Source organism: Lontra canadensis, unplaced genomic scaffold (genome assembly GCF_010015895.1).
Source record: "Lontra canadensis isolate GAN:19392208 unplaced genomic scaffold, GSC_riverotter_1.0 scaffold76, whole genome shotgun sequence".
NCBI lineage: Eukaryota > Metazoa > Chordata > Mammalia > Carnivora > Mustelidae > Lontra > Lontra canadensis.
In genome coordinates this window covers 6,254,139-6,397,752 of record NW_022631070.1, presented here as the reverse complement: position 1 = coordinate 6,397,752, position 143,614 = coordinate 6,254,139, and the positions used below count along the sequence as shown (strand labels likewise).

General features: G+C 45.9%; 4 protein-coding genes across 5 annotated transcripts; 1 reads left to right on the top strand and 3 right to left on the bottom strand.

Annotated features, from left to right (window-relative positions):
* Positions 1–35,700: 35,700 nt before the first annotated feature.
* On the bottom strand, positions 35,701–36,499 carry LOC116881700 (malignant T-cell-amplified sequence 1). The gene has a single exon (XM_032881670.1). The coding sequence runs from the start codon at positions 36,383–36,385 to the stop codon at positions 35,840–35,842; it is 546 nt and encodes a 181-aa protein (XP_032737561.1). The 5' UTR covers positions 36,386–36,499; the 3' UTR covers positions 35,701–35,839.
* Positions 36,500–50,461: 13,962 nt separating this feature from the next.
* AKR1E2 (aldo-keto reductase family 1 member E2) lies at positions 50,462–62,364 on the top strand. Of its 2 annotated transcripts, XM_032881668.1 has the most exons (10): positions 50,462–50,504; positions 53,064–53,231; positions 55,108–55,224; positions 55,361–55,438; positions 56,708–56,830; positions 58,392–58,489; positions 60,262–60,334; positions 60,805–60,888; positions 61,920–62,002; positions 62,268–62,364. In XM_032881668.1, exons 1-10 carry the CDS (start codon positions 50,466–50,468, stop codon positions 62,308–62,310), a joined length of 906 nt encoding a protein of 301 aa, XP_032737559.1. In that variant the 5' UTR covers positions 50,462–50,465; the 3' UTR covers positions 62,311–62,364. The 2 variants fall into 2 exon arrangements, with proteins under 2 accessions (XP_032737559.1, XP_032737560.1); XM_032881669.1 differs by lacking the exon at positions 56,708–56,830.
* A 5,627-nt stretch (positions 62,365–67,991) lies between these two features.
* Positions 67,992–89,585, bottom strand: LOC116881698 (prostaglandin F synthase 1-like). Its single transcript, XM_032881667.1, has 10 exons — positions 89,521–89,585; positions 82,522–82,644; positions 80,668–80,835; positions 76,924–77,040; positions 76,145–76,222; positions 74,877–74,999; positions 72,033–72,142; positions 71,113–71,278; positions 70,478–70,557; positions 67,992–68,195 (listed from the first exon to the last, which is right to left on the bottom strand). Exons 2-10 carry the CDS (start codon positions 82,606–82,608, stop codon positions 68,153–68,155), a joined length of 972 nt encoding a protein of 323 aa, XP_032737558.1. The 5' UTR covers positions 82,609–82,644; positions 89,521–89,585; the 3' UTR covers positions 67,992–68,152.
* A 9,266-nt stretch (positions 89,586–98,851) lies between these two features.
* Positions 98,852–126,728, bottom strand: LOC116881719 (aldo-keto reductase family 1 member C15-like). The gene is made up of 9 exons (XM_032881703.1): positions 126,699–126,728; positions 126,101–126,171; positions 123,668–123,806; positions 109,453–109,619; positions 108,521–108,638; positions 107,567–107,629; positions 107,272–107,274; positions 106,609–106,731; positions 98,852–98,893 (listed from the first exon to the last, which is right to left on the bottom strand). Exons 1-9 carry the CDS (start codon positions 126,726–126,728, stop codon positions 98,852–98,854), a joined length of 756 nt encoding a protein of 251 aa, XP_032737594.1.
* Positions 126,729–143,614: the final 16,886 nt, after the last annotated feature.

Here is a 143,614-nt window from a genome sequence, read left to right as displayed (position 1 = left end):
GGGAGCTGTAGGCCGTATGAGGGGGACCAGTTTTCCTTATACGAAGAGACATGAGAGGGTCAGCCACACACTGGAGGACACAAGGAGAAGGCGGCTCTCTGACACCCAGGGAGAGGACACGTTGATCTCACACTCCCAGGGGGATTCCATGATTATTTACGTTTCAGGTAATTCTGTCTGTTTGTGTGGGTTTCAATGCCCTTCTTCCCAGTAACATCAAACCCTCCATGAGGATCTGCCCAGCCCACGCAACGATGCTTCCTGAGCTGGATTCCCAACGTGAAGAGGGGAAGCCCGGTGAATGTCCTCTCTCAAAGCACTGGCAAAGATCCCGGTCCTGCCTTCTGTCCTGCTGCAGGCTAATAGACAAGGACGGTAACTACACTCAAAGACTCTCAAAGATGCTCTGTCCACCAGAAACTGCAGATAGCACATTCCACTTCCCCAAAGTCATTTCTTATTCATTCTTAAATAACCCCTTGAAGAACTAATCATCGGAGATGTTCTCAGCCAAGCCAGGGCCTTGCCACGGAAGTCCCTCCAAAGAGCATCGAGCAGAGATCACACAGACACATTCTTCTACCAGCTGAACAACCTCCAAGTTTCTGAGAGCGCATGCCTAATTTTTCATCGTTAAGTAGTCTAACTCCAAAATTGGGCTTAAAATGCTCGCATTGGACAGGGATCCTGCCTTGTTTATGTATCCAGTCTCCATTTCCAAATGAAGGAATTGTATCCAGGATAATCCGTTGAAAGAACAAAGGTGACGACGTACCAGCCTCGACTCCACATGAGTTTACATGGAAGAGACAGCACGTCCGTGAGGTTCTGCTCACACATCCTCTCCTCCAGGAGCCAGGTGAGGATCCGCCCGGAGAGGAATACCAGTCTCTACCCCAGGGATCCCAAGCTTCTCAAGTTCGATAAATGAGACACTTTCAGCCTCAGGCCTTCAAGATTGAGTATCCCCAGTTCTCCATTACTTATGCGTGATGGTAAAGTAGTAAAACTCTCCGTTCTGCTCAGTTTGATAATGCATGGCGGCCGCAATGCGATTTAGAAAAAAGTTTCATGACGTCCCTAACTAAATAAACTGCAGGAATTCTGGTTAAATGTAGTGGATTAAATACATGCTCATGTATGTCTGCTCCTTCCAGAAGTCCTACTAAAAGGACAGGGAAGTATTAAGCTCCCAGAAATAGTGAATGAAGAAAACACAGCATTAACAAACCTTAGAAAGAAAGCAGGCGGATGGTGGAAATGGATTCAAAGAAGAAAGGAGAACCTGAATCCTGAGCAGATTTCTCATGAAGGACCTGGGAAAGATCAGGAATCAGAAGCACAAGGTACTGCATACAGGTGGAGGGGGTGGGGGCTCAAAACCAGGGTGACTGGTAGCATGAGCCCCAGGCGATGAGGTGTCCAGGATCCCTTCTGTCTCTGAGCCTAGTGGCTCTGCCCTTCCCCCCAGAGAGACTCAGTACCACACAGCAGGCCCCGTGCATGACGGCAGGCAGGACTTACCATAAAACTAAGGAATTAAATTGAAGTTTATGAACTCAACTGTGCAATCTTTCTCTTCTCCTCTGCCCAACTCCTCAAAATTGAAAGTTGATCATATGGCCTTCGGGCAGAAGATAGGACAAAATTGGTCTCAGAGGAAAACATTAATGGCCAACAATTTTTTGTATCTTAGGCTCTAGCAAGAAAATGAATAAGCCCACATCCAATCACCTGCCTACCCCACTGTGAACACAGAGCTTTAAATTAGCTTTTTACGGATCCATTTTTTAACAGCAACAGACAGTTAAACATTACGAGATACTTTAATAAAACTTCCTAGGGGAAAGCAAGGAGTAAAAAAATTTTTTCAAGAAAAAACAATTCCTCAAAAAGTACAATTAACATCATCAAGAGACTAAAAGAACACATTGAATCTTGATATTCAACAAGAATCTTGATATTGAATGCAAATAAGTTAGGAATTTAAAACATCATGATTAATACAGAATAGTTTGTATGATATAATCAAAGCAGTGTTTCATAAATTGACATATACACTCAACCAAATGGAATTGCCACTTTGGTGATTAAAGAATGACTGAATACTTAGAATGTCCTATGATTCATCTTAATAGGAGGGAAAATTAAGAATACCAGAAGGTCAGTCATGGAGGTCCAATACTCAGCTAATAGTAGTACCAGAAAGAGCAAAGACACACATGCGCACACACACACAGTTACACACCCAGGAGAGGAAACATTATTAAAGAAATATCAAGATCTCAGAGAATTACATTGCAAGATGTTCTATCTTCAAAGGGACCAGCCAGCATCCAATGTATTGACTAAGATATTAAGAAAAAACCCGCACCAAGACAAATCAATACGAGTTTTAAAAACACCAAGATTACGAAGAAGATTCTAAAAGTTTCCAGAAAGCGAAAAACAGAGATGGGCAACTACAAAGAAGCAGGAATCAGGACGGCATCAGACATGTCAACAGCAACCTACGGTGTAGAAGACAATGACACGATATCCTGAAAAAATCACTTTCCCCTTCATGCTATGTTGGAGGAGATTAAAGACAAGTGAGACTGGGTAAGTTCTCCAATAATGTGCCTCCCTTATACATCCCTGATCAGGTTGAGGATAGTGTCCATAAGATAACAAGGTAAGTGAAGAAGAAGGAAATTCTGAAACCCCTAAGATAGCCCGTCAAGGAGAAAGGGGCTAAAGATAACATATGGGTATGAATCGGATACACAGGGCAAGAACATCAGAGGAATGGATGAGACACCAGCTGCAGACAGGGAGTCCCAGGGAACAGTGTGTGCAGAGCCGTGGGAGGGTGGCTATAACAGGAAGATTTTGATGAGGAGAAGAGAAATCAATGCATTTGGCTGTGCAAAGATAGTTCCCAGTAAGAGGGGGTTTTGCCATGTAATTGGAGCATTTAAAGAAGTTATTTAAGGGTATATAGAAAATTAATCAAATGGTCAACAACGTCAAAATGAAAGAGCAATCGAAAATTCCAAAACAAGTAAAAATCATAACAAGGAAGTAGAAGCATATTTTTTTAAGCAAAGCAGTGAATGGTAGTTACAGAGTCCTAATATTATAGACACTGACGAGTTAGTAGTGCACAACGCTGATATAGCACATAGACTCCACGAGGAGAGGAAGGAGGGGCTTTGAAAAATAACATGAAAGCCATATTTTTTTTTTTATATACGGAGGTAGCTAACAAGAGTAAACACTTGAAAAATTACAAGCTGTCACCTCTTGGTGAATGTGCCCAGGATGGTGAGATGTAGCTCAGAGATCAGCACCGTTTGTCATGAGTCTTGTAATAAGATCTGATCTTTAAAAAAACATGAGCTTCACCTTGATAAGGATCTACTATAAATTTCACCATTTGAATTCAAAACGCATAGATGTAGTAAAGTCTAGTTCATAACATTTTTGGCATCTAAAATACTTTCCTTACAGCATATAAACTTTTCAGTACAAAGATCACCAAATCCATGTTTGCCATTTAACCTTCTTTGAAAAAAGGCAATATGAGTACTGAGTACAGAGAATGATCTCCAAAGGATTTCTACATGGAAGAATATAGTCGGAGACTTTGGTCCTCTTAGCAAGTCCGTAAAGAGCTGGTTCCATGTTTCTATGGACCTCTTGAAATCTGATATGGAAAAACATCCAGGAAATATGGGGATATGTTAATCAAGCTATCTGATGATAGAAAAATCATACTTAGAAGTTTCAATTAATCAATAATTAAATAGATTAAATAGATTAATAGATAGTCACATAAGTGATTATCTTTGAGAAAGTCAAAGTAGTGTTAATCTTCTTACTCAAGAATCTTGTGAATCCTTGGAAGACTGAGCATGTGTGAAGTCAGTTTAAGGGGTTAATATAATTATTGTTAGAAAAGAGGTCTGTGGTTAGACTTACTAGCAGTTTTTAAACATTAAGGAGAAGTCAGTTGAAGTAGTTGTGTCTTAAAGCCATTTTGTTTTCCAATATGAGGGCTTTGGTCTGTGCTTTTTGTTGTTGTCATACAAGTTTATGACCATAATCAACAATATATAAAATCTTATACCAGCCTTTAACATTTTTGGCAAATAGGTCCTTTTCTCTAAAAAACAATCTACCCCACCATGGCCGCCATGTCCAAAAACACAGGTGGGATGAACAACAGCACAATGACACAAACACAGGGCCACATGTCCCCTGGGCCATAGACTGCAGATCCTGGGAGACAAGCTCAAGGCTGGCAAATGGGGAACCTGTCAATCAGGAGAAAATGCTCTTAATCTCCCCAGTTTCCCCTGAAGCGTATTTAACATGACTTTCTGGTGTTCTGTTCTCTCTCCTAAATACACACTCAAGGTCCTCAGACCTTGACCTTTAGCACCAGAAGGCCAGAACCTTCCCCGTGGACAGTCCCAACCATTTATACATAATTGTGACTTTCCCTGTATCTGACATTCCCCCACAAAAGTGCTTGCATGGCTAATCTAGGACCATAAAGCAAGAGGCCTTAATGCCCAAAAATGAAATATTGGCTTCAGAAGACAGGAGGAGCATCGAAGGAGAGACAAAAAGACATAGAGGGCATTGGCAATTCATCAGTGTAATCCTAACTGTGTGTGTTCCTAGCAGTGAGCAGCCCTAAGATTGTCAACAAAGAGACTCAAACACTAGTAGGTAAGTCAGAGGCACACACTCAGTGTGACATGATGCACTCACCAGAGCAGGAAAACTAGGTGTGTACACTTAATCTTTGACATTATAAATAAACTTATGAAAGAAATACATCATTTTTTAGGAATCTGCTTGACACATCATTTTAATCTATTTATCACACCCAGCTGATTGCACCTTCACAAGGCAACCCTTCGAATATTTGAGAACTCGTGGCATGTTTCAACACATGAGTCTTCTGTTTAACCGGATAAACATCACAAGGTCTTCTAACCATAAGTCACATAAAATATGGTTGAGTATCTCCACTGGCCTGAAAATGTTCCTGTAGGCATTTACTGCTTGGCCATGATCCCGTGTAAAGTTGTGCTGTTTTCAAGGGAAATGAGACGTTTTGGAGAAAACTTACCTAAGAAACAAGTGCCTGGTTTCCAGTTTCCGCTTTGACATGTGACAGGCATAGAAGCTACCACTCCCATTTTACACCAAGGAGAAGGCTAGACAAACTGAGCACAAGTGACTTCAAGAGTCACTTGGTCCAAGAGAAGTCTTGGACCCATCAGAGAACCAAGGCTGCAGGGCCACCTGCCATCTTGCAATCTGGACACTGGAGAATCCAGAGAGCCACAGCCTCTCTTTACCCAGACCAGAAGCTTCTGGAGCCACAAACACGGGGTACCACTTAAATTGCAAGGTTCATGAATTTCTGAGATGGGTGTCGAACAGTAAGAGGTCACAGTCCTGTGGGTGGGAGCTCACCATTTCCTGACCACACTTCAAGGTAACCCAGAAGATTCTCAAAGTAAAGACTCCAGAAAGATAGCCTTATGGCTCTGGCAGGGAGGGAGGAAGAGTAATCCAGGTGAACCTAGAACATTCTCTTTACCAAAGGCTCACCCTTCAGGAGAGAAGACTTAGCTAGCCTTACCTCAGCTGGGGGAAGGTCTTTCTTCCGCTCCAGCCCACCTAACATTTATGTTTCACCCAAGGGGGTGACACAAAAACAGAGTCAGAAGGTGAGGGCCTCAAGGAAATGGATGGGGAGCTCTACAGTCAAGAAAGGGAGAAAGGTGTCAGGAGAAGAAAAGCTATTCCATGGGGGAGAAACACTCTTGCAAGTCACAGCCCAAAGAGAAAGCACAAGGGATCTTCAGGGCAGTGAAACTCTTCTGGACAAGATGATAATGGTGAATACACATGATTATGCTTTTGTCCAAACCCACAGAACTTTAGATCACAAAGAATAAATTTCAACATATGCAAATTTAAAGTAACTCATGCACCCAAGATGTATGCAGAATTACATGTGCATGAAAACAGCTCATGGAACGAAGAGGAAAGAGAGACTGACCTACGTAAATTTGCAGTGGGCGTGAGTCCAAAGAAAGTGCACATCAGTCCTGAAGTCTGGACGGTAAAGGTACGTGTGCATGCTTTCCCACCAGGAAAACCACCACGCAGGTATACTTGAGTTGAGCAGTTAAGTAGATGGGTGGTAGATGGTTTGAGCCCGGTTCTCGTTTTGGGAGCGAGAGGTTACAGAGAAGCAAGGGAGAAGTCTCGAATTGATGCCCGTGGCACCATGAGTAGCAGACAGAAATATAAACTCATATTCGACTTGATCTAGATGTATAGGTTTACACATAAAAATATTATAGATAGATGCACACACGGGATAGTACACGCTCTGGCAACCGAGAACCAAGAAGCAGTGATTCCCACTAATGGCAACGTGTACACCTAACCCCCCATCCCAACTCCTGACACCATTCCCCAGCAAAAGGAATGAGGGTCCTCAAAGAAATGGCCAATCCCAGGACCGGGTTGGTGGAGGAGAAGCATGAGTTGAGTGTGGGGCATCTTTGTATTGCCGAAGACCAGAGATATCAAGCAAACAACACTGGTGACTGAACAGCCCCGCAAGGAGGGGGTATGTCGAAAGCACAAGGGGGACACCTACGAGATAGCCAGTGGCCACAGCTGGAACAATGTGGACAACAAAGTGAATTCCTCTCTGATCGTAATCCAAAATTTAAAAAAAAAAAAAATCTGTGAGTCCCTGCTAACAAGAATAATCAAATAAACAAATAGTAGGCAAATCTCCCGTGCATGAGTGTTTCTCATCACTTGTGCTGATCCTCTGCCCTCAGAGCCAGAGCCTAACTCCCACTCTTTAGGTGCAGGCTAAGCTTGCTGAGTTCCTGCCCAAAGACGTCGTATGCAAATGTGGACAAGGAGAGTAACTGTCGCAGAGGATCCTGGAAAACTCCGTGTCAGCCCAGTGACCAAGGTTAACGTCATTAGTGAGAGGTCATCATCAACCGTTAATAGTACCAAACTCGGTATGTGATGTGAAGAACAAATGGTTAATGAAGTGAAGAACAAAAGGCATGCTGCCCCTGCGACTGGACTCCCCAGAACTTTAACCCCAGTGTCATCGCAAGAGAAAAACATCAGACAAATCCCATCAGAGGCGGATTCTACAAGACTCCTAACTCGTCCTCCTGGAAACTGTCAATGTCATCGAAATCAGTTAAGGTTGGGGAAGCCATCATGGCACAAAGGAGCATAAAGAGACATGACAACTGAGACATGACAATTAGTTTTAAAAAAAACTAATGCTTGTTATTTTTTAAATATGTACAAGTTTATTTGGTTTTGTGTATTAGTCCTTTGACATGGAATATATGAAAATATTTTGCAATACGCATGCAACAAAATATGTGCAACAAAATATTTGCAATAGTCATGTAACATTAAAAGTCACTGATTTATAATTTTTCAGTGAGAGTGACATTAATGTTTATTTGAGCCACATCTCTCGATTTTGTCAGGTTAGACAAGAACTCATGACCCAAATATATATTTCTCTTTTTTTTAAGATTTCATTTACTTATTTGAGAGAGAGAAAGAGCTAGAGCAGGGGAAGGAACAGAGGGAGAAGCAGACTCCCCACTGAGCGGAGAGCCTGACATGGGGCTCGATCCCAGGACCCCGGGAACATGACCTGAGCCAAAGGCAGATGCTTAACCAACAGAGCCACCCAGGTGCCCCAAGTATATATTTCTAAAATTAAATCTCAATAAATCAGACAAAAATAAGTTCAACCTCTAATTGATCTTATTCCAATCTTTCCAGTATGGCTCTGATTCGTCTGTAAAATACTAAGTAGCTAAAGGGACGCCCTCTGTTCTCTGTTTTAAACTTTCCTTAAATGAAAGCCGGATTTGGGATGTCTCGGGATTTTGTGCCTCTCATCTCCGTCTTGTAAATAAGGATAACAGTAGAATTGACATTTAACGAACAGTTTTATTCTAATAAATCTGTAAAAGAAATCTGTGAGGAAGCATTCAAATAACAAGTGAATGTGTAGTTTGACTGTAAGAATATTGCTTTTAATACAATCATTTGAGTCCAGCACAAGGGAGAAAGGTCAGTGCACCAGGACCAAAAAAAAAAAAAAAAAAAAAGTGCAGAGATAATAGCTAGACGTTTAGTTTTCTAAATGTCTTAGCATTTGGCTTTGAGTTATAACTTGGCACAGACGTTACTATTGCAACTGAATGTGCCCTTGTCCAATGAGCCTCTTATTTGATGATGAAGTGAAGAACAAATGGTTAGTAATATACTTAACGTTCCAAACCCTCACTGTAAATCTTCTTTGGTGAATATAAACTGTCCTGATTTCTTCCATCCAATAAATAAGCAAAATTTCTTCCATCCAACAAATAAGCAAAATAAAAAAGAGATAACCTGAATAATTTTGACAGAGGGCTTTTCTTCTTAATTTATATTTTGACTTTATTTCTCTTTCTCTCTCTCTCTCTCTTTTTTTAATCTGTGATAATAGATTTCAGTTAGGAATCCTTTCTGAGCCAAATCGTGGGAGGTTAGGTCAATGCTGAGAACACGTAGCAGACAAACCATTTTAATTAAGCTGGCTAATTCATCATGTGTTGAGAAAAATACACCTACTGTTATTACCTGCCTGGATACATCATTCATTTCTAAAATTGGAATTACACATTCAAACAAAATTAAAATATTTGTTTGTCAGAGTGTGGTCCACAGATCCACATCATGTGGGACAGTCTTATCCCCTACCTGAGATCTACTAAATCAGAATTTTCATTGAACGAGAATTCCAAGTGTTGCTCACACACCTGAAATCCTGTATAACTACTAATTTTGGGAAAATGTTTGCACCAGAATGTGCTGTGTGAAATTCCACTTTAGGTTTATTTTTGAATTTGTTGCAAATGTTTTTGTCATTCCTTTGTTGATGTCCTCCATCCAAGATGTGAATGCAAGGTAAGTGCTTACCAGCTAAAAGCACTAAAGTGTCCTAGATGAGAGCTCATTCTTGCCTTTCATCTTCCAACCAAATAGCTCCAGATGAGGCAGCGCCCCCTCCACACCATCTTAGTCCTAGAATCTGCTGTTTCCAGCCTTTCAAAAGTCAGCATCTACTAACTGAGCTAAAGGGAAGCGCTTTGGTCTCAAATCTGGTTCTGACACCCTGCAGGCTGATTCTTCCGGCTTTTAGCAGTCAGAAGGGACAAAGCGATTCGTACGCTATGGCAACCAATAACTCCAAATCTGAAGGCTTAACATGGCAAGGTCTATCACTCATTCACCTGCGAGGGTGGGGTGTCGGTATGGGCATCATCCTTTTTTCTTTTTTCTTTAATGGATCATTTTTGGGTGCTGTATGTAGACATTCATAACCAACCTGAAGGTCAGGAGATTTTACGCAAATGTATTATCTTACACTTGGCGAAATTAACATTCCAAAATAGTTCTCCCTGAGCTAAACTCAGGTCCACAGGGCTGTGTTCCTTGCTGGAGATATTAATAAAGATGCATACCCTTGCCTGTCCCAGCTTCTAGAAGCTGCCTGCATTCCCGGGCTCATGGCCCCTCCCTCTGCCTTCAAAGACAGAGTCAGGGCATCCTCAAATCTGACTCTGCTCTTCCCTTTTGTCTCCCTCTTCTACTCTCAGGGACCCTGGTAGTTACAGTGGGCTCACCTGGATAATCTAAGAGAACCTCCTTATTTTAAGATCAACCGATTAGTAATCTTATTTTCATCTGCAACCTTAACTCCAGTTGCCTAGTAACATAACACACTAGCAGGTTCTGGGGATTTAGATGTGGATATCTCTGGGAGTGAGGGGAGCATTATTCTGCCCCCCATATCCGCATTAGGAAAAAGAAAGGATTGTCCTCACAAGTGAGAGTCAAGTTACACCGTATCAATATATCACAAAACACAGGTTCTCAGTAATCTCGGGCCAATTTTTCTAACATGGTTTCCAGTATATATGAAATATATGCTTGTTTCCAACTGTCTTGGGAGATGGAAATCCAGTAGCATGTAGACTTTCAGACCAATATTTCTCCAACTGAGCTAGTCATTAAAATATCTGAGGTACTTGTTAAAATTGTAGGTTCTGAGGCACTGCATCCCAGACCCTCGGGCGAGAACGTAGGAATCACTGTTTCACAAACGAACACCATGTTTATGAGTCAACGTGAGAGACTAGAGGACTCTGTGGAAGACACGGAAGTTTCCGAAATAGGTTTCTGACCATTAGGGAAAGAAAGCTTGTGCACATGGACCCGAATCTGCGTGGGAGGGTGACAGGAAAAACTCCCATTAGTCAGACACTCCTGTGTTTTTTGGGACTCCAAGTACTTGTCTATGTTCTGACAAATGATTTCACCAAATAGGAAACTGGCTTTACCCACATGTATGGGCAACCCTGGGGCAGGATGATTTTTACGACCAAAGGCAGCTTTAAGGTAAAGGTGATGACTCACGGAGTGCTTGCGTTAGCCCAACTTCTGAACAAGGGATGCTTGGTAACACCCCGTCCGCTGAGAACGAAGTCAGAGAAGAGCAAGGATTACCCCCATTTTACGTATGAAATTACATAGGCATGTAGAGATCAAGTTGCTTTCTCAAAGTCACACATCCGCCGAGGTGTCGAGACAGGATTCCACCCCGGAAACGTATTCCAGAGCCCATGACTGCAAACCCACTCATGTATCTATGGCCTCTGAGCAAACGTCATGTAGGGTTTCAGTGCTGCAAACCAAACCAGTCTGGGATCTGAAACCTGAGTTGCAAGTCTGTGGATCTCGGATGACCCAGATGGAGTGAAGACAATAGTCTTCTCAAGAAATGACTGCCAAGCATTCCGTTTAAAAATTCAGTCATCATAAGAGCAAACTGGGGAACCTCCAACTAAAGCCCAATCATCAAGGTCAGATGCAGTTTTGCAGGAAGGTATTATGGAAACAGCAGGCGTTAAGCTTACGCAAAGCAAACGTGAGCTTGCAAATAGTACAATATGGGTTATTAAAAACACAGTGATTTTGAAATAACGCCACAGTTCTCATATGTAAAGTACCCAGCGAAATGAGATTTTATCTTGAACATCTATAAAAATACTGGAATGCAGAAATGGAGAACAGTTGGCCAGAGAGCAGGTTACAGTCTGGTCTTGATGGTCCCAGATATGCAGACACTATTAAGCGACTCTTACAATCACTCGAACATTGCCAGGCTCTCTTACTCAGGTAGCATCACAGTCTGGACACAAGTGCTGGGAAACTAAGGAGCCTGAACCGTAGAGCATGTTAGGAAAGGACTGTGAGCACTGAATGGCCCCTCCAGAGCCAGAGAGGGTGGGATCAAGATTGGGAAGCAATGGAAAATGTCGCACTGAGAGGAAGCGTCTTATGCAAACTTCGGTCAAGATGTGCCTCTCAGAGCTGTGCGTAAGCCATGTGCGTGGTTCCCCGGGCATCCGCTCATCTGTGACAGATCCCGAGATCAGGTGATCTTGACTCAATCTTTGTCCTATATTTCTACCCCAACCTCCAAATGACCAAAAACATTATAAAGTTCAGATATCAGTCATCTTTTAGTCTCCCTTGCATCCCTCCATCCCTCCTCCCTTCCATAGTTTTCTCTTTTTTAATTCTCTTGGCATTTTCGTCTGGGAAGTTCCACTTGCCCTACCCTCGAGTTGAGTGATTCTCTCCCTGGCCACATCTCCTCCAGTGAGGAGCCCGTCAAACGGGTTCCCCTCCCAGCTGACCTCACCTGTCTCTGCTCGTGTGTTGTCACTTTTTCCTGATATGTTAATCACAGTTACTTTAAACAATCCCCAAATCTGTGTTGACTTGAAATGATGACATCAGATACTTCTGTTGTCTTTCCAGACTGCACATTTTCTCATCTTTTTTTTAAAGATTTTATTTATTTATTTGACAGATCACAAGTAGGCAGAGAGGCAGAGAGGCAGAGAGAGAGAGAAGGAAGCAGGATCCTCGCTGAGCAGAGAGCCTGATGCGGGGCTCAATCCCTGGACCATGGGATCATGACCTGAGCCAAAGGCAGAGGCTTAACCCACTAAGCCACCCAGGTGCCCCACATTTTCTCATCTTTTAGCGTGCCTTGTGATTTTTTTTTTTTAATTGAAAGCCAGACATGACCTACTGCGCAGCAGGAACTGGCGGTAAAGAGACATTTCATGGGAGATCTGGGGAGTGTTTAATGCTTATTGTAGCTGAATGTGTCAGAGGCTTCAGGGTTTTCTAGTACCATCTCCCATGACATCTTTGGGGCTTTCCCAGGAGGGCCTCCCTAGAGTCTGAGTCCACAGCCCTCCCCATTCCACACTACTGTTATTAGACATGGTGGCGAGCATGGGAAAGAGGAAGTACTCTGTTACCGCGTGATTAGGTCACAGTGTCTTAGCCTGTGTCCCTGGGCTACGACCTTAATGGGAATCTGCATCCATAACTGTCCTCTGACCTCTCTCTGTTGCATCAGAGCCCTAAGAAGACACTGTTATTGAGGACTGGTGGGAGGTAGAGCCCTACACCATGAACATGTGTATCATTTCAGTAAAGAGCTAACAAGGGATCTTTATGTCTTTCTAAAGAACAAAACCTTAGCTAACAGCTCTAACAAGGTTTCTAGAACAATCATTGTGAAGGTAAATGAACAGAACTCAAGTGTATGGGGGACTTGTAGCCACCGGATAAAAAGGTCTGAAAGATGTTCTTAAAAGTTCACCTTTTCTGAAATACAAAGCAAAATAATTTGTATTTTGACATTGAGCTCCACGAAGGGAGTTTATGCATGTAAATATGCATGTATATTTTAGAAACCCTTATTAAGATTTTAATTTGCTGTCAAGGGCAACTTGTCATGTGAAGATGAAACTATTTTATGATTCATTTGCCAAGTGTGACTGTACAGCTGAGATTAATTTAATCTGAGCTCTCCTGCATTCGTATTCAAAAGGCGTCTCACAGGGAGAAGAGCCCTTGGTTCTATTTTCCGCTTACAATGAAGGAAATGTTCTTACGCGCTCTCTGTGTTGGTGATGACCACGAGCTGCTGGATTAAAGGGTTTTGGAGTTCGGCACAAATACGGATTAGGAATGAAAGCAATTTCCGAGATGTCTCGCTGTCCCGCAGACACCGGCTTGGATGACACAGGGCCGCGACAGGAGGAGGCTGTCGCGCTCGCCCTGGGGAGGAAATGTCACCTCGAGCAGTAAGTGACATTCCCAGATTCCTGCAAGAGTGTCAAGCACCGCTTCAAACGACTTGCCCGCCTCAGCCCACTGCTTTCTTGGCGTTGGGCCCCAAGCCAGTATCCGGTTGATCAATCCGGACCTGGCTTATCTTCACTTCCTAGAAATTTCTCCTCGTGTCCGTAAACACCGTCCCCACAGTCGGAATGAGCCAGGCATGTTCAGAACCAAACTGAGCCTCGGGGACCGTGGGAACAGGGTCGCGCTGCGGGTGTGGACGGGTCCCTTCGTTCTGAGGTCAGTGAGTGAGTTCTAAGCCATCCTACTGAACTCCTGAGGCCCCCAGACCAGCCAGGTGCTGTTCAGTCTCCCGCCTCCATCCTGATCTCTGACCCCTGAGTGCACAAGGTCAGTGTGGCCGCTGATGGCGCTGACCTCTGACAGTGTGGCCACTGATGGCACAGCCCAAGGGACAACAGCGGACGCGCACTGCCCAGCTCTCCCCTCCTGGCCCGGGCTGTCCTTCCTCCTGCCTCCTTCTCCTTCTGCCCCCTGCACCTCACCTCCACCAGGGCAAGCAACAGCCCTCAGCCTCTCCCTCTCCTCCACTGAGGTGATGGAAAGTTCCAGGGTGCCTCTTGCCTCTTGTACCAATGGCTCCAGAAAATCTTCCTTCTGACGTTCCCACCATCCCCTTTCCCAGTCCTCCCACCGAGACTGTGGCGTCCAAAGACCAGGCACGTGTGCTCACAGACACACTTTTTACCACCGTAATTAATTATTATTACTGGCAGACTCTCACAGGCCAGACAGTCCATGGGCTCCAGGAATGTCTTGTTCTGGATGGCTCCAGCCATGCTCAGGTGGTCTGGAAGCTCTCGCGTTGTGCCATCAATTTGCAAATTTAGATGACGTTTTAGCATCATCGTTACACGTTCGTACATCCAGACTGCTCTCAGACTGAAAATCTCTTGAAGTTAACGACTGCATCTTACTGTCTACAACAGGCACAGAATAAATACAATATGTATTTTGAGCCCCTACGGTAATCCAGAAAAGGAAAACTGAGGCCTGTGGGATAATACCAGTAAATGCTGCATTTCCCGTGGTGACCCGGGCTTACGGTGGTTCACAAGAGTAAGTGGGTGGGCGTCACAGGAGTAGGGCGGGCAGGGTGGGCCCATCGTGGGCCTTATTCACGCGGCTAGAGAATGTTCTGGTATCCCAAAACTCACACAGCAAGCATTACAGTCAAAACCTCAGCTCAGGGTCCGAAGTGAAAGTCCACATATAGTGACAGATATATGACTATTTAGCTAGAGTACACAAATAACTCTTACGGTACAATAAAGATTGTTTTAAGATTTTGTTTATTTGAGAGAGAAAGAGCAAGCATGCGGGGAGCAGCAGGCAGAGGGAGAAGCAGACTCCCCAGTGAGTGGGGAGCCTGATGCGGGGCTCGATCCCCTGACCGTGGGACCATGACCTGAGCAGAAGGCAGACGCGTAACCGACTGAGCCCCCCAGGCCCCCCTTACAACAAATACACCAAAGACAAGCTAGCCACTAGGAAATGGGCAAAGGTCCTGAAGAGTATTTCACCACAGAACGGCTAAGAACTATATGAAAATGTGCTCAGCATCCTCGGTAACCAGAAACACGCAAACTAGAACCATAATTAGATATCACTTCATAACCAACAATACGTCTGTGGTAAAAAGACTAACACCACTGGATGTTGCTGCGGATGTGTGCACAGCCACCAGAGAGCTTGAACACGGCTGCTGGGAATTTAAAATTAGGGCCCAGCAGTTCCACACATAGACGTCTACCCAAAAGAAATAAAGCAAACCTCCGGGAGAAAACCTGTCTACGGCAAGACTTGCAATAACCCCGCACTGAGAGCAGCCCAGCGATCCGTCCGCTGGCAAACAGATGGACAGATGACAGCGAACGCATACCGTCATGAGCTATCATCCAAGAAGGAGCAGGGGACACGGAGTCACACCAACATGGATGAAACCCAGATAGATACCGAGAAAAGTAGGTCAGAAATAAAAGAGGGGACATGTGTGAGCCACTCTGTTCCGGGTCCGCAGCTCCCCTGGCCTGAGCCGTGGTGACAGAGAGTGGATAATGGGGTCCCAGAGCGGAGACAGAGAAACCCCGAGAGAGCTGCAGGCGCGGGACGGGGGCGGTGCTCAGGGAGCTGTACACCCCCACTGTGTGTGTCCTGTGCATTGTAGGTCCATACCAGACCTCATAGACCGGCCAACGTTTAATAAACGTTGTTTATCTGTTCCATTCTCTCTGAGGGACAGCGGCAAGCTTGCTCAATTTCTGAGACATTTTTCTGAACCATGAGTTCATCGCGCTCTACACGCTGAGTCTGGATGTGTGACCCTGAGGGGTGATGAAAGGTGTTCATAGAGCCTGTCCCGGGCTGTGCTCCTAATAACAGTGCGGAACTCATAGCTGTGGTGAATCTCAAGCTTCCCACCCACGGCTACTTTGGGGAAGATAGGAACTCTTGAAACTGGCCAGCAGGGCTTTAAAAGGCCAAAGGAAATAAAATGTTCTGTCCAGACGCCACTAAAAACTTTGAGAACGTGGTAGTTTCAGAGCAGACTGACCATCTGCTAGCAGGTCTGACGTTTGCGCAATGATCGGTTAACCACAAATACCGTGGAAATACTATTTGAAGGAGGCCAGAGAACCTATACACAAGGCACACCTCGCTTTCTGTGAAAATGCGTATCCAATAAGTACTTTTAATTATCAAGAACATCACAGGAGCTGGGACTGTGTGTATTCAAAGTATCCACAGAAAACTGGAAAATAGAGACCCCTGTTATTTTTCCCCCAACCTCACGAAGAGAACCCGTGCCATAATTGGGCAAATATATGTATATAATAAGAAAAAAATGTCACTGGAATAAATGAGCCTTGGTTATATCAAGAATGGGATGTTTAAATAGTCAGATGATCGAGCTCTCTCTGTAGGAAAGACAGCTTCTGCTATAATAAAAATTTTTGAAGAGGGAAATCTTTTGTTTCTGCAGCGACACAGATGAACCAATGATTGTTCACAGGAATTTTGTTCAGTTTCACATTCCAGCTTTCTACTCCTAAAACTGCCTGGCGCTAGCTACGTGAAAGGAAAGCCACCTGCCCTGCTTCTACGAGCAAACACTGAAAACATTATCACTTGGAAAGCTGCTCAGCATATGGGCTTTGAGGTTTTTAAAGGTTCATTGCCTTGAAAATGATTTTCCACATTGCAAAGTCACTCTCCAGATTAGACCTGGAGACTGTCTTCTCCTGCAAGGAAGGGCTCACGGGTGTGGTCTTGCTGGGCGGGCTGGGCTCCCGGCCCCGCCTGTGCCTGCTTCTGTCTCTGCTGGGGACCCGGCTCCTCTCCAGCGAAAGTGGAAGGGCAGCTGACCAGCCTCTGTCTCCCTCCTTTCCTTCTGTGTCTGCACTTGCTGTTCAAGCGACAACAAGTGACAGAGCCGCTTCATTGGGGGAGGGGGGGACGGGAGCAGACGTTGCTCATTCCCTGCCCATTTTGTGTCTGACTTCTCTTTGGTAGCGATATCTGCATGAACCCATTCCAAGCCAGCTGCCCCGATCCTTACACCAAGCCCTAGGCAGCATTCTGATGGGGACTAAGGGGAATACTTGCTCAGATCCCTAAAACAATCCATTTGCCCCAGGGGGGGCTGGAGGCGGGGCAGGGCTGAGCCCAAACCTGCCAGAACAAAAATCTCGGGGCTTTTATTGAAAAGAGAGAACTAGAGAGTAAGTGGCCCCTCAAGTAGGTCATGGCAGGTAAGCCTCGGAAGGCTTTTAAAGTGGAGGAATAGTGAGGGGGCGTTGACCACACGCAAAGCTGTGCCTCAGCCTCTAACACCTGTCTTCACAGTCACACAGCCGTCTGCAACGGAAGGCGGGTTTCTCCCCACATCGCTGTCCCCTTTGCCCCTCAACTCAGCACATCGACAGAAAAGCACACCGCACCCCCTGCAGGCACTGGCCTGCAGAACACTTGGTCCCCAGCAAAGCCTCAGGGGACCCGATGACATGGGATAGACTTGGGCTGACTCAGTTTGATCTGAGTCCTTACACAGGCCATAGTTAAGCTCTGTGGGTTCTGCCTTCAACCCGGAAATGTGCAAACAAGTCCCAGGCAAGAGTCAGACAAGTCAAAATTATTCATCCAGCTTTCTCTGAGGTATGTCCATCTTGAGGGCGGAAGCTTATATGATGCTCTCTAGAACCTACTTCAGCGATGTGACCTCAGTAATAAGGTTTTGATGATGATGATGATGATGATGGTGGTGGTGATCTTGATGGTGACAGCATACTTTTCCATTTCTGATGGCTTTGTTCCATCCTGCATCCCCACAGTTCTCTCCAGATGGCTGGCTACAGCTGAGATCATTTAAATTACATCCCAAGTTCTAAGAGGAATGTCATAACTTTACACTGTGTTGCCCAAGTGAAGTAAGAAGGCCAAGTTCAAGTGACCATTCTTCACTGTTCAAGGATCTCTTATGGGCTCCTTTTTCCAACCCATATGCTGGTAAGCTATAAACCCTAACTAACCAAAGCAGAAATTTAAAAAATTCAAGAACATACATTTCAAAAATACAAAAACAAGATCTGAGGACAGGAAAGTGATTTTATTTTTAAACAACAATTTCTTTTTTGGTTATCTTCATGAAAGTCAGTAGGAAATAACCTAAATAAAGTGGTGTTTTGTTTTGTTTTGTTTCTTAAAGGAACCAAGGGATAGTTTTGCTTATTTATTTTAAGATTTTATTTATTTATTTGACGGACAGAGACCACAAGGAGGCAGAGAGGCAGGCAGAGAGAGAGAGGTGGAGGGGGGGAAGCAGGCTCCCCACCGAGCAGAGAGCCTAATGCAGGGCTTGATACCAGGATCCTGGGATCATGACCTGAGCCAAAGGCAGAGGCTTAACCCACTGAGACACCCAGACACTGCTAAAATGGTGTTTTGAATGTTATGATTAACTACTCTATTAGCTTTCTAGAGCTGCTGTATCAAATAACCAGAAATGTGGCTTACAATGACAAAAATATGTTCTTTAACAGTTTGGGAAGCCAGGAGTCCAAAATCAAGGTGTCAGCAGGGTTGGGTCCCTATAGAGGCTCTGAGGGAGGGTCTGGTCCATGCCTCTCCCCTAGTTTCTAATGACTCAACAATGTATGGCTTTCCTTGTCTTGTGGCTGCCAATAGTCCAATGTTGTGTCTGCCCGTGTCTACACATGGCCTTGTCCCCTGGTCGTGGTCTCTTCCTCCTACAAGACACACGTCATTGGATGTAGGAACCTTATAAGGTTAGAGCTCAATCAATAAAATGTTCACACCATTTAAAAACACCTGGAATGTATTCATGTATTATCGATGTGGTTGACACACCCATGGTGATATCATCTTCAGATCCTTCTCTTAATCACATCTGCAAAAACCGTACTCCGAGTTCACATTCTGAGGTTCCTTGTGGACTTACCTTTGGGGGGCCACCATCCAAGAAAATTTTAAACAGGTTTTTCTAAGTAAAATAGCCTTGGATTTCATAAATAGAGAAAAAGAACTTCAAGGAAAATTACTGATAAATTGTAGTTATATAATCAGAATGAAGAGGGAGGAGAAATAAACATACCTACTTGTGACAAATTCTGTTTCATGTTTTTCATATGTAATAACTGCTCTTTACTTTATTTTTTACTTACCCTAATGTGCATGATGAAATTCTACCTAGAGAGAGCCATTCATTCTCAAGAATGAATGTAAGAAAGTCTTACTTAATGTAAGAAAATGTAGCCATATACATGCAGACGCATGAATGTAGAAATACAAAATGCCAGTTGACTACAAGAATCTAAGTTTGGGGATTAAAAGTAATCCCTGCCCAGAATGACAGCACTAAATCCAGAAAGAAGAACCCTCTCCAGCGTCAATAATGAAGCAAGAATTCAGAATCCCATGAATTTGGGTTATTTGAGAACTAGCTCAGCTAAATAGCAACATTCTGAATAGGATTTTGCACTGGATTTGAGGGTCACAGATCCATCAGGAAGGACGTGTCCTTCTACTTTCCTAGGCTGGATTTCAGCTGATACCTCCCCGTAGAAGCCCATGGTGAAGAGTGTCTGGCTACAGCAGGATTTAGGTGCATTACCTTCCCGGGATTATTCTATCACTCAAGCAACAGGATATTGATAGAAGCTGTGAGTTTCTGTAGATATCTCATGCATATAAGCGATATATTCTTTCTATAAAAAGTACGTGGCTGGTTCTCCTTTTGGTGGATTTGGAAACCGTTCACCATAACGTCTCTGTCATTTAGTTGTGTTTACTGTGTGCTCACGAAACCTACTACTGGAGTTTGGTTTATTCATGGTTGAGAATCAGGATTCAAAGTTACTCACTCACCTCTTCCCATTCAAGAGCTGAAGGACTTGCGATGGATAAGAAGGTCAAGCACCTTCCATACCCATGATTCTCTAGAATACACCAGGTACCAAAGAGATGTTGGACTTCTCCCTCACTCATGTGCTTTCTGAATTTCCCTCTTTCCACACTCACCGACAACAGGTCGGAATCTTTTTGTATTTGGACGAGGAAGAGGAGGAGGGGTTCTGAAGACACATTACCTAACTAGTCAGTTACCTGGAGCTCGGAATAAGCAAGAAAGGAGACAAAATGAGTGATGTAGACAGAAAGAGTGCTTCTAAGAACAATTAAAGATTTTCTAGCTCAGCAGATACATTTAGGTCATATTTTGGAAAAAAGTAAACAAACAATGAAATTCAAGCCAAATGAATTATCATTATACAATATGATAAAATGATAAAACTAGGCAAAAAAGATACTCAGACATATGGTTGACTGGAACATGGAAGAAGAATGAACAAATACACATAAAAGTATTCAAGTTTCAAATTTCTGGAATTATACATTTGTCACCGAATGTATACACCGAGAGAGGGAGAGCCCTGCTGCAAGGACCATCCCCTAGTCAGGGCCTCTCGGTGTCTGAAGTTACTCAATCATCATCTCAGAACTATTACTATGTGTTGTTTCTGGGTTAGAGCTCAATCAAGAAAATGTTCACGTCATTTAAAAACACCTGGAATGTATTCACGTATTATCGATGTGGTTGACACACCCATAAATCCACAGGACTGTGTGTAGTTTGAGATGACGTTTATTTCTATCTACAGATAACGCAGTCAAGGTTCACTCAAGAACGTATGACTTGAGCTAAGAAGTTTCAAAGTCTTGATTCCAAGAGTTGACCCTAAATTTTGTGGGTTTATCATAGTATCAGTAAGAACGCACACGACGAAGCCATGTTTTCTGACAGCTTCTGCAGTAATAAATATTCAGATCCCGTCGGCCTGACTTGTTTGTCTGTCTCTCAACTGATTCCCGATGCAGAGTGGAACGGGAAAACGTGTGTTGAGTGTCACCACACAGAGCGAGCATGAGGCTGGCTGTCCTAACACGGGGATTCCGGGAAAAGAGCTCACACCTGAAGTATAACGTAAATGTTGGTCTCCAAGTTACTCAGATACCCTTCGGACTTGTAATATGATTGATGGATACAGATTTTTTTTAGAAAAGCAATTGTGTGTTAGACTTTATACTATTTAAGGAGATCTCTTTACAGCTTCTAAATACTTATTTTATTTAAATTTTATAATAACCTGTAATGTTGGCAAGGCCGCTCTATCTTATGCTTGAGTAAGTGGACTCTAACATAGGGAATTTGACTCATTTTGCACAATGAGTTAATGAAGAACCAGGATAAGACACTGTATTCTTCAAACGCCCACCATATTCAAGTTACCCCTCTGTTGTCTATACCCACCCTGTTTTCTTCGGAGTTAAAATCATCCATTTATTTCCTTCAAACAACAGCCTTCCTTGGCAGTTAGCCTAGTGTTGGGGGGAGAGGCAGTCAATACTAAAGTCGGCTTCCCTTCTGGGAATCTCCTTATCCTCCTGTGGAATCCATTTGTTTGAATACTTACTGAATTTAATCAATATTAATTGAGAAGCCAGTACGTCATAGGAGGAAAGAAGTTTTCATGGATTATAGAAACACAGAACCCAGAAAATCATTGGAACAAACTGGAGGATTAAAGGTAATTGTGCTCTAGGGGTACATGGGTGGCTTAGTGGGTTAAAGCCTCTGCCTTCGGCTCAGGTCATGATCCCAGGGTCCTGGGATCGAGCCCCACATCGGGCTCTCTGCTCAGCAGGGAGCCTGCTTCCCCCTCTCTCTCTGCCTACTTGTGATCTCTCTGTCAAATAAATAAATAAAATCTTTTTTTAAAAAAACATTATCTAAAGATAATTGTGCTCTAATATGACCGTCGATCTCTCCCATGCAGAAAGGCAGCAGATAGCATGCTTGTTCTAGGCTTCTCATGACACTTGGTGCTCTGTGAAACCCCAGTAAGATCACTGGGCAGGGAGGGACAGGGTGGTGGGGACATGGAAGGCTGGTTTTGTACCTGTTGCATTTGATGTCCCTGTAGGACTGTCCGAGGGCCATTTCAGCTGGCAGTAGGACAGTCTTGGAATTTCTAAGGAGAGATCTGGACCAAAGGTATAAATACTGGAACCATCAGCCTGGAGTTCATCCCAATAGGTCTGCAAGAGGACGGGGTATCCAAGGAGTGTGTGGAAGGAGAAGGGGAGAGATTTTAGGACTGAGCCCTGAGGGTCACCAACACTAGAAAGAGGGGATCTGGGGAGAAATTGCTTGGATTTGGGCAGAGAAAGAGTAGGTCAAACACAATAAAGCCTGAACACCACTGATGTATTTAGGGAGCTCATTGGTTTGAGAACCAAACGCAGATGAGAGATGGAATTTTATGCTTGAAGTCTTTCAAGAAATCTATTTCTAAGCCCTAAAATGGGAACAGTAACCTGGAATTCATGGAGAAGTTTCAGATTGTCACAGGGACTGTGGTGTTATTGGCACTTAGTGGCCAATGCCAGAGTCTTGGGATATCTTATGGCGCACAGAGAAACTCCGACGTCACACAGAATGGCCACAACCTACCTCGATTTTAAACAAAGCACATACACATCTTCAAATAGTTCCAATACACACTGAATTTTATAGGAATTCAGTTAATGTGCAAATTGAGAGAAGATTGTCCTTTGCTTCAGACATGTACCCCAAACTCCCCACCTTTCAGAAAAATCACATCACAGGAAGCGTTACCACTTCTGGGGTTTGAGTTGAGGATTCAGTGTAACTTGCCTGCGTTGGATTGCATCTGTAACCACCACAGTCACAGAGATTTTGTGTTTACTATGTAAGCATCTGAGTACCTACTCATGTCTTCAGTGTAGTTGTGCAGGATATTTAAATATCCAAATCATACCATTTTATCTTAAATTACCTTCCTTTTATTTTCCTCTACATTATAATATAATTATAGTTATAATATGTTATAATTATAATATAGGGCAGTCTGTTAATTTTTATAAGTCATCTTTCTGGTTGTATAATATTATCTGTGGATTTTCATATCAAGCTCATAAAGGAGAGTGTTGGTGAAGATGCTGGAAACTGAAGGGCTCTGAGCCCCACTCCCCACCTCCCTTCCCACCGATGGGGCTAGGCTCCTGGGGCAATGTTTACACTAAATGTAGCTGATGAGCCTGGGGTGTGATGAGAGCAAAGCATGGCTGGTTATATACATTTTTCCTGGAATTTGGATTTTGATTTCAGACCCTGGTCACCATCCCTGGGTGGTCTGGACTGGTGACCATGGCTATTCAGAAGAGTGGTCTGGCTACTTTTGACTCACGCACACCAAAATCGGAGCAAGTCGGTTTACTAGGAGAGAACACAATGAAGCAGGGGAGAGATGGAGAGAACCTTGTCACCCCAGGTTGGGATGACAAGTGTGCAGGCACAGTCCCCTGTGAGAACCAGCACTCAGCACCCACCCCCCAGCCTGTGCCTTCCTTTAGATCCTCAAACCTTTGAAATCACCCCACAGTGCTTCGCTTCCACTAGAGCAATGGGGCTTTGTTAATTGCAACCAAAAAGACGTACCTAAATTTTTAATTTCCATTTCATAGTGGATATTAATTAATAGTTACTAAATGAATGAGTGTAAGAATAAATGAATGCATAAATTAAGCCAAGGACTGCAGATGAATCTTGAAAAGTAACAACGTAAGGCTTTCTATTATTTCTTCCAACTAATTATCTAAGTCTGTTTATTACATTTTCTTTCCTAATTACATCCTCCTCCCCCCTCAAAAGAAACAATATGTCTTTCATGCACTATTATGATTACCCTGTTCAAACTATTTGTTTTAAATGGAAAGCCTCAGGTATGCCTGGGTGGCTCAGTCGGTTAAGTGTCTGCCCTTGGCTCAGGTCATGATCTTAGGGTCCTGGGTTGGAGCCCTGAGTAGGTCTCCTTGCTCAGCGGGGAGTCTGCTTCTCCCTCTCCCTCTGCCCCTCCCCCAGCTTGAGCACTCTCTCAAATAAATGAATAAAATCTTTAAAATAAATGGAAAGACTCCCATCTATGCAGTGTGTTGTGTTGGGGGCGAGGGGTACTTTCCTGTTTAACTCTCTAAGCAGGAAGCACCCATTATGCTGTACTTAATAAAAATTGTATTATCTAATGTTCAAAATAACTAATTCTTACTTAAAGATCTGACTGTAGGTGTAAAATAAAAGATTCTAAGTTTTAAAATCTGTAAGAAGTGCTGAGGGCCTCTCCATTATTGGATTGTTGCATTGTGTATTAAAACTGAAAAATGTCCTTTATAAAAATGCTTTATTATTAATAATTTAATGCATTATTAAATTCAAGTCTTGAAATATTCTAAGGGAATAAAGAAACTACATCCTCATTCTACCATAATTGCATATTTCAGCTTCTGTGCACATTTTATGTCCTGTATTTCTTAATTTTTAGGTATTTAAATATATGAACAGAAGTATGATCATCACTGAGCTGGAGTTTTATGGGGAAAACCCTGCACATCATATTGTATTCTTCTTTCGTGTTGTTTTTCATGGCCAGATTTCTGCACCAATCTTATTTTACCTGAATTCAACCACATGTTTTAAAGCACTCATGTTCTTAGTGCTAAAAGGATCTAGGCTTTTGTAGCTCACATTGCCATTAAAAAAAGAAAAAGAACAAGCAAGCAAATTGTTCTCTAATCATACAGGTGGTGTTCTTTCCTGTGTTTAGTATGGGATGGTGTTAAAAAGACACCGTTCAGGGCTGCCTGGTGGCTCAGTCAGTTCAATGTCTGCCTTCAGCTCAAGTCATGATCTCAGGGTCCTGGAATCAAGTCCCACATGGGGATCCCCGCTCCTTGGGAATCTGCTTCTCCCTCTCCTTCTGTAAGCCCTCTCACTCTCATAAAATAAAATAAAATATAAAACAAATAAAATTAAATTAAAACCCCACTGCTCAGATACAAAGGCAATGCCAGTCAGATAAGGGAGCAAAGAATGTCTGTCACAGAGTAGCTCTTGCTGGGAGAGATGATGTCAGATAACAGACTTCATTGTTCCTACTGAATTGGAAAAAGCCCATGTCCAGTTGTCCAGTGCCATTCTTGGATATTTGCTGCTAAAGTGCATGCACCCTCAGGTGTGTGCACACGCACGCACACACACGCACGCACACACACAGCCCCGTGTGGCTAACTCCTAGTCATAACCCCTCTTCCCTTTTCCTTCCCTGTCCCTCTCCCTCCGAGTACAGGGCTCCAGCCCTCCCTGGTCCGACCCTGTTCGGAGCCCTGGGAGTTTTCTATCCCTGGTCTCCCCCGCTGGACCCTCTCAAAATGAACATTCCACCGGAAGGACCAGAAGAGTGAGAGATCCCTTGCCTTCAGCAAACTCGGTGACTGAGGACTCAAAGTCTTCTCCTGTGTGGTCGCAGTTCTCCTTTTCCATTCTGACCTTCCTCTTCTGCCCTCAGGGAAGAGAAGTTACATTTTTCTGCCACCGGGGCTGTGTGGGTCCCCCCCATACGTCCTGCTTGACTGGTCAGACAGCAGTTACGCTCCCTCTTCTTCATGCATAAAGTGGTTTTTCCTCACACACCTTCTGCGTAGCTCAGCTCCTTGGTCGCCATCTTAGCATTCATACCTTCGGTTTCATTGGAAAAAAAATCATATTTATATTCTGCCTTCACATGTGTCAGTTCCGTGAATGCAAGAAGCCTGATCCTCCCACTTCGAGGTCCTGGTTGTGCCCAGCACCGTAGTTTTGCAACTAGATGACAATCAGTGCCGCTTTCATTCGATTTCTTGAGGCCAATGTGATGAAATGAGGTAGACAGACATTAAGTTCTGTTAAGATTTCAGAAGATTTGATCTGGGGTGAGCGAAATAATAAAAGGGAATCTAACAGAGGAAATGTAGAACTTCCACTAAGTTCTAAAGAAAGGCAATAATTAGGCCAGAGGGGAATAGCAAACGCAAGATAAAAGAACAACTGGAATCAAAGACACCCCAAAAGGTCCACACCAAGTCCGCCAGAGAGTGAGGAAAAGAGTTGGCGGGACTGGAGAGGGTTAGCTTTTCCGGAAGAGCGTATTGAAAACTAAGAATCTCTAGGACTTTGGTCTCCCCAGTAAGCAGTAAGAAACGACTGGAAGTGCCCGCGTGCCCGTGGGGCTGGGTTAGCCAAGGAAAAGACCACACGAATCAGAAAGGGTCAAGACGGCTGTGCCTCCCGTGGATGAGCCCACGGATGCCGGAGACGACCCGCACACCCCGCACGGGTTCTGTGACCTTGGATCATCAGCTGAGCCCCTCTGTGCCTCAAGTCTGTCATCTCCGAAGAGGTTGCAACCCTATCACAGAGGGGTTTTCTCATAAATCCCATGAAAATGGGACTTTTCAAAACGGTCTGTGGCAGTTATTGAAGTCGGGGTCTGGTTCCTTCTGAGGACTGGACAAGGGACATCAGGACACACAGACTAGGGCAGTGGCATATCTCAGGGCTCCTGCTCACAGAAAACACAAGGGCTTCCGGAGGCTTGGAGCGCTGCCACACAGCCTTCCCTAAGGAGCAGGAGACGTGTAATGAAGACCAGTGACCAGCAGGGGGAGGCAGCTTGGTCCAGTTTCCTTGACTGATTCCGCTGTCCTTGACCCTTTTTCATCTCACTGTTCCTTTTTTCCCAGCTTTCCGGAGGTATAATTGACACATAAAATTGTAATGTACTGAAGGTGTACACCGTGATGATTTGATATGATTTGAAACAACCACCACAATCAAGCTAGCATGCCCATTGCCTCAACATAATTACCCTTTTTTATGCAACTGCTTAAAGTCTGCTTTCTTAGCAAATTTCAAGAATGTGGTGCTGGATTATTCACTAAAGCCCTCATGCTGGACATGAGATCCCTAGAATTTCTCATCATATAACTGGAAGCTGGCTCCCTTTGACCCACACCTTCCCATTCCCTCCACCCCCAGCCCCTGGTGACCACCAGTCTACTTTCCCTTTCAATGAGCTGGCCGTTTTTTAATTCCACATGTAAGGGATGCCCTAAAGTATTTGTCTTTCTCTAACTAACACCACTCAGCATGACCAAGGGCCAGGATCACTGATGTTGTTGCAAAAGGGATAATTCCCATGTAACCTTTTTGTTCTACTGTGCACTCTTGTCGATTTTTAAGGCGATACAGAGGTAAATACAAACTTAAGAGTATCAGTTGACATTTAACCTCAAAGGAATAGAGAGACATGAGCCAACAGCCCATGTGTCCACAAGCAGCCCTTGAAGGAGCTTTTGAAAGACACAGATCTCCTCTGGCATAAACTCCACGACACACGGCAAGGGCATAGCTCCCTTTAAAAAGCCTCTATTTTGCCTTCAGAAAATCATTTAATATAGCATTCACGGTTGTTTGGCTAAGCTTCTGACAGTACCATGACTTGCTTGCCCACATTTCTAAATCTCTCCAACTAAAAGGAAAAAGTCTTTGGATAGAAATAACCCCAAAACAGGTGATTGAAAATTTGATATTTTGCATAGTCAGAAAGACTTTTCCTGCTTAGAAAATGTTTTCTCTGTAACACAGATGTGCTTTTCAAAGCCTTGGAATTTCCTCTTTTGAAAATATGTTGAGCCAACTGAATTTTTAAGGAAAATAATTATATCCTGAATTTAGCTCTGCTGAAAGAGCATATGCAAGGACTGCAATCATCCTCTTTGTAAATGTTTCAAAGTTTTCCTGGGGTTTATCACGTGAGGATGAAATGAAGGCACTGGGGCCCCACAGTAAATGTAGACTTTGGTTTTTTTTTAAAAAATGAGAAAGTGCATCAATGTAAAAGAAAAATGTGCCAACATGTACGTTACCGTTAATCCTCAGAATTTGAAAACCTCGACTTGTAATATTCAAAATCGTCATTGGTCATTATTTGTAAAGTTCACCACTACAAGATTCCTAGTAAAATACAGATTGAGAGCAGATACACGTGTGACAATGGGGGGGGGCGGGTGTTCCTTTCTGTGCTCCTGGTTCAGGAAGATTACAAATAAGCCCATTTACACATTTCCTTTCCAAAAGGACGTACCATTTGCATTCCTACCAGCAACTCTGTATTTTCACCAACACGTGCATGGTTGGGGTTTGGTTGTGGCTGTTCATTCTAACAGATACGTAGCGGTGTCTCACAGTGGTTTAATCTGAAATGTCCCCGTGGTTAAAGGAGCTGAATGTTTCTCACGGGTATACATCCTACTTGCTGAAGCGTCTGTTCCAGTCTTTTCTCCAGTTTTTAATGCTTCTGCTTTTCTGCCATTTGCAGAGTTTGCTATATTCTGAATGCAAATTATTTATTAAGCCTATGTTCTGCTAATATTTTCTTTCAGTATATGGCTTGCCTTTTCATTTTCTTAGCTCTCTTCCAAAACTCAGAAATTCTTGATTTCAATTAATTCTGTTTTTTCATTTAAGGGTAGTGCTTTTAGTGTTAGGTCTATGAAATCTTCGCTGAACTCAAGGTCAAAAAGGCATTCTCCTATGTTTACTCCTGGAAATTTAATACATTTTATTAACATTTAGGTCTTACGATCCATTTTGAGCTAACACCTGTTTACATTGCAAGGCGTGGCCTGAGGTCTGAAGTTTCTGTATGGGGACGTCCCCAGCAGCATTTGTGGCAAACACTATTTTTCTTCAATTGGATTACCTTTGCAGCTTTGTAAAAAGCCATTTGACAATGTTTAGTGCATCTGTTTCTGGACTCTGTTCTCAGTTCATTAGTTCACAGGTCTGTCCTTTTGCTAACACTCTACTGACATATCTATCATCACTTTATGGTAAGCCTTGAGCCAGGTGCTGTGAGCCCTTTTTTCTCTTCAAAATGGCTTCGGCTAATCTGTGCCCCTTATTTGCCACTGAAATTTCAGGAATAGCTTGTCAATTCTTATGAAAAATCTTGTGTGATTTTGACCCCAATAATATTAAATGTATATATTTATTTAGGAAGAATGGACATTACTGATGTGGAAATGTTAGAGTGTAGAGCGAACAGTCCAGAAAGAATTCTTGACACATCTTTGGTGCAAAAAAAGTAGTTTTATTAAAACACAGGGACAAGACCAGTGGGAAGAAAAAGCTGCACCGTGACAGGTGACTCTTCATATACTTCCAAGTTGGGACGCGGTTAGGGACAGCCTAAGTCTCTAAGGAATTGGAAGCAAGGTTTTCAGGATCTTGAGGGGCTAGCTTGAGGGGTTAGGAAAAGGTCATTTACTACTGTCTAGTAAAACCCTAGTCGTGAGACCCTTCAGATGTGTATCGGCGGGTCATACCCTTGGAGGATGATTGCCAACATGTATCTTGGGGGATAGAGATAAAGGAAGTTTCCAGAGAAATTTTTATGTTAAAGTAGACTCATAGGATGGGTGGTCAGTCTAAGATTACCTTTTGCCCTTAGCAAAGCATCAACATGGAGGCAGCTGAGTTCATAGAGGAAGGTCACTCAGCCTGTTTCAAGGATGTCAATGGGCTGTTAGCCAGAAAGGTAACTGAGTTTTTTCCTTTGCCTGTTTCCCACGGCAATTACCACCTGATTGACTCTTGCAGTTGTGAACAGAGCAGACCTCTGGGCTTGCTAGGGTTCCCTTTAATCTGGGTTCCTAAGTATTTTGTATGGTTTTGACATACAGATCCTACACGTACTCCGTGAGATTGATACATAATTATTTCAAGTCTTCCACGCTACGAAAATGGTGTTTTTAAATTTCAATTTCCAATATTCATTGCTAGCATATTAACATGCAACTGGTTTTTCAATAAATTGATTTGTTAATCTCACACATCTGTTCTAGAAAACTTTTATCGATTCTTTTGCATTTTCTATTTAGACAATCATACTGTGAGTAGAGTTTTATTTTTTATTTGCAAGCTCTATTTTTTTCCTTCCCCTATTGTACTACGTGGAATGACTGATGTAAGTGGTAATAGGGGACATCTCTGTCCTGCTCCTGATTTTAGGAAGAAAGTATTCACTCTTTCACCAATAAATATAATGTGAGCTGTTGGTGTTTTGCAGATCTATTTTACCCGATTGAGGAAATTTTCTTTTGCTGAATGGATTGAATCTTATCAATTTTTTTTCTGCAACTAGTAAAATAAGCATATGGTTTTTCTTCTTTAACCTATTAATACAGTCCATTACATTCCTTAAGTTCAGAATAGTGAAGCAGTGTAGACAGCAAAATGGAGCCTCTCACGTCAGGCAGGTGCCTGTGTCAAGCAACACCTCAAGCAGTTAAGGTACTGACTGCAGCTAGGAGATATCTCGGGGAACAGCAGCTGACACCCCAGAACTGGTAAGGACCAGAAGCAGAGGAGGTCTGCGACGACCCAAAACCCATTAAATCCCTTTAAAGGGAAGGGTTTGGGCAGCAAACTGTCAGACTCTCTGGACCCAACCCCTCTATGTCTGACCACTTAAGTACAACAGGCAGCTGCTGAAGGCTCGGCCCATCTGGTCGCTGACCAGAACCGAGATCCTTCGCTGCTTGAGCGCCGAGAGCTGACCCAGCCAGAGCCAGTGCTTGTCTGAACGGCACAACCACAGTCTGACCTGCCTTTGGCTCCGTAACTTCCCGCACTCTTCCGTTACCTTGTTTGCTGTGTGGTCTGTCATCGGTCCCGCTTCGCGGGCTGGGTAAGAAGCCAAGTCCAGTCACGTCGGTGAGACTGGAACCCCGAACCTGCTTCCCCATCCTGAGTTCACCTGGCTTTGTGACTGAATAAAGCGGACGCTGCGGAAAGACCACTCGTGGGTGCGACTTCGTGGCAGGATGACAACCAGCCTTCCATTTCCAGAATAAACCCCATGTTTGCTAGTTCTCCATATTTCTGGGTCACTTTGCTAAAATTTTCTAGCATATTTGTGTTTATGTTCATGGAGGATACTGGTCTTTGGTTTGGATTTTTGAGTAACACTGGCTTCATAAAATGAACCGGGAAGCGACCCCCAAACTTCTTTATTAAAGAAGAAACTAAAATTTTCATTGATTTCTTCCTTGACTGTTTAGTGGATGGAATTCACCAGCAAGACTTTCTGGGTCTGGAGTTTTCTTTGTTTGAAGAACCTTAACTACAAATTTAATTAATTTAACAGCTATTGAACTAGAGGTTTCAGGACACGTCTCCCGCATATATGCCACGTGGGCGTGAGGGATATTTTGAGCCCAAGGAGATCAAAACCCAGCAGATTCAGAAGCTCCTCACCTAACCGCCTACATTTACATGGGAAAGGGAGGCCTAGTCCCAGGAACACAGCTATTACCAGAGACAACCGGTTTACCCAAGAAACTCAGGAGGATAACAGGGAAACCTTTGTTCTCCAAACACCTCCCCGGCCTTCTTGGGAGCAGCCTTCCCCCACTTTGTTTCCCCAGGCCCCACCCCCTTCCATCGCTCAGGATGTTCCATAAGCTTCAAGTGCCCAGAGGCCTTGTGAGTCTTCCTATCTTTATGGGGCTCCAGTACATAATTAAATTTGTTTTTTTCCTGTTAACCTGTCTTATGTCGTCGTAACTGAGCAGCCACAGAAGCTAGAAGGGTAGAAGTAAAACTGTTCCGGGACAACACTACTCTTCTGGCAACCAGTTTGTTTGTTTTGTTTTGTTTTTTTTAATAGGCTTCACACCCAGCATGGAGCCCAACATGGCGCCTGAACCCATGACCCCCGAGATGGAGATCCAAGTTGAGATCAAGAGCCAGATGCTCAACTGACTGAGCCACCCGGGCACCCCCAGTCGCCTAGTTCTTAAGTGAGCTGGTTCTTACCATTCTTTCCTTGTGAATTTTCTGAGACCTTATCAGGTGAATTCAGATGCTGCTCCCCATAACCACTCCCAAAATGATAACACAGATCACGGATTTAACCCCTATGCATCATGCGCTAACTCATTCAGCATTCTTCCTAAAGCAGCTAGCCCAGGAGAGAGGGAGGGAGGCATGAGGGCCTCAGGGAAGAGTTTAAGAAGCAAGGAACAGGAAGGAGGGTTTTTCATTTACTTTGGGTTTCCAGAGACTGCCCGTTCAGCTTGATAAACAACCTTTTCCCTCCAAAACCCTCCGACCCCTTGTGGATGTCATTTAATTCAGCGCTGGAGAGCCCTTGACTCTGCAATCAATGCAAAACCACATCACCTTTCAGTTAGAGTCCTGGGCCTGCCCTTGGTAATGACAGCACCCCGCCCTTCTTTCATCCAGGAGAGTGACCGAGGTACCGTTGGAAAGGCTGGTTTCGATCTCGTCTCTTGCTGCTCGGCCTCTACACATCCCTGAACAGATGGGAGAGGGGAATGCCCTGCCTTCCCCTTCTCCCCTGCAGCCAGCACAGCCAGCCTCCATTACAGGGTCCTAAGGGGTCTTCTCAAGTTCTCTTGCCTGGCCTTGTGGGGGGCCTCATTTTTCTCATTTCTCCTCTTCCAGGAGCCAAGTCTCAGTTAGCATCCCATCCTCCCCCCACAAGCTGTCAGCACTGTGCAGGGTCTCCGACTGTACCCAAGGAGCAAACCAGGCAGCTAGCTTGTTTCATGAGCGCGGGCAGAGCGCACGAGAAAAGCAGCAGCTGGAGCTTCATGACCATTTGCACGGACACCCCATGACCTTCATGCCCCACAGGAGATGACTGGAAACACGGGGTGGGGGGTCGTGCTGCAGGAGGGGCATCTGAACTTGTTGCATCTGTGGCTTTTACGGGCAGAAGCAAGGCTGCTCCTTCTCCAGAGGAAGGGGTCACCTCATCCCTCACGGTTAACGCCTGCCAATCCAACACCGAAAGTGACTCTGCGTGGCCAGAGCCCTGCCTTCTTGCCAGGTCCTCGGCGCCAGGGAGCACGGCCTGCCCAACACAACTCCTTCCCTGAATCTTAAAGTTCCACAGACTCTCAGGGTAGCTGGCCAGAGGCAGGAACACTAACTTTCCACACGGCAACCCAAGTCCAGCAGGATTGGCCAAGAATGGCGGCTGGGAATGCACGTCTCCCCCTTCCTGCTACCAGCAGGGACTGTGTATGTGGAGAGGGACAAGCTTCTTTCTGGCCCGACGAGTCCCATTCAAAATTCCTTAGGACTCTCTTCCAGACTCTGTAAGTCATCAATTCTAGGTATTTACTTAGTCCTCTAGAGCTGAAGGAAACTGCTTTACTCTTCCCAGGAATTAGACAGTGGGTCACAGAGTCATAGCCCCACTGACTCTTGTCCTCTTCATTCTCTGTGTGGATAGATCTTCCTCCACTCACACACTCCACCTCCAGCCTCCTCATTTTAAAACTCACAAGCATTTACTTTTCACCATTTTAACCCCCATCTGCATACTAATGGCCCACAAATCTGCATCCAAGTCCTGGCACTGCCCGCTCTCCAGACACTTACTACTTGTACGTCTGCTGGGTAGTCCCACTGGAGGCCCCACAGGAAATCTCTTACAAGTGGGTCTCTCCTATAAGCCTCCAGTGTCCTCTCTTCTCATCTTTTCCTGGAAAATCATGACCTACAAACGCCAAGCTGCTTCAATTTCTTTGACTCTCCTGCACTGCTCACACTATTTCTTTTCCTGGAATTTTTTTCACCATTTTCATTGTGAAAATATCCTTAATCATTTTTTTTAAACATTTCTACGCATTTCTACGCAGACAGCCTGATTAAGAAATCCTCTTTGATTTTTCAAGGCAGACACAACTTTCCCTCACTCGTTCATACCATATTATAATAAGTAATTCATAGTCACTAAATACAGGTCTATATACATACACAAATATTTTAAATTAAATTGTGCATCTACATGTTGGCCTTCCTTCCAAAACTAAGCTCCCGGAAAACGAGGTGGTATTTTATATTTCTGCAACTTACTTCCAGCCCCGTGTCTAGCCCCACAGTAAGTACCCAATAATGTTTGTTGAACTATTCTGGAAGAAATAGCACTGGAGTGAGGGGATTCTTGAGGTAAGATGTGACCAGCGCTTGTATCGAATTAGACACTGGTGTTAGCCAAGAGTAAACAGAGACAGTCCTCTTCTACTTTAATTGTTCCTAAAACCTTCTGGCTCACAGATCACCTTAAACGTGATGAATGTAGAGAATGCTTTAACAAATACACGTCTCTCTGAATATACACACCAAATTCTGTATGAAATTCCAGGAAGGTCATGGAACTCTTGCCCTCCGTCCTTTCCAACGTGGATGCAGGCTTTCCACCGTGAGTTGATCGGTAGGACTGGTATCAGCCATACAAGGATCCGCGTCCAATAATGGAAGGTAGCACGCGTATCCATGAACAAGGAGTCCTGAAGGAAGGCTTAAAACAGATGCAGAAGGTCCTCTTTCAGCTTTTGGTGGAGAGAGCTGGTGGGGACACGGTCAAAGAACTGTAGAGTTCTTACCTTGAGTGTCTCCGTCCGTGTCCTCAGAGTCACTGGTGCTCCCCATTATCATGAGATGCTCCCAGGGCCTCCACGGGTGTCCACCAACGACCAGGGTGGTGCTGACTGGGGCAGGCAATTAAACAGGGCAAAAGCCCTAATCCTTGGAGGAAAAAACAGTGTTCTAATGAGGAGAGTTTGAGTTGTTACAGGACAACTCTGTGGTGAGGACATAATCCAAATGAGGGCGGGTCAGTCCCTTCTCTCCTTTTGGAGCCATTCCTTCCCGCTTTCCTAGTCCACTGATTCTACCCCCGTGGAGTATTCCCACTCTCAGTGCATCTTTCTCGTCCGCAAGCAGACACGCTTACACATCCCGTTAACAACCCACAACCATAAAAATAACAACAGCAAAATAATCTGGACTCCACAACTAAGTATCCTCACTAGAAGCTTCCTCTAGCGTCTACCTGGGGTCTTTCAATCACAACCAAACTTCTGTAAGCAACAACTTTTCACTCTCCATTCATCCCTAAATCTACCCTAATTTATCTCGCACTGATGAGTTACACTGAATCCGATCATGCGAAGCACCCACGAGGCTTCAGCTGACCTGTTTCCCCTCCTTTACAGAATTTTCCAGTCGGGCGTCTCTGACGCCGCTCTATGAAGACCGAGATAACTTTGGCTTTACATTTCAGAAAACTCAAGTCGAGACGAAGTGATTTATGAGGAAACTTCTAGCTCACGTAGCTTCAGCACGTCCTTTCGTAAGGGTCCCAGCATTCGGAGTCTGCACGGCTGGTCGTCCTCCCGTCACGTCGGCGAGGGCACCGCTGCCTTCCGCGCTCAGACCTCGCGCTCATCGAGGTTGTACGTGCGTGTCTGTGTGCGTGACGTGCGCGGCGAGAGCGACATCGACACGCCGACGTCCGCCCCGGGACACTTTCTCCCGCACGCATCTCCCAGCGCCTGCACACCTCCCCCGCCATCTGCAAGCAGCCCCTCCCAACAGGTCACACGGCCGCCCGGATAAATGACTCAAAACCACGGGGGGAAGCACCTGCGGATTCCCGGGGATCCCTAAATAGGAAGACCCCACGGGGCCATGGGCCCCACGACCACCCATAAATGACTGCGTCTCCGTGGGAAACGGAGCGCGGGACAGACTGAGTCCCGCCAGCAAGCGGGGAGGGGACGAGGCCTGCGGGACACTCGGCGCCGATTTCCTGCTCGTCCTTGCGGCGCCGGTAACCGAGCCGCGCAGGCCCCGCTCGGGCATCTGCTTCCTCCCACCTCCGGGCTCCCAGTCGCGCGCTCCTCGCTCCGCAGAGTCCACGTTCCCAGCGCAGGCGCTGCGCCTGGGCTGGAGGCGACGTGGCCGGGGCGGGAGCACGGCCTCCCCGGGGCGCCCCCCGCCAGCGCGCACCCGCACTCGCACGCGCGCAAGGACACAGATACAGACAGCGCGGCTCCTTGCAAATCTTTACTTGGGTTTCGCTTCCCCGAGCACGTGCGCGGGCGCGGAGCAAGGCCCTTCACGCCGCGACGCGGACACAGACACAGACACAGCACCGCGCCCCCGGCTCCGGCCCGGGGCGCCCCCGGGCGCTCACTTGTACGTCTTCATGTGCCACAGCCCGTCGTTCAAGTAGTGGATGTTCTCGATGCCGATGCCCTTGTTGACCTTCTCGATGTCTTCCGCGGACATCCGCATGACGCCGACGCACAGCGCGTGCTGCTTGCCCTCGGCCATGACGGCCACCACCGTGTCCACCGCGGCGGGGTACAGCTGCGCGCCCGGGGACGTCAGGCCGGGGCACATGATGTTGGCCCCGCTGAGCACAAACTTGATGGCGCCCTTGTCCACCTGCTGGTGCGGCAGGATGAAGGGGAACTTGTGCAGCAGCCGCAGCGTCGGGTAGAAAGGCCCCTCGCGCTGCCTGAAGAACAGCAGCTCCCCGTTGACCGTCAGGATCTCGATGTGCTCGTGGCAGCGCACGATCTTCACCGGGTCTTTCTTGGGCAGGATCTGGTTGAGCCACGGCTCGATGCCCGGAAACTGCTCTATCAACTGGTTCTTAATCCCCTTAATAACGGAGGTTTTCAGCTGGATGCAGTTGGACACGTTCTCTTTCTCGTCAAACTTCTTGAACATGATCCAAGGCGAAGGGGGCGCCGCCAGCGAAGAGCCCGAGCGGGGAAGACGTGTGGAGACGCCGAGGCTCCGGCGGAGGCGCTCACGGAGGGCCGGCAGGGACGGGCGCGGCGGCTGTCGTTAACCGGAAGGGAGCGCGCTTTACGGCTCTGCGTGGGATCTACTTCCGCCCCTCGGAGCGCCGCGCGCCGGCGCCGGCGGTTCAGGGGCCGCAGATTCGTGGCGTCTGGCGGGTGGGGTAGAAGGGGCGGGACTTGAGGAAGAGGAGCGGGAGGCGGCGTTCCTCTTGCGGAAGAGACGAATGGAAAGGGCCTGTTATTTTTACTGTTGTCATTGGTCAGCCGAATCGTCGTCCCCGCGCTTAGCTGCGCGGGAAGCCGAGGGGAGCAGGTGCGGGGAGCAGGGGAGCAGGTGCCGGGGAGCAGGTGCGGGGGAGCAGGTGCGGGGAGCAGGTGCCGGGGAGCAGGTCCCGGGGAGCAGGGGGGCAGGTGCGGGGAGCAGGTCCCGGGGAGCGGGTGCGGGGAACAGGAGTGGGGAGAAAGTGCGGGGAGCAGGTGCCGGGGAGTAGGAGCCGGGGAGCAGATCCCAGGAGCAGGTACGGGGAGCAGGAGTGGGGAGAAAGTGTGGGGAGCAGGTGCTGGGAGCAGATGCGGGAAGCTGGTCCCGGGGAGCAGGTGCGGGGAGCAGGTCCCAGGAGCAGGTGCGGGGAGCGGGTGCGGGGGAGCAGGTCCAGGGAGCAGGTGCGGGGAGCAGGTGCGGCTCTCCTGCCGCGCACAGGCGCCGCGACGAGCCCAGACCCCTTCGTTAACCCAGGTCTACCTGGCTCACACCCTACGTCTCCCCCACATTTCCGACACGTCTGGCTCAGGGACGTGTCATCGCAGATATCTGCCTGCCGCCTGTCACCCATGGATGCAGCCTTCTCCCCTCTGGTTTCTCTCCGCCTGAACAAGGCGGGGAAAGGCTTCCAGACCTAGAAGAATGCAAATGCTATAGGATTTAGTCTGCCCTTTCAAGACAAACAAACCCAGGTTGCGGCCCAGAATATGGTTTCTCCTGGCGAACCTCACTGAAAAGAGTGTGCATTCTGCTTTGTTTGGGTTCAGTGCTCTGCACGTGGTGACTGTGTCCCAGTGGTGGATGGAGTCGTTTTCTGTCTACGCGTTCTGTTGGTTGCTGAGCGGAGTATTGAAATCTCCAGCCGTGATTGTGGATCTGCTTCCCTTTCTAGTTTTATCAGCTTTGGATTCATACATTGTGAAACTCCAGTATTAGTTCCATACCCACTTAAGATTAATATGGAAGTCACCCAGCTAATTAGATTTTATCCATGTAGATTTCTCACGCTATCCTAAGGATAAGTGTGAGACCCCTGAAGCCAGGAATTGTGGATTTTGTTTTGTTTTGTTCTTTTTAAATTTTATTTATTTGAGAGAGAGAGAGAGCAGGAGTGGAGTGAGGCAGAAGGAGAAGCAGGCTCCCTGCTCAGCAGGCATGGAGACTGATTCTGGTCTCCATCCATGGACCCTGAGATCATGAGCTGAGCCAAAGGCAGACACTTAACCAACTGAGCCACCCAGTCGCCAGAACTGCGTGTTTTATGTCTGTATTCTTTCACTTAGCACTTCTCTCCAGTGAGTACATGTGTAGTCTTGGGAAGCCTACCCTGCAGCAGAAATTGTAACAGGAGGTGAATATACAGTGGAAAGAACATTATTCCCACATTCTTGGGAGCTTATAGCACATCGTGGTGAGATAGATAGATATAGATATAGGTGATAGATAGATAGATAGATAGATATCTCCCCATCCCCATTCTCAGAACAAAAATCTGGATTAGTCTGGGTTCTCCAGAAAAAGGATAGATACATAAAATCGTATTATAAAATTATTACATATATTTATATGTGTAAGTTTATGGAATTACATATATGCATATAGATATAAGTAAATATAGGCTGCATGTGTAATATGTACCCATCATAGGGAATTGGCTCACACAATTATGGAGACCAAGAAATCCCAACATCAACAGTCAACAACAACCTGGAGACCCAGGAGAACCAATGTAGTAGGTCAGTCTGAGCCCAATATGAAGGCAGGAGAAGACCAACGTCCTAGTTCAAAGGCAGTCAGGCAAGAAGAATTCCTTTCTCCTCAGGGGAGAGTCCGCCTTTTTGTTCTGTGCAGGCCTTGGTTGAGGCCTGCCCACACTAGAGAAGGTAATCCCCAGGGTAGCCCATCTTAAATGAGGCAGCAGAGCCATGTGCTGATGTCCTGACCTAGGACCCAGGATGGGTCCTGCTCCATCATTTACCAGATTGAAATCCGGAGAGTTACTGAACTTGTATGCATCTCTGTTTACTCATTACAAAAGTACGGTTGACAGGAATACCCATCTCCTGGGGACAGGGGTGGGAACTGCTTGAATTAGAACTTAAAATAATTGGGTTTTCAGTGTTTCATATAGCTATAATTATTAAATTAACACGAAACCAGTTACGTGATTATTTTAATACTCTCTTCACACAGAACATAGCACAACCAGCCAGACTTAAGCTTTCCTATTTATGGCCAAGTCTCCAGTATGCCTCCCTGAGAGTTCACTGCAATTACTTTGATCCCATGAAGAGTCACACATTTCCAGTTAATATATGAGCAGCTAACCTCATCTATTATGTATAGATTTATGTGCTATCCTATAGGATAGCACATAGGATAGGATAGTTCCCTTCCTGTGGGTCTTACGGGTTGTTCTGTTGTTCTTTATTTGTGAAGTCAGTGCTGTATGAACAGCATAAACCAAATGTCGAAATTCCAGGGAGAAAGAGTCTTTACTGGCTCACATGATCAGGTGACCTGTGGACGACTAGTAGTGTTATCAGAGGCATGCCCAAAGGAATTTTTTTTAATAAAGTTATTTTACAGAAAGGACTCTAAGAAAGCTTACTCTGAAGTTCCATAGCCATGGAAAACATTTTTGAAGTTAATAATCATTTTTATCAGAAATATACTCAGTCTGTACACTGTAACTCTTTCCTGGGATGCACTTGACCTGGGCCGTCGAGCCCCTATTTGGCATCTATCAGGAAGAGGATGCTAAGCCCTAGTTTTCTCCTTAAATTCCTAAAAAATTAAAAGAGTTAAAGTTAACAAAAAAAACCTCTATTTTCATTGGAAAATGAAAATGGAGCCTGGTTCTTAAACTTTATAGAGGAGTCTAGGTCTTTGAGGTCTTTTAGGTGACTCACATCAGTGTATGAAAAAACACGACACACAACTGTTGCTTTGAACAAATGAGCATGTTAAAACACTGAAACACACCAACTTGTTCTCATTAAATTATTTATAATCAACTGAAAATTAATTAACTATATATGGATTTTAAAAAGAAGGAGCAAAGTTACAGCACAATCTAAAGTCAGATTGATTTTTAGGCTGAGGCTGTACGGCCTCCTAAGTTCTGTCAGCCTCCCCCGTGTTGCTTTATTTCCGTGAAATCTGACGAGTACAGTGTATACTTCACAGGGTGTGTGGCGCAGTTACGAGGAATAAAAAAATACAATATACAAAGGACTTATATAAAGATGCAGAATAAGTACCTTTACTAGTGTTTCTTTATTCGCAAAACACCCTTTATGTGGTACTTATAAGGCCTAAGATTATAGTATAGATGTAAAAATTTTTACAGAAAATGTTTGTAGCTTTGGATAAAGCCAAAGTCAAGTAGTCAAGAGATGCCCCAACTCGGTATTGTATCAAGAATCTCAGGGGAGTGTGTAATCGAGACACAGTGATGACATGGCTAAATTAAAGTGTGGAACCTGAATGAGAACATTTCTCAGGTTCCTCGAATCTGCAACACTGGGAGTGCAGTTCACACACCTGCGTTGAACTACCTTTCAAACCCTTCACCTGCGTACAACCGTGTCTGCATTTTGAGGCGTGACCACCAGAGGGCAGGAGAGCCGAGCTGAAGTTCGCCGGCAGGTCCCCGTGATTGGTGCTGTGTTAGGCGTATAGGTAACTTTTTTTTTTTTAACCCTACAGTTATTTTTCCTAAATAAATAAACCCATTTCTACCATTGTAAGACATTTCCCAAGTTCAGATGAGCATTCTAAATAGTATCTACGTGATTTAAAATTTGAGTTTTCTCTGTAATTTTCTCTAAATAATAAACAAAGCAGTTATTTCTAAAATGAATATTAGGGGTACCTGTGGCTCAGTGGGTTAAGCATCTGCCTTCAGCTCAGGTCACCATCCCAGGGTCCTGGGATGGAGCCCTTCATCGGGCTCTCTGCTCAGTGGGGAGCCTGTTTTCCCCTTTCTGCCTGCTTGTGCTCGCTCTGTGTCAAATAAATAAAACCTTTAAAAAAAATAAAATGAAGTCTATTAAAAGATGCATGCTAGCTCTACATTATTGGCCTTCTCAAAGAAATACAAACTTCCAGTTACAAAATAAGTCACAGAGATGACAGGAAGCATAGGCAGTATAATCAACCATACTGTAATAAAGTTGGGTGACAATTGGGGACTATTCTTACCCTGATGAATACCGAGTAACATAGAATTGTGGACTCGTGTTGTACACCTGAAGCTAATGTAACACTGTGTGTTCATTATACTTCAATTTATAAAATGCCTCTTTCCACATTGCTTCAATTTAGGAAGGATTTTTAAAAATTAAAAAGTTAGGTATATCATAAAAATAATCTCATGACAGCCCAAATGTTCTTGATTACATGTTCCACCTCGTTGCTCCATTCCCCCAGGAAACACTGCTAGGTTTCTCGTAGGTTCCAGCCACATTCTCTCCACGGCAGACATGCAGATGAATAGGTAGGAGGGTGCTCCCATGGGCAAGCACAGAGGAAAGGGCCCCCACACCGGGGAGGTGAGCAGAGTTCCCCCAGAATCTTAGGGGCTCTCATTTCCAAAGCAAACCCCACAGGAGGGTTGAGCCCTGGCCTGGGGTGGCCAGAGCCCTCCCTACTTCTCTAAACTCTGGCCATCGGATGTGCCCCAGACCAGTTCCTTTCTCTCTTGGCCTGTTTCCCGATTGTCTCAAGAGGGCTGGACACAGAACTTCGTGACCTCCCCCTTGGTAGTGTGGACGTGGTGTGGGCTCCCAGACCATGGATGGGCTTGGTGGGCTGCACTGAGGGATGTGCACGGTCTCCTGCCCACGTGCAGACCGAAGAGGACCCCCTGGGGCAGCCGAGGCTCGTGCCCACCAGCAGCACCGTCATATGTGCATTACACCCGGGCGTTAGACCCCGCCTTGCCGCGCTCCTGCACATTCAACGCACCAACGGCGGCCCTCCTGGCAGCCACGGCACTCCCCACGGGCCACTGCAGGGAGACCTCACAACCCCTAGCACCCGCAGGCCTCCCCAGCCCAGCCAGGCAGGCCGGAGTCCTGGAATACCTCCTGCCTGGCATGACTGGTCCCCAGAGTCAACCCCCCAGGGCCAGCTCTGCAGCTCTGGGTCAGGGAAACCTGAATCCAAGCAGGGAGAAGGTCAGGCGGCCCCTTCGGCCTGCACCTCCTCCCGTTGTCTCCCTGGTAGGCCCTGTGGACACTGGTCCAGCTCCTCCCTCGCTGGGGTAAGAGGGGAAGGACAGGTGCACAAGTGTTGCGAGTACTTACTGTTATTAGGGGGTCCTTCCCGGGCACTCATTGAGTTTATCCCATTATAGATGAGCAGGGACACCAGCGCTCGTGGTCACTTGCTTTTGCAAGACCTGGCCCCAGGCGTTTGGACCCCACAGTTGTGCTGTGCATGGGTGTCCCTTCCACCCCAACCCCCCCTCACTGAGCAGGTGGCCTCTGAGCCCAGCTTTGGCCATGGGTCTGTCATGGTTGGGGGGTCACGGAGAGGGTCACTGCAGACAAGGGTTCCACGGTGCCAGGGCTTGGTGGGGCCCCGGGTAAGGAGGGCTCTAGGGAGGCTGGGGTGGGGTGTTAGGGGCACACACAGAGTCAGGGACACGGCGGGGCAGGGTGGGGCGGGCAGAAGACACAATCCAGGCCACCTCGGAGCCATAGCATCCTAGATTTGGAGGGAGTTTAGTGGGCATGCCACTAAGCACGGACATGTAAGCAGCACCCAGAGATGAGATCTGCTGCAGTGTCCTCCTGCACACAGGGCTGCAGCGGGACGAGATGGGCTGCGTGCCAGAGCCTGAGCCAGAGCGGCCTTCAGGAGAGGTCGTACCCAGGATGGCGCTTCCGTCCGTGTTGCTGCTGGCCTCCTGCAGGGTTGAGGAGGACGAGACAGCACAGCCCCCCTGCAGAGTACAGAGCCGTGAGGAGCTGTGACTGCAGCCTTGAGTGTGCTCACGGAGGGCAGCGGCGGGCACCGTGGTGGTGGGAGCTGACGGGGAGGATGTGCTGCTCGAGACCTAACGGATACTGTGGACCTTAGGGGACAGTAAGAAGCCCAACTCCAGGGACAGTGGGAAGTGGCAAGGTCAGCAGAAGCCTCAGACTCTTCAGGGTACCCATGCCGGGAGGCAGCCCCGGGGGTTCAGGAAGTGGGGTTCTCGGCTCTCTGGGTGCAGATTAGGGAACACCCACCTGGGGAAGGGAGGTCCCCAGAGGACTACGGGATGACCCTGCTGCTGCTCTCCTCCCAGCAGGACTGGAGGAGTTGGCCGAGTGCTCCCCGAGCACAGCCCCAGTACCCACACTGCGGAGACGGGGTGCAGGACGTCCTCCCTGGAGCCCTTGCGGCTGCGGGGAAGGCTGGCTTTGCGGGAGGCAGACCTGCTGGGAAGAGGGTGGTGCTTTCACTGGCCATAGCTATGGCGTCCACGTGAGCCTTTGCTCCCGAGCGGGTGTCAGATCTGCTCTGGGTTGGGTGCTGCTGTGAGAGCGGGTCTGCAGGTGGTCCTGGCTCCAAAACTCCCAGGGGCTCTTTCGGTAGCAGAGTTGGGGCCGTGATCCGGGGGAGGCACGAAGGTTGGCGAAGGTGCTGCCTCTGTCTCTGCAGCCGCTGCTGGTGGTGACACTTGAGCTATTTCCAGTTTTGGTGCCGGAGCCGGAGCCCTCATTGTGGCTGGTGTTAGCTCAGGACCCGGCACAGGCTCTGGCGTGGGACTGACACTGGAGCCCGTTCTGGACCTGCCTCTTCCCCCGAAACTGGTGCCGAGCAGCTCTGACCTGGCACAGGAGCCCGGGGGAGTGTGCGGTCTCATCCAGGAGCTGGGATTAGAACTCATGCTTGAGCTGATGCTGGGGCTGTTTTGAGCTCTGGAGCTGGCATCCACGCTGCTCTCAGAGCTGATGTCTGAACTGGTGTCCAAGCCAGTGTCCAAGCTGATGTCAGAGCCGGTGTCTGAGTGGGTGTCCGAGCTGGTGTCTGAGCCAACGTCCGAGTTGGCATCTGAGCTGATGTCAGAGCTGGTGTCTTATCGGCTGTCAGAGCTGGCGTCCGAGCCGGCATCCGTGCTGGCACAGGCTCTCATGCGGTAACTGCTGCTGGAGTCGGTTACCTGGAGCCTGACATTGGTTCTAGCTCTGTATCTGGCCTGGCTCTCTCTTTGCATTTGGTTTTAGAGCTGGTGATAGCCCCAGATGGGGCATCCTCCACATCCTCCCAGGTACAGTGGGGGACTGGTGGCTTCCTCTTGGAAAGGCCAAAGCTTGCTACTCTTCAGAAGAGCCATTCCAGAGAAGTCCGAGGGGACCAGTGCTCGGCCGGCCCATCCAGCCCGCCAGAATGCTCTGTACATGTTGCTGCCGTCCGTGCACAGCCTGGGGAGGGGGTGTTGAAGCCGGAGAGGAAGAAGGGCTGATGGAGGCTGGCCTGGGCCAGATGACCAGGGCATGACGGGATTGTCGGTTCCCAGAAAGGTGGGGACAGCAAAAGCAGCAGGTGCCTCCTTCCAGCTCTGGGGGATTCCAGAAGCTTTGCTCAGGAGCTGGGGGAACTTGGCTCTTTCCGTGGGTGCAGAGTGGGGAACGCTGGCACCAAAAGGGGGAAACAGGGAGGGAGAAGATCCATTAAGGCAATGGGAGGAGGCAGGGCTTCGTGTGCTGGCCAGTGGGGACTCCAGAAGACCGTCCTCCTTGATCCGCTCCCCTTCCACATTGGAGAAGGTGACGGATTGCACACTGAACACCAGCAGCCACGGACGGAGAGGACACACCCGAGCTGGGCCGAGGACTGCGAGTGGGAGCTGCCACTGGTCCTGGGCTCCACACTGACACCCGTGCGGCTGAGTGGGGAGACATGCCTGTGGGTGCCATGGCTGTGACCTGCACTCACAGCCTGTGGGGATGCAGACAAGGGGCAGCAGGGCAAACCTCAGCCAGTCTCCCGGTTCCCAGAGAACAGAAGACACCTGAGGCTGAGGTGGACAAGGGGGGAGGCCGGCCTGTTGAAGGACAGGCGTTCCTGGTGGCAGCAGGTGAGCCTCGGGGCGGATCTGGTCTATGGGCGTGGCCGGGGCTGGAGGCTGGGCGGAAGATGCCGCCTGGTCTGGGAGCTGCGGTCTGTGAGTACTTGGGTACCTGACCTGCCAGGCCCCGTCCTGGCCAGCACTAGGGATCAGTGAGAAGGAATCCTTAGCAATTTTGAGCCCCCTCTGCTTCCTGTGGTCTTTGCCCTTCTGGTGGAAGTCTGACTCTTAGGACAAAGGCACAGTTAGCAGCAGGGTTCTTGGTGCAGAACAGGTTCACGTTGTCAGGGGTCTTCAGCTCTGGTGGGACAGAGGAAGGGTCCACTGTGCTCAGGAGGTGGCTGCAGGCCTGGGAGAAGGAAATGCCTAGAAACAGAAAGGAGATGGAGGTGGGGGTTGTGGGCATTGGGACCCTTCCTGGTGCCAGTGTTCCCCATTCTGCATACACAGAGCCAAGTTCCCCCGGCTCCAGAGCAGAGCTCTGGAATCCCCCAGAGCTGGAAGCGGGAATGGGGAGACTGTGGGTTCCGGGGGTCTGCATTAACGTATGCAGGATTTGCCTTGAGAAACATTCTAGAAATAGTGGTGGTGGGTTCACAGCATATTGAATATTTACCTAATGCCACTGAATTAGATGATTTAAAATGACTAAAAGGTAAATTTTCACTGCGTGTACATTTTAAACCATAAAATCTAATAAGCTGCAAAGAAGAAGATTTAAAAACCAAGTTGTCATCGTGAGGGTGGAAAGGACAGCTCTAGCGTGTGCACTGGCATGCTCAAGGGCAGATGCCGGGAGACGGGGGCTCCACACGGCAGGGGACACCACAGCTGATTCCGAGACGCACCTGGTGGTGGCTCTGGAACTAGCCCAGGACCCAGCTCCAGTGCTGGCACTGGCTCTGTCGCTGGTGGTCTTAGGGAGGCTGCTTCTAGAACAGCCCTGGTTCCGTGACTGACCCTGGATTCTGGCAGTGGTACCAGAACTGGGGAGAGAACTGGTGATGGGCATGCTTCAGGTCTGGATCTAGGACCAGAGGTGGCTCTGTCATCTGATGCTGGGAGCAGATGCTAGCAGAGCTTCCTCTCCCTCCAGAGCAGGGCAAGAGCTTGTGCTAGAGGTGCAGCTCTGCAGCCGCCCCCCATCCTGGCTGTGGGGCAGATGTCATCCCACCTGCTGAGCTGTGAGCTCTGAAAGTCAGGAGAGTTCCTGCCTGCACACTGAAGGGAGAGTACACGGGTGCTGAATACATGAAGGAAGAATGAATGGATAGATGGATGGATGGTTGGAAGGAAGGAAGGAAGGAAGGATGGATGGATGGATGGATGGATGGATGGAAGGAAGGATGGAGGGAAGGATAGATGGTTGGATGGATGGATGGTTGTAAGGAAGGATGAATGGATGGAAGGAAGGAAGGAAGGATAGATGGTTGGATGGATGGATGGATGGATGGATGGATGTTTGGAAGGATGGATGGATGGCTGGAAGGAAGGAAGGAAGGAAGGAAGGAAGGAAGGAAGGAAGGAAGGAAGGATAGATGGATGGATGGATGGTTGGATGGATGGATGGATGGGTGGATGGTTGGAAGGATGGATGGATGGATGGATTGATGGATGGATGAATGGATGGATGATTCCATCAGCCCACCCAAGACTACTTTGTATCTCTGGTTTTTCCCATCTGTAAGATAACAGCAGCCACCTCCTAGGACTGTTGGTAGGATGACCCTGATTCAGTACACATGTAAGTGCCTACTGTGTGCAAGACACCATTCTGGAGACTTGGGGCTAAAGTACTTGCATGGAGCTGATTGGAGCGGGGCTGAAATGAGGGCAGTCAGGTCATAGACATGCTGTCCAATCTCATCTGGGACCCATTGCCAGGTTTAGCAGGCTGTCCCCGTGTCCTGGTCCAGCAGCTCAAGACAAATCTGGGTGGGGCTGGAGGGATTATGGGGCTTGCCATCTTCACAAATCATCAGAAAGAAGCTTCACTCTTCACTTTTTCTTCCTCATCTGATCCCCCCTCCCCACACTGCATTTCATCTCATGGATGGTCGTCATTCATTTGACCAGACACTGATGAAGGCAGCTGGGTGGTTTCCAGTCTTTTGCTCATGTGAAGAACATTGCAGGGCATAACCGTTGAGGAAGGTCAGGTGTAGAAGCGTTTCCATGGGACAGATTGCCTGAGCTGGGGCCGTTCAATCAAAACGTGACTACAATTGTAAGTTTGATACATGCGGCCAGACCGCTGCCCTGGGAGAGCAGCTGGGGTTCCCATCAACGATGAAGAAAGTTCCTCTTTCTACACAGCTTCCAAGGATCCTTGTGATTTTTTGGATTTAGTCATTTCTTAATGACTGAGTATACATCACATGTGTAAGCCTGTTTATATTTCTTTTTTGTGAAGTGTATTTTAATATCTTTGCTGTTTTATATTGTGTGGCTGCTCTTTTTGCTTTTTAAGATTTTATTTATTGATTTGAAAGAGAGAGACAGAGACAGAGATAGTGACAGAAAGCGCAATAGCAGTCCTTTGGAAAACGGGTAGTTCTCCAAAAAGGAAAACATAGTTACCACGAATCCACGAAACCATGCTTTTGGTTCTCTTGGGTACATACCTTGGAGTGCAGTTGCTGGATTCGTGGTAACTCTATGTTTTCCTTTTTGGAGAACTACCTGTTTTCCAAAGGACTGCTATTTTATATTTCAATCAGCAATTTCTCCGTATCCTCACCAGAACTTCAATACCTGTCTTTTTAATAATAGATGTCCTTTTGCATGTGAAGAGGTATCTCTTTGTGGTTTTTATTTGCATTTCCCTAAAAAATATTTATGTTTATAATATGTGTAATATTTATATGGCCATTTTTTAAAAGGATTTATTTGAGAGCGAGTGCGGGGGGTTGGGGGTGGCAGAGGGAGAGAGAAAATTTCAAGCAGACTCCTGCTGAGCTCGGAGCCTGACATGGGGCTCGACCTGCCGACTCCACAATCAGACCTAAGCTGAAACCAAGAGTCAGAAGTTTTAACCAATGTCACCACCCAGCAACCCCTGTGTATTTTCTTTGGGGAATTTGTCATATACAGATCCTTCCCCCACTTGTTAAGTGGAATGTTTATATTATTATATTATAGAGGTGTAAGAGTGTTTAATCTACAAATGTCCCTTATTAGAAATATTATTAGCAAGTATTTAATACCATTTAGTAGGTTGTCTTTCTCTTTTTTGATACTATGTTTTGATCCAAAATGTTAAATTTTTTGAAGCCAGTTTATATATTTTTTTATACTTGTGCTTTTGATGTCCCCTCTTGAGGACTGATGTTCTCTGCTCAGCAGACTCCGAAGTCTGGGCAGACACATTGCTGACCCTGGCCTCACCCAACAGCCTCAGACCAAGCAGACTCCACCTGACCCTGTCTTGAGGGAAAGGAGGGCTCCCTCCTTCCCTTCCACTGACCAGAGGCCCAAGTAGAAGCTAAGCATATTGGGTACGTGGGTTGGGGCCACTCCTGGTGGAAACGTAGATGGGTTTTGAGCACTTTTTCCCACTCTAAAGCCCCCAGCCTGATACTCTGCCCTTCCAGCAGCTTTGCTGAGCCCCCTCTGTATACTTTGCAAAAGCCTCCTGTGTTCACACGAGCTCAAGTGGTCCTGCTGCTGCACCTGGGAACTTTCCCTGGATGGAGCATGTCCACAGTCATCCCTGTGCCCACCTGAGCTGCCCTAGATGTGTTGTGTTCACTGAGAGGGAGGAGGTCTGTGCCTGGAGGGAGCAGGAGGGGCCGGGCTACGGCCCTCCAGGGAATAACCCGTAATGGGAATAGGACACTGTAATGAGTCTGCTTCTAAACAGATCTTTGAAAAACTATGCAAGAACTTCTTTTGGATAAATTCCTAGGATCAGTACTGCTAGGCTAAGGTAGGCACTGATGGGACTTTGACAGGTTAACCCTTTCTCTGGCATTGGTTTCTGCGGAATGCTTTACTGCTTTCTAGTTTCAGCCTGCCTTTCCACTAGTGACATTTTCCGAATATGTGGCTGGCCACAGACAAGCCGGCTGTTCGCTTATGGCTCCTGGCTCTCGTAGGACACTGAGGAGTGATGGGATAGCACTTCCAAGATGATTGACAGATGATTTACAAAAGGTTGTGACTTCTGTCCTGCTTGCTCTCTCCTGTGTTCCTTCCTTCCCTCTGTCCCTCCTTGTGTGTCTCTCATTGCTAAGAACCAAATAGGGGCTGAGATCAGATCAGCTGACTTAAAAGACCTGAAATCTTGGTCTAAACTGAGTCTCCCCAATAACTTGCTTATGAGCTCAGAGGTGGACCCTGCCCCAACAGAGTCCCAGCCGCCTGGGAGCTTCCCCCCAGCACACTCGTCCCAGACTTGTGCAGGGCTGGCTCCTCTTGTCTTTCTGGACACAGCATAAATGCCACTCTCGTGGCCTTGTAGGCCTACCGAGGGCCTCCTGGCTGGACCTCCAGCGCCCTGCTTCATCTCCCTATAGTATTTGCTCCCACTATGGACAGTGAGCTCCTGGTGGGCAGGGGCCATGTGGGTCCTTTCAGCAGTCACCCGGATGACTGCAGGGGCACAGTGGCCAAATGAGTCAATGAGAGGGTCTTAGAGCGCCCTCCCGCTTCTGAGAAGTTCATTAGTGAAAGGTCATTGTTGGGTTAGAATGACTCCTGGGTGTCCCCTCCCTGCTCCTGTTGCTCCGTTGGCCAGTGAGCTGGTCGGGGCCAGCACTGCAGCCCCAAGCAGGAAACCAGAAATTAAAACAGGCCTTTGGGGGTCATCAAGGCAGGGGGTTCCCAGGCCCCAGGGGACAAAGGGGCAGGACGTGGGGGCTGCAAGGGGGGATGAGAAGGACCTCTGATCCTCCATGTCCCCCAGTTTCCGACCAGTGTCCTGGGGTTTCTAGTTCACTCACGAAGTCTCCTCACCCCAGCCTGGCAATGATTCCGCCTACTTGCCCCTGAGGCTCCAGCAAGGACGGTCCGTCCTTGGACCCGGGAGGAGCAAGCAGTCCAGTGCTCTGCCACATTCTGCACTACCCAGGTCCTCCGTTCCGAGGCCGCTGTCCACTCCCAGGCACCCCAGGCAGTAGAAAGCATTTACTGGACTTAGCCAGGTGTGTCATCCATGAGGAACCGAGGCCGACAGACTTCTAGGAGCCTGTGGGATCCCCGGACCCCTGCCCCAAGCACATCAAGTTGCTGAGGGGGAAGACCTTATTACGAAGCCCCCTCGCCATGGGGGTGGGTACTAGGGGCGTACCCCGGTTCCAGGCGCCCAGAGCGCGGACACAGAGCCCCAGGCCTGTCCTCTCCCGCCCGACCCTGGGATGGCCCAGCCCTGCCAACCCCGGGAACCTCGGAACACTAGCCCGCCATAGGGGTTTCTTGCCCCTCCGGACGCGGCGCGCCCAGGGTCCTCCGCTGTGAGATCGCGGAGTCGTGCGCTTGCGCACAGCCACTCCCTGACGCCCGACTTTCGGGAGCCTGGGGATGTGGGCGTGTCCCCTGGCCCAAGGGGCGCCGCCAGCCAATCAGAGCCGCCTACCGCCGGCCCCGCCCACCGCGCGCGCTGGGGCCACTCGGAGCTGCAAGCGCGGCGGCGCGCGCGGGTAGTGTTCCCGCGGCCGCTGTGCTGTGCGGGCCATGGAGCGGATTCCGGCGCTGGGCTTGGGCACCTGGCAGGTGAGGATGGCCTTGTGCCCCGGGGCGGGCGGGGCCTTGCCCCAGCCGCGGAGGGGACTCGCGGGGCCACCTGCCGCCCGCCCTGCCCCCTCCCGAGCTCTCGCCAGCAGATGTCGGCGAAGGACGGCACAGGCGGTGGTCAGGCCGGGGTCAGGGTGGGGGGACGGCGGCCACTGGCCCGCGGGCGCCGTGGGGGCAGGTGACCTGCATCCCGAAGGCTAGTGCGGTCTGGGACCCGCGGCGAGGCTCCGTGAGCCGTCCTGTGCGCGGACTGGGCCCCCGCGGGCCGGGACGCGGGAGCCGCAGGGGAGCGGGGGGCGGACCGGGGTGAGCCCCGGCGACCCCGCGCGTCCGAGGGCTGCTGAGGCGGTTTCCCGCACGTCCTTTCCGGCTCTGCTGGGGCCCGGCTGTAACCTGACCCCTGACGGCCCCGGGGTCCAGCCCTGCGCCCACGTCCCTGCTGGTCGTCCCCGCGCCGCCCCTGCGCCGGGCCCGCGTGGGCGTCCGGTCGGGCACGGCGCGGGAGAACCTGCGGCCAGTGCTTCCCGGGCCGAAGCGTTCCTCTCTGCGGTCGTCGGGGCTCGGGTGCGCAGCCTTGGACCCGTCTTCCCGCGGGTTTGTGTGCGCGGTCGGCGGAGCCGGAGGGGGAGGGAGCGCGAGCAGACGGAGAGGGAGAGGGTGGAGGGTGGGACTTGATCTCCGGTCGGAGGTTCGAGCCCGGCGTTGGGTGTGGAGCCTAGGTAAAACAAAACAAACAAACAAACAAACAAACAAACAAAAATCACATTCAACACATGTCCAGGCACGTCGCTAAATCGTCCTCTTGTTCTCTTCGTTTGCCTGTAGATTCGTTTGGGTTTTGTACATGTTCATACCATCTGCAAATAGTGCTTCTTTCTGATCCTTAAATCTCAAATTCCTTTTTCCGTTTTGTTCCTGATCTTAAAGGTTATGTTTCTGATACGTACACGTTTGAGGATGATGTTTGCCTCTAGATTTTGGGGGTGGTTTTGTTCTTGATTTTTCTGTTATTGTTGTTGTTTTAAATGTGGGTATTCTTTACCAAGTTAAAGAGTTTCCTTTTCCCCTAGTTTACTGCGACTTTAAATCAGGAGTGGGTGTTCAATCTTAAACAACATTGATTGACATGATTTATTTTTTTAACCTGTTGATGTGAATTATCATGGATTTCCTAATATCAAGCCATCCTTGCTTTCTCAGATAAACTCAGTGAGCATGTGGTATGTTCTTTCTCCAGAGTATATTGTTGCATCCAATCTGCTGTTATTTTACTTGGGATTTTTGCAACGGTTATTCATGAATGAGACGAGTGTGTGACTGTTTTTTAATATTTTTGTCTGCTTTTGATTCCAGGGATATGCTAGTTTAGTAGGATGAACTGAGAGTATTCTTTATTTTTCCCTTCTGTGTAAGATTCTGTGTTAAATTGGGACGATTTCATCCTTGAAACGTTTGTAGAACTGTTTTTGTGTTTGTTTAACTAATTGCTTCATTTAAAAAAATAATTATAGGACAAGTCAGCTTTTACTTCTTCTTAAGTAAGTTTTTCTAAGGATTTTTCCCATTCTTTTCATCTTTCCAAATTTTCGGCTTATAGTTATTGATAATATTTTCCGAGATTTGGGGTCTATGTTTAATCTGTATGACTGTTTTTCATTCAGATCATGTTAAAAAAAAAAAAAACACTTGGTCCCATCAGTCTCATCAGAAGCTTTTCCACCTTATTAAGGTTTTTCAAAGAACCAGCCTCTGGCTTTGTTGATCTCTGTCCTGTCTTTATTGGATGTTCACTCGTGTTTTCACATTTTCTCTTCCCTTCTAATTTCTTGGCGGTTCATGTCCTGACTTGAGATGGATGCTTCATTGGCTTTTGGCCCCTCCAAGTGTGCTGCTCGTCAAGCAAGGACTGTCGCAACACAGCACAGGGGGGTCTGCGAAGGTCAAGTGAGCAGGTGCTTTGTGAACCACGAAGCCCTTTGGGAAGGCTCAGTGCGATGTGTTGTGAGCCCTCCCGGGCTTCGTCCCTGTTCCTGCCGTTTGCTTGCTTGAGCAGCGCCGTTCACAGTGAGTGTTTTCTGAGCTTCCACATTCTTGATGGAACCCACACTGCTCCTGTGGGTTTGGGGAGATGGTTCCCCGGTGGTGGAGTCTCTCCGTGTGAGTTCGCACCTGTTCACCTTTGCCCTTGGACTTCCGGTCTTGTTGGGTAGAGGGTGAGTCTACACCTGCTTCTCTCTCAGTTGCTATCAGGATTCCTTCTCCATTTCTTCATTACTCTGTTCGTTGAGAAGCTCAGCGTCTGGCCCCGTTATTTGCAGGCGCTAAAAGTACCCATAGACTTTTCCCCAAATAAGTCAAGGAGTTGCAACTCAGATTGTGTCTGAATCCTTTCTGACTCTGACACCGTCCCTCATTTTGGTGCTCACTGACACTGTGACCTCCTTCCTCACTTAGGCCCTGTTTGAGTCTTCATTTTAGAGTGAAACGCTGGGATGTCCTGAGCACGGGTGGATTGCTTCTGTCGTGTTCACTCTGCAGGCGGCTCCAGGGGAAGTGACAGAGGCAGTGAAACTGGCCATCGACGCCGGATATCGGCACTTCGACTGCGCCTACTTATACCACAACGAGAGTGAGATTGGAGCCGGGATCCAGTGCAAGATCAAGGAGGGCGTGGTGAAGCGGGAGGACCTGTTTATCGTCAGTAAGGTGGGACTTCACACGCGGGGCGGGCAGGGCGAACCCCCAGCGGCTCCCTTAGCAAGACAGCTGACCCCATGTGGGAGGGTTTTTGGTCTCCCAGCAGCTGGCAGCTCAGTTCGTCCTGGAACCAGACCTGCCTAGACATCCTCCACTTCATACACATGCTGGGAGTGGTGCAGGTGAAGGTGTCTGGGGCAGGGTGACAAGCAGAGGGGACAGCTTGCACAGAGGCACAGGCGTGGGACAGCGCCTTGGGTACACGGACCTAGAAGAAGCTTGGAGTTCCTGGATTGGAGAATGGTAGGCAGAGGAGTGCTGAGAAATGGGGCTGGAGCAGGGGACAGGCCAGATCACAGAGGCCTGGCTGCCTTTTAAGGGCCTTATTCTTTTTCCCGTACACAAAGGAGCACCGCTGAAGGATTTTAAATAGGGAGCTTATCTTCTGCAGCGGAGAGACTCGTGTCCTACCTGGGCAGTTGCAGCTACTGAAAGGAGCGTGCGTTTGAGCAGAAGGCAGAAGACAGGGGACGTTGAGGGCAGGGTGGGTGGGAGAGGAGGGCAGGCCAGACTTGGACAGGGAGAGACGGTGGAGGAGGGAAACAGGTGTGCGGGCCTGGTTAAGGGAGGACCCATTCAGCAGAGTTCAAGAACCCCTTTGCTTTTGACTTTGAGGCAGAATGTTAAGACTGTGAGGTCAGTAACCACAGGCCCTCATTCCAGCGTTCTCTACGAGCACCAGAGACTGGGTCAGTCACCCGATGGCACAGGGTCACAGCGTCGTTGTGTGTAAAGCAGGACTCAGATTTGATCATCGCCTGAGTAGTTTCCAGGTCCAATGTCCATAATTGCACAAGTCACCTCTGTTTCTGTGGCAGATTTCCTCTTGTTTCACTCTCCCAACGATCTCTGTAATTCATTGGTGCTTCTAAAGCTGGAGCAAAGGGAGGGTGAGGGATGGGCCGGGCCTGCACCTGGCAGGGGGCAGAAGACTCCCCTGCCACTCCAGGAAGGGAGCGGTGCCTGGTCTGCCCAGGCCAGCCCCGAAGCCAGGGGACATTCGCTCCCGAGTGCATCACAGCTGCAGGACAGGTGTGCTCGTTACTCTTGACACTTGGGAAAGTCATAGAAATATATATATATATGTTAAAACATCACTATATACTCCCCATCTAGAGAGTCCTGTCACTGACAACGTATTTTTAGGGTTTTTTGTTTTTCTTCTTTTCTGTCAGTGCGCTGTGTCGACGGTATGTTTTCTGTTTCTGTTCTCACTCTTGTACTAGTTCTTGTGTTTCCTCTTGCTGCGTCGGAGCCTTCAAGTGGCTCCCGTCACAGTTAATACTGAACAGCGTGACGGGAATCACAAGAGGAAGCACCAGTCAAGGATTTCGTGCTGACGGGGGTGGGGGTGGGGGGGGGTGGGGGGAGGGGCGTGTCCAGGTCCCCGCAGGCCAGTGGCGTTCACTCACCCACCAGCTTTACTGCAGGAGTATGACGCCTTCATCCCCAGGGACCTTCAACGTGGCACAGACTGACATGGGAAACGCAATGTAGACTTTCTTCTGAGTTTTCCTCCTCTCCTTTCTGTCCACACGCATTGAGTTTGGTTTGCTTTGGCTTGGGTTTTCTTTTGGTCCCAGTGGGTCCAGATAACTGGCAGCCCCCCACCATATAGTTCACGGGGCCGCCAATGTCCCTTTAGTAGGACTCAGGCCACAGAGCCCAGTTTTGGGGATCCCTCCCCAAGGGAGCCCTGGAACCATTGGAGGCTAATGTCCCGGCCGTTGTTGTATTTATAGCCATAGGGCCTTGGATGTTACTGGATTGTGGGACCAAGGGGCAGACGTTGTGTTAACCCTGGCTTCCCTCCTCCCCTGGGCAGCTCTGGTGTACCAGCCATGAGAAGTCCCTGGTGAAAGCAGCGTGCACCAAGAGTCTGAGGGCCTTGAAGCTGGAGTACCTGGACCTCTACCTCATACACTGGCCCATGGGTTTCCAGGTATGAAAGGCACTAGCAGCCCCTTCCTTCCTGCTCATGCCTGCCGGGGGATGCAGGGAGCGAGGGCCCCAGCTCAGCAGAGGCCTAGGCTCGAGGCCCCTGCGGGCCGCCATCAGCTCCCTCCTCTGCCTCACAGGCCGGGGAAGAAGACATGCCCTTGGACCCCAGCGGCATGGTGATACCCAGTGACACCGACTTCCTGGACACGTGGGAGGTGAGCCACGGGTTGGTGGGCCTCCGGGCAGGGTGCTGGGAGGTGAGCTGCTGTGTTCACCAGGAACGCACACAGGGATAACCAGGGCAGACCTCCCGGTGAGTCTCAGTGTCTACTTGGTTGTTTATTAGAAACAGCAGGTGGTCATCACGGAAATACAGAAGAGGATAAAAAGAAAAGGTAGAATCTGTGTCTCCCTCCTACAGTGGTGACCACCACTGCTGTCCTGTAGCTGCCAACGGCTTGTCCATGAGCTTCGTTGGAGCAATGCCTGGTGGCACGGCGAGGTTTGGGGGGCGCTGGGAGGAGCTGGAGGATGGGGCACGAGCTCAGCCCACGGCTGGAGTCCAGACAGGAAGGGAGGAAGAGGCCTTGAGCAAAGCCCCGAGCACGGGAGTCGAGGGGAGGGGTGCCAGTGTGGAAGGGGGGCAGGGTTCCCGCTGCCCCCCGCTGTGCACACCCATGTGGGGTAGAGGAGGGCAGGGGTGAGGCATGGGAAGCAGGTGAGGTCATACTGAGCTCAGGGACAGGCATGGTTACCTACAAGTACCAGGCAGAACGAGTGGGACAAGCACCAGCCAGGCCACACCCTCCCCCTTCCCCTTAAATGGGGGTTGGCTTAACAGATTAGCCGAGGGCCCCGGCCTGGGAGAGCCAGGGTCCCGGGGCCCCAGCCCTTTCTGCCCCATGGCACTGCTTCTCCAGAAAGCATGGGTTAAACTCTGGGCTGTCTGGGCGGCACCAGCGGGTTCTGGATGGTGCCGCAGGGGCCATAGCTGTTGTGCTTGCCGGTGGCCGCACCGTACTCCTGCTGACAGTGTGGCTGCCCCGGGCCACGCTCCTCCTGGAGCTGCCGGCCCCTCCCTGTGCTCAGGAAGCATCTAATCAGAGTAGAAGGGGTGAGTGGACAGCAACGGACGTCCCTGCGCCAGACCTTACCAACAGGAATCGAGCATGGGAGGAGCAGTAACGGCCACCATGTGGCGTGGCTTAACCACTTTCCAGCCCTGAGCTAAATGCTTGCACGTGCTGTTTGATGGAATCTTTAAAACAATCCTGTGGCATGGACAAGCTTGTCCCCACTTTGCAGTGACAACATTGAGTTTAGTGCGATCCTATAAATGTGCCCAAGCTCCCCCAGCCGGGGGCATGGAAGCGGCATGGGCCCTGCGGGCAGAAGGCCTGTGGGGCATCGGGCGGGCTCACGCAGCCTGCAGAGGAGTGAGGCCATGGGTTCTCGGGTGCGGAACGACTCTCTGTTCTCTTTAGGCCATGGAGGACCTGGTGGTCATGGGGCTGGTGAAAGCCATTGGGGTGTCCAACTTCAACCACGAGCAGCTGGAGAGACTTTTGAACAAACCCAACTTGAGATTCAAGCCAATGACTAACCAGGTGAGGCTTTCACAGGCGGAGCTGGCTTTTCAGCTGTCACTTCCATGTGGCTGGACTGGAGACGGAAGAAGGTGGGGGCACACCGTGGCCATTTGTCTCTGGGGACTGCAGACGGGCCACTCGGGAGCAGGTAGGCAAGCAGCTGGGGCCAAGGCAGGAGAGCTGCCCCAGAGGCTTGTGCTGACGGCGGTGCCCTCGGAAGGCAGGGCGAGGGCTGAGCTGGGTTTTCCCTGTGCAGCGGCGATGAGGGGTCCCACTCACAGCCGTGCAGGCCTCCTCGGAAAGCTCTTCTCTGTGGACCAGCCCCCGCAGAGGGCAGCCGCCGTGCCGATTACTAAAGCAGAGGGCAGCTTTGATCGTGCAGATAACGTGATGTGTTACGTGCTCGTTTGTGTCCGGCCTCTTTCAGCCTCATAGCTGTTGGGTGCCTCCATGCCCAGTATGACTTCCCTCGTTCTGCTGTGTGCTGGTCCATTACGTCAGTAATGGGCACGGACTCATTCTAGCACTCGGGCCTTTGGGTAGTTTTGGGGACATGAAAATAGAGCATCACATTCCATATTTTATTTTTTAAAAAACCCTTTCTAGCTAAAGCATTACAGGGAGACTGGAAAGGGTGTCGCTCCGTGAGTCTCCCCAGGTGAGCGAGCTCAGGTGGTCGCACCTGGGGCAGGGAACAGAACAGCCACTGACTTCTGGAAGCTCTTCTAGCCACTGTCCCCGAGCAAGGATCACTCAGTGCTGCTGCTTTACAACCTTGCGAGCCTAGATCTGTCCAAGTGCGTCATAGCTCCTGTCCTGTAAGGGTTCGCAGTGGCACTTTAAATCCCGGGAAGGGCTGGTGCCTCATCTGTGGGGTGCGGAGGGGCTGGAGGGTATGTCCCCTAATTAGGGTTCTGAGCCCCCCCGGAATGTGGGTTCAGAAGGGTTTTCAGAGAGCCCACAAGGTCCTGTGGTAGCTCTTCATTCTCCCTAAACAAGCATCTGTTCCCAGCCCACTGAGGACCTGGGATCGTAGGTGAGAATTCAGAGGATGTGGAGACAGGAATCGCGCCCTCCAGTTTCTTCCAGTGCCCGGTGGCGTCCCCAGGAGCCTGTGTTTGCCCCGTGACTCCAGCCCCGCTCGCTGTCCTCACAAGTGTTGATGAGCACGTTCCGCGTGGCTGGCTCGATCTGGGCGTGGGCAGATGTCCGCGAACTGGGCAGATGTCTGCGAATGCGGCACCGTCTGACCAAACCCGCGCCGTCGTGGAGCCTGCGTCAGATGGCGGGAGACAGACTATGGCAAATGAGTACAGCATCGAAGATGTCCGTGATGTGGGCTAGAGTGGAGAGTAGAGGACAGAGGGGGCCTCACGGAGCAGGGGCCATCTGCGCATCCAGGGAATGCGGGTGTCCCTTTTGCCTGTTCTCAAGGGCTTGTCACTTCACAGCGGTAGACGCTTGAGCCTCAGGGTGGGTCACGCAGCTCCTCGGTGACAGCCAAGACAGTCATGTGTGGCCTGTTTCCTGACGTGCTGTTGCTCTGAATTTTCTTGGTAAGCTGGGACTCTCTTCGTAGGTTGAGTGCCACCCATATCTGACCCAGACGGACCTGATCCGTTTCTGCCAGTCCAGAGACGTGTCCGTGACCGCGTACCGGCCCCTTGGTGGTTCCAGGTAGGACTGCGTCGCTGGCGGTGAGTCTCGGCTCCAGCAGGAAGGAGATGCACCGTCTGGCCGAATGTGGGTGGTTAGCGGAGGGTCTTGGGAAGCAGGGTGTGGGCAGGGTGCACACAGACCACAGGCACCCTGCGGGGGTGCTGCCGGGGAGGGAGCTGGTGCCGGGAGCCAGAGGAGAGTCACTCTGGGGGACGGAAGCGGCTGGGGCAGCCTCTGCTGAGCCTCTTCATCGGGCTGGTTCACAGACATCCCCGTCTCTGAAGAACAGAGACTCCTCCCACCCTCCCCAGACGAGCCCCCACGCTGGCAGCCCTCGGACCAGACACCTGAAAATCCGGCCTTCCCAGTCCATCAGCAGCATCCTCTGATCACTCTGCCGGCAATCCCGGGCTCTGTCTCTTGGTCTCTTGTTCTCGCCGTCGCTGCCTTGGCTAAGGGGGAGTCCCTGAAATTCTGCAGCCTCTTTACTCCAGCCGTGTTTGACCGGTTCCGGATCATTGTCTACACCGCACACGTAGCCAAAGGGAGTGTCTCAAAATGATCAGGCCACTTTCTTGCTTAAAAACTCTTCAGTTCTTGCAATGGCCTAGGAGTCCCAGCTGGTCTGCCTGCTGCCCATTTCCGGCCTCCTTTCTTCCTGCAGGAAGTGTCACACCGACCCCTTGAAACTGCGCGGGTCTCCCGGAATGGATCGCGTTCTCTCCAGTCTCTGTGCCTCTGAGCACACTGTTCTCTTTACCTAGAGATCCTGCTGTTAGCCTTTTTTTTCTTTTTTTTAATTTGGCTAACTCTGATTTCTAATATATGGTTTAACAGCGTCATCTCCTCCAGGAAGCTCTCCAGACTCCTCGTAGTCAGGTTTTGTCCATCGACCTCATCATATTGTCCTGTCGTCAATTCCTTTTCCCACTTGTCAGAGCTGCTTCAGTGCAGGGACAGTGACAGTGTGTGATTTGTGACTTCCTGCCCGCCCCTGGCTCAGTGCCTGGGACAGAGCAGGTGTCCTGGGAAGGCTGGAAGTATGTGTGATGACCTGTGTAATCACACGGAAGCAGGCACAGGTGTTGGAACTTGGTAGCAGCAAGGGAGTTGCCAAAGGCCAGGTTCCGGTTGTGCAGCTCAGTGCAGCGTTGTGGGGGGCGCGGTGGGTGCTGGGAGCCGCCCAGGGAGGGGAACCAGCCTAGTGCTGGGCCTGCAGCAAATGTAATCAGCCGTTTAGTTCCTTCAGGAGACTCTGAGCACTGTTTTTAGAGCAGTGCTCGGATCTAGGAGCTGCGTAAAGAATGGTCCTTGCGGAAACGTCTCTCCAGCGTGGTTAGGGCCTGTGGCTGCGGGACCACGCTGAGGCCCGGCACAATTCTTTGCACTGGGGCTCGCACACATTCCCAGTCTCAGGCTTGTTCTGGTATTTGAGCTGCACTTTTCTGAAATTGCCGTAATCAACACCAATGACAGGAACAGAGCTGCGGGTGCTAGGTCAGGCCTGGCAGTAAGTGTCAGAGGAACACACAGCAGAGTGTGGGCAGACATTGTCACCTTGTTCTCGAGAAAACACCAATGTCCATCAAAGCAGCGCGTTCAGCTGTCTCCACGGGAGCGTTAGCTGTGGCTGTGGCTAGATGGTGGGATTTGGGTGATGAGGCCGTCCCTGCAGTGAGCAGGAATCGTGGTGAGATGAAAGCAAATCCTGGAGGAAGTGGTGTGTGTTTTGAAGCAAGAAGCACACATGTTTGGCCCCCTAACCCCCTTCCCGGTCCTGCTCTCTCTAGTGAGGGGGTGGACCTGATGAATGACCCCGTGATTCAGAGGGTGGCCCAGAAGTACAACAAGTCTCCGGCCCAGGTAGGAGGGGGCTGCCGGGGCTGGGGGTGCTGCTCCCGCTTCCTCAGGGAGCCAGGCTCTGGGTGGAGGAAGGGCTCGCTCACGCTGGCCCCGCTGCCCCCTGCCTCAGGGTGCCCCCTGCCTGAGCTCCCTCGGTTCCCAGCGCACAGGGCCGTGCGCCCGCCCACTCGGGGAGGGGCTTTGCCTCCGTGTTCCGGGCTCTCATGTTGCACATCTAAGGGTTGGGCGCCTCAGTGAGTTCTCATTAATTCACCGAATTATCCATGGGCGCTCATTACACACACATTGGAGGAACCATCCAGAAAACACCGGTTTGGTTCCTGGAGGACTCTGGAGAAGACAGCCTTGTAATAAAAGCTCCAGCTGCCCCTGACTTTGGGACGTCATAGTACCGTATGATGTAAACTGTGCGGGAAACGGCTGGCTCCCGGGGAGTCCCCTTTGGCTGATGTTGGACTTTTTTTCCGTAGATTTTGCTCCGATTTCAGATCCAGAGGAATGTGATCGTGATCCCCAAATCAGTCACCCCAAAGCGGATTCTTGAGAATATCCAGGAAAGTGCATTTCTTCTTTTACTCGGAGGGTTTGGGAATCATCGCTTAGCTGGGGGTCTGACCCCGCAACAAACAGGGGCCTGTGGCTTTGACACAACAGAAGGCAGATGAAGCTGCAGCCGGGACAAGGAATCCGAGAGGGTGACCGCGTTGGCCTAGGAGGCGGCCAGCTGGCCAAAATGGGGGACAGAGAGAGGACGAACACCCAAGGTGTCGCCCAGAGGCGCCCTGGGCTGCCTGCCTAGCCAGGCACCAGCTCCCCAACCCTCGGGACCGCTGTCCCCGGGCTGCCCTGAGCCCTCCAAAACTGAACCCAGCCTCCCCACTGGGCCCCGGCCCGCCCTCTAGTCGGCACTGCTGTGGACTCCGAGTCCCTGGTTTCTACTGGAATGCGGGGGCGTGAGGGGGCGTGAGGGGGCCTCGGGCACTGCACCTTCTCTCCCAGCTCCTCAGCAGCAACCAGGGTTGGCTCTCCTGGGAGAAAAGGTCCTATTTGAGGAGTGGATCATAGTCCTCAAGTGTGTTAAGAGCAAAAGGGTGGGCAGGGTGCCGGGGGGCAGCTTAGAATTCTGCTTGAGAAGGAACGGACACAAAAATCATGCTGTGTTACAGCTACTGTTAGACTTAATGGTCCTGGGCCCCGGTGCCCTCCCAGGTGGTAGGGTGTGCGGCACAATGGATTTGGGTTTTGGTTTTTCGTTTTTTAGTGTTTTTGAGCACTGCGGGAAAGATGCTTTGCTGTGCCTCTTAACTACCCCGGGTGTCCCTGACTCCCTTGGGGTGGACACAGCACCCGGCCGGTCTTCCCAGGGGCTCCCACACAGCCCCGGGCCGCCGGCGTCCAGCATCCGCTCACAGCCCATGTGTGGGTGTGAAGGCTGGTGCTCCGGGGAAATTGCAGGTGCCACACGCCGTGTTTCCTCTGCAGCGTCGTGTCCCCAACAGGCCTGGCCCAGCGCCCTGCAGGTAACGCGTGCACAGAGAAACGTTCACCAGACTGAATTTGCTGTGAACGTCTGTTTCGGCTGCAGGTGTTTGACTTTGAACTCTCAGAACAGGATGTGAATGACATCCTCAGCATGGACAGGAACTTCCGAATGTGCCGGCTACCCATGTAAGTGCGGCTCCTTCACTGGCTCTTGTGATAGAGGCTCTCACAGACAGACAGAGGGCTTGGTCCCTGAGGAGGTGTTGATTGTATACGTTTGAGGTTAGCGAAGCCTTCTCACAAGTCTCTCCTGTGTGAGGCTGGGCCACTGAGCGAATCCGAAGACTGATTTAACATATCGGGGAGCTTGAAGTACACGAAAGTAGCTTTTAGAATGTTTCTCTTAGAAAGAGTATCCATATCTATTTTTTATTTGTTTCCTGTTTCTCAGAGCTGTGAACCACAAGGACTATCCTTTCAACATAGACTACTGAGCATGGCTTCCCCCTTCCTCCTCCTGCTGCCTGGATAGACACCCCCAGCTCCCACCTGGCCCGCTCAGCACAGGGCGGCCAAGGAGGGGAGGGAGGGGGTTTGATTTGGTGGATTCCTGCCTGGAACAGAAGCTGAGCTCCCTGAGAAATTCACACGGTTCAGCTGGTCTCAGTGACAGAGACAAACACCACGGGAGCAATGATTACTCTCTGTGGAGAACCTCCGTCCTCAGAATCCTTTGAGCACAGTGTGATGGGGTTTTTACAAGACAAGCCAAGTGGCCTGTACTCTCGAAGAAAAGACTGTTTGGTGGAAACACTCAAATACAAGAGTTGAGATCATCACGTGGTGAGTCTCTACGTCTGTCACTCAGCCCCCTCACCAACCCTGGGCTGGCCCTGCGTCGTCTGTGCGCCTCTGTCCCTGCCAATCCCCCAAAATCCTTACCTTCACACAACCAGGGAACACCTGGCTGAAAGTGGGAGATGTCTCACAGAGAGGCTTTTCTTCTTACTCAGGTAAACCCGTGGAAACCCCAGCTCAGAGAGGAAATGTGGGCCATTCCCATCAGGCAGTCAGGGTCCGCCCGGTCCCGGGGCTCCATCAGGAAGCGCGTGAGGGCTCATGTCCACACAGGCTCGTTCAGGGCAGTGTGTGACTTGTCTCACTAGGTGGCACTTGGGCACCAAGCTTGGGGCCATTTTTTATTTTGAGCTGCTGTAAATTATGTTAGATTAAAAAGGATCATTTTCTTGAATGAATTCCCAGATGTTTTCCCTCTTTCCATTAAGTGTAAGGCTAATAGGGCTTTTTATTAGTATTTACAGAATTTTTCTATTTAATGAAGTAATTCTACCAGATTCAGACTGCAAAGAAAATGAAGAAGAAAGAGCTCAGTTACAGAGAGCGACAATAACAACTTCTAAGAAGAATCATCTTTCTGGTGGGTCCTTCTACTCTCTGCCCATGCCCACGACATACGTAGATAAATGACACAGAATATGTAACAGGGGTGCCTAGGTGGCTCCATCCTCAGAGCATGGGACTCCTGGTTTCAGCCCAGGTAATGATCTCAGGGTCGGGAGATTGAGCCCCAAGTGGGCCTGTGCGCTCAGCAAGGAGTCGCTTCTCCTGCTCCCTCTGCCCCTCCCCCACTGCGAATGCACTCCCCCCCAAATCTTAAAAAAGTATCTGTAATACATGTAATACACATCTAATAAATGGACATAAACTTCACAAAACTATATTTGTAACTTTTTTAAAAGGCATGAATGTATACACTAGATGTACAGTTCATGCAACTAAGTATTTTGACAAACAGTTTTAACAGATCATCCGAGCTTCCTGCCTAGTGTAAATGAATTCCACATCTTAAAATGATCCTTATCGCCGTAAGTCCAGCCTTACAAAGGCACTGCTTGCTGGAGTGGGGCGGGGGGTGTTCTTCTCACCCCAGAGCTAAACTCGGCTGCCGGCAAACGTCAGTTCACAGGTAAGCCTTGAGGGACCCCACGGTACTGTAAGTCCCGTCACTGTACTCCGCAGAAAAACAAAGGATTTCACATTTGTAAGTGGCTTTTTACTAGGACCACCTGGAATAGCAACACCACGGCAGGTACCGTGAGGGTAAAAAACACTTGGCCCTGCAGAGCTGGGGTCGGGGACAGGTGCACAGCGGGCGGCCCCCGGGCTCTGTCGCACTGCGCACAGCACGAGGGCGCGGCCTGTAGGCCAGCACCGCAGCAGACACCCCAGCTGGGACCCCAGGCCCACGTGGGAGGACCGCGAAGCGGGTCCGCGCAGGGCGCCGGCGCATTCGCGGCTCTGACAGCAGAGGGCGCCGCTGCTCCGCCTGTGGATTGGGGGCTTTACCCGGGGTCGTCTGGGGGTGGGGAACGGGGGAGCCAGGCTCCAGGCCGGAAACGGAGCGCCTGGGCTGCGGACACTGGCGCCTGGGCGGCCTCCTCTCGTTGGACCAGCGGGAGCGCAGGGGCCAGCCCTGGGGAGGCGGCTGGGCTTCGTTCCCGAGCCTGGACCGACATCGGGGGCCACTGGCCCGGAAGGCCCCACGAGGGGGCCAAGCAGCGGGGCGCTGTTTGCTTACCCAGCTCGGGAGATCCGACCACTCCCCGGGGGCCCGCCCCCCACCTGGTCCGACCGCGGCACCCGCAGGTGTGATGCCTGCTCCCGGCGTGGCCCGGTCCCGCCTGGACCACAGGAGATGGACGCCCGCTCGGACGGCTGCCGGGAGGCCTCTCTCCGTGCGGGGGACAGCCTTCATGAAAAAGGCCACCCTTGCTTACCCACCTCGTGCACACAAGGGCAGCTTGGGATCTCTGAACAGCGGGGTCCGTCTTTTTTGAGGGAACTTCTATTATTACCAGCAGTGTTTGAACTTGAGCCCCAATACATATATTTTTTTTATGTATTACATAAATGCACTCTTTACTAATCCGTTGTGTACATTATAAAATACACCTCAAAATAGAAAAAAAAATTTAAACTGAGCCAGAGATGAATAAAAAATTGAAAAATAAGAACTTTAATCATGGTCCAAACCCTATTCTCACGAATTTATTGTGATTACTAACAAATTCTTTTCAAAGCAACAGTTGGTCTATGTTTCTATATATATATATATATATATATACATATACATATATATATATATTCGATCTTGATTCAATATTTTGTGGTATAGAAATTTGAAATTCTGATTCTAAACTAAGTTTCATTTGAAACATGGTCTTTATGGCAAGCAGCTGGGGCTGGGAATTCCTCACAAGGCATTGATGCAAATGGAGAAAATACATCTTTGGAATCTCTTAATAAATCATGGCACTCATTTCTCAGTCCCTTTTCCAATTATACCATTTTTGAAATTTGGACTCTCCGATATATGTGAAGTTTTTTGAAAAATTACACTTTCAGTAACTTACGAGAACTCTAAATTTATAAAGATCTCCTGGTGGAAAGTTGGGATTATATTTCAAAGTCCTTAAAATGTGTCTATGAATTGATAGCAATTGAGCCTTTAGATATCGAAGTTTAGGGAAAAAGAGGCCCCCCACCCCCATTCTCAAGTTGGAGAGTGGGTGTTGCTAAAGAAAACTATTTATGGTTAATCATTTGAATGGGGGGGGCAGCTAAAATTTGAATTTAACAATTTCCAGAAAGGATTGTTCTTCCCCTGGGGTTCATTTGGACTTCGAACTCCTCACCCCAAATTCTGAATTATCCCACCACTTGGTAACTAGGAATGCCAAGTCCTAGGACTGGCTTGAAATCCCCATCATTCAAGGTCAGAGAAGGGGGTGTGTATCAAGCCACTGGGTTCACCGGCTGGGCTAAATCACTCCTGTTTTTAATTCCACTTCCTCGGGGTTGTGCTCTGACGGGACTGTTCTTGGGATTACTCAAGCACTGGTAGCAGGGCCTATGGCTAGAGCCTCACCAAAATTCTTTTGACTGTGGGTTAGGAAAAATTCCAAAAGGAGAGGGAACATATGTGTGGAGATTCCTCAAGAAATTAAAAATAGAGCTTCCCTATGACCCGCAATTGCACTACTGGGTATTTACCCCAAAGATACAGATGTAGTGAAAAGAAGGGCCACATGCACCCCAATGTTCATAGTAACAATAGCCACAGTTGCCAAACTGTGGAAAGAGCCAAGATGCCCTTCAACGGATGAATGGATAAGGAAGATGTGGTCCATATACACTATGGAGTATTATGCCTCCATCAGAGAGGATGAATACCCAACTTTTGTAGCAACATGGATGGGACTGGAAGAGATTATGCTGAGTGAAATAAGTCAAGCAGAGAGAGTCAATTATCATATGGTTTCACTTATTTGTGGAGCAAATGAGGGAAATTGGAAGGGGAGGTGAACCATGAAAGACTATGGACTCTGAAAAACAACCTGAGGGTTTTGAAGGGGCAGGGGTGGGAGGTTGGGGAAGCCAGGTGGTGGGTATTACGGAGGGCATGTATTGCATGGAGCACTGGGTGTGGTGCAAAAACAATGAATACTGTTACACTGAAAAGAAATTTAAAAAAAAAAGGAGAGGGAACATATGGAGCTGGAACCAATTTTCTGGTTTCTTATTTTATCAAGGACTTTTTAATTTTGAGATAATTATAGATACACAGTAAGGTGTAAGAAATAATAGAGAATATCCCATGTACTCTTTACTCAGTTTCCTCTCGTGGTACCATCCTGAAAAATGATAGCACAGAATCATAAAAACCAGGGTTTTGACATTGATGCAATCCACTGATCTTATTCAGACTTTCCCAGATTTATGCTGATTTGTGTCTGTGATTTTTTTTTCACATGTGCGTGTTGAGGAATACTTCACCACAATCTAGACACAGAACATACTCCCCTCTCTCTTCTGTTCTTACTCCCTCCTTTTTCCCCAGCTTGACTGAGACATAGTTGATAGATAAACTGTATGTATTTAAAGTGTACCAACACAATGATTTGGCAAACATGTTCATTATGAAATGATTCCCACGATCAGGTTAATTAATACACCCATCACCCCAGATGGTTAACAATTTGTGTGTGCGTGTGAGAGAGAACACTTAAGATCTAATCTTTAAGCAAATACCAATTTTACAATATAGTATTATTAACTCTAATTACCCTGCTGAGTGTTAGTTAGGTCCATGGAACTTATAACAGAAGTTGTGCCTTTGACCAACATCTCTGCATTCCCCCCGCCGTGACGACACGAATGTTAGAATTTTTTGTTATTACTCGGGGCCCACGAGGCTCTGTTCATTTTTTCCCCCTGGTTACTTTCTCTCTCTTGTTCCCATTGGGTGATTTATGTTGTTTTACCTTCCACTACACTAATTATTCCTTCTGTACCTTAATGGCTGTCAAGTCTATCCTTTGAGATTCTTATTTCCTTTATTGTTTTTTTCAGTTCTAAAATTCCCATTTTGTGTCTTCTATTTCTTTATTGAAATTTTCTGTCTTTTCATTTGTTCCCAGTTGTTTGCCATTGCTTGTTGAAACATTTTCATGATGGCTGCTTTAAAATTTTTCTCAGATAATTTTCATATCTTGGTCTTCTTGGTGTAGGGCATCTGTCACTTGTCCTTTTTCACTGGGTTTGATAATCTTGTCCTTGGTATTATGAGTAATTTTTAATTGAAATATGGCCTTTTTGTATTGTGTTTTATTTTTTAATTTTTTTAAAATTTTATTTATTTATTTGACAGAGAGAGAGATCACAAGTAGGCAGAGAGGCAGGCAGAGGGAGAGGGGGAAGCAGGCTCCCTGCTGAGCAGAGAGCCTGATGTGGGCCTTGATCCCAGGACCCTGGGATCATGACCTGAGCCGAAGGCAGAGGCTTAACCCATTGAGCCACCCAGGTGCCCTTTGTATTGTGTTTTAATTAAGTTTTAGATTCTTTTAAAAGGTCTGCTAAATTTGTATAATGTGGTAAACCCACAGAACAAAAGAAAAAAAAGATTCTTACGGACAAGTAAAAAGCTTGAAAGTATACTAAATGGTTAGCTTTTTTGGGGAGGGGACTATGATCAAAGGATTAACATTTCAACCTCAGTGACACAGAAAAAAGCAAAATAAACTAAAAAGCTAAGGTACTAAAAGGTTAGGTTGTTTGATATGTATTTTCATTGACTTTGGGGTGGGGGGGTAAAGACAGGGTTTAGAGACTTTTATTTCCAGATCCAGGGACTCAAGCCACATTTCAGCCTGTCAGGCTAAGCAACGTAGGATAAACTAGATACCGTCTCATCCGTGAGCTGTTTGCCCATCATCAACCAGAGTCCAAGAACTCGAGGGCAACCAGACACCGCTGTCAATTCTCATCAAAGAATGGATAATCTGGATGATTAACAAATCTAGAAGGTAAAGGGAGAGACTTAGTCAAGTATGTTTCCGGCCTGGGTAAAGAGAGGTTTCTTTTAAACTGGCTTAAGTATGAAAATTAATGGAACCTTCTTTTGGGATAGGTACAAAGGCACTCAGTTTTACAATAACCATGTCCCACTGCCTGACACTGTAAGGAATACAATGTAGAGAATATACTTACATGCTCATGATCACAGGTACAAAAACAAACCAAAATGTCGCCTTTTTGCAGGTATTGTACTAGTCTACAACCTAAGGAGATAAGCTCTTTGCGTTGCTATTTTAAACTCCCAAGAGGGCAGAAATGAATTCTGGCTCTTTTAAAACCATGACAACCTAGTTTAATCCATCAAGTTAACAAATATTTCAAGGCAATGACGAGGAGGGTGATAAGACTGTCACTGTGATTCAGTTTCTTTCAAGCACTCGGAAGTAATTCATCTACGTCTTGGTGAGAAATTACTTTTTAGACGTGGGGTGAATACAGTGGTTATGATATAAGATACTTCATCAGGGGGTTTTCATTTTAGCAAGGGAGGTAGACCCCCCCTCTCTCTATATATATAGTAATAATTTTGAGATAAGAAGTGCTAAATCACTAAACAATTAATTACTAATTAAAATGACCAGTGTTAATTGCCAGGGAATACTGCCCATGTCTCCACTCTCCGCCCCCCTTCCCTCTCTATCATTTGATGGTATTATTCATTCAACAAGCTTTTATTAATGACTGGGGGAGACGGTAGATATTTCAATCCTGCCCTAGGAATCTAACACTTCGAAGGAGGTCAATGGGAAATCAACAACATAAATCAATAAACGGCATGGAATGCTAATTAGGAATGCATGCCAAAGGAAAAAGGAAGTTGAGTAGAGACAAAGGCATTGCTGGGCAGAGTTGCATTCCTAGGTAAGGTGACAGAGAAAGCACCATGGAGGTGACTCCTGAGGGAGGACGTGAAGGAGGTGAAGGAGTGGGAATCCAGCCATGGGGAGGAAGAGCATTCTAGGCAGAGAGAACAGTCAGTGCAAAGGCCCTGGGATGGGCCTGGTGTCTGTGCAGAACAGCAAGGCCTTGGGGCTGCACTGGTGTCAGCAGGGCAAGAGCAGAAGGACATGGAGGCAGACACCGAGGCCCCTGCAGGTGTCGTAAGAAACTTGGCTTTCACTCTGAGTGAGAAGGCAGGCTACCAGATGTCAAGAAGAGGAGTGCCTGTCCACTCCGGCCTACAGGTGTGGATAGGAAGTGCCAGCTCTGGGAGACGGAGCAGACGGCAGCCGGCTACCTGAGCAGGAAGACTTTGGGCTGTGTGGGTGTGCAGCAAGGGGTGTCTGCACATCCCATAGGAGCTCAATTGTAGACATGGTGGGTTTGAGGTTAATATTCCACACCCAAGTGCTGCTGAGTAAACAGATACACAAATCCTCATAGGTCTGGGCTGGATCTAATTTGGGGAGTGTGTATTTATTTAGATGGCGTTTAAAGCATGAAACTGGATGAAATCACTGATGAGGTCAGTGCAGATAGGAAAGAGAAGAGGTCCAAGGACTGAGTCTCTCCAAAGTTAAGAGGTCAAGTGGATGGAGAGGAGCCTGCAAAGAACATGAGAAGGACCAGCTAGGGAGACCAAGGGAACACAGACAGGATCTGGGGAAGGAAAGCCAGGAGCACGTTTCTAGGAGCGGAGAGCGATCCACCAGCTAAGACAAGATGAATGAGGAGAGGAGGTCATGGTGGACCATGATGAAAGAGTTTTGGTGAAGTGGAGAGCAGGTGCCTGCTTTGTGTAGGTTCAGAAGAGGATGAGAAGGGAAAGCCTGGAGGCAGCAAGTATAGGCTTCTTCCAGATGTTTCCCTGTGAAAGGAGAAATGGTGAGCGACTCCAGAGTGAAGTTGGCTCAAGAGAAGATTTTTGGTTTTGGTTTTAAAGATGGGAGCATGTTTGAATGCGTCTTGGAATCATCCCAAGGGAAGGGAAAAGATGGTAGTGGAGGCAGACTATGGGATTTCCCCAGGTTTCCTAAAGGCCACTGAATAAAGCAGAGAGAAGGACAGAAGTCAAATGTATGTGCAGGGAACACCAGCCCCTGGAATTCAAGTGGGGTGGGGACAGAGGATGGGAGAGAACAGGGAACATGGGGTCGGAAGGTTGGAAGGAAAAATGTTTCCCAGCCACTTCCTAAAAGATGAGGCCCCCCTCTGTGGATTGTGACCAATGGAGTCCCGTCACCATCCTGCTGCCCAGTGTCTACAGCTCACCGAGCTACTTACTCATCTGGAAAATAACGAATGTTTTTGTTTAGGCCGTCCAGACTTTCCATGTCCTCTGGTGTCAACTGGAAATCAAAAACCTGTCAGAAACGTGAGAAGACAGATTCCTTTTCCCTGCATCTATGACTGCCCCCGTCCATCTGGAGACACACATATTTATCTAGAGATGGATGCAGGTTTTGTGAGAGGATGGTCATGAACCTGGGGTTCATTCCCCTGCAGGAGTGTGGCAGCGTGTCCACTGAACACACAGTTCCCTCGGGGGTGCTGGGCGGGTGTGGGGTGGCTGGAGCAAAGGAATCCTAGACAGGGTCAAGCCCAAATCACATCTCATCTAACTCCTTTATTTCACAGCTCAAGAAATCAAGGCCATACTGTGGGGTTAAAAAACAAAACAAAACAAAACAAAATGGGATCAGGACCCAAACCTGACCTTCTGGAGTACTTTCCCAACACCAGCTTCCCTCCCTGTAGCAGCCGGAGGAGAGAGCAGTTACATACGGCCCTCCAACACATACAGAACACACAGAGCTAAGCTTTGTCCAAGCAGAGCTCAGGCGCCCCACAGATAACCCAGACCACAGGGAAGTGAGGTGCCTCCATCAGTCCCCGGATGCCCACGCCCTACCACATACCTGGTAGTTCTCCCGAATTCTCTTCTCGTTGAAGCTCTTGACCAAGGCCACCAGGCCCCGCTGCAGCTGGAAACGCAAGGCCACCTGGGCGGGGGTGCGCCCATGCTTTGCGGCGATGGTGTTGAGCACCGGATCCTTGAGGAGAATGGGGCAGTTCTTGTTCACCCTGGAAGGGAGGCAGAGATGCTCTGTGCCTGGGCTGTGTGGCCACTTGCTCTAGGGGTGCTTCCGCCTCTGTAATCTGCCTCGTTACCCTCTGGCTGTCTCTACCCCTGTTTCCTCTTCTTTTGGTAAATCCAGACAAGGACCAAAGAAAGGAAGACAGAAAAGGACTCTCAGGTATTGTTTCTTTTTTTTTTTTTTAAACATTTCTGAGAAATGTGGTAGAAGATTGGATAAGTCAAGAAGATAAATGTTTGTCCAAAGTAGGACCCAATAACCTCCCTGATTTTTTAAGAATTATTTTAGAAGAATTTCAAAAATGCTTTCAATGAATGACCTGTTTTATCAAGGGCTAAAAGGTGCATTCTTACATTGCTCTTCAAGAGATAAACTGAGACTTACAGAAGTTGTTAGTTGCCTCCTCTCACTCAACTATACTCAACTATCAACCGCCAGAATCGTGGTTTGGGCTCCCTTTGTCACTCTTGAAGGCCAGAGCTTTTGAATTGTGTGAAAATTCTCATCAGTGATTTTATTGCCTAATAAAATATTTTACTGGCAATATTTTATTGCCTAATAGTGGTATGGCAATATTTTATTGCCTAATAGTGTTATTGAGTCATGACAATGTAGGCTGGTTAAAGGGTTTCCAGAATGGATTACTCCTGCTGTCTACTGTCAACCTTCTCCCGAGGGCTGAGCAATAACTCCAGCAGCTACGGTGTCTGTGGTTAGAATAAGTGCACAGAGGTCATTACCACTCCTTCCTAAAGTCAGTCCCTAAGGCAGCGTATGCAGTCAGGATGATGTCCTTGGACTTGCAGAACTCCAGGAGTTTGCTCTGGTTGAGGTAAGGGTGACACTCCACCTGCAGAATGCCAGGCACAAAGGTTGAACCACAGAACCACAGCCACCAGACTGGTGAGGAACAGACAGGGCTGCACCACATGGTTGCAAGTGCGTTTTGTGCACACGATCGTCAACCACAGTGGTACCAGTGGAGCAGCCTGAGGCTGACCCCTGATTACTGCCCAGAGACAACACAGCATTGCTGAGAAACGTGCTCGGTGCTCAGAGGAGACAAGCTCAGGGTGAGCAGTCGCCTGACAGGCTCAGTCTCTCCGACTGGAGAGCACAAGGCAGGCTTGGGTCTCCCTCACGCACTGCTCGTGTCTACAGAGGAGCAGCTCTGCCTTTCCTAGTTATCCTCAGCCTCACACTGACCTCTTCTCTTCACAGCCGCCACTCCTGGAAACCAGTCACTCATCCTCCACATCTGAGCCATCTTCATTAGGCCAGTTTGGCTCCACAAGCCAGAGTGCTTTCCTCTTTCCCACCACACCGTACTGCAAGGTCTCTGCGTGATCCTAGGAGCCTCCAAATGCCGGGCCTGCTCTGCATCCCCGCACCTGTTCCCTTCCCTAGGCTCAGTCTTGTCCTGGGTGTAGAGGGATTTGGAACTTCTGGCCTTTGCCATCACGTGGAAAGAAATGGCTAGTTATTATTCATCAGAAACTGTTACTAGTGTCATGACCCGCACACACTGCTAGTAAGAGGTTTCTGTGCCGTAAATGGTGATCAGTGGTGCTGTCACCTGACTTTCCATCTGACTTTCTGTCTTCCTTCCATGCACCTGGAGAGCAGGAAATCCAGAACCTTTACCCAGAAAGCTAACTGCCTTTTCTCTACTTTTTAGTCCATATCTAGGTGGGTGAAGACTATTGCCCCAGGCATGGGACAGGTGGGCTGGGGACCAGCTCAGCTCAGCTCGGGACTCTTGGGCTGGCCTTGGCTAGATTCCCTTCCATCAGATCATCAGATCAATTAGGCTCAAGTTAAACCCCAGGTGGTTAGGCTGCAGGGTAGTAGTTTTCACTGTGGGGTGGGCCTGAACAGAAACAGAATGTTCTGGCCATTTTTCAAGCTGGCCACTTCCCCTTCCTCCTGATAGAAGCATGAGTGTTCACTGGGAAATCCTGGTAGGGCTTCTGGAGGTACAAGCCATGAAAGTCTGGGGACCATCCCATAGATGAGCCCCCTGGAGTCTTCAGCTCTGGGACTCGTCCACTCTGAGCCTCCAGCAAGTCAGCAGCTCTGTTTGATGCTTTCCTGCCCCACAGGGACCCTCGCAGTGGCTATGTTCCTGGGAAGCCGCAATTCTCTGCATCTGTCTGTCTGCCTCTCCAATTTTCAGAGCCACAGCTTGCCCTGTGACCTCAATCCTCTGATGGATTGAGAAAGAGTAGCTGGTTCTCCATTGGTCCAGCTTTTTCATTATTGTAAAGATGCAAAGGACAACCCCGTCGCTTCTTACAAGCCCGATCCCAGACCAGAGGTGTGCCAGAAGCACTTTCTACTGCACACCTTTCTCATTGCTTTTCCCCTGATTCTGGTGGTCAGATCAGAAGAAGCAAAGATCCGGAATGAGATGGCTTGCTGGGCCACATTAACTCTCTGGGTCACGGCCACACGTGTTTGTGGCTTGGTTAGCACCATGCACAGGGAGGAAGGGGGATGGATTGTACGCAGGTCCACAAGCCAAACCAGGACCAGGGTCCACCTGACCTCACCCACCATCCACGACGGTCTGTTCACCTCACAGGTCACAAGGAACTACACTCTGCCCTAGCTCTTTGGGCCCATGTAGACTCCCCACTAACCAATGGCCTCCACTTGGCCATGTTCTGTTGGCCCCAGAGAGCTCAGGGTCACTGCAGAGGTCACGACCACTCAGCTTCTTAATTTGTCACCACTACTCAGGTCAAAACCAGTTTCTTTACTTTCTCCAAACTCATGATACCCAAAGTGGAGCTAAACCTCTTAAGCAACACAGAACACAACTTTTTAGAACTCCCATTTGTATTTTTCATCTAAAAATAAGCCTCCCAAGTATTGAATACATAAACTGCCTCTCCCTCTCTGTCAGCCGGCCTGTGAGAGTTTTTAAAGGAGATGATGTAAACGGGGTGAGTGTGGGCCCTGCCGAGTGCAGACGGCCAGCTGCTCACCTCCCTGCTCATCTGACTTCTTACCTTATTTTCTGAGATGAGCAAGTCGTTTGTGTGGCTTATTAAAGCAGGTTTATCTTGACAAGGGGATTTCTTAAAAAAATTTTTTTTACTTGTAAATGTGTTTTTGTGTTAAAATACACATAACATAAATACACCATTTAAAAAAAAACAAGTTTACCATTTTGGCCATTTCTAAGTGACAGTTGAATGGCGTTCATGTATTCACGTTGTGGTGGGCTGATTTTGTACCATCGGGTCTCAGTGGTTATCCATGACACAGAGCTCAAAAGAATTCCCCCGTTTTCCTTTACACGGGAGTGCTCCAAATTTGCTGACCAGAGATGAGAAAGCTCAGCGGTGGGTTAGCTTTAATTTTCTAGGGCTAACCACCATAACACCTAGTCCATTACATTCCAACCTGACCCTTGGATGTTTTTTTATGAAACAATGTCGCCTTGGGACCTCTCTCAAAAACTTGCAATGCGTTCTCTTCTCTGCAGGAGAGGGGGAGGCTGCTGGGGACCTTGCTAAAAGGAGGGAAGAGGAAGCTGAGGAGGGAGAAGAGGTTGGGGGCAGATGGGTCCGGCTCACCTGGTTACAGACTGGCTTGTACTTGAGCCCTGGCTTGTTCAGGATCCTCTCCAGATGCCTGCAGTTGAAGTTGGACACGCCGATGGACTTGGTCAGCCCTAAATCCTTACACTTCTCCATGGCCTGAGGAGGAAGGGGTGTGAGGAATGACCTGTGTAACTGGCTGGGGAAGCATGATAAACCGGGGTGGGCTCGGCGTGGGGGCTGGGACTGGGAGAGAACCTGAGACAGAGCAGGAAAGACAAAGCCTCCAAAGGTGCCAGTGTCAATAAAGGGGAAGGAATTAACCATGTGGGAGAATGACAAAGAAAATAATAGGAGAAAAAAAACGAGTCAGAAGATAGAGTAAGTAAAGAAGGCAAGGCGTTCAGGATGGAGCCAAAGGGGCCAGGGTGATTTTTAGCTGACACCTAGAAACCCAGGAAACCCTGAGTGACAGCAAAACGGGCCCCAGGAGAACAGGAGGTGGCCCGGGAAGCACAGGAAGCAGGAAGGAGGCCATACCTGTCCGCCAGACCACTGGCTCCCTCTTTTCCCTTTCACCTCATTTCCTATTAAGGTTACCGAAGTCACTCTGGTTCAGTCACAGGCCCCCTTGCTGTTCTTGAAAACAACAGGTTCTCTCTCTCCTTAAAAACTGGGCCTTGGGAGCTTTGGAGTGGCTCAGTTGAGCGTCTGCCTTTGGCTCAGGTCATGACCCCGAGGTCCTGGTATTGAGTCTGGCATCAGACTCTCTCTCCCTCTGTGATCCCTCTCTCTTGCTCTCACTCTTTCTCAGGTAAAAACAACAGCACAGGACTTGGCCTTCCTTATACCTGCATCACCCTCCCTCCAGGCACCCACATGATCAGTTCCCTCACTTCCTGCAGATCTTTGCCCACTGTCGGCTGGCCCAGGAGGGCCTACCCTGCCCATCTGCATCCCGTAGCTGCCCTGGCGTTCTCAGTCCCCTTAGCCAGCTCTCCCTTCCCATTCCGCCCCCGTGCCAAGCACCTTCCTATCCATGCGCCCGGAGATCTTGATTTGCTCCCTGAAGCAGCCTGAGAACTTAAAAATACTCAGCACTGAGTACACCATAGGCACTTAAGAAGTACTTGCTGAGGTATTGAATGGGGGAGATGTGAAGCCAAGGCAGAGGGACATCCAGGGACTTGTCCAAGGCTACATGGGAGCAGAATTGGACAAGACGCACATCTCCCGAGTTCCTTGTCCACCCTCTGTCTCCCAGCACGCAGGGACATAGGTAGCATCTTTGGGGCTGTACTCACCTCCCATGTGGCACAGAGATCTACTGTGTCAAAAATGACTTCTCCATCTTTGTCCTTTGGGATAAATTCCTCCCCAGGCTGGGACACAGAAAAGAATGAGAGGTTGTATAAAGCTATCTTTGGCCTCATCCAAGCCATCTAGAGCCTGCAGACCTTGAAGCTCATGCAACAATCTATTCTTGTTCTTGAAAGAAATGGAAAGATTAGGGTAAAGGGAAAGAAAGTACCTGGAGGAAGTATCCTTCCTAGAAAGTATGTTTTTAACTGCTAAGGGTTTAATAAATATTGTTTGTGTCAAGAGCAACTTGAGACACCCAAGACCCCATCCTTGAGAGAAGTGAGAGTGGTGCCAGTTGGGAGCTCTTTGGCCCCCAACCCTGTGGGACAGGAGGCTCCCACCCCTGCTTTCCACCTGAAGGGGCCTTACAAGAGCGTGACTCATCCGCATCTCCAGGCCTGAGTTCCAGACTCACTAAATCTCTTGTATGCCAACTGGTCTCCATACTGCGACATTCCCCAGACAGGAAAGGACAGAGGCTGAGATTCAGGAACATGGGATCTTAAAAATACAGGCAATGCAGTCACAAGATTGAAGCAAAGCCATGGAAACCAGTGAACTCTCTTCACTCAGGGGCTGGAAGGGAATATTATAGCAGAAAAGAAGGGGAATCTCAAAAGTATTATGCATCTTTCCTCCTCATCTTTATTAACTATATCCTCTGTTGTATTCAGCTACTAGTTGTTACGCTGACCATCAATGTAAAATAACTTTTGCTAACCTTCAAAGCTACTGGGAAATGAATGAGATAAAGATTCACATAGCTCAACCCAAGCTTCCTCAGCGATGTGTCCAGGCTGGTTCGAACCAATTCTGGGCGGAAGAAGGTTCCCCACACCTGCAGCAGTGGAAGAGAAGTGGTATGAGATGGGTTTTTTTAAGAGTCAATAGGAGAAATTAATAAAGTACAAAATTCACTATTTGCGATGCAGACATGATACTATATAAAGACTCCACCAAAAAAAAAAAAAAAACTATTAGACCTGATAAATTCAGAATTCAGTAAAGTGGCAGGAGACAAAATTAATATATAGAAATCTGTTGCATTTCTATACAATAAGGATGCAGTAGAAAAAGAAGTTAAGAAAAACAATCCCATTGACAATTGCACAAAAAAAGAATAAAATTCTTAGGAATAAATTTAATCCAGAAGATAAAAGACCTGGTTTCTGAAAATTATAAGACCTTGATGAAAGAAATTAAAGATGACACAAAGAAATGTAAAGACATACCATGCTTGCAGATTGGGGGAATTAATATTGTTAAAATATCCATACTACCCAAAGCAGTGTACAGATCCAATGAAATCCTGCTCAAAATACCAACAGCATTTTTCACAGAACTAGAAGAAACAATCCTAAAATGTGTCCATACTTATGGACAAGTCTCCTTACATGTCTCTAAAATGTGTCCATACTTATGGACATGTCTCCCGAGGCATGGGAAACAAAAGCAAAAGTAAACCACTGAGACTACACCAAAGTAAAAAGCTTCTGCACAGCAAAGGAAACAATCAACAAAACAAAAAAAGCAACCTATTTAATGGGAAAAGATATTTGCAAATGACATAGCTGATAAGTGGTTAATATCACAAATACATAAAGAACTTACATAACTTAACACCAAAAGAACAAATAATCTGATTAAAAATGGCAGAAGACCCACATGGACATTTTTCCAAAGAAGGCATGCAGATGGCCAACAGGCACATGAAAAGATGCTCAACACCATCAAACATCAGGGAAACCCAAATCAAAACCACAATGAGATACCACCTTGTGTCTGTCAGAACAGCTAAAATCAACACCATGAGAAACAATAGGTGTTGGCGAGGACTCGGAGAAAGGGGACCCTCCTGCACTGTTGGTGGGAGTGCAAACTGGCACAGCTGCTGTGGATAACAGTATGGAGGGAGCTTCCTCAAAAAACTAAAACTATAAATGCCATATGATCCACTACTCTAATTCCATTTTGGGGTATTTACCCAAAGATAATGAAAACACGAATTCAAAAAAGATACATGCATCCCTATGTTTATTGCAACATTGTTTACAACAACCAAGATATAGAAACAATTCAAATGTCCATTGATAGATGAAAGGACTAAAAAAATGGGATATATAGGTATATATGTAAAATGGAATATTGTCCATAAAAAGTGAAATCTTGCTATTTGTGACAACATGGATGGACCTAGAGGATATTATGCTAAGTGAAATACCTCAGACAGAAAAAGAAAAATGCTATATGATTTCACGTATATGTGAAATCTGAAAGCAAAACGAATGAACAAATGAACGGAAACAGATTCATAAATACAGAGGAGAAAATGGTAGTTGGTAGTTGCCAGAAGGGAGGGGAGGCAGGGAATGGGTGAAACAGGTGAAGGGGGACCAAGGAGTATGGATTTCCAGTCATACAGTAAGTAGATCATGAAGAATGGAGAGTATATACAATCAATAATGTTGCAACAGTGTTGTATGGTAACGGACGGGGGCTACACTTATCGTGGTGAGTGTTGTGTAATGGAGACTTGTCAAAACACTCTGTTGTATGCCTGGAGCTAATAAATACTGTATTTCAACTCTACTTCCATAACAAAAATGCTCTATCTTTTAACTCCATGTCAATAAAAAAAATTGTTTTATTTTAATATGGTTTAGTTGATTGACTCATCTGGGGCTTGCTGCCTCATTCTAGCCTGAGTGGAACCAAATAAAACTATTTGATTCAGCTTTAAAAAAGAAAGAAAGAAAGAAAGAAAGAAAGAAAGAAAGAAAGAAAGAAAGAAAGAAAGAAAGAACCTTTAGGAGGAATTAATCAAATGGCAAATAAACAGCAACCACAGATCCACATGCCATCATTGGGAAGTGACAAATCATCCCACCAAGCTTCTACATTCTGTATCCTTGTAGCTTCTGTTTCATACGGAATGAAGACAATGAGGTAGAAATGGACAAATACGGCCCTACACAGAGGGTGTAAAACTCTAGAACGTAAAGAAATTACTTGGTCTGCCTGTACAGAATGCATCCCTGGGTCCTACCTCAAACACAATAAATCGCAGTACCTGGAGACTGAGCTGGGGAGTTGCATTTTAAACAAGAACCTCAAGAAGTTGTGATTCAGAAAATTGCACCTTGACTGTATTAAATGATCCAGTGTTCCAGAGATAATTGGACCCTATAGGGATTTGGGGGGAGGAGGGCACTTTAGTCAGCTTATTTTAGGAAGTAATAGCGTAAGGAAAATCAACCAAATTTGCTAAAGCCAAGGAAACAAAAGGATCCAATGGAAAGGAGACAAGCAGATGAGAGAAAGATGGTGATACCATGTCTAACACAGTCATAAAGGAAGCTTCATCTTCTGGAGTGAAAGGGAGAGATACCTGTTCACAGACCTGCCTAGGATTCACTTGTGTGGACTTCAACCCTCTCTTCATGGATACTTCACCTCACATTTAAATATTTGGTTCCAGGGCGCCTGGGTGGCTCAGTTGTTAATCACCTGCCTTCGGCTCAGGTCATGATCCCAGAGTCCCAGGATCGAGTCTCACATTGGGCTCCCTGCTCAGTGGGGAATCTGCTTCTCCCTCTGACCCTCACCCCAATTGTTCTTTCTCTCTCTCTCAAATAAAATAAAATCTTAAAAAAAATTATTTCTAGCAGTAATCGGCTCAATGAACACTACTAGAATAATGCCTCTTGGATTCCCTTTCCAGTCTGAATTAAGCATGTAAGTTCTTCTATTTGTTTCAGATATGATATCCATGGATATGAGGAATAGTAGGAGAAAATGGCTCAAAAGTTTAAATATATATATATGTGTGTGTGTGTGTGTGTATGGACGTCTGGGTGGCTCACTTGCTTAAGCGTCTAAGTTTTTTTTTTCTTTTTCTTTTCTTAACTTATTATGTTATGTTAGTCACCATACAGTACATCATTAGTTTTTGATGTAGTGTTCCAAGAGTCACTGTTCATGTCCAAATCTTGATTTTGGCCCAGGTTAAGATCTCAGGTCATGAGATTGAGGCCTGAGCAGGCTCTGTGTTCAGCGGGGAGTCTGCTTGAGAGTGTCTCTCTCTCTGCCCCTCCCCCTGCTGACGTGCACGTACACACTCTCACTCTCTAAAATAAATAAATTTTTGTTAAAAAGTTAACAACAGGGCCGCCTGGGTGGCTCAGTGGGTTAAAGCCTCTGCCTTCGGCTCAGGTCATGATCTCAGGGTCCCGCTGAGCAGGGAGCCTGCTTCCCCCTCTCTCTCTCTCTGCCTGCCTCTCTGCCTAGTTGTGATCTCTCTCTGTCAAATAAATAAATAAAATCTTTTTAAAAAAAAGTTAACAACATACATAAGTACTTTTACAAACATTAATTTCATCCTTGTGGCAGTTCTCTTTTCCAACTTTATAGAAAAGAGACCTTCCACGTCATTATTCACAGATACCGAGGGAACTATACACAGAACCTTCGTAGTGTAGAATATGTCCTCTCTCTTCACGGTGCTGTCAGCAATCTTCTTCCAGATGGCCCTCCCGATCTCTTCCTCGTTTTGATACAGATAAGCCGAGTCAATATGGCGGTAGCCTATGTCAATTGCTGTCTTGACGGCCTCTTCTACCTCACTCTTCGGGACCTAGAAGACCACAAAGACAAGGACCTACTGGGTTCCAGAATGGCTGGTTCCACAAGCAGAGGTATTCCGCAGAACCTATTGTTTTGCTAAGGGCTGAGAGCTAGAGGTGACAAAGGTAAATATTTAGAACCTTAGCGTAAATGTTTAACAACTGATTCTCTAAAGAGAAGAAGTCCTGATTTATGGCATTTGCTAGTTTCTGTGGTGTAAATCCTATACCACGGCTAACTTCAAGCTACGAACATTAGGAAAAGGTGCTCACCATCGGATCTCGTGAGCCCATGAGCTGGCCCAGCTTGTCACTGGTTTTAATCCCCCTGCCTCTGGATTTACATGATCTGTGGGTTTAGCCAATCTATAGAATTATAGTCCAAGTTATTTCAGTCTGTAAGAGATTATTACACTGATGGCAATTCAGGAGTCTAAGACGCAAATTATCTCTCAATGCAATGAAAGTGCAACTGTACACAGAATAAAATAATGATTTACCTATGGCAACTCAGAAAAACACTTCAAACAACCTTTGAAGAAGGATAGAGATGTAAAAGAAAGTAAACTATTCTTTCATGCAAAAATACCTCGTCATTAAGTGTGTTGTGTTATGGCGGTCTGTAGGTGATACTTTGTCCTATAACCAGGAAACGACTTGGTTATTGTTCTTAGCTGCCTACTGTTCTGCTGGACTGCCAGGATGGGCTTTTCAAGTTATCTGTAATTTCCCCTCTCTCTGACCCTCCTCTCCCTCACTTAAAAGGTCTCCTGGGGATATTTTTTCATTCGTAACTCCCAATGACACAGACTTAAGAGCCCAGTCCGAGGAAAGGCAACGCTCTGTGCTAGCGTTCTTGCTGGGTCCTCAGTATGACGTCTCATGTGACTCGTGCTACAGAATAAATCCTACAACTTTCTTCTAAATAATTATAACCTCCTCCGCCAAGAACCACTGACAATGCGCTCTTGTAAATTTGCAATGTTCAAACGAAAGACATGCATGGCGCTCAGTGTTCCAAGCAGAGAGAGAATTTCCAAGGGCCACTTGGCTCTCCCCATGGCACAATCTTAACAACCTGGCCTCTAAGAGACTATTTCCATTCCAGACCACCAACACACTCTCTAACATGAATCTTGTCTCTCTCCAGGTCCTTCAGCGGCTGAGATTTCTCTAGGTATTCTATGGCCGCTGGCGGACAGAGAGCTCTTGGACCCTAGGCGTTACAGAGAAACTTCATGACAAGCAAGCTTGCTGTTAAGTCCCTGCCTCCTGGGTCTCATCGATTCCAACAGACTGTGAATGGCTACACGGGACAGCAAGTGAGAGGAACAGAAACAACCTTGCCCACTCCTGGACTGCTGACAGATGCCACACTTCCATGCCCCTTGATCCTTGGACAAGTAGCATCAGAGTCACTGGGTAGCTTGTTAGAAATGTGGGTTTTTGAGCTCTATCCCAGATCTACTCATTCAGAACCTTTGTGGGTGCAGCCCCCAATCTGCATTTTTCACAAGATCCTCAGGTGTTTTATGCCTATTAAAATTTTAAAAGCACTGACTTAATGCACTAAATAATCTAACCTGGAAAGAAGCAGCTTGCTAATAGAGAAAATGAAGCCCTGGTGCATTTCCTGAATTATGATTCTGGTAAGGACCCTTGTCTGCTACTCTCCGCCTCCAATGTCATTTGACTACCTTACTAGGAGCAGAAGTGCCAAGTCCCAGCATAGGCATGAGGTGTCCGTCATTCAGCCTTACAGAGCAAACTTTCATTGGATTCATCTCTTTGCACTCTTCTGGTTTTTTATTAAAAGAAATCTGCCAAGGGGAGAAATAATAAAATTGCTACTTTTTAAACAGCTTTAATGAGATATAAGTCACATACCATAAAACCATCCCTTTAAATTACCCAAGTCGGCAGTTTTTAGTCCATTCACAGAGTTGTGACCGATATACCATTTTAGAACATGTTCCTACCCTTTCTAAGACCCAATACTCATAGAAACTCATAGAAACAACTCCCCATTCCTCTCTCCCTTCAACCCCTGGAGGCCTCTTTCTGTCTCTTTGGAACTGCCTATTCTGGAAATTTTATGTAAATGCATTCATACCCTCTGTGGCATTTTGTGACTACTTGCATTCACTTAGCCTAATGTTTTCAAGGCCAATCCACGTCATAACATGTAATGTACTTCATGCTTTCTAATGGCTAACTAACATCCCTTAGTACAGATGTACCACATGCTTTTTATCCATTCATCAGTTGACAAACATTTGGGGTTTTTTTTCTGCTTTTTGCCTACTGGGAATAATGCTTGAGTAAACATCCATGCACATGTTTTTGTGTGGACATACATTTCCAGTTCTCTTGGGTCTATACGTAAGCCTGGAACCACTGAGTCATACAGCAAACCCAGGTTTATTGTTCTGAGAATCTGCCAAGTGTTTTCCAAAATGGCTGTACCGTTGACACTCCACTTCTTGAGAATTCCAATTTCTCCACATCTTCTCCAGCATTCGTTGCCCACTGTTTTTTGTTAATAGCCATCCTGACGGTATGAAGTGATGCTGTGGTTTTGATCTGCATTTCCCTGATGATGTGCGATGTAGAGCATCTTTTCATGTAACCCTTAGCTATTTGCTTATCTTCTTTGGGGAAATGTCTACTCGAGACCTTGCCCGTTTTTGAATTGGTTATTAGTTTCCTTTACTAACAGGTTGTAGGAGTTCCTTATATATTTTGGAAATGAACTTCTTATCAAATATATGGTTAGCAAATTCCAAATACTTCCATTCCAAAGAACGCCTTTTCTCTCTGTTGATGGTTTCCTTTGCTGTACACACGTTTTTTTATTTGATGTAGTCCCACGTGTTTATTTTTGTCTCATTGCTTGTACTTCTGGTATCTTATTTACGAAATCCTGATCAATATCATTAAGATTTCCTCCTATGTTTTCCTCCATAGTCTTAAAGTTCTAGGTCTTACTTTTAAGTCTTTCAACCATTTTGAGTTGAATTTGACGACCCCAATCCATTTGTATTATTCTAACATGGACTTAGAATGATTAATCTCTGATCAATTTTGTTCTTAAGCTATTTAATGAAGCTCTAACCCTGGGCCTACCTCCATTTCTAAGTTTGAGTTGATGAATTAAAAGAACAGTTGAGGGGCACCTGGGTGGCTCGGTTGGTTAAGCGTCTGCCTTCAGCTCAGATCATGATCCCAAGGGCCTGGGATGGAGCCCTGTGTAAGGCACTCTGCTCAGCAGGGAGTCTGCTTCTCTCTCTTCCTCTGCCCCTCCCCCGGCTGTGCTCTCTCTTTCAAATAAATAAAATCTTTAAAACTAAATAAATAAATAAGCAATTGAAACCCAGGCATTATCTGCTTCATGATATGTTAACAAGACAAAATGCACAGGCCACCTAAACAGTAGTTTTGGAAAAAAAAATAATAAGAATGATGTTTATTCAGATTTTATGATGCTATGGAAAATTATTAAATACATATATTTTGAAGCCTTATCTGATGTTTCCAAGCCAGTTTCTCAAAAGGCTGTGCCACGTCGGTGTTTACACACTGATCAACAGAGCATGAAAATTCCTAGTTCCTTGACCCTGTGGCAGTATTGTGATACCTCAGCGAAAAATTTCTAAACAGACTCTTGGACTATCACCCTCCTTTTCTAGCATGTACTATCCACAGTACAAGAGGCTGACTAACGCTGTCAGGTTAATTTCTGGATTCCGACTCTGTTAATCTTTTCCTCTCCTCTCCTGCCTAAATCGGGTACATTAAAGCATTTCCTTCCTCTCTCCTCTCAAAAAGGCACTGGACTCCCAGGAAGTCTATTCCGCCTTCCACCTTGCTTACACATCAGAGACAGGCATGACACGTTTGCTAACTACACACACCGTGGCCATCTGTGCAATCCATCCCAATAGGAAATCAACACGCTGCACATCTGAAACACAAGCGGTATACGCCAATGATACCTCAATAAAAATTACGTTTCTGTGGGGCAAGAAAGAAAATGCATATTAAAAATGAAATACCACTCTCATGAGTCTGTTTAAATTGTGTATTCCCTAAAAAGATCAGCTACAGAGATGGTGACATGAACGTAGTGAATGAAGATTTCACTGCGGAAACAATGCATACACGGGGTATGAAACTCCGAATGTTGACGATTACTGTGACAGTTATTATTTTATTGTGATTTTGGACTCTGTTCTGGAGTACCCAATTTTTAAGATCCCTAAATGCTAATGTATTATTTTTGAAGAAACAGATTAAAATTTATTTTAAAAAGTCCCTGGGTTTGTAGATTTTATTGCGTAATTGGTCACAACGAACTTGCCAGCAGGTACCCAGCCTGACCAGATTTGGAATCCCCAAAGGCTTTCTCAGCCTGTCCCCTCCTGGCCTCCTCTGCTCAGACCTCTCCTGTCATTACCCTCTTGCCTTGGCCCCACTACCTAGAATGGCTCCATCTCTGCTTGCTGAGTTTAGAAATTCTTCCAAGACCTTTGAGCTTACCCAAAGCCAGCTCAGCAACTGGCACCTTCCCCTTGGGTTGTATAGTTCATACCAGGGATTGTTCAATTATGAAACACTTGTGGGTATTTTCTGGACTTTGATACAGACTGCTGCCTTGATTCAGGACCTGAAATTCCTATGGGTACTGATTCTCAAAGCTCTCAAACCTCAGTTTCTATTTGCCTGATTTCTCCCTATTATTTAAATTTCCTTTAGCCAACTTCTTTAATAAAGTAACTGTCAACATAGAATAAGATATTAGTGGTCGACAATACCTCACCCTGTAAGAAACGTTCAGTTGGAAACATGATGAGCTCATACTTCTAAAATTCTATTTAAGATACTGTTTCTGGTCCTGTCTCTCCTAAGGGAGGCAAACAGGATCCAGGAGCGTCTCCACCTACCCCCAATTCTCATGTGTGATACCAGTAACCAGAGTTTACTCGCTAGCTCTGTTTCCTCTGAAAGTAAATCTGCCTTCTGAGAGAGTAGATATTCGTATCTTGCATCCTGAAAATTCAGCACAGAACTGAAACCAGAACTGAGGCAATCGAAAACCGGAAATCGAGGCTTACCATGCCAGCAACAACGCTGATAAAACAAGGTATCCAAGGAAGGAAGCCTGTCAGACCACCTGTGACACTTTGAAAATGAAAATAACATTAACATCGTTATTTGGAGGAAACTGGTTCTATGAAAAGCCATGAGTTCGCAATTAGAGTGAAAAAGAGGAAATTAGTATAAAGGTTAGGAAAAAGGCGGTTGAAATATTAAAGTAGGATGAACACAGATAAAATATGTTGAATTTGTCACTGGTTTTACTAAGTGAGGGAAGGCAAATGGACGTGACTGTTTTTTTCCATGGCAGGTGATAGTACAGAGCTCTGATCTTCTCCATCTGTGCAAGCAGGACATGGAGGCAAGCCCAGCAGCTCTGAAAGGGCGCCAAGTGGGAAAGATGGTGGCAGGCATGTGGGCAGAAGTGTGCCAAGCACAGGAACAATGGATCCACCAGTGGCTGTACAAATGGCACGTCCGTGCTCTGGTGCTCAAGAACAGAAAGAGCTTCACAGTGAGGAAGAGAGGCGATGACCTCCCATGGATGTCATAACACTGGTAAACAGAACCCCTAAAAGGCAGGTCCATTCATGAGACACCAGGTTGCAAAAATACTAAAACCTGTAAGGAAGGACAAAAAGCGCAGGCACTTTTCCACGTGTGTAGAAAATAAGGAGGTTACCATAAAAAAGGAGGTCATTTTGGTGATCAGTGGCTTGGATTTGAATCAATTGGGGAGAGACAACTGTATCAGGGCCCTAACCAAAGATAAATGTATCATCCAAATCCCGCCATTTAGGCTAATTTTTTGGTGCCAAAACGTTTTACTTCCGAATACTAAAAGTTGGAAGTCACATAATTTTCAAGTATCTTGAAATATTATCCATCTTTTGGATTTTTCAGCCATTAAAAAACATGTCTAAGTCACTTTCAGCTTGTTGGCAATACACACACATGCAGTAAGCCCTGCCACTTTGTGGGTCTCTGCTCCATAGCATTAGTGACATTTCTAATATCTACAATTATCTTTCTGTCAATGAGGTCTTAACTGTGATAAAATCTGCATAGCAATGATGATCATTTTGACGGTCCAGTGCGATTAAATAGATTCACAACATTTTGCAACCATCAGCACTAACTCTATGCAAGACATCTTTGTCATCCCCAACAGAACTCTGCACCTGTCCAAAATTTCCTTCTGGCTAGTTCACTACTGAAGTGTAGAAACACAACTGATCTTATCCTCACAGTAATTGGCATCAAACACTGTGTAGCATTTCCCACCGCTTTTCTTTCCTTTCCTTATATCCCTTATATTCACTATAACACACCTGCTAATTTCAAATACTGAAGAGCTCTGATGGCCAAGGACCAAAGGAAAGCTGGTTTCATGTGAACTTCAAAGCAGTGGTTCTCAAAGCGGAGTCACAAAACCCACGGAGGCCCCTGCGGTCCCTTTCTGAGGCACAAGAAAAAGACTATCTTCGTGATACCAAGGTGCTCTTTTCCTTTTTTATCCTCATTATCTCATATGTCTACAGTGGAGTTTTCCAGAGCTTTACGTGGTGTGGGTTGTTGTACCAGATGGAATGCAGAAGAGGATTGGATATTCCAGCTGTCTTCTGTTTGGTCACTCATTCAACTTTCAAAAAATATCATACAATATCACTCTTGATCCCTAGTGGGCTTTTGCTTGGGAAAATATTTTTATTTTTCATAAAATGTCCTCTTCATGTTTCTGTGTCACAGGCTTGTGATTTTTTAAAGGAAGCAATACATAAATATTTAACCTTTCCTCAGCTTGATTTCCAATATAGTACGCTACAAATGCCAAACTCACAGAAGCAGAGAGTGGGTTCATGCTTACCAGGCTGGCGCTATGTGGGGGAGAATGGGCGAAGGTGGTAAGGGGGCACAAACTTTCTTATGTCAAATGAAAATGTTCTGGAGATCCAAACAGTGTGGTGACTCTAGTTAATCATGCCGTTTTGTACCCTTGAAAATTGCCAAGATAGTTAATGTTAAAAGTTCTCACCACCCCTCCCCAAAAGAAACTGTGCAAAGTGGTAGATGTAGTAATTAACCTTGCCACAGCAATCATTTTGTAACACATTTGCAAATCAAATAATGACACAGCCTTAAACTTACACAAGGTTACCTATCAGTTACATCAATAAACTAGAAATGTATACAGAAGTTAAATTATCTTAGAAGATGCAGTGTGAATTTTCCAAGAACAGCAGCGATTTTCTGTACTATAAGATGGTACAATCATTTTACTGAAATCTAATTTAAAAAAAAAAGTGTCTTACTGTGAAAATAGACATACTTTAGAATTCACTAACTAGAGTACAATTGTCCTAAAGGATGCAAATATAATGCAAAAGAAAAGAATATACTAGAATACACTAGAGACTTCTGTCATTGACTAGGTACAAGACAAATACACAAACCTTGCACAAAAGCACCAAAAAATGGAAATGAGGAAAATATTGCCTGCATTCCAATCATAACAACTTCAAAATACTTAGGAACAAATCTAACAAGAGTAATGGAGCTTCTACGGAAGAAAAAAATAAAGCATCTTTGAAAGCATAGAATAATTTCTGAACAAGTGAAAATGTAAGCTATGAGAAATTTTTGGACAGTTTATTAAAATTTAAATTCTCATAAAATAATGTATATACCCAAACAATTATGATTCAAATTCCTCAAGAATTCTAACTTTTAAAATCATATACAAATTTTTCTGGTATATATATTAAAAAAATTAAGGCCAGAGAGAAAATTCATAAAAAGAAAATTCACAGAAATTATCAGTGATGGACACCTGCTTGACCGGATCTCAGAACTTATTACTAAGCCAAGATTCCCTAAATAATCATATTGGTGCTCATCCATCAAAAAGAATGAAATCTTGGCATTTGCAAATATGTGGACAGAACTAGAGGGTATTATGCTACGAAATAAGTCAATCAGAGAAAGACAATTATCATATGATCTCACTCATATGCGGACTCTAAGAAACAAAACAGATGAACATAGAGGACGGGAAGGAAAAATAAAAGAAGATGAAATCGGAGAGGGAGACAAACCATGAGAGACTCTTAACTCTAGGAAACCAAGGAGGGTTGCTGGAGGGGAAGGGAGGTGGGGGATGGGTAACTGGGGGATGGGCGTGAAGGGGGGCACGTGATGTGATGAGCACTGTGTATTGTATAAGACTGATGACTCACTGACCTCTACCTCTGAAATACAGTATGTGTTAATAATACAGTATATGTTAATTGAATTGATTTTAAAGAAATAAAAATAAAATTAAATAATAATTGTATTGGTATAAGGTTACACAAAAATTCTCGTGGAACAGAGTAAAAAATTTAGAATTAAATTTTATTTATATGAGAATTTAAGATATGATTAATGAGGGGGGTATAATCCAGAAGAGGGTAATGAATTATTCAGCACAGGATACTGGAAAAAAGTGCCTATCCACCTCAAAGAAAATAGGACTGGATTCCCTTCTTATACTATATATGTAAATAATTCTAGATACACAAATGATATAAAATAGAAAAAGGGAGAACAAAAATACTTAAAAGAAACTCCAAGGCACAGTCTTGTGTGCAAGATGACTTTGTTAAGGAGACCAGAAAACCAAATGCTATGAAAGAAGAAATAAACGTTGTTGAACAAACAAACGTCAAAACTTGCACGACAAAGTTCACTTTCATCAGAGTTAATAGGCAAACAATAAATCTGGAAAATATTTATCAACTGGATGAAAGGGAGCTTATCTATATAACCTCAAAGAGCTCTTAGAAATTGGCCAAAGGGGCGCCTGGGTGGCTCAGCGGGTTAAAGCCTCTGCTTTCGGCTCAGGTCATGATCCCAGGGTCCTGGAATCGAGCCCCTCATTGGGCTCTCTGCTCAGCAGGGAGCCTGCTTCCACCTCTCTCTCTGCCTGCCTCTCTGCCTACTTGTGATCTCTGCCTGTCAAATAAATAAATAAAATCTTAAAAAAAAAAAAGGAAGAAGAAATTGGCCAGAAAAAGACAAATAGTTTTCAAACATGTTGAAGAGGACGGATGGCACAGAAGAGCGAGCCAAATGTCCCCAGAGATAAAGGACATTCTGATTCACCAGCCGTTAGGGAAAAGCTCCACTGAGTCATGACAGATGTCAGCTTGAAGCCATCCGAGGAGCAGAAATGAAAGCGCCTCGTGCTGTCCATCCTGGGTGGGAGCGAGGAGAAGAGCGCGATCTCGTCTGCTTTGAAAAGGTACTGAAAACTGCATTTGCAAAGGAGCCCAGCAGCAACAACTGAAACTGAAAGCCAAGAGAGGGAGAGAGAGAAGGAAAGTTTAAAGGTCATTCCATACTCACAGCGGCCAAGGGGTGTGCACAGCCTGCCACTCGGGGCACTCGGCGGGGAGCCCTGGGGTTGCAACCATATGACGGGCAGAGCCATGGACACCAAGAGCTTATATTGTGGCTTTCCAGAAAGGATCAGGCAAGGTGAGCAGGCTTGGGATTGGCTGGCTCCACTGAACATTATACGGTGTTCACTGTGACCAGAAAGGCACTGTGACCAGCCTGGAGCTATTTGGTGCCTCGACACACTTCTGGAGGGGCCAAGGTCTACCAAGAAACACCAAGTTCCCATTTTGTGGGTGTTAAAATGTCAGCTTACCAAAATTTAAAGTCTGTTTGGGGTGCCTGGCAGGCTCAGTCGGTGGAACGTGCGACTCTTGATCTCAGGGCCATGAGTTCAAGACGCACATTGGGCGAAGAGACTACTTTTAAGAGAATAATGATAAAGTACGTTTACATAGTTGGCCCCATTATACTGTAGCATCCCATGGCCATTAGGTGCACTCAGGGAATGGGGTGGAGATCGCCAGGGAGATTTCGGTAGTCGAGTGACAGAAGACACTTGGAGGGTATAGGGTGAGATCTGGTCACCATGCATCCATAGCAGGGAAGAAAATCACAGCATGGGTCTCTTCCTAGGATGGTAATTATGAGCCCTTGATGCACATCGCAGAGCTGGGCAGCCCCCTGGGCGAGTATGAAAATAAATCCATGACACACTGGGAAATGTTCAGGGCCTAGAGTGACACGGAAGGAAGGGAAAGTACGTGAAACTTGCTTTACGGACAGCAAGTCCCTCACAGGGTGACTCTGCCCACATCATTCCTGTACATGTAACAGGAGGTTCTGACAATTTTCCAGACACTTCCATGGTCAGCCTGGGTGAAGCCAAGAGCTACATCATTTCAGCAAGTGAGCCTTGTCCTTGATTTAAGAGGCCAATGGCTGGTGGTTGTCTCCATCATTCGAGTGATTAAAGCCTCAGATATTTGCCCTTTGGGCTCTGCAAGTTTTGGCTGCCATGCCCTCCTCTTTGGAACAGGCAACACCACTTCCTGAGGAATCTACCTTCGCTGGGTGAACCATCCTTCCTCCCTGGATGAGTCCTGCACCTAGCATTGGCAGAAGGATGCTGGCCAGATGCGGGTGGAGATCCCGGAGTGATGAGGGAACCAGGGAATGGCAGCGGATCCATGAGAAAGGGGGTCACAATATGGCGGCATGGAGGGTGAGGGGAGGCATGAGTTCCAGTTCCACAGAGTGCAACGCAAAGGTTACTGCCAAGCTAAGGAGCCTTGCCTACTTGGCTGCGTTCTAGAACTGCAGGGTTCTTCTCTGCACGCCGCGTTGGATACAGGGGCCATTCATCTTGGAACCTTCTTAGAGGCTCAGAAACGAACTGCTCTTTACTTCTGTGGGACTGAAAACTAGGCTGAAATGAAACAGTCACTTCCCTATGCAAGTAACTTCAAAAACCATTTCCCCCAAGATGACTCCACGTGGCTTTGTGCAATGAAGTCTGGCAACCTGCTCATCTAGTTCAAATGGCCTCATTTCCCATTCGAGTTCACCTTCATAGACCTTGAAACTGTCAAAAACACTGACATCTAGACTAGACTGGTATCAGACCCTTTAACAGTTGTGTCATAAAAGAGTCACAATATCTCACTCTTACCAGATGCTCAAAAAGTTTTTTTTTTAATTAATGGGCATAAGTTGTGAGAAGGACTAGGAATAGGACTGTATGGTTTTTTGTTCTTATTAATAGATGATATTTTTTAGAATAGTTTTGGATTTATGAAAAAAAATGTACATAAAGTACAGAGAGTTCCAATTTCCTCTCCCCCGCTCCTCCCTGCCCCCAGCTAAGTTTTCCTTTTATTAGTGTCTTGCCTGACTGTGGGACATTTGTTACAATTGATGAGCCAATATTGATTCACTATTATTACCTAAGGTTGGAAGTTTGCCATAGGGTCGACTCTGTGGTTGAACTGCTCTATGAATACTGAAAAATGCATAAAGACATGTATCCACCATCACTGTATACATCACTCTGAAGAGTTTCACTGCCTTACTGCCCTAAATCTCCCCCGTGCTCCACCCATCCATCCTCCCCTTTCTCTCTTCTTCCTAATCCCTGGAAACTATTGATCCTTTTACTGTTTCAAAAGTTTGGCCCTTTCCAGTGTGTCAGACAGTTGGAATTATAGAGCATTGCAGCCTTGTAAGACGGCTTTTTTACTCAGTAATATGCATTTAGGGTTCTTTTCACATCCTGAGACTTCATTTCTTCTTATTACTGAGTAAGATTCTATGGTATGAATGGAATTATGTATCCAGATCCTCTCTACATACTTTGGCAATTAAGAAAAGCTGCTACAAACATCTGTGTGAAGTTTTCTGTGTGGACTTAAGTTTTCATCTGATTTGGGTAAATGCCAAGGAACAATTGGCAGATCCTATGGTGAGAGTATATTTAGTTCTATAAGAAACAGCCAAAGTGTCTTCCAAAGTGGCCAGACCATTTGCGTTCCCACCAGCAGGGAATGAGCATTCCTGTTGCTCCCCAGCCTCATCAGCATCTGATGTTGTCAGCATTCCAGATTTGGGCCATTCTAGCAGGTGTGTAATGGTAGCTCATTTTTTTTTTAATTTGCAATTCTATAAAGACAAATGATGTTGAGCAACTTTTCATAAACTTATCTGTATATCTCCTTTGGGGATGTGTCTGTTCGGATCTTATGCCCATTTTAAAACTGGGTTGTTTGTTTTCTTACTGTTGAGGCTTTAAACAGCTTTGCACATTTTGAACACCGATCCTTTATTATTTTTTTAAGTTTTTTTTTTTTAAGATTTTATTTATTTATTTGACAGAGAGAGAGAGATCACAAGTAGGCGGAGAGGCAGGCAGAGAGAGAGGAGGAAGCAGGCTCCCCACTGAGCAGAGAGCCCGATGCGGGGCTCGAACCCAGGACCCTGAGATCATGACCTGAGCTGAAGGCAGAGGCTTAATCCACTGAGCCACCCAGATGCCCCCACCGATCCTTTATTAAATAAATGTTTTACAAATATTTTCTCCTAGTCTGTGGCTTGTCTTCTCATTCTCTTTATGGTGCCTTTCACAGAGCAGATATTTTTTAAATTTTATTTTAATGAATGCTAACATTGATTTTTTTTTTCTTATAGGAATTGTGCACTTGGTGTTATGCCTAAAAAGTGATCACTGTGCCCAAGATCATCTAGATTTTCACCTGTTATCTTCTAGGGTTATATAATTTTACTTTTGCAAGTAGGTCTACAATCCATTTTGAGTTAATTTTTGTGAAACGTCTAAGGTCTGAGTCTAGATTCACTTTTTAACATGTGGATTTGTCGAAAAGATTAATCTTTCTCCATTGGATTATCCTTGCTCTTTTGTCAAAGACCAGTTAACTATATTTTTGTGGGTCTGCTTTGTTCCATTAATGGACTTGTCTATGTTCACCACTACCACACCATCTTGATTGCTGGAGCTTTTATAGTAAGTTTTAACATTCATTAATGTCGGTCCACTTGCCTGTGTTACTCTCCTGCTTCTGGTGCGTCATGATGCTCTATGTCCACCTGTCTCTCCAATTTTGGGATCTTCCATTTGTCCCGTGACTTCAATTTTCTGATGGATCTAAGAGCTGTGGAATTTTAGTTTACCTTTTTGCTTGTTACGAGGACGGGAGTAATGACTTCCAAATTTGTAACCTGTGAGACTGGAGGCCAGAAGTCCAGCTTTTTCTATATTATTAAAATTTGTCCTCCCTCTGTAACCAGTTCTGACTTCATTAGACAATGTAGTTTCTTAAGTTTTTGCATCTTCTCCTATCTCTTTACTGCCTGAAGCAGGCCTAGGGAGTTTCCCTAGCTGCCTTCCTCATATACACTGATCTTTCCAGGGGAGCAAATTTTAAAGATGGAGTTCAGTAAATTGACTAAAGAAAAAAAAAAGCCCAATGATAGACATTATAAAAAATAAGAGAGAATCAGTCTTGGCCTACATAAAGAATTTGATTCCAATAATTATGTGCTATGTTTTAAAGACACAAGATTATGTCATAGTCCTACACATGCTAACTAACATATGAGAACAAACATGGCATCCTCTAATTTTAAAAGGTGGAGTCATTGTAGGAAATACTGTGGGTTGCATAGCTTGTTGGTTAGGTCCCAGCTAAAGAGCATGGCTTTAGAAAACTCAGTGGTTATGACAGACAAATGTGTTTACGAAAGGAAGCAGGAGATGAGGTACTGGCACTGGGCAGTACACCTGGGTCTTGAACGACTGTCCATCTCAAAGTTCTTTCATTGTCCCTGACTGTACCTAGTTTTAACAAAGTGATCTGACATAAAAATCTGGTTCCTTATGATGATATGATTAAGTCTGTATTCTTAAATATTATAGAAATTACAGAGCACCGATGTGGCTCAGTCAGTTAAGCATCTGCCTTCGGCTCAGGTCATGATCCCAGGGTCCTAGGATGGAGTTCTGCTTCCAGCTCCCTGCTCAGCGGGGAGTTTGCTTCTCCATCTCCCTCTGCCCCTCCCTCCTGCTCCTGCCCTCTCTCTCTCTCTCTCAAATAAATAAATTAATTAATCTTTAAAAAATAAATACTATAGAAAGTAATGTATATTTTTTGTAAAAGATGTTCCTAAAAGTTAACATATTCTTAAAAATCATAGAAAATAAATGTACATTTTTTGTAAAAGCTGTTCCTAAAAATTAACACTTGTTGGAAGCAGTGTGATAGTGAGTATGCAAACATTATCAAATGGTGCTTTAAAATTGAGGAGAACCAAAGTTATTAAATGTATTAGCCATAGAAATATTGCCTTTATCAAAAATATTTAATGGCTTAGGAATAGTTTGTGCTTTGTATTGGCAGGTGTGCCTGATTTAGTGTTTGAAATGTTTAAAGGGATCAAGTATATCAAGTTAATATTTTTTGGACCTAAGAAAATTAGATAAATGTGGAATTAATGGGCACTGTACTAAATCCACAGGGCATCATGGAGTCACTTGGATTAGGCCCCAAGTCAGTAAATCAAGACTTACTACCCTACCTAACCGCAGTTTCAACCCCTCAGGAATGTGATCTCTAACTGGTCAACGTGGGAACTGCCTGGTCACTAGACCCCTTCCATTCCTGTTAGGAGGGCGACCTTGCCTAAAACAATCGGTTCTTTACTAATAATTCCCTTTTTTCTGTGCCCTCTCTATATTGAAAAACTCTCGCTTTTCTGCAGCTTGCTGGAGCTCCTTTCTATTTGCTGGAGGGGACGCTGCCTGATTTATGAGTAGTTTAACAAAGCCAGTTAGATCTCTAAAATGCACTCAGTTACATTTTTGTTCTTAGCAAGGACAACGTGACCAGTGAGTAGTGAGTGGTTCCCTTGACTTCCCGCCAAACTACCCTAGCAAGTTACTGCTGTTACCTACACGTACATGACAGTCTAGCCCTGACTGCCCACTCTGGTTCTTTGGTAAAACACTGTGGACAGTTGCCCTTTTTCTGCAGGGTAGAAATATCAAAAGAGGCATTTGCCACCATTTCCCAACAGACGTGCGCTCAACTCCTTCCTCAGCCTTCTGTCCACCCAAGTCCTACGCATCTTCTGGGGCGGGTTCCCCTCCCTTATTTGGGTCGCTGGGGCCATGGGATGTGCCTCATTCCCTCTGCTCTGTGCACTGCTGGAAGGAGCCCATGGGCTGCTTGTCGTCCTTTCAGTGTGCCTCTGTCTGGACCAAATGCCATGCATCGCCCTGTTCCTGGAAAGGCCCAGGGGACACTGACTATTGAGTACCTGCCAGCTGCTGCTTTCTGGAGGCTGAAAACTACCCACCCCAGGAACATCTGGGTCACTGTGCCATCTTACCCCTTCTTCTGCACCCCAAGCCCAAACTCTGGGCAAACCAGTTTAGGGCTCTAATTAGTTAGAAAGAAACAAAACACAAGACAGAAGCTGGAGTTGCTAGGAGTCTTTAGGGAAAACAGTTCTTTAATATTTACCAAAAGTGACAAAGGCTTAGTGCCCTCCCCTCCTGACCTCTGGATTTCCCTCTGAGTGTGCACTAAACAGCATGGACTGACCCCGAGCTGGTGTGTCCGCTCACCCACAGCTGAGGTGTTCCCACACCACTCGCCACACACACACAGGGCGAAGGTCGAAACCCAAGGCTCCAATGTTAATATTCATTAGGAGTGGACGGTTATGGGATCAGCTGCACCCAAACGGGAGCGAACATCGTGTATTACTGGCTCAATGACTCTCTTTCTCTCTCTCGAATAAATAAATGAAGTTTCAAAAAAAAAAAAAAAGTAAAAGTTAAAAATTTCATTATGTGGCTGATTGTGAAGTCTGCCTTTCTTCCTTTCACAAACATGACTTTATAAGAACTGTGGCTTTTAAAAAGTAATAATGAAATTATTCAACTCATATTCCCTGCCCAGAACTGAATACAGAGAACGTGCAGTGTCAAATATTCAGTTATATTCCTCACCTGAGCGACGTCTGTCAGCACAGCAATGGCAGAGAGCCTGTCCCTTTTTATTTCAAATACTCAGCGGAAGAAGAGGCTAATTCTGCTTTGTTTTGAATAGGACAAGTCCAGCCACTTGCTTGGCACTAATACTTACTTTAGAGTGATGAGTGTTACTGACAGCAACTTTATTTCCCATTTTTAAAATTCATTAATTACTTATCCACTGCCCACCATTGGCAACATAAAAGAGATGGAAAGAATGTCACGTAAGAGTCGGGTCCCATGTCCAAATGGCTTACTATAGAGTAAGGAGATCTTTATCCAGAGTAGTGACCCAGAATAAAATGTGATAGAAAAATGATGGCTTATTATTGAAATATCTACTTTTTTTATAGGAGTTACCGATTGATCACCATTCTCTCTTTCTCTTTGCGTTATTTCCTTATCGTTGTCTTCATTCTCTTCTATATTAATAAAATATTAGCAAGAATATTTACCAACTTCTGAGTGTCACAATGTGCTATTAAGCTAAGTCCTTTCCAGATGTTTTTGCATTTATTACTAAACGGGAGGCTGTTTTAGGATTGCCTTATAAATAATGAGTATTAGTGAGCTATCTGCAAGAATTAGCATAGAATAGTATTGGGTAGAATTCCCAAAAGAATAGGATAGGTAGAATTTCTGATTACAGCTTTAATGAAGATAGAGAAGTAAGTTCAGTGTCCTGGACCACGAGCCCCCGAAAGAGAACACATGTAGCTTTGGAGGATGGGGCCCAGGCTGAACATCCGCCTATTCATCTGGCAACCAGTCAGAATCCTCAAGCCCCCAGGCCCCCTGGAGAAACTGGCTGATCTGTATGGGCATTTGCTTGGCCAGTCTGGGCCAAAGGAATTGGTGTGGATTCCAACTTTCCCAGCTATATACAATCAGGCTGAACATGTGAATTGTCAAGAGACCTGAGCATTTCCCAGTCCCCTAGGAGAGGGCTGAGACAGGGGCGTGAGGAAAGGAGAAGAGAGGAAGTAGGAACGCAGGAATGAAAGAAGGAGATAACAGGGGGCCTCTGAGTCATAAATAAGTAATGCAGGTTTGCCACAAAAAATCATTGCTTTCCGTTTCTCCTCACTCACTCCCTAGGTGATAACTGTCAGTGTACAGAGACGGCAAATGTTTGCCCAGCAAAGCGTAGGTTGACACGGTTTAAAAAATAAATAAAATTATGTGGTTAGTCGTGCTTGTCCTTACGAAGGGACCTGTTCCATTTAATGAGTTCTGGGCAAACAAAAGTTTGCAGCTGAACTTGACAAAGACGCATGGTAGGAGAGTGCAGGCCAAAGGCCAGGGACACACTGCTTTGGAAAATGGGAAGTTGTGTGTGCAGAAGGGTAAGAAAGAGAGGTCGGGTGTAGAGAGGATGTGAGTCCCTGCTGTTGGCCTGCGGGGAATCTGGGGAGAAAAAACAGAGAAACTTTACGGAATGTTAGGTATGGTGTTTGATGAAATCCAGAACCCATGGAATTTTAAGTAAACTCCACTTCACTCACTGTTGTGTCATGCAGTGGGTTCCATAGGAAAAACAAAATGCATCCCAAATGCAACCTCAAGATAAGTGAAGGAGAAATCCAAGGCTTTTGGGGGGACCACTGCATCTTCTGCATAATTATTTAGTTTAATATCACCCAATACCATTGTGAAACACTTCGAATCCCCTGGGGTCCAAGCTCTCCAAGGATGACTCAGCAACTTTTGCACATTCTGAACGCACGCAAGGTGCACCGTGCAGGGAAGTTGTCAATAGAAAGTTGTTAACTTCAATGTCTGTTTTGGTTAGGATACAACCAGGTCAAGAAAACCAGACTCCTCCCACAGCTTAAACCCCACGGAAATGCGTTACCTCTGTAACAAGAAGTCCAGAGGCAAGGCAAGCGCTGGGTGTCATCCATGGGAGTCCAGGTCTTGTCTGATATTCTCTGATCTCTTCCCTTCTCTGGGCATCGGCATCATCCTTGAGCTGGGTGTGGGCAGGGCAGCAGATCCAGACATCACATCTCCACAGGACCAGCCAGCAGCAGGAGAGGGGTCACCTGTTTTAAGAAGTGGGAACAAGCGGGGGAGAGAAAGGGGGTAACAGGGTAATGAGTATTAAGGAGGACACATGTAGTGATGAGCACGGGGTGTTATAAGCAACTAATGAATCACTGAACAGTACATCAAGAACTAATGATATACTATACAGTGGCCAACTGAGCATAATAAATAAAATAAAATAAAATAAAACAAAATAAAATAAAATAAACCAGTTTAAAAAAATAAAAAGAAATGGCACCAAGTCCTTAAAAGCCCCCCAACACAGTTCCTCTCATTTGTCATTGGCCAGTGTTCTTCCCAAAGCCTTTATGTGTCAAGGGAATTGGAATCAACAAGAGTGACCTAACTCAATCATTTAAGGTAAAATGGGTCTTAGGAAGGCAAACTGAGAACATGATCATTAGACTAGCAGTTTCCAACCTTAGCCTCACATGGAACTGTGTGCTGAGTTTTCACAACGTACTGACACCGAGGCTTTACTACAGAGCAGAAGATTAAGAGTCTCTGGTGGGGTTGGAGTCTCAGCTTTAGATAAAATAAAAGCAGAGCAATTGTCTTGGCTATAGGCAAACTTGTCTTGTATGGTTGATACAAGGACAGATGAAGACATGAACGAGCCAGGAGGAAGAAATGTAGAAAGAATGCATGACATCTGATAAATTTCAACTTAGTGTATCCCTTTAGCCTAATCTGAATGTGTCATCTCCTATGGGAGCCGAAGGATGGAAAGGGAAGGGACTCACGGGCTGCTCCTGTGAGTCATCAGAACTTGATGGATGGAGGTGCAGGGGAAACCACAGGGTAAGAGAAGGGACCGGTGTGGAACACGTCAGCATGAGGGCTTCACAGATGCTATAGTTAAAGCAGTCATCATGGGGCTAGTGACAAGTGGGATCTCAGTACAAGGAGAGACTCTCTTGAGTTGAGAACATCAAGAAAAGTGAGAAGCTTGCATCATCTGCATGAACAAGGATGATGTCAACACATCCTGGGAAGGAATTATAAATGAAGAGAACAAAGGGAGTGTTGCCAAGAAGTAGGTAAGATAATGGGGTCAAGATGATGCTAACCTTAAAAGAGAAAGTTTTTTATTATTATTATTATTAATGTGGCTTTCCACTTGATATTGGGGCAAAATTCTAGAGCTTCAGAACTTGGAACCTGATGGTATAATTATTCTATTGGAAGGATTAGGAAATTAGGGCTTAATTGCCTCAAATTAAGCACAGAGGTAATGCAGTAGACTGAATAATGGCCTCAAAAATGTTCATGCCCCAATCCCTGCAGCCCGTGAATATGCCACCGCGTGTGGCAAAAGGAACTTCTCAAATGTGATTAAGGATCATGGGATGAGGGGATTTTCCTGGAATATCTGGGGAGGCCGAATGTCAGTGGGACAGGGCAGGGTTGCTGTCAGACATGGGTACAGAAGCATAAATAGGAGATTCAAAAATGCTATGAGGCTGGCGTTGCAGAATGGAGGAAGAGCCCACAAGAAAAGGGAAGATGGTGTCTTTGAGAAGCTGGACAAGGCAAAGAAATGGATTCTCCCCTACAACCTCACGAAGGAATAAAGCCACACCAACACTTTGACTTTAGCCCATTGAACCCAATTTTGAACTTCTGAACTCCAGAAGTGTGAGACAATACATCTATGTTGTTTCAAGTCCAGAGTTTGTGGTGATTTGTTATAGCAGCAACAGAAAACTGATATGGACACGATTCCAGCAGATCTGATCCTCTCCTGGGTCGTCAATGTTCATGCTTCACTAGATTGCTCCTATGAGCATCAGGCGCCCTGCTCTGTGGGGAGCCTGCTTCTCCCTCTCCCTCTGCCCCTCCTCCTATCAGTGCTCTCTCAGACAAATTAATAAAATCTTTAAAAGAAAAAATAAAACAAAACTGCTCTTGACCTTGAATAAGGTCAATTGCCAAATCCAGTGGTCCATTTTCAGTCCTTGTCTTATCTACACTGTTAGTAGTATCTGACTCTTCTTAAAACTCTTCCTTCTTTGCTTCCAGAACAGAAAAATCTCCTCCTTTCCCCCCCCCCTACCTCACTGGACCATCCTTCTCAGCCTGCTTTCCTGTCTCCTCCACTTTTTTCCTTACACACCTCTTAATGGGATCCCTCCTGGTGCTTCTCTTTACACTCACTCATGCGATCTAGTTTCTGACCAGCTCCTTCCATGACTTTAAGCAGCAAATGTATTTTGATGAATCCCAAATATATATTTTTGGTCTAGATCTATCCCTTAACTGTAGACTTGTATGTTCAACTGTCTGCATGGTTTCTTCACTTGGATATCTAATAGGTATCTCAAACACACATGTCTAAAATTGAGCTTGTTTTCCTCCCACAAAAATATGCCGCTCCTACATCATCTTCCTTTGAGAAGATAGCAACTCCTTCTTCCCAGTTCCTTAACTGAAAATGTCTGGGGTCAACTTTGATTCTTCTGTCCCTTCACCATATGTCCAATATGTTAGACAGCCTTGTTGACTCTACCCATAAAACATATCCATATTCTAACAACTTCTGACCACATTTACTGTTCATGTTATGGTCTAAGCCAACATTATTTCTTAATTTTGTAACTTTTAAAAAGATTTTATTTCTTTATTTATCAGAGTGAGAGCACAAGCAGGGGGAGTAGAGGCAGAGTGTGAAGCTTGTCCCCTGCTAAGCAAGGAGACCAATGCAGGACTCAATCCCAGGACGCTGGAATCATGACCTGAGCTGAAGGCAGACACTTAACCAACCAAGCCACCCAGGCTTACCTCTTATCTTAATTTTTCCATGGAGCCCTGAAACAGGATCTTCTTCCTCCTTGACATTCCAGTCCATTTACTGTCACTTAAATATTACAGGAATACTCTTTCTTATTGGCCTTAGCATTTTCTGGTTCATGTCCAGGCATCCTCTCGCACATTTCCATAGAGCTCACTCTCTTGCCTTAATTTTTGCTCTAGAGTCCCCTCTTCAGTCCAATCTTTTCTAACCATATTGTAATAGCACCAAACACTCCCTCTCTCCACCACTACAATTCTCCTTCCCTACTTCATTCTTTTTCAAATCCCTGTCAAGAACCATCAAGGATGGATTTGCAAGCTAATAAATTAGCTTGCCCTGGTTTCATGGATGTTGGTTGAAGAAGTACAGCTTATTACTCCCAGTAAAAGCTATAAGCTAAAGTAACAGCATCTTTTCCAGCTGTGTTGAGACACGGTTCACATATAACATTGTATAAGCATAAGGTTTACAATACGAGGATTTGATAGATGTATATATTGCAAAAAATCTTTACCACAGAAAGGTTTGTTGTGCTGAGCCCCCATTTCCACAAGGTGAAGTGAAGGGGACCAGGTGATACATAAACACTGTGGGTAGAATTATGGGAGAAAAATCTTGAGTCTAGGGAACCTGGATCAGGGACAGTAGGCACTAAACATCCCTGCCCTTTCTCTGGAAGGAAATATTTTCTTAGTATTATTAGGCAGTAAACAGCCTTCCATTTCTCTGGTAGGGTTCACGATCTCTATATTCCAAGACCATTTGCTGTATGAACTTCTTGAAAAAAATACTGTGGAATGAAGGGCAGTCAGTGCCTCTGTTTCTGAGGAGTACAGAAATGTGAGAGACTGAAGAATTATCTCCCGCTTACCCATTTCTAACAACCAAATACACCTTATTTCACTCAAGTAATTCTTCCTTCACTAAACTACAAACTCAAGACATTTCTCACTTTAATTTCATTCTCATCTAATTTATGAATAAAACAATAAATAAGGGATGTTCAATAAGGTGTGCTGCATGAGTAAACAGATGAAAGGCAAAAATACACAAGAACTTATCACGATGCCAAAACACAGGCAGATGATTGAGAAATTAAATAAATTACTGAGATGCATCGCCTTACCGCAAGCCAAATACAATAGTGGAACTTTTAAAATAACATTTTAATATCTTAGAAAAAGACTTAGGCTAACTAAAAAAATTTATACAGTATGTATGTTGAGGATTACTTCAATTTTATAAATAAACACACACATGTATAGGAAAATCGTGAAGGAAAATGCATCAAAAGTTAAATTTCTTTTTTTACTTTTTAAAAAGTTAAGTGTTTTTAAATGGGATAATTATAGGTTATCTGTATTCTCTATCCTTTGTCTTTATTTCCCCAATTTTCTGTAATTTTTATGTATCATTTTAATTATCTGGAAAAAAATGCTTATTTTGAAGTCTTTATTATTTCATTTAAAAGAAAGAAAGAAAGAAAGAAAGACAGACAAGCAGCCTGAAGCCACAGGCACTGCTTTTAATCCCCCCACCATGAACAGAAGTCCTTTCTGAGCCCTGGAAGTGAGAAATTCTGGTGGAGTCAATGGTGATAGGTCATGGTCAGTATTCTCCAGAAAATGGGTTATGAGGATAATCGACAGCACTGAACGAGATGGAGGGACATGAACTTGTCAATTATGCCTCCCAGGCTCCCAGAGGCTTTCTCTGGGTAGGCAGGAACGCCAGGCTAAAATCTCCCAAGTCTGCAGCCACATCTCCCCCCCTCCCATCCCTCCCACCTTGTACTCCAGCGCGCATGTGCACTGAAGCTCCCGAGCCCCGAGCAGAGTTCACCTGCACGTGCAGTGCCCGCGCGCGTGCAGTACAAACTCCAAAGTGCCGCAGATCCTGTTCTAGGTCGCATTTTACAAGAAAGGTAAGTATTGGGGTTCAACTATTGTGGTCACTTCATCTCCAGGTGGAATCAGCCTCTAGATGGTGAGAACAGTCACAGGGAGGATTTTGCGGCCTTTTGAAATTTTTTTATGCATGCATTCAGCAAACATATAAGGAGCTCCTTCGACAGCACAGGGTCCCTCTATTAAGGAACTCCCAGTATGCTGAGGAGATAATATGTACACCTAAATTATCATACCTACAAAATGTGATTACTGTCCTCTTAATTTATAACTTAAGAGAATACTTGTTCAGTAATCAGTATTATGATATTTCTTTCAAAACTAAATTCTTATTCTGTAACTAAAATCTTTTTCCCCTTATCTCTAAATTGCCTCGTGAACTCCCTCATTAGACACAGAAGGCACAGCTCCCACAGTCCACTCTACTTCTGGGGGGCCTGTGAAAATGGTTTGTCTTTAATTCTTTTCAAAATCAGGAGAAAAAAGGATTCTACTAATAATGACTGCATCATAATGAGTCCAGCCTGGATTCTATTTATTTTTATCCTAACACAATTGTAAACTGTGATGTTAGTATTGTTATGGAGGAACACGGCATTCTTCACCCCATGTGGAGCCCAATGCAGGGCTTGAACTCACAACCCTGAGATCAAGACTGAGTTGAGATCAAGTATGGGCTGAGCTGACTGGGCCACCCAGGTGCCCCACTTCTTATTTTTTTTAATTAGTGTTTAAAATGACGACAGACCATTATGCTCAGGTTGTGGCCTCTACATGCCATCTCCTACTAAAAGTAACCAAGATTTCTTAGAAAGCTGGATGATTCCTGGTCTGAACCAAAAGCTACAAAGGGATCCTAGAACATCTACAGTACTGAGAGTAAAGAAGATGGGGAAGACAAAGAGAAGGAGGATGCTTCTGCCGACCAAAATGGTGACCATTTGCTCATGGATAAGAACAGCAACTGCACTGGGTGGGAAAACATCCCATCTGTTAACACCCATGAATTACTGATGGCATGTGTATGATTATGGCTTTAGACCTAACTTCCAGCTTACAGGAAGCACAAAAGACAGAGCAACATGTCAAATTGTAACACAGGGATCAGTCAGTAAAACCAATTCCATAGAAAAATTTAAACGAAAAAAGTCTTAGTTTATTTCACAAATAAATTGAGAGAGAGAGAAGGAGGAGGAGGAAGACTATGGGAAGGAAGGAAGGGCAGAAGGACGTATTTTAACACATTTTTAATTATTTTCTGCAAATAGATTCCTTGAATATGAAGAATATAAATCTGTGAATGGTTTCCTGCCTCATTTTCAAGCTCCTTCACAAAAGGGCTATAAAGCTTCACAATATCAATAGTGTTTGAAAATTGGCAGCATATGGAATTTTTTTTAATTCAATTAGCCAACATGTAGTACATTATTAGTTTCAGATGTAGTGTTCAGTAATTCACCAGTTGCATATCACACCCAGTGCTCATCACATCACATGCCCTCCTTAATGCCCATCACCCGGTACCCCATCTCCCCACCCACCTCCCCTCCAGCAACCTTCTCATGTTAAGAATCTCTCATGGCTTTTCTTCCTCTCTGATTTCTTCCCAGTCTTCCCTCTCTTCTGCTATGATCCCCTGCACTATTTCATATGTTCCACATATGAGTGAAACCATATAATTGTCTTTCTCTGATTGACTTATTTCAGTCAGCATAATACCCTCTAATTCTATTCACATTAATATAAATGGTAAGTATTCAACCTTCCTGATGGCTGAGTAGTATTCCATTTTATATATATACCACATCTTCTTTATCCATTCATCTGTCAAAGGACATCTCAGCTCCTTTCACAGTGTGGCTATTGTGGACATTGCTGCTATGAACATTGGGGTGCATGTGCCTCTTCAGATCACTACATCTATATCTTTTGGGTAAATATGCAGTAGTGCAATTGCTGGGTCGTAGGGTAGTTCTATTTTTAACTTTTTGAGGAACTGCCATACTGTTCTCCAGAGTGGCTGTACTCTGGGAATGTTGCATTCCCATCAACAGAATAAGTAGGTTCCCCCTTCTCTGCATCCTTGCCAACATTTGTTGTTTCATGTCTTGTTAATTTTAGCCATTCTGACAGGTGTAGGTGGTATTTCATTATGGTTTTGTTTCTATTTCCCTGTTGGCAAGTGATGTTGAGCATTTTTCATGTGTCTGTTGGCCACTGGGATGTCTTCTTTGGAGAAATGTTTGTTCATGTCTTCTGCCCATTTCTTGACTGGATTATTTGTTTTTTGGGTGTTGGACATTATTTTTAAAAATTATTTCTTTTATTTATGACTATTCCTTTCCTCACTCTCCACTTCTTTGCTTTTCCTCTCAGGTCCTCTCTCACTGCTTTGCCACTGCTCCTGTGGGCTTTCCCAAGCAGTCCACGTCATGAAGTCCAGTGGTTTTTTTCATCCCTATTTGGACTGGCAGCTCCTCACCAAGACCACCCCCACCCCTGTGCCCCATGACACACTCAAACATTTTCAACCCTCCACTTTGGCTTCTACCATGTTCTCTCTCCCTACTTGGCAACTCATATTCAGTCTCCTAACCAATGCATTTTTGCCTGATCCTTAAGTAATTGTTGACTTTTCTGTCCTCTCCAGTTCATCCTTCCCAGAATAAACTGGAAATTTGTCCCCAGAAATGCTAATCCATTTCTGTGAGTTTAATTACCACCCATAAAGCAAGGACTCCAAAATCTTCACCTCCAGCCCTGACCGACTTCCTGAGCTCCAAATCAGCACTGCTGTTTGCCAAATTCAGCATCTCCCACTTGGATGTCTCAGAGGAAATCATACCCTACCCAGTCCCCTCAACTTGTTCCTCCTTTGGCATTTCTTCTTGCGATAAAAGGAACAATCCCCTCTTCAGTGGACACAAGCCAGAAATTTGGGTCCCCTACATTAAGGAAGAGGGTGTGAAGGGCAGGAAGCAAGGCGGTCTCCGGTGGACTGTGGGCTCACCTGGTTGCAGACAGGTTTGTATTTGAACCCTGGTTTGTTCAGGATCATTTCCAGCTGCTTGTGGTTGAAACTGGATACCCCTATGGACTTGGTTAAACCTGCATCTTTACTCTTCTCCATGGTCTGGAGTGTAGGGAAATGTGAGGCAAATCCTTAGTGTACTTTGGCCCTTGCATTTGACATTGAACTTTTCAAAAACAGGAAATCTGTTTTTAACATATATAATGATTTGACTGAACCAGTTTTACCATTTATATATATTATTTCCTATGATTCTTTATCGCTGTGTGCACGTTTTACTTCCTTGAGTCCATTAACATGCACAACCAGGACAACAAATAGACACTGGGAAGCTTCTAAGTTCCCCTTCCCCTCCCCACTCTCTTCCGTGGCACCTGTTTTGCCATTAGGCCCATAATAGTTCTTTAACAGGTGGTACCAGAGTCTAGGGCAAAGAGGAACTCTCAGGTTTTCCACCAAGGGAAAGTCCTTCTGCTTCCTCTCTCCTTAAATGGTAAAAAAAAAAAAAAAAAAAAAAAAAAAAGTATGGAATGGGATACACAAGGGCAGGCTTTACTCCTAAAACCCACCCTTCTGCTAAGTCAGACAGCAGCCCTTCCCTCCCTCTGTGGGTATATTTACTTGTCGCAGATAGAGCTCCACCTCCTTTTGAGCTTGCTGCTGACAATCCCCTTTATGGGGCTCGCAGGCTCAACCTGATCCATGGAGCAAAGAAACCCCATATAGAACCACAGAAATTAGATTAAAAATAGACCTAAGAGGCCATCCTGGTCAACTCCCTTGCTGTACAGATGAGAATACTGAAGTACGTCGAGGCTCAGCCACCTGTCTGAGGGCAGACCATTGATGGAGCCAGAACCCATGTCTCCTGACTCCCCACCTAGCGGCCCCTACCTTGCTACATAGCGCCTCTCAGGTCTAGTGGCCATACTTACACCCACGTGTCACACAGGTCCACCAACTCTAAAATAACCTCCCCATTGGCATCCTTGGGCATAATCTCCCCCCAGTCTGGAACACAGAGAGGAGAGAGAAGGAGGAAGAAGGTTTTTTAAAGAATGAAGTTTCTGGTGCCTAAGCAGCTGGGTCACATGATCTTTAAAAAGTTGTGATTAGTGATCAAAGTGTATGTGTGAATTTGTGCATGTGGGTGTGTATTGTGTGTTGTGGAGAAGAAATGGGGGGCAGAGAAGAACAAGAATCACCTGGAGACTGTAACTAAGTACCCCCCCTCCTATTCACACACACCCCTAAACCTTGCCAAGAATCGGTCCTCTTATTGTTGGAATTGATTTCACAAGGATAGGCTGGTTTAGATGATAACAACCCCCTTTACTAATGTGTTTAAGCTTCAGTTTACGATAAACTAAGAGATGGTGAGGTTACCAGACATAGTCAGTGGACGTCCTCTCTGATGAGAGGTTGGATCAGCAAAGCCCAAAGCAGCCCAGGGGTGCAGTGTGGACCATCCCAAGGTAGCTCATCATGATTGGGCTAAGAGGTCCACATGGAAGTGACCCTCCCCTACAGAGGTGGGGGTTTCCCATCATATCTCTGCAGTCAGTTATAACTCAACATTCTTGAGGACACTAATCACTAAGTCACCACAGACAGCAGTGCATCACATAGACATGTAGGGCACCGTCCTCGACTCTTTGAGGTGGAGACAAAGAGATCATTAAATTTCAAGCATTCTGCAGGTAATGGGGTACAGATTAAAAAAAATCTCAGTGGTGAGATAACAGAAGTGTCAAAGAGAGTCAAATCATGAAGCAATTCTGTGCACCATACCCAAGCCTACCTCTCAGTCAGAACCCAGACAAGCTAGCGGGAAGGAGGTAACGAGGCATGGCATCAGGGGTGGGCATAATGAGGAAAAGCAGAAGCTGACCTTCATAGCGATTGGCAAACAGATAATGAAGAGATCCATGCAGTCCAGCTGAAGGGCCTTCAGAGATCTTTCCAGGGCTGATTGGAACAATTCCAGGTGATGGAAAGTAGTCCAAAGCATCAGTGACCAAAAGAAGTGGTATCACATATTTGGGGACCAAAATTAAGCATCTCAGTTACAAGATTGAGAAGCAAATAACAAGCCACTAGAGTGGTCTAGAAGTAAGAAACGCCGGGACTAAATTCAACAGTTGGTGTGACTGGGGTACCTCAGGGCATGGAGCTGTATTTGAGTGATGATAGGAAAACTGAATGAACTTGGATGGGTCAGGGAGAGCAGCCCAACATCTCATGGGTCAGAAAAGTCACCTCTGAAGGGAGAGTCAGGAAGTGCCAGGCAAAGGGAACAGAATCTGCCTGGAAACAGTTCTGCCACTTTCCAGAAGCAGGGTGTCCCTGATGAGACACTCATAGGATCATTCTGTAGAGACCCCTGTTGTCTCAACATTGGAAGCACCTTTTTCCACCTAAGAACATTTTACAGATTTCGGGAAATTCAACGCTGACTTGAAGAGTGTATTTCTGAGCCAGGCTCTCTTCTGTGAATTCCAGGTCAACCACATGTGGATTCATCCTGACAGAATCTGCTGAAGAGTAAAAGGAGGGGCCCCACCCGTGGTGGCTCAGCCGAGCCATACAATGGATAAAGACTGTATGTGTCACCAATCACGTTTCACGTGTGAATGGGGTCTGCTCTCCTGCCTCTTACCTGCTTCGAGCTCAGTAAGTCTTTTTCGTTCTCTGTTTTTCTACAGTGGGTCCTTACAATGTGAGAAGGTACATAAATTACTCAAACCAAAACCAAAGGTGGTTTTTTGTGTTTTTCAAGATAATGTATCTAGCAGCAACTCCCTGTCACGGGCCCACAGGATCTTGGTGGTGTAAAATATGTCCTCTCTCTTCACAGTGCCATCAGCAATGTTCTCTCGAATGGCCTTGCTGACCTCCTCCTCATTTTGATATACATGTGCTGCATCAAAGTGACAGAAACCTACGTCAGTCACCACTTTGGTGGCCTCATTGACCTTGCTCTTAGAAACCTATAAAATATGAATTAGGAGGGCTGGTAATCCACCTGATGCAGAGAGAAACAATGCATTTCCTTAATGGCATGTTGGCCAGCTGTTTCTGCATGTGCCCTGCTCTCCTCAGGAGTGATGCAAGCTTTGGTAACAAAGCTATAGTTGGGGGGCACAGACCTCTCATCTCAGAGGAGTTAGTGAAATGGGCTTCACCAGGGACCATGGAACATCAAATCTCATTCAGTAAAGAATTCGTTGTATGGGAGTAACTAAGAGGAAAACTTCTGACATTAGAGAAAACTTCTAAGGATATAGATGTACATAGATATAGTTACAGAAGACAAAGACAGGGTAAAAAGGACCGCATGTATTTTTGGCTTAGAATAAAAAATGAGGCCATTATAGCCATTCTCCATCCAAACAATTTATATACATATATATAAGAAAATCTAATATATATTATATATAATATATATATAATATAATTATATATACATATATACATATATACATATAAAAATCTAATACATCTAATATATACAATTATATTATATAAATATATATATTAGATTTTTTTATATGTATATTTCTTTACACAGACACACACGCGCGTGCGCATGCGCAATGGAATATGACTCAGCTTTGAAGAAAGAAATCCCGTCATTTGCAATGACATGGATGAACCCTGAGGGCATTTATGCTAAGTGAGATAAGGCAGACAGATAAAGACAAATACTGCATGGTGTCACTTATATGCGGGGGTCTGCAAAAAAAAATTACATTTCCTAGAAACAGAAAGTAGAAAAGTGGTTGCCAGGGGCCCGGTGTTGGGGATATGGGAAGACATTAGTAAAACAGTGCCAACTTTCAGCTATAAAACAAGGTCTGAGGAACTCATGTATATCCTGGTAACCTATGTTGATAACACTGTCCCGCAGAACTGAAATTTGTTAAGAGGATAGAAGATAAACTTTCTCACCAGAGAAGAAAGGGAGGGCATACAGACATGAAGTGAAGAATGTGTTAGACTTGATGGGATGAATATTCTCCCATGTACACATATATTAAATAATCATGTCATGCAGTTTAAGTATCTTACACTTTTGTGAATTTCACCTCAGTAAAGCTGACAAAAAAAAAAAAAAATCAATCCATATACCAGTTGGATTACAGGGGAAATAATGGGTGATTTTCAGGGAGATTGAGAGAGAATTAAAGGAGAAATATACTGCATGATGCCCCTCATTGAGATGCAGTTGTTATTCTGTGAGCTTGCACTAAACCCATCCTTGCACACTCACTCAAAGTCTTCCAACCAGAAGCACCCACAGCTCTGCCTGAAGAGAGGCTCTCAGTAATCAGGTAAAGAAGGTGTGTTGAGGGGAGGAGTCAAGATGGCGGAGAAGTAGCAGCTGAGACGACATCAGGTAGCAGGAGATCAGCTAGATAGCTTATCAAAGCATTGCGAACACCTACAAATCCCACAGGATATCGAAAAGAAGAAGAGGAACAATTCTAGAAGCAGAAAATCAACCACTTTCTGAAAGGTAGGACTGGCGGAGAAGTGAATCCAAAGCGACGGGAAGATAGACCGCGGGGGGAGGGGCCGGCTCCCGGCAAGCGGCGGAGCAACGGACACAAAATCAGGACTTTTAAAAGTCTGTTCTGCTGAGGGATGTCGCTCCAGAGGCTAAACCGGGGTGAAGCCCATGCTGGGACAGCGTGGTCTCAGGTCCCGTGGGGTCACAGAAGGATGGGGGTGTCTGAGTGTCGCGGAGCTCACAGGTATTAGAGCGGAGAAGCTGGCTACAGAGACAGAGCTGAGGAGTGAGCTCTCAGCTCGGGGTTACCTTGAACTGTAATCCGTGGCACAGGCCACTGCTCTGTGAGTGGGGTCCCCACAAGATCCGGGGAGACACCCCTGAAGAGTGCAGGGATCTGCAGGGTTTCAGAGACTCCAGGTGGAGCTGTGTGCCAGAGACAGAGATGCTTGGTCACAGGCTGGCTGAGCTCGGAGCACGGCAGGGGGGCAGGGAGACAGGAGTGATTGAGCGCTTTTCTCTGAGGGCGCACTGAGGAGTGGGGTCCCAAGCACTCAGCTCCTCTGGGCCAGGGATTGGGAGGCCGCCATTTTCACTTCCGTCCTCCGGACTCTACGGAGAGCGTTCAGGGAACAAAAGCTCCCAAAAGCGAACCCCAGCGGATTACTCAGCCAGGCCCCTGGTAAGGGCGGTGCGACTCCGCCTGGGGCAAAGACACTTGAGAATCACTACAACAGGCCCCTCCCCCAGAAGAGCAACAAGAAATCCAGCCAAGACCAAGTTCACTTACCAAGGAGAACAGCGGAATTCCAGAAGAGAAAGCAAAGCATGGAATTCATGGCTTTCTCCCTGTGATTCTTTAGTCTTGCAAAGTTAATTAATTTTTTAAAATTTTACTTTTTTTCTTCTGCTAAATTTTTTTTAACTTTTACCCTTTCCTCTTTTAACATTTTTTAACTAGTTTATCTTAACAATACCTTTCATTAAAAAAATAACCTTTTTTGAACATTCATTATTATAGTCATATTTTATCCTTCATTGTATCTAACTTTATTTTTTGTATACACATAGGGTTTTTTCTTCTAAAAAATTTGGGGTACAACTTCTTCTAATAGATCAAAATATGCCCCAAATCTAGCACTGGGCTTGTTCTAGTCTCCAGCCTGAGCAAATTCTCTCCACTTTCTTTTTCTTTATTCTCCCAACCAACTTACCTTATCAACTCCTTTTTTAGAAATTAAAAAAATTTTTTTCATCTTTATAGTCATATTCCATCCCTTCATTGTGTTTACCCTTATATATGTTTTTCATTCTTTAAGATTTTGGGAGGTAGTTACTTTTAAGAGACCAAAATTAAGTGGATGACCCTGTTCTAGTCACCAGTCATATATATATATATATATATATACACACACACACATATATATATTCTTTTATATATTTTTTCTTTATTTGTTTTCTTTTTTAAATTTTTTTTCTGAACTTCTTTTTACCCCTTTCTCCCCCCCCTTGATTTGAGGTCTCTTCTCATTTTGTTAAAGGACATTTTCCTGGGGTCTTTGCCACCCTTTTAGTATTTTATTTGCTCCTTCATGTATTCTTATCTGGACAAAATGACAAGACGGAAAAACTCACCACAAAAAAAAAAAAAAAAAAAGAAGAACAAGAGGCAGTACCGAAGGCTAGGGACCTAATCAATATGGACATTGGTAATATGTCAGATCTAGAGTTCAGAATGATGATTCTCAAGGTTCTAGCCGGGCTCAAAAAAGGCATGGAAGATATTAGAGAAACCCTCTCTGGAGAAATAAAAGCCCTTTCTGGAGAAATAAAAGAACTAAAATCTAACTAAGTTGAAATAAAAAAAGCTATTAATGAGGTGCAATAAAAAATCGAGGCTCTTACTGCTAGGATAAATGAGGCAGAAGAAAGAATTAGTGATATAGAAAACCAAATGACAGAGAATAAAGAAGCTGAGCAAAAGAGGGACAAACAGCTACTGGACAATGAGGAGAGAATTCGAGAGATAAGTGACACCATAAGATGAAACAACATTAGAATAATTGGGATTCCAGAAGAAGAAGAAAGAGAGAGGGGAGCAGAAGGTATATTGGAGAGAATTATTGTAGAGAACTTCCCTAATATGGCAAGGGAAACAAGCATCAAAATCCAGAGGTGCAGAGAACCCCCCTCAAAATCAATAAGAATAGGTTGACACCCTGTCATCTAGTAGTAAAACTTACAAGTCTCAGCAACAAAGAGAAAATCCTGAAAGCAGCCTGGAACAAGAAGTCTGTAACATACCAGGGTAAAAATATTAGATTGGCAGCAGACTTATCCACAGAGACCTGGCAGGCCAGAAAGAACTGGCATGATATATTCAGAGCATTAAACGAGAAAAACATGCAGCCAAGAATACTATATCCAGCTAGGTTATCATTGAAAATAGAAGAAGAGATAAAAAGCTTCCAGGACAAACAAAAACTGAAAGAATTTGCAAACACCAAACCAGCTCTACAGGAAATATTGAAAGGGGTCCTCTAAGCAAAGAGAGACCCTAAAAGTAGTAGATCAGAAAGGAACAGAGACAATATACAGTAACAGTCACCTTACAGGCAATACAGTGGCACTAAATTCATATCTCTTGATAGTTACCCTGAATGTAAATGGGCCAAATGCCCCAATCAAAAGACACAGGGTATCAGAATGGATAAAAAAACAAAACCTATCAATATGCTGCCTACAAGAAACTCATTTTAGACCCGAAGACACCTCCAGATTTAAAGTGAGGGGGTGGAAAACAATAAGACTAGGAGGGCTTCCAAAGTGAGCAAGAGCAAGCCATGCTCAAGAAGTAGGGGGGACAGAGCTCAGGGATGAAGGTTTGGGGGACTGTGATGAGCTGGGAGTCCGGGGCTCTTTGGATGACAGACACAAGCCAGTGTGAGGAGCAAACACCTGACGAAGGAGATGTGGTAGCCCAGGAAGCAGAGGGCTCACCTTGGAGAAACCCCCTCCACTGAATCCAGACATCTTGAGAATTGATAAAGCAGAGAACTTTTTCCCTGATGGTCAACCATCACGTTCCTGCCAGGTGAAAAAGAAACCATGATGCACCAAACAGCGGATGCCTGCTTCTCTCTCAAAACTCAGGGAGATGGATACTGGAAGGAAAAACTGACAGAGGGAAACAAGAAATGAAAAAAGGATATTGTCTTCTTCCCCACTGGAGGGCAAGGCTCGGATGCGTGACTCAATGGTACAGGGCAGGAGCTGTCAATGCCCAGAAGGGAGACCCACGCAGCCCACACGAAATCGAGCTGTGTGGGAAAGCCTTAGGGGAAGGGGTAGGAAGGAGTGGTCCTCTCTTTGACTCAGTCCCTCAGGAAAAGAGGCAGAGTCGGGATTAGTGAACGACACACAGCTGGATAGCTTTCTGGAAGTTATAGGAAAGTGCTGGGCCTGAGGAGGTTAAAAGATGTGCTGAGAAAAACAGTCTTTGCTGGAGTCAACAAGAGGTTTGTTTTACCACGAAATGTATTTCTTTACTCTGCCCATTTCGCAAGAGACCTCGTGATCTAGTGCTTATGATGGAGGAGAGTTTCAGTTCAATGCAAGCACGTTAGTCCATCATGGCGGCCGAGGGCCAGCACAGCCCAACTGTCGCAGGAACAAGTGTGTTTGTTCACTGGAGGAGGCTGCTTGCTGTGAGGGTTCAGTGGGTAACTAACCTAGCCCCAAAGACGAGAATGAGATGTGGATATCCCTTTACAGGATCACAGTGTATTTGCCCTGAGAAATCTTACAATTAAAAGAAAAAGATTGTACGGATATATTTTCTTGAGGAAGGATTTTGCTCAACACAACTATTAACTTGCTCACACGCATATTCACACAGAAATCATTTCCAGTCTGCTCTCCACTGTGGCTCTAGGTCTTTGCCTCTGTGCAGCCGTGCACACCATGGGATGGGAGAGATGAGGGTTTCCCCAGCTCCGGCCCTCAATCATCCAAGTATCTGCAGGGCATTCACCCCTTCCCTGTGCCATTTCCAGAGTACTTCTAGAACTGCCATTTATGCTTTTCCTGTACCTTCTCTGGTCCCTGTGCCAAAGGCAAACATACTAAACTATAAGCCCTAAAAACTCAAGTGTACCCAGAGATCCTTGGACAGTCACCCATTTCCTGTCTCCTGGAAAAGTGGACACCAGCCTCAGAAACATTATAAAGCAACTACAAAAACAAAACAAAACAAAAAAACCAGAATGATTTTAAAAAGAATGGCCTTCATTTTAGGAGCTTCTTTCCAAAAAGCTGGTATTGAAAGAGAGAACCTGTGTGGCTCAGAGTGAGCACAGACAGGCTAGGTTTGTGTTTTCAGCGGTTCTAACATGCCATCAAAAGTCTCTGGTCACTGTGAGTCAGCAGGATTTTTGGAAGAGGGATAGGGTGGTATTTCTGAGAGCAGCAAAGCAGAAATTCCTGAAACCAAATATAGAGGCAGGTCAAAGTCTCAACTCCTCTGGGGTTTCCTACAGAATGCAATGCCCCATACTAATGAGATATGCCATGCATTGCCTTTAGCCTTCTATAGGAAGGAGAGGTTTCTCAACTCTCCAAATGGTTCTGGGAGCCAACGCTGGCATTGCTCACTCAGATGAGGGTAGGAAAGAGAACAAAGGGGTTCCACGTGTCCATGTCCCTGGGCATTACTGGATAGTTCCCAGTGAGGACTCTGGAAGAGGAAAGTAGCTCTGTGTCATTTATTATGTACACTGAAGTAGAAATGATGGGTCTGTGGTTACATCATATGGCAATCTTCCTTTACCTTCTTTGGGACACGGACTGTCAAGATTCTCTTCAGTAATGTTCAGGGAAAAATTAAAAGCAAAATCTCCTGCTAACACAGAAAACTCCTCTCCATGCATGCAGAAAAGAGAGCAAATGGTTTTATTATTGGATTTATTGGATTATTGGATGAATATTATTATTGGATTTTATTATTGGATAAACCAGAATGCAGTGAACTTCACAGGTAATCTGCTAATGAGATTACAAAAATAGAAAGAAATCTCATCCTTTTATATAAACAAGCAGATATATCTTCAAGATAAATGATAGCTTGTCCTCAGGTAAGAGGGTTAATACCACCATTTGCAATGCATTATTGTATAGTTCAATTCTAAATTTGTGTAGTAACTGGGACAACCATCTGGGCTAGTTCATTGACTTTTTCTAAAGGAAAAATGAAAGCTCTATGACAACAGGCAATTATAGCTCGGAGCAAGGTGCCCAGAGAGACAGAAACCTGTCTGCTCTGATATTTTCATTTCAAAGAGACGGGGTCCCAGCCCTTTAAGAGTAATGTTGACAAAATTGACAAAACTTTAAGTAAACTAACCAATAAAAAAGAGAACCTACTTAAGTAAAATTATAAATGAAAAAGAAGACATTACAACAGATACCATGGAAATACAAAGGATTGTAAGAGACCATTATGAACAACTCCACATCAACACACTGGACATTCTGGAAGAAACAGATAAATTCCTGGAAAAGAGCAAGCTACTGGACAAGTCATGAAGGAATAGAAAACCTGATCAGATGAATAATGAGGATAAAGATCAAATCAGTAATTGAAAACCTCCCGACAAAAGCTCAAGAACAGATGGCTTCATAGGCAAATTCCATCGAACATGTAAAGACTAATTTACACCAGTTCTTCTCAAACTCTTCCCAAAAATTGAAAAGGACAGAACACCCCCAAACTCATTTTATGAGGCCGGCATGACCCTGATTATAATAAAGCCACATAAGGACACAATAAGGAAAGAAAACTATAGGTCAGTGTCTCTGATGAACATGGACACAAAAGTTCACAAGGATATATTAGCAAACCAAATTCACAGCTCATTAAAGGGATACTCCATGATCAAGAGAGATTCATCCCTGGGAGACAAGTTTGGTTTGATATACATAAACTAATAAATGTGATACATCATGTTAGTAGATGAAACATAAAAATCACATGACCATTTTACTAAATGCAGAAAAAACATGTGATGAAATTCAGCATCCATTCATGATAAAAATTCTCAACGAATTAGGTATAGGGGGAACATATCTCAACATAAAAGGGCCATATATGACAAGCCCACAGCTCGCATCATACTCAATGGCGAAAAGTCAAAAGCTTTTCCTCTGAGATCAGGAAAAAAACAGGATACTACTCTCACCACTCCTGTTCAATATAGTCCTGGAAATCCTAGCCAGAGCTACTGGACAAGAAAAAAGAAATTAAAGGCATCTAAATCAGAAAAAAAGGAAGTAAAACTGTCTCTGTTTGCAAATGACATGATCTTATACATGCAAAATCATAAAGACTCCAAAAAACTGTTAGAAGTAATCAACAAATTCAGTACAGTTGAAGATACAAACACGAATGTGCAAAATCAGTTGCATTTCTATACATTAAAAATGAATTATCCCAAAAATGAATAAATAAAATAATCACATTTACAAGAGCATCAAAAACAATCTTATATTTATGAAATAATTTACTCAAGGAGGTGAAAGATCTGTACTCAGAAAACCATAAGACATTGATTTTAAAAAAATTGAATGAGATACAAATAAATGCAAACATATCCTGTGTTCATGGATTGGAGGAATTACTATTGGTAAAATGTCCATAGCACCCAAAGTACCAATCTACCAAAGTAGATTCTAGGCAATCTCTATCAAGATTACAATGGTATTTCTTAGAGAAATAGAAAAAACAATTGTAAAATTTGTATGGACCCATGAGAACAAAAACAACCCCCCCCCAAAAAACAAAAAACCCAAAGCAATCTTGAGGGAAAAGAACAAAGCTGGAGACCTTACACTTCCTGATTTCAAACTATATTACCAAGCTATAATAATCCAAAGAGTATGGTACTGGAATAAAAACAAGCACATAGACCAATGGAAAGGAATCGAGAGCCCAGAAATAAACCCACACATATATAGACAACTAAATTCGACAAGGGACCTAAGAATTCTCAATGGAGAAAAGACAGTTTCTTCGATGAATTGTTCTGGGAAAACTGGATACCAGAGCCAAAAAAAAATATTTAAACTGGACCCTTGTCTCACAATGCTCACAAAAATTAACTCAAATGGATTAAAGACTTAAATGTAGGGCTTGAAACCATAAAACTCCTAGAAGAAAACATAAGGAAAAAAGCTTTCTTGACCTTGGTCTTGGCAGTTGCCTTATGGATATGACATCCAGAACACAAGCCACTAAATAAATAAATAAATAAATAAATAAACAAGTGGGACCACACTGGACTAAAAGCTTCCTCTCATGATAGAGGAAACCATTGACAAATTCGATACAGGGTTAATATCCAAAATATAAAAAGAACTCGTTTGTCCTCACATGTCATCCTTGTGTGACACTAGAAAGCGAGCTCTGGTGTCTCTCTTCTCACGAGCCCACCAGCCAGAGTGGGGGACTTACAGAGCAGAGTGGGGGACAGGTCTAGGATCCCACCTTCTTCAGCACAGTTCTCCTAAGAGCCTACATCATGGAGTTTGTGCTGGTTTCTGGAGGATAAGCCACAAAATGAAGACACTCAGACTTCAGACGGGGGAGTTGACCATTTAATACCAAAATGCAAGCTGATTTCAGCACCCTTGAGCTCTCTTCTTTCCCAGGCCTTGTTACAATGCATGAGATGAAAAAAAAGAGGAGGCCCCCAGCGTCCAAGAAAGAGTAACCATGAGACATTCTCGTAAGGAGAGCAAGTCTCTTGCCCCAAACCCAAGAGTACGGTCTGCAAGGCAGGTGCTTGTACTTAGGACCATCGTCGTTCCTGATTTTCCTGCCACAGGAAGCTTAGCTCAATCCTGGAACGACAGGAATAGTAGTACCAATAGCTCTATTTGATATTTCCAGCAGCTTTATTGAGGTATAATTTATGCATCATGAAATTCATCCATTCTAAATGTATTTCCAAGGAGTTTCGGTAAATACATAGAGTTTTGCAATTATCACCACTATCCTGTTTCTGAAACCTTCCGTCACCCCCCAAAAATCCCCCTGTGCCCGCTGGAAGGCAAGTCTCTCTCCCATACCCCAGCTCGACACCACCTCTAACCTCCCTCCTGCTTGCCAAGGTTGGCCTTTCCCACAAATATTATATAAATACGTAGCCTTTATGTTGGGCTTCTTTCACTCACCAAAATATTTGTGAGATTCATTCATCAACATTGAGAAGTGTCCCATGATAGTTTGCACCACACTGTGTCTCTCCGTCCACCCGCTAACGGTGTTTGGATCGCTTCTACTTCGGGGCTGTTATAAATAAGCATTCCGTGATGCACGTTTGTGTCCAACTCTGTCTTAAACGTAATTTTTCATTTGTTTTGGGTAGATGCCTCCAATACATAAGAACAGAATTCCTCTATGACAAACATATGTTTAACTTGTCAAGAAACTGCCAAGCAATTTTCTGGGTGCTGTCCATTCCTAGTCCCCAAGCTGGAGAAAGTTTTCTTCTCTGCTTCGTTTCCTGATTTGTTGTCTGTGCCCACGGGTGAGTCCGCAGGGCTGGGTCCCACACAGTCTGCTTCCTTTTAGCTGCCCCTGCTTTTCAGTGGCATAAGCAGGGCAGAACAGAAATGTGACGGGCTACCTTTCCCGGAACCAGAAGCTAGTGAGCCACATGGCCCGGGGGCACATCCCGGCTCTGTCACCTCCTACCTGTGTGACCTGGTCTCGGCTCCCTGATTCGTAAAGTATGCATGTTCGAGGACGCATCAGTGCCTGCAAGATCCTTGAGATGGTTTTGTGTGGTAGACATAGAAGGCTGTGTTTTTGTTATCTTCTGGATTTAAAAACAATGCGCTTGTCCACGACACTGTCCTGCCTCTTCGCCGATGACAATTCCCAGAGCCATAGATGCGCTTAGGACCGTGGTGGAGATCCTGTGCTGTGGACAGTAACTGTGAGTACAGACTTGGGTGCTAGCTTTGCGGTTCACAGCCCGTGCCTCACGTGAGGCAGATTTCATATCACGTGAGCACTCGTTCACCATTTGAGATTTCATCCTTACTGCTGAGCTCAGTGCAAGGCATGGACCAGGAGCCCGGAAGATGTTTGCTAGATAGATTAATACAGGGGTGTGTCACATTGCTCAGTCCTGATGACTGGACGCCTCCTGGTCATCTTCTAACCACAGAGCATGAGTGTTTAGAAGAGCTGAATATTCAGCCGTAATCGAAATGCTTTAAAAATAGTGGTGATGTTCGCTAACATGGACAGAATGTGTGTGTCGTGGCGGGGGGGATTGTTGTAACTTCTTCTCTTCACCCTTGTAAATTCTCTGGGACATCGTCCACCTGGCGGGACTCAGGAATGAGGAACCGGAAGGTTGGTTAGAACTCAAGCTTAGAAAGCATTTTAGCAGAACAACAGTACATTTCATAAAGAAGGGACAAGACAGGGACAAGGGAGGGAGGGAAATGTAGGGGAACCTCTGGGGAACCAAGGGGAGGTAAATGCTAGTCAGTGGGGCTGTGTGTTCACTCCCCCAGTCTCCAGGCTGATGAGGGTCTGGAAGTGTCTCTGGTGATTAACCTGCTGTCCTTCCTGGTGGGGTTGGGCTGGCAGAGAGCCACTCTTGTGCCCGCTTCTCAGCTCCAAACAATCCTTATGCCGAAGTGGTGTACTTCAGGGAGATGTCATCAGAGACCCTCCAGATGTGTTATCCATGCTACAACAACGTGGTTAAGTGTTAACTGTAATTACCATCATCCCAAAGTATGTCACATTCACGCCAGCTTCAAGAGCACCCTTAAGCCCGGATCGGCCTCCGGTGGCTGGGCTTTCTCAGTTTTAGGGCTCGTTCAGAGTTGGGGAATGAAAAAGTCTGAAAAAATGTATCGTGCTGTTAAAAACAGAAATGAAAACAAACCACAGGTCCAAAACGGTGTCATGTAGATATGTTCCCAGACGAGGCCTTCATACAGAACCTATTAGCAGTCCCCCAACAAGGGGCTCCCTCAGGGACTTTTAACAGGTCCCTCGGGGATTTTTCTGTCTGAGGCTGTGGGTCTGCCACCCTAGGTCGTCTTTGTGGGGTGGAGTCATCCGCATGCTAGGATCGCTTCTCCTCCTTCTCCTCCTGGAAAGGGCCTCACCCAGACCAATCCTTTTCTTTTGCTGGTCACTTTCTTTCCCCCAGCCTCCTTCTACAAAAACCTTCCATTATGTGCCAGTCTCTACGGACTGGCTGGGGCGCTACCCGATTTATGATTCCGGTAATAAAGCCAATTGGATGTTTGAATTACTTGGTTGACTTTTGTTAATTTAACAGTGTAATTGAGGATGTTATACGATGTGGGATCGTTGAGCACAATGGTCATGCAAGAATTCTGGAGACACTTTCAGTGCAAGAAGGTGTATTGATTAAAGCACGGGGACAGGACCTGTAAGCAGAAAGGGCTGCACTGGGGTTGCGTGAGGTGACTGATCCTGTAGGGTTTTCTGTCCTTTGACGGCAAAGGTGACATTAGGGCTCCAGGAAATTGAGTCTGTAGGTTCCGGGAGGTCTGACTATTAGTAAGGTTTTGTTTCTCTTGTCAGTCATTAAGACAGTGACAAACCACAGTGGAGTTTCATGCCCTACAGGACTGGGATCTTTATCAGCTGACCATTTGTTTTTCCCTGGCCTTTGTTCTTACACAGTCAGGAGCGCCTGAGGGATGTAATATATATCGTACCTTAAGGGGGTCCTTTGTGGGGTGTCAGCTCCGCTTTGCCCTCAGCTTGCCTTCTGCTCCCTCGTCATTATATATGACTCTACCCATCTGGGTGAGTCCCTGGCTGTCCAAAGCAGAGCCCTGATAAAGACTGAATTTGAGAAGGTGTTTAGTCCCAGGAACCTGGACTGGGGTCACTAGAACCAAGCCTTAAATTCCTCTCCCAGACACACACGGCAGGGACCGTCTCACTGCAGTGAAGGAAAAGAACAAGGCCCACAGCATGAAGGACCCCACTCACCCAGGACGCCCAGCCCCTGCCCTGCTGGCTTTGGACACTCAGCCCTTGGCCAGACTCTAGGTTCCCTCAGGAGGTTGGGGGAGTCCTTGGGGCTCCTTCCGTGCTGTAGCCAGGAACCCTGGAAATGGGTGAGTGGGCTGGAGAAGCCCAGGGCCTGTGTGCCTGGATGTCCTGACATCACCTGATCAGATCGGCCACGTGTTAGGGGAAAAGGAGAAACTTTATAAAACAGAGCTCATACAGGCCAAATTCCCTAACGAAACAAAATCACAGGCAAAAAAAAAAAAAAGGCTAACTGCCCAGCAAGCCAACGAACACACAAAAAAAACAAACAACAAAAGCGGGGTTCAGAAAGGATCACAACACAAATTTAGAGACAGGAGAAGAAAGAGGGAAGAATGAACAAGGATTAAAGCAGAGTAATGAAACAGGAAAAAGAAGTAGCACAGATTTGTCCCGGTAACTTAGACTGGAGTTTTGGAAAGACACCATATTGAGAAAGCCTGACTAAGGAACACAGAAGGAGTATCTACAGAAACAATATATAGGACAACACGTGCAAGATGAGCACATTGCACAGATGTCTCTGGCTGTTGTTGGAAGGGCCAAGTTGTGACCATGCCTTTAAGGGCCGCGTGTGACAGGAACTGAAGCTTACAGTGCTCTTTTCCTTTGACCGAGCAATCTCACTTCTGTAAGATCCATCTCGCAGAAATACCTACACATGTCCAAAGAGAAGCAAAGGTATGCTTCGCTGCATTGTGTGTAAAAATAGTCACAAAAAAGTGAATACAAACATATCAGTAAAGTGCGGTTTAAGTAAATCGCAGTTCAAACCATACAGGGGAGCCGTGAAACGAATGCGATAGGCCCATGTGGGAAGGGCACACTCGGAGTAATGTGTCTACGCAGCATGGCTCTATACAGACATATGGGCTTTGTATGCACGTGTTGGGTACACACAGGCACACAGGGTGTCCGTGTTACGTAAACACACGTAAGATGTGCAAGGCTACCCACCACGTAAGCAGTGGACAGCGGTGTAAAGTAGAGAGGCTTTTTTAACCCTAAGTATTTGGGTCTTACTTTTGTTGATTTTAAAACCTGGAAAGGAGACTCGACTTATATTTTCTTCCTGTGCAGCAGAGGGAAGGGAATCAGGGGACAGACAGCACAGCGCACACACTCTTGAGTGTGTCCGTGTCTCTGCAGCCTCAGAACCCTGCCTCACCCATGAGCTCAAATTCCATCCTAGCCAAGTTCCAAGCCAGACATGGAAACTGTTGTGTGCGTTCTGGGCAGAAATGATGCAAACAATCGGGTGCTCAGAAAAGCACCAGCAGGGCCAGAAAGTGGGATCTCGACATGATCTGCAGAAATGGCCCCAAGAATGGATGCTCCCCGGGGGGGAACCAGTCAGAGAACTGGCCTTCAGGAGGTGGACTTGGCAACTCTGGAGTTCAAGAACACACCTCCACAGCTGTGCCACCCAGGGGTGGAGAACCCACTGCCATCGGCTGCAGGGCCCCAGACACGAGAGCCATCACACCCACCACTGAGTTGATCCTCATAGCACAGAACGGCTGCAAGGAGGTACCCTGGATGCGGCCTCTGCGTCACAAAGGCCCGTGGTCACCTCGGAAGCCAGAGGCTGCAGCCTGCCACCTGTGACTTTACCTCCCAGCACATGACCCAAAGCCATTGGACAATAGCTTCTGCCTTCCAAATCACCCACGAGGGCTTCTAATGGGCAGAATCCATCCTGGGAGCCTTCTTTGTTAGAGTCCACTTCTCCACCGCTGGGTGAAACAGTCTTCCTGGTCACTGTACACCGGACACAGGAAATGAGTCCAAGGGCCAACTAACAAACAGGAGGGGAGTGGAGGGTTTAAAATGCACGGTCTCAAGTGCCTTCCCAGACGCTGCCGGCCTCCCTCCGCCATGGAGGACTTCATCGTTTGGGCCATCCGAGAGTGACCCCCGCGAGGAGAACGAAAGATCTTTCTCTGCAAAGGGAGCCGACCTGGAGAGAAGTCTCACTGTTACTACTCCTGAGGGTCCCCATTTACACTGGGATAGAGCCCTGCCTACCACCCCGTAGGGCGGATTACCGGTCCTTAGAGGAAATGCTATAGCATGAAAGACAGGGAAAGAAAAAAAAAAAAAAAAAGAGGAAAATAACTTAGGAAAAAAAATAAAAGCATAGAGACTAGCAGACAACAGAATTTTTTAAACAAAGACTGCGTAGGAGGCCCCTCAGCTGTCTGACCAAATGCTGAGATGTGAAACTCCACAAAAGCACTCAAATACAGTGGATAGCAAAGGGCTGAGTAATTCCAAGATGGCACCGAGCGAGGGTATGTTTGGGTTCTAACCAGCAGAGTAGGGAATCTTTGTTGAACACCCGTGGAATTCAGCACAGACTCTAGAAGAGTAGGATCTTAAATTCTGGAGGAACCACCAAAAAAAAAAAAAAAAAAGGTGTAAGCTAATCAGACAATAATGAAGCTCAACATAACTAACGGAGTGCTGATACAAAAGAAAGCAGAACAGGAGAAAAAAAGGAGCAAAGAACAGATAAAACAAATAGAAAACAAACAGCAAGACGGTGAATTAAACTCCAAGCCCATGGACAATTATGTTAGATATACATGGTTTAAACACACCACTCAAAAGGCACTGACACTCAGACTGGATAAAAAGCAAAATCTTTTTATATACTATCTGCATCAAACAGATAACACTGTCTCTATGCACAGAGAGCATGATTATCCATAGTGGATATTCCAAAAACAATCTGTAAACTAGTAAAACTAATATGTGAGTTCAGAAGGACACAGAATACAAAGTTACTATCCAAAAGGTCAATGGTATTTTTATATACTAAAAAATAAAACAGAAATTGATATATTTTTAAGCAGTATCATTTACTGTTATGTGGGAAACACGATATTTAGGGACAAATCTAGAAATATGTGTAAGATTTGTATGCTAAAATATATATAGAATATTGGCAAGGGAAATTAAGAACACCTAAATAAATGAAGAGAAATACTGTGTGCATGGACTGGAAGACTTCACATTCTTAAGAGGTCAATTCTTCCCAAAATGTTTCTCATTTGTTTCAACAAATGAAACAACAATGTTTCAACACAATCCTGCTAAAAATTATCAGCACTTCTTTTTTCTAGAAATCCACAAACCGACCCTCAAATTTACGTGGATAAGTGAAAAAATTACAGTAGCAACAGTAGAGAAAGGACCAGTTTGGAGGACTCACACTCCCTTCTATCAAGACTTCCTATAAAGGGAAGTCAAGACAGTGTGCTATAAGGGAAAGATAGACATACAGACTAAAGGAGCAGCATGGAGGCCAGGAAGAGATGGGCGCTAGGACAGTCCATTGGTTTTCTACAAAGGGGTCCAGGTAACTCAGGAGAAGGGAAGGTTTTCTCAACAAAAGGTGCCCAACCACGTGGATACCTCTGAAGGGCAGAAGATTTCCAGCTAGGGGCTTACCCTCCCCAGTCTATATATACAGAGCAGCTGAGTTGTCCTTCCCAAAGAAGACATTCCTGTTTGTCCCTCACGACTTCTCTCACGATTGCCCTCAAGAGGAACTACCTACTCCTTAGGACGCAGCCTCTTTATGATGGACCTCATGAGCCCCATGCCTTGCCCTTCCTCCCCTTGTGCTCTATATTCTACGTTCCTGAACTACTTACAGTTCCCAGAATATGCCATTCTCCAACCTCTTCCTTAGAAGGCTTCCTCTGCCCGGCCTGCCAGTCTTCACCCGTCCTCCGTATGCTTCAGTGTTATCTCCTCCCAGAAGCTAACTAGGACAACCCTAACTAGGTAGGGAGCCCCTTCATGTGTCCTTAGCTAACTATGCTCACACTTACCTGTAGTACTTGTCGTACGACCCCGTGATTGTTGGCCTGTCTGCACCTGCATCTCTCACAGACAGTGAGATCTAGGAGGGCAGGGGCTATGGCCTCCCGACAGTGACATCCCCAGCCTCCAGCATGGAGCTGGACACATGTAGGGCTCTTTGTGTCCCACAAGTAAAGAGAAGAGTCTTTCCCTAAGAGTCAGCTGCTCGGAGGGATGCAACCAGCTTTGAGCGTTGCTTGGTAAAATGTTCATCCAGCCTTGCCCATCTCAGATTCATTGTCAGAACAAACCTCACCTATTAGCACGTTCTAGTTCACCAGCCCCGGGTAGAATTCACAGAGAACCCCATGAGGAAGAAAACTGAAATATTTCAGCCTAAAGTAAACAACGCTGAAGTATTGGCAAGTAATCATTTTAAACAGTCAAGGTTGTCTTTTAGGGTCTCCCCATCTGTTATTGATCCCACTCAGGACAGGATAAGAAGAGTTTTCTTCATTCAGAAGGCTTTCAGATGGGTGGAAGGGAAGTGGTCTTGGCCAAAGGAGGATAAGAAGGCGCTGCCCTCCCAGGTGGGCTGGGTAGATCGGTGGGCTCCCTCCCGCTCACCTGCAAGTCTGCAGAATGCTCACGGAGCATTCCCGCCTACACCAATGATGACAGTTAACAACCTGACTGCTCTGAACTGGTAGGTCCTGAGTCCACTCTACCATGATCTCAAAACCAGCATTTGCGGAAACTCAGCGAGCTCAACTTCCGAGACAGGATCCCTGCCTACTTCTCAGCACATTTGACTCAATGCTTCCCTCTAGTGTGTGGCTTTGGCATTGCACCAGCCCGGGGCTGGGACCACAGAGACCTAGAGTTTGACAAAACCTAGAGACTTTTCCAAAATTCCCATCAGCTAGCGTATTTCACACATAAGGACACTGAAATGCCAGGTGTGTTGCCCCAGGTCACATAGCCGGGGGCCGGCAGAGGCAACTAGTTTACAGGACCCCAATCTCCCACCTTTGGCTGCCCCCAGCTGAAAGGCACCACACGCAGCAAAGTAACAAAGGTGGGGATCAGGGAGCCTGTCTCATGCAAGGCTTTCCAACTCCAGCCAGCCATGAAGGGCAGCCTTAGAGGTGCGCAACCCAAACACACAAGATGATGACATAGCTCAACTGAAAAACAATCCAAATTCCTGCAAGTCAGAGATCACTGGGATTCGTTTATCGGAATGTTGGAATTTCAGCGTGGAGAAACAGAACAGAGGAAAATTGACGGGATGATGGAAGAGAAGTCCAGGGTGGGGAACAGTCCATATGCATCATAAAGACGGCTTCCTTTTCTCCTATCCCGGCTGGCTGTATGGGAAGCTTGTTCCATTACCTTCCAACTGTGCTAATTCCTTTCTTAAGATTTTTTATTTATTTATTTGAGAGAGAGCACAGGCAGAGAAAGGGCAGAGGGAGAGGGAGAAGAAGAATCCCTGCTAAGCAGAGAACCCGAAGACATGGGTTCGATCCCAGGACCCCAGGATCATGACCTAAGCCTAAAGCAGATGCTTAACCGACTGAGCCCCCCGGGTGCTCCCCTCTCCACCCCTCATCCCTGCCCACTGTGCTGATTTACACCTCAGATTAATTTCTGAGCCACTAAACATTCCACAGTCCCAGTCTCCCTTGGGAAGATCCTTGAAATAAAGTAAATGAAATAATCCCTTCTCTATTGCTCACCAGGGGAAATATGATTCACCAAGGGGAAATGAGGGACAGGCCATTAACACGTTAAAAAAATACCTGAACATACAAACGTCTCTATAGAACTTGGAAGTAAGAGCGTCCCTAAGCATGGGATCTCTCCACTCCTCAGTGAGGCTGTCCATGGGCTTTCCCTCTCTTCTCTAAGTAGCTATCGGTGAGATTCAGTCAACAGGGGAAGTCCTCCCAACTTTGGCTACCACTACACCAAACAGCGACACTTTTTCCTCTCCCCTTCCTCCCCCTAGGAGAGTTGGAGCCGAAAGGGCAAGGACACCCATTAGCACTCAATGTCCGTATAAGGTCATCAAGAGAACCATAAAAGCCAAGCAGTAAGAGAGCACAGTGGCCATCACAACCCCACAGAGAAACACGCTAATGCCAGCACAAGGATGGACATGCCCGCAGAGACACCTGCCCCATGAGGCTCCACGTGTTAGCAGCGGAAGAGAGTGGGAACGTGTGGGAAACCATCTATTGAGGCCTGACTCCAGTGGGGTCTCCGGCTTCCAAAGGCAGAAGAGAACCCCCAGTGCCATCGGAGTGCATTTCTCCCCAAGAACGACATTTTGTTTTCACTCCCATGACTTTCCTCGATCTGGACACAAGGCTGGTGTTTTTGGTTGGAGCCGCTGCCCCAGGATGGTCCACACTCAGAGGACATCGTCATCTTGACTCACCCCCCTCCTTCACGGCCTTCATAATGTGACAGGGACAAAACCCCCACCTCTGTCTCTGGCTCTGGGTGATGCTCACAGGACAGGAAGCAGAAGAGACACAGGAGCACCAAAACCAGACAATGCTCTCCCCAGACCGGAGACCCGTGTCAGGGCCGGGCCTGGCTTAGCATCACTTTGGTGGGGACGGCCTTCTCCACCACTCCTCCCTCTCCCCTTTCGCTCCTGACCTTGTCCCTCCACACAACAATACCGACCAGTGGGACTCACTGAAAAGGCACCATGTGCCCGGTGGGACAGGCTGTTCTGACAAGGGCCACTGGAAGCAGCCAAGTTCACATGCGATCTAGAAATGTCCCCGATTTATGAACAGCTCCGTGCCCTCTGTGCTGATGGGCTCACCCGTCCCTGACACGCCCCAACCCAGCAGGCTCACTTCAGCTCTGGATGCCTGCTGGAGCGGTTTCCTGATCTGGGGCTGGCAGACCCATCAGGAACAGAGTCCAGAGTGTCCATGAACTGTAAAGGGAGTCAACGACATCGTTGCATTCACTAAGCTTTCCCTGCAGCTCCCCTTTCTTTCCATTATAACTGTAGGAAACAAACCACAGTGACTTCCACAGGCCCTATGACTCACGAACAGAGTCAACACTTTCCTACCCTCTCTCAGTTGTTAGATGTTCCCCATGTCGTCCACCTTCACCACCCCTTTGAAGTCCTGGTCCTCACTAAACCTGCCCCTAGACCTTGCTATTTGTCGGTGCATGGTTAAAGGGGCTCGGGTATTACTCGAGAATAAAAAGGAGGGGTTAACTGTGTGGTAGGCAGAAGAATGTTCTCCCAAGGATGTCCACATCCTAATTCCAGAAACCTGGAATACATTTCCTTACACAGGAAAAGAAGTCGGAAGATGTGAGCAAGTCAGTGATATGGAGCTGGGAAGAATATCCCAGGTTCTTCAGATGAGTCCGAAATAATCACAAAGCTTCCTATGAGAGGGAGGCGGGCGGTCCGAGCCAGAGTGAAGCACCTGCTGGCCTTCCAGTTGGAGGAAGAGGCAAGAGCCAAGGAACGTGGGAGTCCTCTGGAAACTGAGAAAGGCAAGGAAACAGGTTGTCCCCGAAACTCCAGAGCAATGCAGCCCTGCTGACCCAGTCTGGATCTCTGATCTCCAAAACTATAAGATAGACTTGTGTTACTTCAAGACCCCATGTCTGTAGTGACTTCTTACAGCGCAGTAAGAAACCAACGCCCCTGCATTTCACTACCGTTTGTTTCTTTTGTGATCCTATGCATTTACTTTGTTTTTTGGCCTTTAAATCCTCACTATGATAACAGCCCATGGCTTCGCCCTCGCTCAGGAAAGTAAAGAATGATGAGATTCGGGGATGGGACAAAGCCTGAGATGGGGCCGCAGTCAGAAATACAGCAAGAATTTAAGTTGTACGATGTCCTAGGTCTTTAATGTTCAGAGCGTCTTAATATAAACAGCACTCCAGTGTCAACTTTGCTATTATTGTCTCTCTGAGACCTTCAAGTCCCAGAGTTACAATGAGTCTACTTGCAAAGAGCCGGGAATTGCTAATGGCAAAATAAAATCTTTGGAAAATCACATGCTCCTGACTGTGGACCAGAAAACAAAAGGTACACCTGCCAGGTAATGATTATTCCTTACTGGAGGGCACTGGTGGCTCTCAGGGGTCCCTCCAGAAGTCTGAGCAGGCCTAGGTTCTGTCCCTGGGGCTGTCATGAGCTCACTGAGCTCACATGAGCAGGGTTGCCCACCAGCCTCTCCCTCTAGGCATATGAGAACTCAGGCAGCCTCATCTGATGCTTCACCTGAGTATAATTGCCCAGAAGGACTTCTATTGCCTCATTAGACCGACCATTAACAGTTAGAAAAACAAATACACAGAGGGGCAGGGCAAATACACTCTGGCCATTTGCAAGGTTGAAGACGGAGCCCTGGTAGCCAACAGATGTGTGCACCCGGGCAGCAGGTTGTCCGCTAATCCTACCCAAGGAGCATAGTGGACAGGCAGGCCCTCTGTGTCCTCAAGCAGGACTCTGAAAGCAAAGACAGAAGATTAACCTGTTTAAATAGCTAAGCCTCTCTGTGGCAGCCACCAGGCTCCCTTTCTTTGCTCTGTGGAGGAGACCAGTCTGGAAATATCAGGTTCAAGCGTATTACGCCACATACAGTCATCATATCCCTGAGTGGGGCGGCAAGGAGGGGTGCAGGTGAAGACGGGGCGGGAAGAAAGGATTGTTTTACTATGACCTCCACTTTGATTAGCAGAGCGACTGACATGGGTCACTGAGCTGTTGTATGAGACAGCAGAAGTTAGAAGGTAAGTCGGGGTTCGTCTCCTCCACTCCTTCATTTTATGAGGGATAAAAACTAAAACTCAGAGGGGAAGGATGACTTGCCCAAGGTCACACAGCAAGCTCATGCTCATGAGAGCATGCATTCGGGCATAGCCTTCCTGACTGCCATTCAGGATTTCTATCCACCTCCCCGAAGGAAGTCAAGGAAAAGGAGAAAAATAGGTGACAAAGATAAGACTAGGGGAAGGGTGTCAGATTGAACTGGGAAATGGGAAACAGGCAGAGGATGGACAATCCTCGGAACAGACAGGGATTCCGAAATACGGTAAGAGCCAAGAAAGTTCCGAGACAACATGTGGAAGTAGCTCTAGGGTTTCAAATGCTCTAGAGCTGTAGTGATTAAGACGGTATGTTATTAGAACAGTAATCAGCAAATAGATCAACGGAACAGAATAAAGTACATGTGGGATTTAGTACCTAGGAAAGATGCCATTTCAGTCAGTGGCAGGGGCTGGGGGAAAGGGCTCTAGTCTGTGCCTGCCATGACCCCAGGGACTAGACATCTGAGGGAGAAATTAAGTTAAATCCTTACCTCACAACATCACTAAAAAGGACAACCTCAATAAAAAGGGCAATATTTTTAAAGTATGACAAGAAAATGTAGGAAATACCTTTAGGAGGGTGGAGGTTCTCCTAACCGAGGCACCAAAAAAAGCAAAAGGAGAAAGACTGGTAAATTTGACTGCATCCGAATTAAAACTCCCATTTTCTAGTGGCAAGTTAAAATGGGACAAACCAGGAGAAATATAGCAAAAGACTTGAAGTCATAAAAAATAGTCTAGCAAAGTACTTAAAGCCATAAAAGATAAAGAATTCCAAAAATCAATACAAAAAGGCTATAAAAAATAGGGGGAAATGGGCAAAGGATATGTGTCAGCAATTTGAAGAAGTGGAAACAAAAATGTCCCAATCAGGGGCACCTGGGTGGCTGAGTGGGTTAAGCCTCTGCCTTTGGCTCAGGTCATGATCTCAGGGTCCTGGGATCAAGCCCCACATTGGGCTCTCTGCTCAGAGCGGGAAGCCTGCTTCCTTCTCTCTCTCTGCCTGCCTCTCTGCCTGCTTGTGATCTCTCTGTCAAATAAATAAATAAAATCTTTTTTAAAAAATGTCCAATCAACATAGGAAAAGTTGATCAACTTTGTTTGTATTGGTGAAGTGCGGATTAATGCAAAATGAAATTTTGCTTCACACACAGCAGCCTGGCAAAAATGTCAGTGCTTGATACTGAGTGTGGAACTTACACTTTTATATCCAAGTGGCAGAAGTAAAACTGGGCACAGTCACACTGAGGGGCCAGACAGTAAAATCTACTGAAGCTAAATCTCCAGATTTTCACTTTCACTTTTAAGCCAATGAATACATGTCACTCTTCTAGAAAAGAGGATCACTTTGACCAAAAATATCAGTCTGGGGTCCTGGGAGGGAAGGTTGTTTGCATCAGTTCCTGTCTCAGCCCACAGGTGGAGCCAGTACCAGAGCTGGGGAGGGAGGGGAAGCCAACCCAAGGGTCGACAGCCCCCTTCTCCATAGCATCCAAGGCCATTGACGTCTTGGGCTGTCCCAAGCTGGGAAGATGGCTTCAGGTAATCTCATTTTCCGAACATCAGTGATGAATCTAGTGTAGGTTGGCAAGCCAAGCAGTTAGATTCCTTAATGGTTGATTCCCCTAGTGCTAAGTGAAAGATTTTACTCTACCAGGCAAGACAGACATGTCATTAGTCATGGCAAGGTCCCCATGTGCCCCCTCTTGAGTTCCTTGTGACCTCCTTTCCTTGACTCCTCCTTCATCTCCTCTCCCCATGCGGAGTTGCCAGAAATGGTGCATTGGGGCCCAGATAGGAAAGTCATTTAAGTGCTGGTGACCCTGGACATTGAAAATCTGCCATGCTACTAACAGATATCTTGTGATGTCTGGATCCTGAAGTTTCTGGGAAAATAATATCAGAACCCAATGGGAAACTGGTAAGACTGCATAAGCAAAACAGGGAGAGGGGTTGGCATTGGGTAGACTCTGGTGTTCAAGGACCTTGGCCGTTTGCATCCCTTGTGAACCTATCTCTACCTTTCCGGATTGCTCCAACCTTACAAATCTGAAGTCCAGGGTCTCCACTGGGATGCCTGACTCCAACTCTTGCTGTCTTTGCCTTGACGGTCTGATCCCCTGCTTTCCTGCTCCACTTCTGTGTCCTAGGAGTACCCTCCTGGCTCCTGATCCACTACCAGTAATTTTATTCAGCTACAGCTCTACATGCGATGTTATGCATTTTGCATGAGTTCTTTAATAAACTCTGAATCTTTGACATCAGTAGTAAATGACCATAGACCCCAAGGCCTGCACCTCTGGGCAGTTGGGGCTGGTGCTGAGGTATGCTTCAGAGTCACCAGGGAGCTTTGTCAAAATATACATATCAGGACTCTCAGACTTTTCTGTGAAGGTGGAGCCTAGGAGATCCCCAGATGGTCAGAAGGATGACTCCTGGCTAAGAGCTACTGATCTGGGCTCTGGAGGGCATCCAGGTTTGACCGATCCCACCGTACTAGAAAGAACTCCTGCCCACAAGCCCCTGAAGCAGCCCCTCGCTGGGTGCCTGATGTACATAGCTGCTCCTTCAGACCTTCTCCCACAGGCTCCATTCCAATCTTACAAAAGTGATTTAAGGGTTAAGCCCTGGTTCAGATCATCCACATCTCTTCTCTTTCTTAGACTATGCTCAAAAACTCCTTTGGCAGGGGCCATGAATCCCTAAGAGAAATTTTGAGTAGGCCACACCCATCACTCAAAAGGTCTTCAAAAGAGAAATGCTAATGGCAACCAGAAATAGGTTTGTTCTGCCCCCAGATTTCATGGTAATAAGGAGACAGCCTGTGAATCAGCTAATGTAAAGGACAAGGGGCAGGGAAGGTTGAGCAAAAGCAAGCACAGAATCCATCACCTGGTAACACCATGCAACCCACCAGTCTCTTTAATTAATCATTAAATGGGAAAGTAATTAAAAAACAATAATAATAGCTGGGCTATTATGTTGGAAAGAATGTATAGAAGATAAAGAGCTGATGCCCTCGACCTCATACACTGAAAGAATAGGAAGGATTTTCTTTTAAAGATTTATTTATTCTCGCACAAGAAGAGGGAGAAGCAGGCTCCCCACTGATCAGGGAGCCCAATATGGGGTTTGATCCCAGGACCCTGGGATTATGACCTGAGCTGAAGGCAGATGCTTAACCAATTGAGCCACCCAGGTGCCCCTAAAGGATTTTTTTAAATGAGGAAACCACCCATGGAGTCGTTCAGGGGCAGCAGAAAAGGGAAACAACTCCCATTCTTGTCCAAATCAAATGCCGTCAAGGATTTCAAAGACAGACCTGAATTCAAATCCCAATTCCTCCACTTCCTGCCTAGGTGATCTCAGGGAAAGACACCGCTTCTTCATGTAGAAGTGGAGAGAATCCTTGTACCTGTGTCACAGGGCAAATGTTTTAGTAACCAGAAAACCCAGCTGCATGAGAAACACTAACATGTGTGAAACATTTATCTCCGTGCCCAGCACTGGGTGAGAGTTCAACATATGGTTGATAATCACCTTGACAATATAGATGTCCCTCAGATTTCTGCCTCTGGTCTCTTGAGGAATGCTAGGCAGGGGCTTCCTTCCTCAGAGCCTCATTCTCTCCACCCACAGAGAAGGAATAATTACTTCTAACCCTGATCCTACGTAAGTCTTGATTTTCCCAGAGGGTTAAGATCTGTGTGACAATGTCCGGAAAAAAGGTATCATTGATCTTCAGCCTTAAAAAAGGTGATCCTGTCATTTGGGACAATATGGATGAATCCAGGGAACAGTACGTTAAGTGAAATAAGCCAAAACCAAATACTGCACAATCCCACTTAGATGTGGACTCTGAACTGGTTGAACTCCTAGTAGCAGAGAGTATATTGGTGGCTCCAGTGGCCAGGGGTGAGGGGATAGAGAGACATAGACAAAGAATACAAATTTCCAATGTACGAGATGAATACATCTTAAAATTCACTAAGAGAGTAGGAGTGCCTGGGTAGCTCAGTGTGTTAAGCATCTGAGTCCTGATTTTGGGTCAGGTCATGATCTCAGCGTTGTGAGATCAAGCCCCTCATCGGGCTCCACGTGCTGGGCAGGAGCCTGCTTAATATTGTGTCCTCCCTCTGCCACTCCCTGCTTCCATGCACGTGTGCTCACTGTCTCTCTAAAAAAAAACTCTCTAAGAGGGTAGATTGCATGTTCTCCCCACCATCACCACCACCAAAAAAAGTAACTATTGAGGTGATACATTAATTAGCTTGATTGTGATGATTATTTCACAATGTATATCAAATCATCCACTTTAAATATGTCCAATGTTACTTGCCAATTATACCTCAATAAAAAAGATACAAATCTAGTGTGGAACGGTATCGGCATTCCTGCCTTCAAGTGACTTCCAGCAACAGGGTGTGAATCCCAATGAGCTGACAAAAGCAGAAGTCACCCCCTCTCCAGGAGCCAGCCACCAGAGAACAAGGAAGAGCCGGGGAAGTGTGTGGCCCACGTGCCCGATGAAGCAGGCCTACCTGGGGGGGGGGGGGGGGGGATGGGCACCTGCAGTAAAAGGGAACAGAGTACCTAAGGAAATCAAAGACAGCCAAGACAAGAAGACTGCTAGGGGCTTTACCCAAAAGCATGCTTTGAATTTTAAAACCTAGTATTCGAATTAAAGAACCAGATGGTTCTCCATTATTGAGACCAAGAGTAAGAAATGTGCCAAAGTACAAAGGGAAAAGAAAAGAAGAAAATCAGAGGGAAAGAGAAGAGGCCAGAAAGATAGCTCCAGGAGGCTTAATTTTTGATGAAGAGGATTTCCAGAAGAGGAGAAACCTATCATGAGGGAACATGAGGCACTACATCTACCCTCCTGCCTTAAGCAACTAGAAGACCAGACAACCACGTAATGTGGGTTTCAGACATTGGATGACACCACAGGACTAATAGTCTCCTCTCAGACTGTCCTGGATAAGGTCATAGATGAAGTCTCAACGCTTTCACCTCCAGCCCTCCTTTTCCCTGCTGCACCCCTCATGTACGTGTGATGAAATGGGAAGCACTCCATGCTGTATACCATAGCACGCTGGTTATTTCCAGGAAAAGCACTTGTACAGTTGTTCGAACTGCAGGCTGAACAAGTCACCATTCCACTGAGCACTGTTTTTTCTCAAAAGAACAACTGACAAACGATGGTTCTGATCAACTGTGGTTGGTTATTCCAACATCAGCATATGGCAGGCATATTCTCATTGCGGGGAAAACAACTAACAATGTTTGTTGCCAAGGATAAAAACAGAGCTTTCAAGAGAAAATTATATTTTGGGAAAACTTGTATCAGTCACTCTGAGCTCACTCAACAAGAAACAGATAATGTAACCAGTCTTATATTTATCAATGAAATGAAATTTATACTTAAAATGTTCATTTTATGAAACAATTATTACCTTGATAGCAAAGCCAGACAAAGATATCACAAGGAAAAAAACAAACAAACCACTTTTCAGTGGCACCTGGGTGGCTCAGTGGGTTGAGTGTCCAACTTTTGATTTTGGCTCAAGTCATGATTTCAGGGTCATGAGATTGAGCCCTGCATTGGGCTCCATGCTCAGTACAGAGTCTGCTTCTCTCCTTCCCCCTCTGCCCCAACCTCTGCTCCTGCATTCTCTCTCTCTCTCTCTTTCAAATAAATCTTTAAAAAAAAAAAAACTTTTCAGAATAATATCCCTCGTGAACATGGATACAAAATCCTCGACAAAATATTAGCTAATCAAATCCAGCAATAGGTAAAGACAAGTATACATCATGATCAAATGGTATTATACTCCAGAGACAGAGAAGAAAACCAACAATTTTAAAACACCATGGATTCTCATTATTTGTAGTATTTATGTTTGATAAAGTTGCTGAGGACGCTGAATCAACAACACTGAACCATTGCTCCTGAGGGAAATATGGGGTTAGGTTCCTGCCAGCTTCTGGTCACACCATTCTCCTCAAATGATCCGTGGATATCCCTGGGTTGTGTGTGTTTCTGTTTGAGGAAACTTCATTTTATATCTATTGTTGAGCCCCTATCATTGGATTCATGACCAATAGCACTACAGGTCATTCCCAAACAAAACTTTAACACTGGTATTTTCTCCTTAAATTCGATCACAGTGCTCTTACATTTAAGAACTCTAGACAGAACTTTGACATTACACTTGGGGACCATTTTAAACAGAAATTATCAAAGCAAGCCCCCCCCAAAAAAGCCAAAAGGACTGTGTTTACAGTGTGAGAGCTGAAGCAAGAAGGCAGAGCATAGCCTTGCCTAACCTCAGCTGGAAACATGCACATCAGGTGACATTTGGGGGCTACGATGTACACATCTGTGAGCGACCACAAAATCTCCACAAGTATGGATTCTGAGGTTAGATATAACTTGTAGCATTTCAGAAAATTCACAAATACAGAATCTATAAATAGCTGAGTACTGACTGCAATAGTAAAAGAAAAAGGTTCAAGTCGAAGAAACATTTGAATCTATGATTTAAAGAGCTTGTTGAATCCTAGATTGATGACCCAAAAGATACATTTATGAGCATATCCTAATAAAGTTCTTAAATTATAATCAGGAAGGAAATTTGCAAACTTCCTGGAAAAAATACATGTTAGCCATGAAGAGGGGACTCTGACTTGCCTCCAACTTCTCATCTGCTACAAGGTAAGTTGGACCGTTGCTACTGAGATTATAGTCTGCTGACTGGCAGCAGTTACTTCAACTGGGAGCTTCCTAGAAATGCAGAATCTCAGGCCCCACTCTCCAGTCCTTCTGCGTTAGAATCTGCATCTTAACAAGATCTCTAGTGATGAGTAGGTATGTTGAGGTAGAAGACAGTAAGAGCATCTACAGACTTTTGAGAAAGAGGCTGCTCCTCAAGTATCCTCTAAGATAATGTTTTCTATCAGGATAAAAGAAAGCTATTGAATAAGACACTCAAACTAAGAGAATATTCCACCTCTGGACCCCATCTAAGAAAAATACATGAGAAAACAAGCCAGATGATATGCAAAGTAAAGAGAAAGACTTCAAGATGGAGGAGGATGAAGGAAAAGGAAAACAGCAGGTGTAAAGAACCTTGCAGTATATACGTATTAATGGGTAAGAATAGATTTTCTGAGAATGTATAAATAAGGACCTTTGTATCAGAAGAGACCTATTATAAGAGACAGTCTGATAACATGAAATGATTTCACAGAACCTAGATGGCAGAAAAGAGCAGCTAAAGTATTGCAAGGACTCATTAGCTCCTTGCAAGGTGAAGGAGGAGGAGACTAAGAGAATCTTAAACTAAAGGTCCAACGTGAAGCTTTGAAAGTGTACTCTGTACCTTGATGCATGGAGGCTTTGCAAACTTGCACCATACCCTGTGGATGGATGGCTCTGGAATTATAATACCCCTTTTCCCTGCCAAGGTCCGGGACTGAGCACCTGAGGAAAACTGGGAAAGGCACATGCTTCTTGGTCATTCAGAGGAGGGAAGGGAGAGTGCATCAAGAATAGGTGCCATTTACTGGATACCTACTATGTGTGAGTCATTTGTATATGCAACCTTATTTAATATTCACAGAAATTCTGCAAAACAGACATTTTCTCCAGTATACAGAGAAACCAGAAGCTTGGAGAAGGTAACCTGCCACAGGCAAGCTAGTAAATAGGTGAACTGGAATTGGAGCTCTTATCTGTTTGCTTCCAAAGTCCTTGCTAACTGGGAGAGATAGTGAACTTCAGAGTCTACAACAAACAACTTCCTAATAGTGTCCACAACTGCTCTTCCCTCCCTTGGAGAGAAGTTGGTTGGTTCTTACTACCTGCTGATTCCTCTCCTTAGATACTACTATAACCTACAGGACCACAAGCTGAAAGCAAAGCACAAGGAATAAATTAAAGTCTCAGTGAGCCAACAGCCTATCCACTTAGAGATGTGGATTTTCCCAGCTGACAATTGTAGGAGAAGAAAGTTTTCAGGACAAACAAAATCAAAGAATAACTAAATCAGTGGAAATGTATTCCATGTTCATGGATAAGAAAATATAATATTGTCAAGATGTCCTATTCCCAACTTGATCTATAGATACAGTGCAACCCCAATCAAAGTAAAGCAACTTATTTTGTGAATATTATAAATTGACTCAATTTATATAGGGAGGGAAAAGACCCAGGAGAGCCAACATGATAACCAAAAAGAACAGAGTGGGAATACTGATATTACCTGACTTCAAGACTCACCGTAAAGCTACAGTAATTAAGGTAGTGTGGTATTGGTGAAAAAATAGACACATAAACCAAGGGAATAGAATAAGTGGATGAACAGTCCAGAAATAGACCCATACAAATGTAGTCAGCCAACTTTTGATGGAGTAGAGGCAACGTTAAAATATATGATTTCTGCTCTGCAAAAGACCAATGTCAAGGGCATGAAAAGTCAAGCTACAGACTGGGAGAAAATATTTGCAAAAAATGTATCTGATAAAAGGACTGTTAGCAAAATATACTCTTAAAACTCAACAATAAGAAAATAAATCAATTAAAAAGTGGGCAAAAAACCCTAAAAGCCATGTCACCAAAGAAGAAATACAGATGGCAAATAAGCATGTAAAAAGATGTTCAACATTCTGTTATTTGGAAACTACAAATTAAAATGACAGTGAGACACCACTACACATCTCTAGAGCAAGGAAAATCCAAAATACCGGCATTTTAGCAAATGCTGACAAGCATGTGGAACCACAGGAGCTGTCCTTCACTGCTGGTGGGAATGCAAAATGCTGCAGCCACTTTGGAAGATAGTCTGGCAGTTTCTTAGAAAATTAAACATTCTTATCATACAGTCCGTCAATCATGTTCCTTGATACTTACCTAAATGAACTGAAAACTTGTGTCCACACAAAATCCTGCACACAAATATTTAAAGGAGTTTTATTCATTATTGCCCAAACTTGGAAGCACCCGTGATGTCCTTCAGAGGGCAAATGAACAAATAACAAGCTATGGCCCATCCAGACAATGGAATGTACTTCATTACTAAAAACAAATGGACTATCAAACCTGAAAAGACATTGCAGAACCTTAATTGCATATTACTGAGTGGAGGAAGTCCATCTGAAAAGGCTGCACACTTCGTAACTCCAATCCCGTGACATCCTGGAAAAGGCAGAACTAGGAAGACAATGAAAAGATTCCAAAGGGTGCCATGGAAGAGAGGAAGGGATGAATAGTTGGGGCACAGGGGATTTTTGGAACAATGAGATGGTTAAATAGGCTGTTGTAATGGCAGATACACGTCATTACACATTTGTCCAAACCCACAGAACATGTGACACCAAGAGTAACCCTGATGTTCCCTGTGGGCTCTAGGAGTATGTGCACCCTGTGCTTTAGGAACTCACGGGTGTTTGTGAGCTAGACATCCTATAGACGGTGCTGGAGTTGGGAGGTCCAGGCATTCTGATACCTTCTGAGCACCTTATGGAGTAACAGAAGAGACGGTCTGGTCCACTATGAACACAGGCAGCCTGGTGTATATATGCTCCACATATTATGGTTCTAAGTAAACTTGCATTTGATAAAATAGTTTCTCTGCTTTGGACAAACCAAACAGGAAAGGGAGAAACTGAAAACCACTTACAGTCTCATCACCTATCTTTCTGAACCTAAAGTACGTATTTCTTTTTTAAGAACAAAGCAAAGGAAGTGCTACTTTACACAGCAGGTAGGCAGGTGGTGGAGCTTGTTTCCCTTGGAGGTGTCAGAGATTGAAAATTACCACTGTTCACATACCTCGCTCACATATTTACTGTCTACTCCATGCCAGGGTTACAGTGTCAATAAATTATGCATGATTCCTACTGCATGGAGCTTATATTTTTAAATAGAGATGAAAGAAAATCATGCATAAAGTCCACAATTAGCAAAGAAAAGAAGGGATGTCTTCCCACAAAACATCTAAGTCTAGAGCATGAACTTCAATCTCCTAGAGGCTGTAACAACCTAGCTCGCTTTTCTTATTGCCCAAAGCACCCGAAACTTTAGAAGGAAAGAATTCTGGCAGTATTTTAATTGGAGCCATCCCTGCACATGATTAAGCTGATCTGGTTTGTCTTGAGTTGACCCTTAGCTCCTCTTCCTCCTCCCAGCCAGGCTTTGTCCCACTACCTCCTGGTTTTGCTATTCAAGCCCCCTTGCTGGTGATAGCAAGAGGGATTTTACTGTCCAGGGCATTTACTCAGTTTGGGTTTCGGGAAGACTGACAAGCTTCAAGCCTCAGAGCAGAAAATCTCTAATGATTTGATTCCAGACACCAGGATTGTCACAAGATCATCCAATTCTGAGCTATGCTCCCAAAGTTACACCACAGTGTGCACTGACTTCTCTCAAGTCTCCTATGATGGGGACACCCACCCCAGGTCCCCTTGGGGACCGAACATGTTAGTATTGCTTGTGAACTTCCTGTGGGGTAGAAAGATGTCATCTCAAGATTCCATCCTCACTTTAAGTTCTATTATGAATCCTTCCTGTGAAGCCTTATTCCACCCCCAGCTTCACTGAGTACCACTTCCTCTCCCTATTGAAACTGATGGAAATGCCTGGCAAACTTCAGGACTTGAATGAGTTTTTCTGTTCCTCAGTGATCTGATTTGACTCTGATTTGGTTTCTGACAGCAGAGAACACAGATCAGTCATCACACTGTGCTTAATACAACTGAAGTCCTTGTTTCTGGCCCACATTCAGATAGGAGGGAAGCTGGAGGGGCTTGGGGTGGGGGGCGTAGAATGGGGAGGGTAGAGAAAACTAAGTCTGTCCAGTCATCCCGGAAGGGGGAACAAGGTATGAAATGACCTACTTGCCTTTCTGCCTTCACTTGAAACCACAAACACGGCAGGAGACCTACACCTGCCTTCCCCAGGGACTAGAAGGCTGAGAAGCACTCCTAGGTCCCTACATGCCCAGCAGCCCCCCACCCCCCGCCAGCCCTCCTCAGCTCCAGCACATTGGCTTGCTCCTCTGGTCAAGGTTGTAGCCACTCAAATCAGTCTTCTCCCTGCTGTTGATACCTTTCCAGTTTGACTGTGGACACCGGTTTTTCCTGCTTCTCAATTCCTTCCACCCCCAGAGTAGCTGGCCCAACGAGATTCTGAACTGGTACCTGTCCTGACCTGACTCAGTGGGCTTCCTTATTCCTCAGGTGTGGTCTCTACCTCCTCGGGCCCACATCTGTCCACACTTCGGTCAAACTCCACAGCTCAGATAGGTCCGGATATGGACAGTGCTGATACATTGACCTGTTCTCTGACTCTTCTTCAAATTTTTTGTTACGTTTTCTTTACATTTCATTTCTCATAATCTCTACACCCAACGTGGGTCTTGAACTCACAACCCTGAGATCACAGTCACATGCTCCTCCGACTGAGCCAGCCAGGCACCCCACTCTTGCTTCTTTTCTTTAATACGAGAATATACTGGAGAGGCCCCAGGGACACGGGGAGGACGAACTCACCCAGGCCAACAGCCAGTGGACCCCCAGACCTGTAACCGAGCCTAGTCAGGACCCCAAACCACAAGCCTAAATCACTGACACACAGAACTGAGCTAAGTGTATGGTTAGGATTTTAAACCAACTGGGGTTTTGGGTGACATGTAACACTAGTTGTGCAATCAGTAATTGCTAATATTCCCCCAACATCATGTTCAAGGTTTGATTTAAATTTCCTTCTATTTACAGGCTCCTTGATATTTTTCTGTTTTTATTACTGACTTCTGTGCATTTCACCTCCTTCAAAGCAAGTAAGCCACATCCCCAGTCTTTCTCCTTCCCCACCACGCACCAGCATTTAAACAAAACAAAACAAAACAAAAAAATGGGATGCCTGGGTAGCTCAGTCGGTTAAGCACACTCTTGATTTCCACTCGGGTCGATGGATGGAGCCCTGGGTCTGGGGGTCTGCTTCAGGATTCTCTCTCCCTCTACACCCCTGCCCCTGCTGTCCCTAAAATGAATAAATAAATGTTGAAAAAAAATTTAAAAAAAATTTAAAGTCTAGTACAAGGTTTTGAAAGAATACTCAGAGGACTGCCGGAAGAAATAGCTTAGAAATAAAAAAACTGCCTACAGAGGATCAAATATTTGAGTTTCAAAAGTGGGAGTGACAGTGCCGATCGGAAGAATCAGGGGATGGAAACGTGTAACCTACCATCCTAAGTAGCTGAAAATCTTGAAACTGAGGAGAATAAAACCAGTCCTTGTGAAATGATTAGAACACAATGCTGTGCTGATTTGCACGATAAAGACTAGTTGTACAACGTGAGTTTGAGGAGGAGAACAGAGGTAGAAGAAGGAGGACAGCTGTTTCCTCAGCAGTGAGGAGGAAGAAGAACGGGGTTAGGGAAGGGTGGGTAGGAACGCTGAGATCAAAGACAAAGAAGCAGGAGTAAGTTTCAGGACCTTGAACATGGCAGGAAAGCCTGGGATCAGAGGCGGAGACGGTCCCACTAAACACATAGCATGTGTTGGTGAAGACTGAAGAAAGACACTGAGTTTGGGGGGCAGATCTTCTTAGGGAGTTGGTTGTCCCCCCAGTGGCCAGCAAGAGCGGCGGTCACAGTACTATGCCTTTG

Bases quoted from the DNA above. Each gene is read 5' to 3' on its own strand.
- LOC116881719 (XM_032881703.1), bottom strand. From the start codon at position 126,728: ATGCTCCGTGAGCATTCTGCAGACTTGCAG. The intron at 123,807-126,100 runs GTAAGTGTGAGC...TTTGTGACGCAG, and splicing joins TCGTACGACAAGTACTACAG to AGGCCGCATCCAGGGTACCT. The intron at 107,630-108,520 runs GTCAGCTTCTGC...GACTGGGGGGAG, and splicing joins GTTTGCCAATCGCTATGAAG to ATTATGCCCAAGGATGCCAA.
- LOC116881700 (XM_032881670.1), bottom strand. From the start codon at position 36,385: ATGTTCAAGAAGTTTGACGAGAAAGAGAACGTGTCCAACTGCATCCAG.
- LOC116881698 (XM_032881667.1), bottom strand. From the start codon at position 82,608: ATGAATCCAATGAAAGTTTGCTCTGTAAGGCTGAATGACGGACACCTC. The intron at 80,836-82,521 runs GTAGTCAAATGA...GTGGTCTTCTAG, and splicing joins GCACTTCTGCTCCTAGTAAG to GTCCCGAAGAGTGAGGTAGA. The intron at 70,558-71,112 runs GTATGTGGTAGG...CGTTTCTGACAG, and splicing joins GAATTCGGGAGAACTACCAG to GTTTTTGATTTCCAGTTGAC.
- AKR1E2 (XM_032881668.1), top strand. From the start codon at position 50,466: ATGGAGCGGATTCCGGCGCTGGGCTTGGGCACCTGGCAG. The intron at 53,232-55,107 runs GTGGGACTTCAC...TCCCCTGGGCAG, and splicing joins ACCTGTTTATCGTCAGTAAG to CTCTGGTGTACCAGCCATGA. The intron at 55,439-56,707 runs GTGAGCCACGGG...TGTTCTCTTTAG, and splicing joins ACTTCCTGGACACGTGGGAG to GCCATGGAGGACCTGGTGGT.